General features: G+C 37.1%; 1 protein-coding gene across 1 annotated transcript; it reads left to right on the forward strand.

Annotated features, from left to right (window-relative positions):
• Positions 1-32,681: 32,681 nt before the first annotated feature.
• On the forward strand, positions 32,682-105,758 carry LOC124236803 (A disintegrin and metalloproteinase with thrombospondin motifs 3). Its single transcript, XM_046655753.1, has 19 exons — positions 32,682-32,841; positions 46,207-46,406; positions 65,420-65,503; positions 67,350-67,506; positions 68,235-68,340; positions 68,727-68,870; positions 69,506-69,638; positions 71,863-71,976; positions 73,983-74,128; positions 75,853-76,028; positions 77,477-77,610; positions 78,586-78,709; positions 82,074-82,154; positions 83,967-84,130; positions 89,284-89,449; positions 92,002-92,134; positions 96,025-96,232; positions 97,803-97,920; positions 103,041-105,758. Exons 1-19 carry the CDS (start codon positions 32,682-32,684, stop codon positions 103,595-103,597), a joined length of 3,105 nt encoding a protein of 1,034 aa, XP_046511709.1. The 3' UTR covers positions 103,598-105,758.
• Positions 105,759-132,612: the final 26,854 nt, after the last annotated feature.

The raw sequence follows: 132,612 nt of genomic DNA on the forward strand, positions 1-132,612 counted from the left end.
TTCTTCATTTCTTTTAGCCTTAGCTGGCTGTTGGGAGTCTGCCCCAAATACACATAATTTAAGTTCAGCTAGAAATTTGAGCAGAGTGCATTTGCAGAATTTGGAGGTCACTTTCTATGGCTTTCTGTTCTGGGATCAAACCTTCCCCCTGCCACCCCTTGCCTTCAATCTTTAGGTGCTGTGGTGCCCAAACTCCCTACTTTGGTTTTTTGAGCTTATAAAAGTGCAGTTTATCATTCAAGTTTCAGCCATCCATGTGAATCTAACTTCAGAAAGAAAAGCTCTTAAATCAGAAAACTCCCCCAGTGTGCTGTTCCATTTTTCCAAGTGTCAATTTCCCTCTAATTTCTTCGTGCATTTGCTTATTCTCCAGTGACTTCAGGAAGCTCTTTTATCTATTTTGCCTAAGTGTTTATTGCTGCTGTCTATGAGAGAGTTGGTTGGATAGGAACTACTCAGCCATACCAGAAGTGGACTGCTGTCATTTATTTTGGAATGTGGAAGGTGCACCAGCTATAAATAAAAATAGTGGGAAAAACATTTCTTCTTGAAACAGAAATTTCTATTCACTGAATATGCTACAAGGCTATAAACTTTGCTTCAGGGGAAAAATTATTTGTCCAGCAGGAGACCATTTAAATAAAAGTTAAACTACACTAAATTCTACTGTAAACCGTAGGGGCATTTTAAAGTACTACCTAAGAAGAAATATGTTGCTTGATGGTGATCTTCTTTGGAGTTTTCTTTATATTCCAGCCTATAAATTACACAGCATTTCCATTTTTGGCGTGTGCCAGACAAGGTGTTATACCTCTTTTAATCCTTACCTATTTGGAGGTGGGATTAATGGCGGTAGGAGGGAAGAGTAGAAATATGTAAAAGTGTATACAAATTATGAAAATGAAAAGACTTAAAGTGTTCTTTATGTTTAGGTGATGTCTGACAGAGGCTTAGAAAGATCGGATCAGGAAAAGGCAAAAGACTGAAATGTACAGTGAAATACGCTATTATACTTGAAGGGGAGCAGAGTAGGAGCTGCAGCAGAGAGGTCGAAATCTCTTGTATGAGCCACAGTCATTTATACACATAACATAGTGATGTAAAGCTCTTGCAAGACTGGCTCGTGAATGGAGTTTCTTCACCTGGTTGAGAATGTGTGTATGTGGTGTGTGAGAAAGAGAGAGAAAGCAAGAAACAGTGAGAACAAGACAACAAGAGAGCGAGATAGAGGGTATGCACACGTGCTTGAGAGATGGAATACATAAACTGAATGAAAATGGAATAATGTAAAGTGCTATATGAGTTTGACACATTTATATTTTATGTTACTCTTGCTTACTTTAATCTACAGAGATCATTTCAGTTGTATTCAGTGTAATCCTTTTATCCTTATTTTCCCTTTTTGCTAGATCTTTATAAAATTATTTGGCATGAACTTGAAGATTCTGTGCAAGTAATCTTCTAAAAAAGAATATCATACTTCTAAAAATATTTTACAACTAAAATTAAATTTTAAGAGGCTGTTATACTCTACTCTCTCTCCTGGAATTTAAAAAGTTTAAAAGTTATAATTTATAAATTGGTGATTGAAGATACAGAAAAGTATATTTGAATATGATGTTGAATATATTTGAATATGAGTATCAGATATTCTGATTTAATCAGTTCAGGGTGTTGCCTAAACATCTTCATTGCTAACACCTTGTATTGGTGAATCTTGCTCCACAGTTAGGTTCAGGAATTACTGGTATCTCTTTTAATCCCAGATTTTTAGCCCTCAGATTTGGGGCTCTTGAGTATAATTGTGAATGGGAATTTAAGGAAGAGGAGAACTTCTGAGTGGTTTTACAAGTTAGATCTGTGACTTCCCCGGCATTTAATCTTAGTATTATTTGCCTACAAACAACAGAATATGCTACACTAGCTTAAGCAGAGAAAAAAACGAAATAATTGCAAGGATCCTGCATCATTCAAAGAATCCAAGAGCTAAAAACTCAAGTGCTAGACTTACAAGAATGAGGCAACTTTGAGATCTTCATTTGCATAGAGTCATGGAGATGCTCTCTGAGTGCTGTTGTTGGATGACTCAGTTCCAATGGCCATTAGTTTCTTTAGGTCCCTTCTAAAGGTTAAATTGCAGAAATGGAATCTGATTGGTTTAGTATAGGATGCTCACTCGTGTTTAGAAACAGAGGTCCTATGATTGGCAGTTTGCCAGAGTTGCTTTCGGAGCTACTGACCAGAAAAAAATGGAGAGATCAGTAATAGATTCTGCTTTTTGGCTCCCAAGGACCCTCTCTCCATCATATATATAATTCTGAAAATTCCCCTACCTAACATAAAGATAGAATGCCCTGAATATAGCTCAAGGTGCTTTTATACCCCAATGGAGGATATCCTAAAATCATACTTGTCAAGGGGCCACTGTTCTTCAGGTCTAGATAATAACTATTTTTCTTCCCAGTTTGTTATATTATCATCTAAATATTCTGTAACCTGTAAACCAAGTGGTAGATATAGACATCTTGTTACTCACCATATATATCATATGTCATAATAGAGGAAATAAAAAAGGAAGAGAGAAAAAATTATAAAAGTTTGTCCATTCTGTATTCTCCTTGCTTTCACCAAGCGTCTTAGCCAATGAAGAGGGCAAAAAGACTTGGGCGTACAGCTTCAGCTTTCCATACAGTGGAACTATTGTATTCTTTGCCAAAATATTCTTCCTTTTATTATTAAAAAGTCCAAATCAGCAGTACTCAGAATCACAGGGTTAGGAGAAAAGCTGGTATTTAGTTATTAGGTATAGTTTTTAAAGATTTAACTCCTTGTTTCATGGACCTTTCTATTTTTGGTCATTGTTAAAACAGTACCATATGTCAATCACTGGTTCATAGCATAAAATATCATGCAAGAGAGTAACTCAGTCTCACAAAGTTTTATTCCCTAAATTGAGCTTTCAAAAATTCATCCTTTTAGGTTCACAGAGAAAAAATATGGATCCTAAATTTTAGCATATTGCTTTTTTTTTTTGCTTGAATTGAACTCATTCATTGGAGGCATCATTATGTAGATCATTATGAGATACACAATGGTTGCATAAAGAATTTGGGTGGTAATACTGGGACACTCATGTTAAACAATAAAAGTAAATCTAAATCCCAGACAAGCTCCTCTTTTAGTGAGAGCAATTGCTAAACCTTCCACAATGAAATTAGACAGTGTGCTCAATCTGGCTGGTCCTCTCAATATGATGCTTTCTAACTGGTTTGCCATGGCACTTTCATGTACCATAATTGGGTTATTGGTGTGTTGTTGTAATGATCCCCTTAGCTTTGGCACCAAGTATTCTGGTGTGTTTGCTCTGGTGTACTGCACACAGTTTAGCTTTAACTATGTGTGCCACTATGTAAAGTAGGTATGAAAGTATCTTCCTTCAAGGTATTGCATCATAGTGGAGATGAAGCCTATACTTAACAAGTTGGACCATCAGCAGTAGTGAGATCCACACTAGACTTGTAGAGATTAAGTTCATCTTGTTCCTCTCATGCACAGCCTCATTTACTGCACCAGAGTGCTGAGCTGGTTGGGCAAAGAGAATAACTGCCAAGTATAGAAGGAGTTATCCTATCCATCTGGTGAAGAACATCTTCTGCAGGGAACTTCCAGTGAGCATTCATATGGGATACAAATATCCTCAGATCCTGATCCCATTCCAAAAATTCAATCCCAACTTTTCCTTTGAATTTCTTGGTCACTAAAATTCCAATTTCATTTCTTCCATGACTCTGATTACTTGACCAGACAACCCGGGAATTGGCATGTAGACCTTAACCTTGGGCTGTGTCTTCCAGACAAAATAGAAAATGATGCATAGTGCTTAAATTCAGCCAACTGTAGAGTATCACTTTTTGTTGTTTTTTTAGTTCCATCCCTGAATGTGCCTGTAACACTTTCACAGTGCATTTCAGCTTGGTCCCTGTATATCTTGCAGAAGTATCAATAAGACAGACTAGAGGTTTTTCGTCTTTAACTAATTAGTAAAGAGGAACTCCCCAGGAGCATCTAGGTTGAGGGAGAAGCAGAAAAGTGTTAGGAGAAGGCATATATCCTGGATCGCGTGAGCAAAATGATCAACAGTTTGTGCCTTCAGGACCTGATCCCATATAGATCAATTTCATGGGATGATGGAGATGGACTGCTGTTGGATATGATAATAGCAAAATTAATAAGATAACACTCAATTCAGGAATGGAAGATCAAGTTACATGGTTATTTGGCATCCCACAATAAGGTATTTTCACCAGAGATCAGGAGGAACCTAAGAGCTATTTTCTTAAAAAATACAGTCTTTTGCTTATGGGTACTTGGCCTTATTACTATACCATAAAACACACAAAGGCTCTGACATGATTCTTGTATTACAACTTGTCTCAGTCTCCATATAGCACCCCAATCTGCACACACACTTCACATACCATTGAATTGATCATAAAAAAGAGCATCTTGCACTGTATCTTGGGTGAGTGAGAGAAGGTTTCTTTAGTGGTTGAGTAAAGGATATACCAACTTATCCTTCACTATGGAAGAAATATATAGTCCTGCTCTAAAGCAGTAGATCCTTCAAAACTTTACTGAGGTAGCAAGATCGTGTATTTCTATGGGTTTTATTTCTCAATCTTGCCACACATTTATTTTATAAAATTATCTGGGATAACTACGACTTCTTGCTCTCTAGAACCTGTCAGTAATACAAATTCAATATTGTTGACTAGAATGGTATACTGTGGAATTGTGTGAGAGAGATTTGTTGTCCCTGAGGCAGAATGACAGTGGGATACTGCTGGCCCTGCCAGGTAAAAATGGTTCGCTAGTGGTGTTCTTGCCTTAATAGAACAGAGAATAAAAGTAGTACATTTATCAAATGAAAGCTGCGTATTAGGTGATGCAGGCTTTGTTCATTTGATCCAGTAGCAAAAGAATATCTGGAACAGCAGTGAAAATTATAATCACTACTTTATTACTTTCGTAAAAACATGCTATCATTCTTTAAAACCCGTCTGTCTTCTGCAGTAGCCCAAATTGGAGAGTTAAATGGAGAAGTGATAGAAATCATTATCTTGTGTGTGTGTGTGTGTGTGTGAGGAAGCTTGGCCCTGAGCTAACATCTGTGCCAATCTTCCTCCATTTTGTATGTGGGACGCCACCACAGCATGGCTTGATGAACAGTGTGTAGGTCTGCACTGGGGATCTGAACCTGCAAACCCCAGGCCCCTGAAGTGGAGCGTGCAAGCTCAGCCACTACACCACCAGGCCAGCCTTGAAATCATTACTCTTGAATCCTTTAATTCTTTGAGTTTAGTCATTTTCTCTGAATCGCTCAATAGGAATACAGTAATTTTTTAAAAATTTATTATTGTTTTTAAGGAGGCAGTGACTTAATAGCTTCCATTGTTTTTTTCTATCACAGTAGCTCTTGTGCCACACTCAAGGAATTAGTGTGGGAGTTTGGAGACTCTGACAACTTCTTAGGGCAGGGATTCTAACAACTTCTTAAGATGTCCATGTCAATATATATCCTTAAGGATACTGTAAATATCTATAGAATGTGTTTGGATATCCCATTGGCCCTAGAGTAAAACACATTCAGGTTAGAATTACATACATATTCTTTGTCTGGTGGAGCACAGAGGCATTCTATGTCCTCACCAATTTTTACCGTTCCATAGAAACATGCTTTGTTTCTTGTGTTACCCTGACTGATACAGAATATATATGATGAGTTAGAAGGGACAAGAAGGAAGAGGAGCTGCACAGATAAAAACAATGATTCTCCATTAAACAATTTGGGGGGGGGGTTCTAATGATAATACTAATAATATAAATAATAGTTATATGTGTATACCACTTTATACTTTATAATATGCATTATCTCATTTGATTATCCCTTTATAATAATCTTATGAGGAAGATTTTTATTATTACTATAATTATTGTCACCATTTTTATCGTGGAAACTGAAGTGAATAATGATACTATAGATTTTCCAGAATTTCAGAATAAATAATTGGTATTTGCTGAATTTGAATCCAGTATCTGTGATTAAAAAGTAAATGCCCTTTTCACTCTATCATAAATTCTAGACTATAGATTCTATGATTGCTTTGAACTTATTTTTTATAAAATCATGTAATGTTAGTGAGGGAAGAGGTTTTGGTGGATGGGTGATCTCTAAGTGATTTATTTGGTCCAGAAGTTTATTAAATCTTTAAAAGAGAAATTCTCTACTGGGAAGTCCAATATGTGAAATAAATGGAAGTGAACTGTTCCCTTTGAGAGTCTCAGCCACTTGCTTCACATTGTCCCTGTGGCCTCCAGGGAAGCAGTTCATTCAGGATCACTAGTCGTTCTATGGAGCACAGTTTTCAGGATAGTTGGTGTGGTAAGTAGGATGCTAAGATGACTCCAGGATTTCCATCCCTTGGTGCACGTGCCCTGTATAATCCCCACCCTCTGAGCATGGACACAACTTGTGAATGTGATTGGATATCAAAAAGGAGATCATCCTGGGTGGGCCTGACCTCATTAGAGGACCTAATTAAAAGAAGGTGAAATATTAGAGAGATGTGTTCCTACTGGCCTGGAAGAAAGTAAGAAGTCATGTTGTAAACTGCCTATCAGGGCCTCATGGCAAGAAACTAAGGGGAGCCTATAGGAGCTGCAGCCTTGGCTGACAGCTGGCAAGAAAACTGGGCCCTCAGTCATACAACCACAAGGAAATGAAGTTTACCAACAGCCCTTGAATTTGGAAGAGGACCCCAAAGGTCAGGGGAGAACCTCAGCATAGCTGATATCTTGATTTCAGCTTTTTGTGGAATTGAAAAAAAAAATTAAAACAATTGAGCCCTGCCCAGACTCTGACCTATAAGACTATGAATTAACAGATGAGTGTTGATTTAAGCTGCTAAGTTTATGACGTTTGTTACGCAGCAAATAGAAAGCTAAGACTGTTGGAATAGTGTTAGTCATTATAACTTCTGTGACTGCAAATAAAAGTTCTGAGTCATGTTGGTGGTGTTTTGGAACATCCTATACAGTTATATGAAAAGAAGTACTTATATCTATCAGCGTATAATGAGAGCAATGAAGAAATAGTCAGCTTTTTGGAATTTGCTGAAATCATGGAGAGGGCTCTGGATTCCCACAAATCTCTTAGCGTTGGGGAAGTGGGACTCAGGTGACATCTAGAAACATTAATTTCACATTTACCATGTGCTAGACACTATGATCAACACTTTACCTGCATAACTTTATTTTATTCTCCTGAGGGTAAGCCCTGTTTCTGTCTTGTTCTCTGTAAATTCCAATCAGTTAGCGTGTGCCTGACATGTTAGGTGCTTAAGTACTTTCTTAAATTTATTTACCGAAAAAAATATAGAGTGTCTGTTATATACTAAGAACTAAGTTTATAACGATGGACCAACAGATTTGGATTCTTGCCCTCATAGATCTTATAGTTGAGTAAATTAATAAATAAGTGAAGGAATAATATGTATGAAATAGATTCCATTTATTATTCTAATTTTACTGTGCTATCTCAAGTTCAGTGAAATTAAATAACATTGACTCAGCTAGAAAGTGGAAAAGCCAGCAATAATATCTCTTTTGTCCAATTTCTAATATATTGCCTTTGTTCAGTACTACACACTGCCTCCCATCAATTTAAGTGAGATTATTTTGGATATCAAGAGGTTTTAATAAGAAATCCTGGGGGCCTGCCCTGAGGCCAAGTGGTTCCACACACTCCGCTTCGGCAGCCTAGGCTTCACAGGTTCAGATCCCGGTGTGGACCTACTCCACGCATCAGCCATGCTGTGGAGGCATCCCACATACAAAGTACAGGAAGATTGGCACAGATGTTAGCTCAGGGCTAATCTCCCTGAAGTAAAAAAAGAAGAGGATTGGCAATGAATGTTAGCTCAGGGCCAATCTTCCTCACACACAAAAAAAGAAATCCTGCTCATAAAAATCTATACCTGAAAGTATACATCTTTCAGAAAAAAACTGACATACTTCATTGTAATCAATCAATTTTAAAATACTTAGAGCTTTATTTATAAAAGATAAATATTTGTGACTCCGGTAAATACAGCTGGTTCAAGGCTCAATTCCGTTTAGGTATATGTGCTCTGTGGAAATTTAAACTTCTTTCCAGATAAAAGTAAAAGAACAGCTACGTATTTACCCCTATGCCTCCGCCTCTGCCCGATTGTCCACCTGCTTTGTTGAATTGCCTCTTTTTTTAAAAAAAGTGCTCCATTTATTTGATTAGGTTGGAAAGCTTGCTAAGTCATCCTGAGAGCCTTCTCTGTCTCCAAAACATTAGTATCTGCTCTTTCTCCCTTCACTTTTCTCTGACGATACTAAAAACACTGTAATTGTAAGAGCCAAAGATGTTCAGCAAACACTGATTAAAAGTAGACATATACAGATCTTCAACATATGTGCCTTATTATGTGTTGTCCCACTTTGCCCACTTGTTCCCTCCCCCTCTGTCTCTCCCACTAGATGTGTCATATTTCTGAAATGCTATGTTCAGCATCTTACTATTTTAGTCTCTAACACTTAGGCACTATTACTGTCTTTGCAATATATTTTTCTGTTTCCCATTGCATTCCATTCAATGAAACTTGTGAAGGTTTTAAAAAGTTGAAGTAAGATTCTTTCAGTAAAAGGATACTGTAGATTTCATGCAGCATCCCCAAGAGCACAGCTAAATCGTGACCCACCCTTTTATACAACTCAGGCCGGGCAGTGATTCTTTACTCTGTAACTTTCACTATACATAGCCTGTTGCTGTGCTTTATGACTGTCTTCAAATTTTTTTAAGTTTACTTGTGGGTTTTTTTGGTTAGTTTCCTTATCTATTTAAGAAGAGCCTTTCTTCATAATGTAATACATACATGTGCCTTTTGCTCTGAAGTAATTGATGAACCTTTAGAAGCAACTGTATCCCCAAACACAGATAATCCACAAGTGTTCCTACCACATCGCTAATGAATACAAGGAGGAAAAGAACCATTTTGACCTTTAACACTGAATTGAAAATATCCCATTTAAAGTGCGTTGTGATTTACTAGATGCTTCGTTCATTGTGCCCAGGGTTTTGTAGGTGCCGTTAAGGTAGATGCAGGGAATGCCATCATTTTCTGTGGAAACCAGTGAAGGAACTTCAGTAAGAAACATCAGCCTTTTAATATGGGTGAGATTTTTCTAAGGTGAGATGGGATCATTCATACATTATCCATTTCAGTTCCATCTATGGAAGAGAATGTTTCCAGAAAATATTTCCTGGAAAGGTGTTTTTCATGACTCCGAGCATGCTTTCTTCATCACAATATGCAGAAAGAGTCAGCTCAGTTTGAAGTGGTTTATTCAGGGATAAATATTGGAAGAAATCCCGAGTGCTCATACACTGTTATTCCCAGATTTTCTTAGATTTTCTGTTGTTGGTTAGTGAATCCCCGTTTTTGAGCTAAGAAATTTCAGCTGAAATACTGGAGAAAATGTCCTTTCTCTGAGCACAAATAAAGACAGCACTGACCCAGCTCCAAAGTAGGAATTCCTTATTTCTGTCCAATACTTGGCAACTTCAAAGGCCACTCAGAGTATCAAGGCGGTAGACCTAAGCCACTCAGGGTGTCAGAGCTGCTGCCAGTGGAACTATGTCACACCAGATGGCAGCTTGGAAACTTCTAGCACCTGCAGAAGGAAAGTTTACATAGCTTTGGAAAAAACTGGAACAGAAAGGCAGATGTAGACCAGTCATGCTCTGTGACTGCAGTCTCCTTTCTCCTTTAGCTATCAAGGTAGGCCTTTATAAGTTGATTTTTCTGAGCATTACCCAAGTGGAGTTATTCTGCAATGGCATATCATCCTAAATTCTTTTCCCCCTTTGATATTTCTCGTTTCCCCATTCTCCTGGAACCTTTTATATGAATTCACGTGGAATAAAGAAGCAGAGGAAGAATGAACTATGGTTAAGTCCAGGATTTGAACTATAATGGTTTGGAAAGATGTCTGCAAGGAACTAGCAATGATGCAGTCCTCTCTGCTTTCAAAGGGTGCTATTCAAAGCAGTCAACTACCAATGTGGCATGGGCACACACCAGTGAGAGCGGACACTGGCACAGGTGCTGAGGCAGGGTGGCAGCAGTCCCTTGCTGTGCCAGGTATTTCTCTTTTAGTTGCCTTTGTGGATGTGTGATGCTTAGGGGGTGGCTTGGATAGCAGCTATTTGCTGCCTGGTGTGGAAGCATTTCAATATTTTAACACCTGGTAAGACCATGCTACTGCCTACTGTACTCCTCCTCTTTTTGGTATCTCAATTCCTGTTTATCTATGCTGCTTAAATGAATGCCACTTAGGAAGAATTCTTAGATATTTGGTCATTACTCTCTCAGACTCACATAGTATCTTTTTTCTTAATAAAATGTAGGCATTCAGTCAGTCAAAGATACCACCCTTGGCAGTGCAATACGAGAAAAATATGGAGCAATTTATATCCTCAAATGACATACTGATTTTATTCAACATCTCTGTGAGGTGGGCTTTGGAGGCAGTAATATCCTTATTTTGCAGATGAGGAAACATACCCTCAGAGCAGAGGTTCTCAAAATGTGGTTCCCCATCAGCAGCATCAGCCTCACCTAGAAAGGAGCTAGAAATATACTTTTCAGACCCAAGCCGAGACCTCCTGAGTCAGAAACTCTGGGACCAAGCAGTCTGTGTCTGACAACCTCTGCAGGTGATTCTAACTCACGCTCATGTTTGAGACTCACTGTCGTAGAGGTTCAGTGACTCAGACCTTCAGTGACGTTTGGTCAGGGCTCAAGTCCAGGGCCCTCTCTGCTTTCTTTCTGCCTCCGCGTTGACAGGTATTTATCAAACGTCCATGCTGATTTGGAGCAATTGTGTGTAGTCTGTGTTAGGGTTAATGCTAGATGCTATCTTGATAGCATCTGCAAATCCCGGGAGCTGTCCAATTTAAATATAAGGCAAAGACAAGAGAGGAGAAGAGCTGCTGTATGCTCCTTCTTCCATACGTGTAAATGTCTCCTTTTCTCCTTTTCCTCTATGTGACATTGTGCATGAAATTGCTCTAAGTTCAAATGTTCACTCTTTTGTATTTTACTTATATTTAAGAGTTATAGCACTTAACATCTAATCTGTTACACATATTTGAGCATATATATTTAAGACTTTCAAGCTCTAATAGATATGACCTAAATCCTCTTTCGATATTCATCTTAAACTTGCCTCTCCTCTGTGTTTATTGCTGCCCATGTCTCTGGTGTGTGGCATTTTGCCCCTCTCTTCTTCATATAAATTGAAATCTAGCTTTGCAACTTTCTCCTGTGTCATTTGTATTTTCCCTCCTATAATTTTATGCCCCATAATGTCCTGATCATAGCTCTGGGTCCTTGTTCAATTTCTCTTTTGGAGGCACAAAGAGACTCTTAGCAAAATTCAAGATAAGAGTGATGATTTTTCTTCTTCGGAGTGAGACAATCTTTACACAGGAATATATTTTAATTTAGTTCCCCCTGTCCAAATTTCAGGGTTTTTCCCCCATCATCTTATCTTTCTTAATTATTTAATATTTTTCCGATAGACAGGACCTCCTTTCGTGGACACAAATCCTTATCCAGCCATGCAAGTTCCTGCCTGGTTTGGCTCCTGCCTAATTATCATTTTTTAGATCTTGGCTGAATGTCACTTCCTTGGAAGCCTTTCCTGAAGCTGCAGACTAGGTCAGGCCAGTCATCCTCTGATCCAGTACGTCCAGCCCCAGAGTACCAAGTCCTTTCTTTACCCAGCACTCAGTACAGTCCGTAATCACCTATCTCTGCAGTTACTTGTTCCCACTACCTTCTCCACTGAAGCTCGTGAAGGGCCAGGAACCTCTCTGTTTTACACATCATTTTCTTTTTAGCACCTGCCAGAGTGCTGGGCACATAGTAGGTATTCAGGAAATATTTGTGGAATGAAATCAACCAAACCCCCAGAAAGGCATTGGCTGCCTGGGGACAATTCCTCGTGGTAAAGTCAGGCTTGCTGGGCCAATTTGCTAATTCAAAGGGATGAAATCAAGTGTTTACTCAGGGTTGCGAGAGGCAACCTGAGTCATAGTTGTGGTAGGGAGACAGTGCCTAGCACGAAGTCTGAAGGGTGAGATAATGCTAGAAATGGAGAGATTGGTAATAAAATAGATAACCAGGAAGGTCTAGATCAGGAAGAAATATAGTGGGAGGAAACATTTCAGGGCTCGCAGTTCAGAACTAACGCTGTAAATAATGATCTCCTCTCATGTAGCAAGCTGTGAGTTATAGGAGGCATTTCAGAAGAGATCAGTGAAGAACCGGAACAGTAAAGCTGAGGTAGTGGCTTTTGGTGTTTCTTAGAAATACATACTTTCGTTTAAAGAGAGTAATTGCTTGTATCAAGGGCAAGAGGTTAAATGATTACAGTCACTAGAATTAAAGGTGTTACGAGGGTATTTCCTTGCTATCCATTTCCATTGTCATTTTTTTGATGTTATAGTAACAGCTTCCAAATTTCAAAATAAATTCCTTTCACAGAATTTTAAACCAAACTATGCAAAAATATAATCAGTCACCTCATTCTCTTGAAATATATCACTGAAATGGCAATAAATAATCCACCAATGTGGACAGGATGAAAGAAACAGAAATGAAGAAAACAGAGTAAGGAAAAAATATAAAAATCTATTTATGCAAGTGTTTATTTTCATATTGCCTAGTTAATAATTAGTGACATCTTTAACTTTTCTATTTATAACTTTCTTCTTCCTTTTGCCACATAAAATTACCAATTTTTAAATAATTCGTATGTGTAATAATAGTTCTAGTATAGTCCCAAGGGAGAGAATCCCGTGTGACTCGTTTTCTTTGCTTCTGGGTTAACCGCTTAATGCTAAAAACAACTCTTGGCTTGGATGATTCAAAGCACAGCAAGAAAATAAAAATAGGGAATTCTATACCAGAAAAAAAAAGGAGCTATTCCTAAACATGAAGTAGAACACATAAGCTGCCACTCAGTTTTTTAATTTTAGATACATTTTTAATTTTGTCACAATGAAAAGAATATTATAGAATGACTAGCGTAGCATGCAGTTTTTCTTTATATTGCTAAAATAGCCAAAAGGTTTGAAGACTTTTTGTTTTTTAGATTCTTTGTACCACATTCTGTTTGGGAAAATGAAGAAACAGGCAATGCTTATTCTAGCATATTCTTCATTAGGCTGTGGAGAGACTCATGTCTTTGCATGAATGTTCCACCTCACGTTTTAGTTTTCTAGAATGCCTGCTTTCACATCAAGACCTAGAACATTGTCAGCACCCCAGACACTTGCTTCATCACTATTTTGACTTAAAACAATGTGTTAGTTTTGTCTGATTTTGAACTTTAAATAAACAAAATCAAACAATATGTAGTTTTTTGTATCTATCTTTTTTCACTCAAAGTTGTTTTTGTGAAATTTATCCATGTTTGTAGCTATATTTTATTCATCCTTATTACTGTATTATGTATATAAATCCACAATTTCCTTATCTGTTTTATCATTAATGGACCACATTTTTTCCATTTTTGGCTATTATAAATACTATGAATGTTCTTTTAAATATTTTTTGATGCACATACATACACATTTCTGGTGGGCATATACCTAGAAGTAAAATTTCTGTGTTGTGTATTCAGCTTTAGTAGATATTTCTAGGTTCAGAGTGGGTTTATCGATGTATGCTATTACCAGAAAGTGTATGAGAAGTCTGGTTGTTCCACACCCTTATCAACACTTTACACTGTTGTTGTTATTATTATTATTATTTTTATTTTATCCATTCTGGAAGTGTGTAGTGATATTTCATTGTGGTTTTTATGAGTAGTTCCTCGATGACTATTGAGGCATCTTATCATATGTTTATTGACCATTTGGATATCCACATTGGTTAATTGCCCATTCAAGTCTGTTATCCATTTCTCAATTGTAGTGTATACTTTTGTTATTGATTTGTAGGATAGGAGTTCTTTATCCACATGTGAGTTCTTGTTCAGATGTATTTATTACAAATATCTTCTCTCACCCTGTGGCTTACTTTTTTTTCACTTTCTTAGCGCCTTTTGTTGACCAGATATTAAAATCAAATTTAACAAAACTTCCTGTGGTTAACACTTTTCATGGCCTCTTAAAAAATCTTTGCCTATCCCAAAGTCATGAAGATAGTCTATGTTTTCATGCAAATGCTCTCTTTTTTCTTTCGTATTTAGATCTACAAACCATCTACTTTTGATGTTTGCGTTTGATGTGAGGTATGACTCATTATTCATTTTTTCTTCCCCATATATATCAAGTTGACTCAACCCCATTTGAAAAAGTCATTCTTTTCCCATTTCTTGATAGTGTTGCCTTGGATTTTAGGTGACCATATGAGTATGAGTCTGTTTTAGACTCTCTGTTCTCTTCCATTGGCCTCTTTGTCAGTCTTTGCATCCATGTTGCGTTGTTTTAACTAGTTTAGCTTTCTAATATATTTTAATATATGATGGTCTAAGTTATTCAGATCTGTGCTACTTTTTAAAGATTGTCATGGCTGGTTTTGGCCCTTTGTATTTCCATGTAATTTTTTAAAATTGCCCATCTAGCTTTCACAAAAGATACTTATTGAGATTTTGCTTGGGATTGTTCTAAATCTATACATCGATTTGGGGAGAATTGCCATCTTTATAATAATGAATCTTCCAAACTATGAACCCAGTTATTCCATTTATTTAGGTCTTTCTTACTTTGTCTCAACAACACTATATACTTTTCAATGTACAAGTATTGCATATCTTTTGTTGGATATATTTCTAGCTATCTGATGTTTTTTGATGCTATTGTGAATTCTATCTTTTAAAAAAAATTGTGTTTCTGGCATACAGAAAAATAATTTTTATATTGACTTTATATCCACCTTCCTTGCCAAGTTCAGTTATTAATTCTCATAGTTTGCCCATAGAATCCTTTGAGTTTCTGGATAGGTTTTTAATTACAAATTCAATTTCCTTAATAGCAAGGAATTTGTTCATTTCTTATAAATTTTAAAATTTATTGGCATAAAGTTACTCATGATATCCTCTAACTTTTAATTTGCTTTTCTTTTGGGATCTATAATGATATTCCCCTTTTCATTTCTTATGTTGGTGATTTATATCTTGTCTCTCTCTGATCAATATTTGTAGAAGTCTTCTAAAGCTACATCATTCTTTCCACAGATTTAACTTTTGGCTTTGTTGACTTTTTTCTATTGTATGTTTGTTTCTATTTTATTTTTACTCTTCTTTTTATTATTTCATCTAGCTTAATGACTTCTAATTCTTTTCCTTTTCTAAATTCTTGAGATGAATATTTAGGAAGTTGATAGTCACTCTTTCTTCTTTCCCCAGTGCAGGCATTCAAGGCAATAAATTTTCCTTCTACGTACAGCATTATGTGCATCCCACGAGTTTTAATATGCTATTATTCAGTTCAAATTATTTTCTGATTTCTGCTGTGATATCTTCTTCAACACATGGTTTGTGAGTGTATTGCTTAATTTCCACATTGATTTTCTAATTGTCTTTTTGCTTTTGATTTCTTGCTTAATTTCATTGTGGGAGAACACTGAATAATTTCAATTTTCTGAAATTTGTTCATACTTTCTTTATGGCCCAGCATAAAAATGTTATGGTCCAGCAATAGACAAATGTTCTATGATCACTTGAAAAGAATGTGTATTCTGTCATTGTTGGATACAATGTTGTTTGTTACCAAGGCAAGTTTGTTAATTGTGTTGTTTATAATATCCAGGGATGTACTGTTTTTCTGAATCTGTTTGTTCTTTAGTTAGTGTTAGTTGTGTTAAAACTACCCTCTATGATTAAAGATGTTTTTCTCATTTCAGTTCTGTCAATTTTTGCTTTGTATTTTATAGAGCTATATAATTAGATGCATGTAAATTTAAAATTGCAATGTCTTCCTAGTGTATTGAATTTTTTTAAATTTTATAAACTTCCTCTTTATTTTTGGTAGTGTTCTTTGCTTTAAAGTCTAGATGATCTATATTAGCATAGCCACATCTGCTTTATTTTCTTTAGTGTTTCTTTGCTGCGCTTTTCTCCATCCTTTCATTATTTAACCTTTCGGCATCTTGGTAGTTAAGGTTTGTCTCTTGGAAGTGGTATATGGCAGGCTTTTATTTTGGTTTTCTTATGCAGCGTGACAATTTTTCTTTTTTAATTCAAATATATAATCAATTTCCATTTAATGTAATTGTATTCACTATGGGCACCATAACAAAGTATCAGAGACTGGGGGTCTAAAAACAACAGAAATGTATTCTCTCACAGTCTGTAGGTTAGATGTCTGAAATTCAGGTGTCAGCAGGATAAGTTTCTTCTGGAGGTTTTGAGGGAGAATAAGTTCCACTCCTCTCTCCTAGCTTCTGGTGGTTCTTGGCAGTCCTTAGCAAGTCTTGGCTTGTAGACACAGCCCTCTGGTCTTGGCTTCCATCTTCACATAATGTTCTCCTTGTGTGTCTGTGCCCAAATTTCCACCTTCTTATGACACCAGTCATTGAATTAGGGCCCACTCTAATTCAGTATGATCTCCTCTTAACTTGATTATATCTACAATGATTCTATTTCCAAATAAGGTTATATTCATAGATATGAGGGCTTAGGACTTAAATATACTTTTTTTGGGAACACAATTCAACCCACAACAATAATTAATGATAATTTTGGGATTATATCTGTCGTCTTAGTCTTTTCCTATTTGTCTTGTTTTTATCTTCCTCTTTTTCCACTTTCTTGCCTTCTTTTGAATTATTCAAGTATTTTTTTATTATTCCATTTCCACCTTTGTTTAGCTGTTTACATAAACATTCTTTTACTATTCTTTTAATGTTTTCCCCCAAATTACAGCATTCGTATTTTATTTAATATGATCTGATATTTTTTTGACACTCCTAGGAAAATACTAGAATCTTAGACCAATTTAATTTTATTTATCAATCCCTACCAACATTCGGATTACTATTGAGCTCTGTTTTAATTCTACATATACTTTCGAATCCCCCAAAACAGTCAAGAATCATTTTTATTTAGTCGCTTTTTTCCAATCTTTTCATTCCTTTCTATAAAAGTTTCATCAAGCATTACTTTCCTTTTGTTTGAAGAATTACTTTTAGTATATCTTTTCCTGTGAGTCTGCTGACAATAGTTTTGATTGTTTATTTGTTTGTTTTAATTCTGCTTATCTGAGAATATCTTTATTTAGCCTTAATTTTGAAGGTTATTTTAGTAGAATATTTTCTTTCAACATTTTAAAAATACAATTCCACTGCCTTTTGACTTTTATCATTTATATTGAAAAGTCAAATTGCTAATCATATTGTTGTTTTCTTGAAAGTAATTTTTATTTTTCTGTCTGAGTAATTTTGCAATTTTCCCTGTCTTCAGATTTCAGTGCCTAGGTGTGGTTTTCTGTCTATTTATCCTGCTTGAGCTTTGTAGAGCTTCCTAAATCTATGGCTTGATGCCATTCATCGCTTTTGGAAATTCTGACCTATTCATATTTTTCCCTACTCAGATTCACAATGTATGTATACATTATACATTTTCATGATGTCCCTTATGTTTTCATGCTCTTTTTTTTTTTTTATATTTTCCTTCCTTTTTGTTCTCTGTGCTTTCATCTGGATATTTTCTACTGACTTTCTTTCAAGTTCTTTGACTTCTGTTGGGGCTAGTTGGCAATTAAACCTACTAATTAAACTCTTAATTTTAAGTATTGCATTTTTCATTTAGAAAATTTCCATTAAAATCTTTTTGATAGTTTTAGTTTTCTAATGAAATTTTCCATTTTGTGTACTGTTTTCTTAAATATATCACTAATTGAGTCAGGAGTTATTCTCTTCTAGTGTCTGTTTTCTTTTTAGTCTTTTTAATTTTTTGGTTAACCAGATAATTTTTATGTAACGCAGGACATTGTGTAAGAAAAATTGGAGGGGTACAAGATGATGTGACATTCAATATTAAAACACAGAGAGAAAGATAATCTTAATCCAATCGAGGACTAAGCTGACCTGAGATTAGTTTGTAATTTTTATAACTCTTTGACCATTTCTGGACTGTCCTTGCTTCTGCAGTATGGTATCCCATGGACCACTGAGGTCCTTCTTACTTGCCTGGTTCTGAACTTCAGTGTTTTCTGTTTGGTACAATATGGAGGGCAAAAATTGTTCTGCATTTTAACAACTTTTTACTTAGGTCTTAACAACTTATCTTGCTTTTTTTTTTTTTTTTTTAAATCAAATTCCTTAAAGATAAAACTACAGAATTCAGGCTCTCTTTTCACTAGAACTTTAGCCTCGTAAGTCCTCACTTCCTCAGAACCCATGAACTTAAATTTTTCTTTCTCCATCCCTGTGAGATTCCCAGAAACTTGAATGGCTTCTCTGACTCTTAGCAATGGCCCCATTCATATATTGCTGACCTCTGCCCTTGAACTTCACAAGAATTAGCATATACTCCAACAACAAAACCTGGCTTCAAGAATCTCAGTTCAACTTTGTATAATTTCTTTTTTTGCTATCATGACTTGGTTACTCAGTAGCTCTCCAAAACTTTCAAACTTTTTTATCTTTTTTTTTCATAGTTGTTATTATAGGAGCATTGCTCTGCTTTAAATTATCCCACTGTGGCTGTCACTGGGTGTTGTCTACAAAGTTTTGACAAAGTAGTGTGAAGTAAGTGGAAAAACACAGATGGGCTTTAATCCCAGTTTAACTAGTTACTAGTTGAAGAGTGGTCTTGAGTAAGGGGCTTAATTTCTCTTATCCTCATTTATAAGGGTATGGCATTAATTCCTGCCTTCATAGGGTTTTTATGAGGATTAAATGATGTACAAAGTAAAAACACTTAGCATAGTGTTTCTATTACATGCATAAGATAATCGTTCTGATCTATCTTATTTTTAACTGTCAGTGTTTCACCCCATTTTTTGTGTTCTCCATATTTTGTACCAACTATGTCTTGCCCACTTGTATGGAAAAAGGATATATTCAATAAATACTAGTTCCATTAAAGCAATGCTATTTATTCAGAGTCAATATAATGTAGTGAAAACAACATGGATTTTGGAGTCAGACAAATTCAATCAGGTTATTCCTTATCTTTAGCTTTTTAGTCTGCAAAATGGGGGTAATAACATTTTTGTCATAGTGGTTTTCTAAAGTTGACATGATGACTGTATATAATGTCTGGTCCATTTCAGAATTCAGCAAATGTTAGATTCTTCCTTCCTGGATAATATTTTGGAAGCCAGAGAGTAAGGGGTAAAACATGGGTTTTTATGCTTGTTCTGAAGCTGTTTTCCTACCAATCACTTTTGTCATTTAAGCATTTTAGTTACTTTCATTTGTCTTAGTAGAATCTCTGTAATTAACCCTAGTTTAGAACCATCATATTCAGCTTATTTCTCCAGTATAGCATGTCTCCATTCTTCAAATGTTTTTTTCAAAGTGTCTCAACATTTAGAGGAATTGGGAAGCTGTCTTTAGACTTTGAAAAGACATAGACTTGTGATCCATTTTGACTTCATCAATTACTATATGTTTGGTCTTGGAACTTTTAATTTCTTCCTTTAAAAAAATGTTTAATCTGTTATTCCTTTTCCCTTCAGACATTCATTATTTAACCTCCAGTAACTCTTTATTCCAAGATGTATTTCAAAAAGATAAATTGTTATGAGCTGGCAATGGTTTTTACTAACACCAATATGTCCATGGTTTTAGGTCCCTCTGTGCCTTAGTTGAAACCAATACTTCAAAATCTAATGACTTTGAGAATATCTTTGAATTCAAAATATTTTAAGAAGCTATAAGGCTAAATTTTATGGTTTATTAGAGTTTAAGTGTAGGTATAAATTTATTTTAATAAAATTTATGAGGTGCATTTAAGTACTTAATAATACATGCAAACGTGGCTATGTAATATACGCAAATGCAAGAACATATGTTTTTAGTATACATTTTTATATCTAGCAATGTTATTTTATATTAAACATATATGTGCATCTATATTTCTGTTTTACAATATATGTTAATATATCACAATGTGTATAAAGATTTCTATATATTCACATTATACACATAATATACAAAGAATTAAAAACATGTAAGTAGCAACATATAAATAATCACCTTAAAATAGTTAAACAATTATAACACTTGTTAGACTTCCAACTAGGTGTTTTTAAGAGATATATTGTAAATTGTGCTACTGAATCTTTTCATTTCTTCTTAGTCCCTTCTAAGCACAGGGAAAGAATAGGTGTTTTTTATATATATTTGATAATACACAAAAATATAAATTTTTTCATCTGTCTTGACAAAACTTGTTATTGATAGTAGAATTATACTTTTCCATATTGAAATTATTACTGCACAAAATTGAGTTCTCTGCCCAAGGTGCATAAAAAGCTAATTATGGTGGCATCAGCTTTTGAGAACAAAAAAGTTTTATTGCGAGGTTGACCTGCAAGGAGACAGAAGTCAGAAGCTCTCAAATCTGTCTCCCTGATTCAGGGTCTGGGGTGAAATTTAAGAGGTTAGGGAAAACAGGCAGGTACACAGAAACGGGGGTGAGGCAGGTTTCAATTGGAGGGTTTTAAACATTTATAAGGTGTTGAAGGGGCTTTAACACCAAATCTTCCTAGACAGTTGACGCCTCACTTCTGATAAGAGTCCGAGTCTCAGGTTCTGGTTGTGTCCCAGTTCTTTAGTTCCATCAGGGGAGAATCTTTGGTTCCGGTGTCATTTCAGGTCAAGGTTTTCTCCTCTATGCATGCTCTGGCTATGTGACTTTGCAGTCTTCTGCCTCTGAAAAACATCTCTTAATCACTTGGTTGATAAGATGGGGTCAGTTCGAACTGGTCCTAGAGGCCCATGGTTACAAAATGAAGCTCTCTAAAAAGATGGCAAAAACATAAGCAGTAACCATAGATTAACTTACCAGGCACGATTTTGATTCTAAGTTAGGCGACAAAAATTGGTTTACTACCTCTTACAGATACCAAAAGAATGTGTTGGTGGACTGAAGGGAAGTTCTCAAATAGATGGAAATATCAGAAACTTAAAGCTAGCTACTCGGGTTGTACAAACTCTGAAATAATTTGTGGAAATTCTATTGTAAAATATTTTATTTGTTCTAAAATTGACTGCAAAAATTCTAAATAGGTATTTTCAAAATATACTTAATGTACTTTAAAAATCAAAGTATCAGCCCTTCCCGTTAAGAGTGTAATTTCTTACTACATTTTTAAGGTAGTAAGGAAGACGTAATTCCACACAAACCATTACCAGACAGATGAAAGAGTAGGTGAGGGGCGGGGGGATGGGGGGGTCATGGAAGGAACCATTTACTCTGAGCAGATATGAACTCTGCTGTAAATGTTTCCTTTTTCCCCAAGACTTTCAATTATGATGTTCATCAACTTTTTATGAGTCTTCTGGCTGGGGCTGGCCTGTGGCCAAGTGGTTAAAGTTCCGCCTGCTCTGCTTCCGTGGCCCCGGTTTGTAGGTTCGGATCCCAGGTGTGAACCCACTCCACTCATAGGCCTCGTTGTGGAGATGTCTCACATGCAAAAAATAGAGGAAGATTGGCACAGATGTTGGCTCAGGGCTAGACTTCCTCAAGTAAAACAAAAAGGAAGATTGGAAACATATGTAGCTCAGGGAAAATCTTTCTTACCAAAAAAAAAGTCATCTGGCTGAAAAAAGAGCTCGGAGCATTAAAATACCCTTTAAAACTTTCCTCCTGAAAATGCAATTATCTAGAAAATTTTAGTTCAACATATTAGTTTCTTTTTGGATACATTAATGTCCCTAAGAGGACTGATGTCCCCACTAAGACAATTGTAGCACAGCCTTGCCTTGATTTATACAATAGAATGGAAGTCCTCTTAGGTATGGCATATAAATATATTTTTTGTAGATTACAGCATATGGTAATGGAAAGAGAGTTTATTAAAAAGATCCCTAAAGAGCATAGTTTTGGAAATCTGGTTCTGCCCGTTCATTCAAAGCAGGGCCCACCTGAAGACTGGATTAAACTACATTATACCTTTGGCAAGCTGGGATTAGATTTAAAAACTTTATTTCACCCAGGTTAGTATATTCAACCCTAACCCACTAGTGAGCATCAAGGTAGTGGAATGCTATCATCTTGCTAAGACAGAAGTTTGGTGAAATGAATCTGCCTAAAGAATGCTAGTACTCAGTATAGTATTTTATACAAATCAAATTGTCAGAAAAATACTAGTTAAATGAAAGAGTAGAGAGCCAAGAAATATAGACTGTTTTGTGTTTTTGTTTTGTTAATGCCTCTTGTCCTATTTACATGTCTCTTGGATACAGTGCCCTTGAAGACTTGAAAGTGAAAACATGTGTTTAAGCTTAAGTTGGAGCGCTTGTCATGCTTTGTGACATTAAAACTTATAATAAGCACCAGAACAAACAGAAAATTCCTGGACTCAATGTCTCCTGTCGGTAGCTTTAGTGCTAGGGTGTAATGATGGAGCTTACAATATTCACTTTAGAGAGAACTTGCTTTACATGTCCTCAGACCTTAAAATTCATGAATATTTATTGCCAAAAGATCTTTAATTTTATCGCATTTTCATCTATATTATCTGTCATATTAAATTCATTTTCTCCCCACATGTCAACTTGAAAGATAAAACCAATAGCCGACACATTAATTTTTGCGTGTTATTTATTGGTTCAATTCTTGGTGTGTTCATTTATATAAATATTTTTGAGTACCTTTTATGTTCCAGGAACTTTGCAGATTAGAAAATAAAGGAGTCTCTCTTCAAAATTCTTTACTGTCATACATCAGAAAATTGATGTTATAAATATACCAGTCTATGATATTCGTGATGTTTACAGCATCTCTTTAGATGTGGCACCCTTGTGCAGTGCACAACCTGCAAGACTGTATGCAGTGGTCCTGATGTATAATGCCTATTTCCTGCCTTCAGGGAGCACTCAGTACAGCCAAAGGAAACAGTCATAAATGATGCTATAATGCAGCCTTATTATATATATAATAACGGTAGGCATAAAGGATTGTGGAAAACATGAATGACATTGTGGTGTGGAGGTGTGGGAAAAGTTTCTAAGAAGAGATTTTCAAGTGTGAGTAAAATATTTACCAGAAACACAAGGAAATAGAATTCAGTGTGAGCAGTTTTCCAGCTGTGCTGGAAATGTCTGCTTATTCCTCCAGCTGATAACCTACTCTCATGACCCATAGCTGCATGTATCTTTATGTGATTATAAAGTCCTATCTGGTCGTTATTAGCCTCTGAAATAATTTTGTTCATAGGTGGTAGAAGATAATATTGCCCTTAGTTTCTTTGCTCCTGCAAATATGAAATTTCTCAACCATCGTTTACTGAATGCCTCCTTATATGCCAGGCCTTGTATTGTGTTGGTCTGTGGATGCGAACAGGAATGAATTATGGTCAGTTCCTCAACAACTTTACAGAACTAGGAGGGGTGGCAAAACAAACAGAAACTTAAAATATAGTACAGAAAGTGCAAGATAGATGTACTTATAAAGTACCGTTGTATTAAAAAGAAAAAGCTTCCTGGAGGTGGTGAATGTACTTTTCTACATTAAGAAAGCATTCTCTAGAAATTCCACATAAATCTACTTTTTTCTATTTGTTTTCTTTTGAATAATATTTGTTGATTTTTTTCTGCTTGTAATAACTCAAAACTTTGGGAAAAATAAACAAAAACATAAAGAGGAAATCCTTTTAGTATATATCCTTCTAATTTCCTTTTCTGTCTGTGTATGTGCATGCATGTATGGTCTGTGCTTTGAATCTGGTCTTTTTCATGTTTATTGGTTCCTTGTATTCATTCATTCATGACTGTGGACTTGATGACTTGCTAGGTTCCTTGACTTTTCATATTTGTGCTTGTGTTTTATTGTGACGGACAAATTCTTCTTATGTAAAATAACAGTTTTTGAAATATTAAAAGCATAGCCATCATTTTAATGTAACATGTGGCAGATTTTTTGAGGTTTGTTTTATACCCTTTATGTTGTTGTCATTGTTTTTAACCTGCAGAAGTTCAAACTGTGTATTTCTTGGAAAAGTAGGATAACACAGTGATTAAGAGGACAGACTCTGAAGGCAGACTTCCTGAATTCAAACACCAGCTCTTCTGCTGAGTTGTGGAACTCTAGGCAAGTCATTGTCTCTGTGGCTCATTTTACTCATCTGTAAAATGGAGGCAATAATATTACCTATTTCATAGTGTTGCTGTGAGGACTAAGTTAATATTTGAAAGTTCTTAAAGTAGTGCCTAGAAGAGTATTAATTTTGTTGTCAATGGCATGTATATTAAATAAGGAATAATAAAATAAGAGAATTTTTAAAAGTTTTAATGCAGTAAATATAGAATATGCTTGTTTCATACCAAAGAGAGAAAATAGATATATTTATTAATATTTATATTTAAAGTATATTTTGAAAGAATAAGTTCAATTGGCAAATTTTCATTGTATAATCTTAAATATGAATATTAAAAATGACAGAAGAGAATATCTTACATATGAATGTCTATGTGGTGCCAATAAGCAAAATATTTTGCAGTTTCTTTTAATCTGGTATGTGTGCATATGTGTGTGTGTATATATGTGTGTGTATATATGTGTGTGTGTATATGTGTGTGTGTGTATGTGTGTGTGTGCGTATATGTGTGTGTGTGTGTGTGTGTGTATGTATCTGTTTGTGTGTGTGTATTTCCATAATACAGAAAGCTATCAGCAGTCTTCTCTTGGGTAATGTATGTTCATTTGTGTAAAAGTGTAAATTTGTGTAAATTTCAACAAATAATATTTATTCCTTAGTCTCTCATTAAAGATGTCTTTACTTACATGAAGAAATGCAAAGAAGGGGCCAGCCCGGTGGTGCAGTGGTTGGGTGCGCGTGTTCTGCTTTGGCAGCCTGGGGTTCGCCGGTTCGGATCCCAGGTGCGGACATGTCACTGCGTGGCAAGCCATGCTGTGGTAGGCATCCTGTATAAAGTAGAGGAAGATGGGCACGGATGTTAGATTAGGGCCAGTCTTCCTCAGGAAAAAAGAGGAGGATTGGCAGATGTTAAGTCAGGGCTAATCTTCCTCGGAAAACAAAACAAACAAACAAAAAGAAATGCAAAGAAGCAAGTGTATTTAGAAACCAATTTGCTATATCAAGCAGTCAAAAATTAGGAAAACAAAAGTCACTAAGAAGAAATTTTCCTTTGACATTTGCCTCCTGTAGAATCCTATGAGAGCATGGCCTTTAAGGTCGAAGTCTGTGTTCTTTTCAGCATGCTGCATGATTGCTTGATTTAAGCTTCGTCATGATTACACTATTGCTCACTGTCAGAGAGTAGGAAATTCAAGGGAAAAAGTCTATTTGTAGTATGAAAGTCGTTCTCCTAGCATTGTGACACACACATGAACTATACAGGGATAAATAAAAGCGAATGCCATCAAGGCAGTCAGAATGATTCCATACTATAGAGCCCTCCTCCAATGCAGTAAGGATTGGAAAAATTAGGACTGTCATCATCCAACATCAGCAACCTGGTGAGATCAGCAAGCCACATCGCCTTTTTCTTATTGGGAGTTTGGATAATGATTTGCTCCGTTTTTCTGTCCTCCTCCCTTTAGAATAATTCTCTTTAATTTTCTCTAATAAAAAGTGTACATATACAAATTAATCCTAATGATGACAATACATACCCTTCTAGTGTAATTTACTAATGTTGCCAACTTCTTAAAGATAGGGGACTATTTTATTTTTAACCATGACGGTAATTCATTGATAATGTGTTTGTTGTATTAAAGTGGTGATGTGCATTCAGAGTGATACAATTACTAATAATTAGAGGGTATTGATTCAATTAGTGTTTTAAGTTCTTGGTAGATAATATGTATTTCATCAGCATTGCTGTCATAACTTCAAAAATGTTATTAAACCAAAGAAGGTCTTAGCATTTCTAGCACCTTCAAATTCAAATGATGTTCAGTATCTGGGGAAAAAAAGTACCTCTGTTCTTTCACTGAAAGATTTAGCAATTACATTTTTTTCCCCCACAGGGTCCTTTCTCTGTAATACATTTCCACTACAGCATTTGTTTAATTTTTCATGCTCATGACACTGAATGTTATCAAAATAACTCATAATTTAATTAATTAGTATAAACTAAAAGCACAGTAGCCTGAATTACTATATACTATATCTTGAGAAGCTCAAAACAGTTCGCTAATCTTAATCCATTACTGACATCATACTTTGAGGTCCTGAGCAAATCCTCTGGGTAGTATCTCCATTTTATACTGATTCAGAAGCAAAAAAATCAAGTCATTTCCTAAGGCTCATAATATGAGCAACAATACTAATCTGGTTCACTGCTTGGGGTTTTTTGTTTTATTTATTTATTTATTTTTTAGTTGCTTAGGAAATTGTTTTTCCAGTAGTAAAAGTTAATTTTGTTGAATGTTGTGTCTTCTGCTTTCTACCATGTTCTCTGTTTGGGTTCTTAGGAGTTCTTGCTCTCTCGCTTAAAACATCCTGAGTGTTCTGATTTTCATCTAGGCAGTAACTAGATGACTAATTTTAAATAACACATTATTTGTTTCTCTCTAGTCTCTTCAGGCTTTTCTCAGATTTTTCTTTATTTTATTCCTATTTTCTTTCCTTTTGTTTGTTTCTTTCGGAATGCCTCACGTCTCTCTGCCTTTCATTCAGCCTTGGTAAGTTCACTTCATAATCTCTCTCCTATATGTTGTTCATACACATTAGCCTTTGAAATTGTTGCATTTAATTAACCCTGAATTTTTATGTTAACAGACTTACGTCCAAGTCTGAGGTACCTCTCTGATTAATAAAAAAATTAATAGTTTACCTAAGGAGAAGTCATTTTGTGCACATAATAACTCAACTATTATGGAATGGCATTATTTCAGTGATTTTCCTTCTTGGATTATTTAATAGGTTAATGTTGTTACACTGATGTGACTGAGAAAAATGAAATCTAAGTATCAGATAAAAGATTTATAATGCTTTTGGAAGTTAAGTTATAATGCTTTGGAAGTTTATTGTTTGTTGTCTTAGATTCTATCCTCCAAGCTACTTAAAATCACATAGAGGAAAGCCATTACTTTTTTAAAATAAGCAGATTAACTGAAAATAAATAGTTCATACTGTCATATAAGGCAGTGTACCATAAATGTACAACCCAAACCACCTGATTCAGGATCTCCTGTCAGCTTCTTGAAATGCAGATTCTAGGGCCCCATTGCAGACTTAGTGCAACGTCTTTGCCAACTTAGCGTGAAATGTCTAGGTGGAGACCCTAAGAATTAGATGATTGTTATACACACAAGTGTGTTATAGAGAAACCATATTCATTTTTTTTCTAAAGTTTAGCTAGAATGACAGCTGGTTTTATTTAAAGGCCTATAAAGTATAATAAAAGAGCATTCAGCATACATAAATACCGAAGTAGTTTATATCCTGTCAGGAGTATGGAGGGGAGGCCTTTTGAAGAATGATTTCATAGGCATTCTTTGGCAAAAATCTGGCAAATGTCCTGTATATTCTAGCTAGGCTTACATTACCCAGACATTTTACCCTCCTAGGAAGTAAATTTTGTGGATTGATTTAAAGTGTTTTTGTTATCAAGTTACTTTTTTGGGAGGAAAGAAGGCAATCTTGGTGGGAGTCCTTTTGCCACTCTTGCATAAATTATTCTGCCTCAATTTAGATTGCTACATTATGTCTTCCAGGGATTTTTATGATGTTCTCCGAAGTTTCATGTTTCCATGCTCATGTGTCAAACAAGGCATCGGCATATGATAGAAAAGATTTATATTTAAATCTTTTTGTGTTTTGTTTTGTAGTTTTTTCCTGATCTGTAATATACGTACAATAAAGTTCAAAAGTCTTAAGTTTTCAGCTCAGTGAATTTTTACAAATAGAGCCACCATGCAGGGGCTGGCCCGGTGGGGCAGTGGTTAAGTTCCCACGTTCTGCTTCTCAGCAGCCCAGGGTTCCCCAGTTCAGATCCCTGGTGCGGATGTGGCACTGTTTGGCAGGCCATGCTGTGGTAGGTGTCCCACTTGTAAAGTAGAGGAAGATGGGCATGGATGTTAGCTCAGGGCCAGTCTTCCTCAGCAAAAATAGGAGGATTGCCAGTAGTTAGATCAGGGCTAATCTTCCTCAAAAAAAAAAAGAGCCACCATGCATATCGCTATAGAATTTTTTCAGCATCCCAAAAGCTTACCTTGTACCATCTTCCAGCCAGTACCCAACCAAAAGTAATCAATATTCTGAATTCTATTGACATAGAGTAGTTTGGCCTTTTCATTAAATTAAAATATATGATATAAATTGAATTATACAGTATTTATTGTTTTTTTTTCTCGTTTCTTTTATCTAACATTATATCTGTGAGGGTCATCCATGTTGCTGTGTGCCGTAGCAATTTTCTCTTTTTTATTACTTTATACTATTCCATTGTATGAATTTACCATAATTCATTCCCCCCAATCTATCTCCCAGTTTTAGCTATTATAAATAGCTGCAGATATTTTTATACGTGCATTATGGTGGGTGCACATATGCATTCATTTCTGCTTAGTTTTTGTATAGGAGTAGAATTGCTGTGTCATAGAGTATGCATATATTCAACCTTAGTAGATAGTACTAAATGGTTTATGAAGTACTGTACCAATATACATTCCCACCTGCAGTGTATGAGAGTTCTGGTTGATCTAAATCCTATCCAGTGCTTGGTATTTTAAACTTTTTTCCAACTTTAGCCATTGCTGTAGATATGTTTTATCTGGCTTTCATTTGTTTTTCCTGATGTTGAGAACCCTTATGTATACTTATTGGGTATCATGCTCTTATTTTCTCTTTTTTTTTTTTTTGAGGAATATTAGCCCTGAGCTAACTACTGTCAATCCTCCTCTTGCTGAGGAAGACTGGCCCTGAGCTAACATCCATGCCCATCTCCCTCTACTTTATACGTGGGACGCCTACCACAGCATGGCTTTTGCCAAGCAGTGCCATGTCCGCACCCGGGATCTGAACCGGTGAACCCCGGGCCACCGAGAAGTGGAACATGCAAACTTAACCACTGCGCCACTGGGCCGGCCCCGTGAAATGCATCTTTAAGGACATTTTTAAACATTGGATATCTGTCTTATTGTTTTGTAGAAGTACTTATGGCTATGAATACTTTGTCAGTATTCTGTATTGCAAATATCTGAATATTTGTATTGCACATATTTTCTCCAACCCCTTGGCTCAATGTCTTTAAGTAATGTTTAGTTTTCAGTGTAGAGTTCTAGCACACCTTTGTTAGATTTTTCCTAAGAATTTGACTTTTTATAATCTTTTAAAAGCTATTTTTTTTATTGTTTGTTGATAAATTTCAGTTCTCATTGTTTGCTGTTAGTATATAAAGTACAAGACTTTCTGTATTGGCTTTGTAGTCAATGATTTGCTTAACTCATTAATTCTACTAGTTGATCTATAGGTTCTTTTAGATTTTCTATAAAAACAATTTTGACCTCTGGAAACAGTGACAGATTTATTTCTCTCTTATAAGCCATAATTCTTTTAATTTTATTTTATTGCCTTACTGAGGTTTTTTTGCCACTCTGCTCATATCCACAGAAGACTGAGAAAGTACTGCGAGTATTGATTTGGGGGTTACAAATAAATTTTAGTGAGTAGGCAAATCTGTAAATACAGAATCCAGAAATAGTGAGGACTGGCTTCATTTGATATATATGTATCTTAACTATAATATAATATCATATAATGCTATAATGTACAACTCTCTACATTATGGTAAGATGTAGTTTATTTAAATGTAACCTTACTCTTGGATGTATAAATTGTCTCCAGTTTTTCTTTGATATTATCACTTCCAGTACTATTAGAAACTTCAGTAACAGTTAGCAATTATGTTTTACTTTCCCATTCTTTCACTTTTTGCACATTGACACATTATGATTCATTAATATTCTCATTTTCTCTAAACTCAAACCATTAACCTGCTGATTTGTTCACTTGTTTATTTAACAAATATTTATTGATCTTTTAATGTGTTTCAGGTTCATTGGACTACTTTTTAGCACATTTTCCCATTTTTAAAAATGGACTCAATCATTAATTATCAGATTATTTTTTAATCACAAAAGTATTCTGCAGTCAAGAACCTTTATTTATGTCCTTCTGTCTCCAGTACCATGGAATCAATATGATGAAGAGCTCCACAGCACATAGGATAAAGGTACACTAGCTCTCACATATCACATGCTTCATATGTGAGTACCACTGTATTATAACAAATATTTTGTAGTGCATATCTAGCATCCAGCCTTGTTCTTATTTGAAGTCATGTGCTGTGGAGTGAGTTTTATTTGTGACTGTTTTTTGCTCTACTAAGAACTTACTCTGCTATCCATTGAACAAGAGAAAAGGTATAACTCATGAATTTACCCTTGAATACTTTTTCTTCTTTTCGAAATTTTGGCTTCACAAACTGTAGTAGAAAGTCCTCTGGGAATGCTGAATATATCAATGAGAGTCAGATGAGATGATCCTTGGACCAGAGAAGACTTTGAACAGTTCCTTTAAGGATTTTTCAAGATATTGTTTTGCTTAGGTAGACAACATTCTAGGCTGATGAAATAAGTAAAATGGCAAAAATGAGTAGATTGTGTAATAAGAAATAATTAGATGAACTCTTTCAGAGAAACGATAAAACTAGGCTACAGTAAGAGATATGTACTTTAGGTAGTGAAATGTTTGGCCAATGACAAAAGGTTTAGATTTGATGAGGAAAGGAAATTTGTTCTACTAAAGCTCTTGGAGGAACATTTAAAGAAGATAATTTAAATGGCCGAATATAGGCGAGGTGTAGAAGACAGAGAAGAGAGAAAGGGAAGACACAGTCCAATAGACAGAACCTGAAATGTAGTACAGATGCAGAAATACAGACAGAGTGGCAAATCTAAGAATATTGTGTAGCAAGAATTACCAGAATTTGGCAATGGCCAGATAAGGCAAGCAGAGTAAAAATGACTTCAGGGTTTTGATTTCCTGGAGAGGGCGAACAGGAAGATTGTTGAAGGATATGTTATGTTGAGATAAGTAAATGCTTTGAGGATATCAATAATGCGAAGACATTGGAACAGCGATTAGAAATGTCCTGTAACTCAGGATATGTGACTTAAGGGTTAAATGCATTAGAACTCTATGACTGAGTGATTTGTCCAGAGGAATATGTGCAAAAAGCAAAGGGCCTTGGGTGAGTCTCAGCCAGTTGCTGAGGAGCACAGCATCCACCTAAAGAGACATATGGGAAATTCAGAGTGGAGGGGAGTGAAATGTGGAGCCGAAAGTCTGCATCAGTGAAGAGACGGTTCTCTCTGTTGAAGAAAGCAAAATGGGCTGGAAGTGGAGACAGTGGCCTAGAGAGAAGGGAAAAGAAATACTGACTTGACTCAGGTCAGTGTCTGTCCAGAAGGAGCTGTACTGACTGAAGCTCAGAATGGAGAGGGGTAGGGAGGCGTATCTACAGTTTGGGAAGTGAAAGTGATTTTTAATTACAAACCAGACAAAGATAAAATGTTCTTCTAGGAATGTTTTGTCTAAACAAATGCTTGGACTTGGTCAAGGAGTTTATAAAATATTAATTAAGAGCACCTGACACATCATAGGTGCTCAATAAATGTTTGTTAAATGAATGAGTGATCTCTTCTCTCTGCCTTGTACACAGCCTATGGTTTTTGGGGCATTTTCTGAACAATAAAAGTATATTAATGGTGATCTTGGTGAAGCAGTTATATGGAAATGTAAGCAAAAGGCCAAATTGGATGCAGTTTCTGAGGGATGCAGGAGAGAAAAATAAAGGTATTAGGCAACTCCACAAAAGTATAGAATCACAGAAGTGATTCTAGAAGGAATTCTAGAGATAGAAGGGATCTTACAGGTCATTGACGAGCCCAACCCTCCCAATCCCATGGCTGTGGATTTGAGACCGAGTTTTGTTAAATAACTTACCATATGTTTGTCAAGGTTCAGTTCCAGTAAACTGAAACCACACCAGCTATTTTAAGCATGAAAGGATTTAGTATAAAGAATTAAGTGCACATTAAAATTGTGGGAAAAATTGAAAGAGTAGCCTCTAGGCTTGGGCTCCAGGACTAGTTCCCAGGATGATACAGCAGAGTGGCCCACCTGGGCAGCTGCTATTGCTGCTGAGGTCAGAGAGGGAGTGAATGAGCCAGGTGCTGCTGGATCTGTTCACTCCAAGAACTTGCCACTGAAGATATTCTTTGAGGATAGAAAACTGCCACTATTGCTACTGCACTTTGCTCTCAGCATCCATACAGCTAGTGACTAGATCTAGGACGCTGCTATAGAAAACCCCAGAGCCCACAGTGTCTCCCGAACCACACTGGTCACGTCTGAATTCAAATCTCACATGAGTGCATCTAATCAGCTTAACAAAGTTCTCATCTGGAATCCTAGCTATAAGAGCGCTGGAGAACATAGTTCCAGCTTTTGCTGGAGTACACACCACAAGGAGGTTGGAATGGATGGCAACTGCCGACTAGCCATATTCGCCACTCCAGTTTCCACAAGTAGGAAAGAACGGCACTGCAACAAGAAGATGGAAGCCCTGTTACTGCAGCCTCTCTGTTATCATCGAACACAAGTGCACAAAAGAGAATTATATAGATTCAGCCCTGCCTTCTAGAAATCACATTCTGAGACCGAGAGACCTGGAAGTGGGGTGACCAGTTAATTTATTGTTCAAACTAGGACACGTTTGAGAGTGAAAGAGAACATTACTGATATTTATGCCAGGATAACAGACATGATACAGAACTGCCCCAGGAAAAGCGGCCCTAAGCCTGTCTATAAAATATGTAAGATTCTTCATGGTCTTGCTTCAACCTCCCTTAGCAATCACATCTCTCAACACAAATCTCCACTTACTTTTTGCTCCATCCTCTTTGAAGTTCTATTCCCCCAATATATCAGTACTTTCCAGGTCTTCTCCACATGTCATGTCTGTTGCCTCGACACGTTTATCCACCTGTCTAACTTCTGTGAAGCTTTTAAAAGCTAGCTCAGGTGTCACGTCCTCTCTTGAATCATTCTCAAGATTCTTCCAGGTAGAGAAAATTGGTTCTTCTTCAGTTGCATACTTGCTGTCTGTTTATTTCTCTTCCTTTCCTGTTCACTTGTGACTTCCTCAGTGATGGAAAATGGGCTTATTCACCTTTTATTCCTAGAAGCACTTTCTAAGCTGAAAAATTGCTGAAGAAATGTTTGGAAATGGATGGATGAAAGGAAGTTAGGAGGAGAGGAATGAAAAGAAGAAAAGAGGGAACGAGGGCAGCAAGGAATAGGAGAGAGGGAGGAAAGGAAGGAACAAGGGAGGAAAGGAAGATTGTGCGGGTGCAGGAGGAAAGGAAGAAATGAGCCTTTTCTAGTAACTCACATTGTCGTGTGTGAGGATTCTCCTTGTATTCCCAATCTATTAGATCTTTAAAACTACTGAATGAGTTGAGATGAAATCAACTGCTGCTCATTTAGAAGTAAACTTACTACCTGTAGTCTGGATTTCCCATCTGATGTTTAAAGAAAATATCAGTATTTATGGACTTGGATGACAGTCAGTGGTTAAATGTTTTCACTACATCTATGTTAATCTATCAAATACGTCATTCCTCAATTTGAGTTGAAAATATAAATGTTTAGATTTCTTGCTTTACAAATGCAAAAAGATTTTTAAAATCTAGAAAGATAAATTTAGGTATACTAAGATTTTGTGCACCATGAATCATCATTATTTCACTTTCTTTTATTCATCACAAGATGATTCCTTTTCTGAGTGGTTTCATCTTGCTTGTTGTGACCCTTATTGTTGATTTTAAGGGATGACCCCCAATGAACCCTGATTTATAGAATTTATTTCTTGCCCTTATCTCTGTAACATGACTTCCCGAAGTTCACCCCCAATTTTCCATCATCTAAATATGTTTTTTTAAAACCGAGTTTGTAATTTCCTAAAAAACTCAGTGCAAAACATTTTCGGTGAACATTTCAAACGTTGTGTTCTTTGGACTGTAAGGAGACACCTATGTTTGCTAAGGTTTTAATTTTTTGAACTCTTTCTATGTTTGTGTTAAGTAACAAGTAGCTTTTTTGGGGGCTACTCCTAGAAGACAGTTTCTTTCTATAAACATATTTATAGTACCTTTTGGCTTAGCCAGCTTTTAATGAACAAAGAAGGTCACATTGTTTTGTGAGAAAGGTGGATAGAATTTATTTTTCTGAGGTTTAATAAATGCTGCTCACCCTTAAACTTCTCTCCCTTCCATATGATACCATGTGTTGCAAGAACGTATTCAAGAAGATTTAATATCTTATAAAAGTATGATTTTTTTTTTTTGATTAAAAGAATGTTGTCCGAGTTTTTACACCGAACATTTCACTACTACCTAACTTCCACAAGTCTGAGTGAATGTGTATAGCATGTCATTTAGGGAAAGCTGAATGGGTATAGAAAATTCAAAGTCATGTTACAGAGTAACATGCCTATAAATCCAAGCTTCTCAACCACCATGTGTTCTTAGCAAAAGCAAATTAAATGAACTTCTGCTTCTGGCCAAAATGGAATAACAAAAACTGGATCCACCCTCCTGCTTTAAACAACCTGAAATGGACAAAATATATGAAACAATTATTTTGAAGACACTGGATATCTAGAAGTGAAGGACAGTGACCCCTAAGAGATGAGAAACAAATGAGATGATCCTCAGCATTACCCCAGTTTACTGTCTGTCGGGTTTCCAGGCTGAATCTCAGGGAAGGAGAACCCAGGCTGAGCCTAACAGACGCTCAGATTTGAGAAGCCAGAGCTGAGAGTCTGGGAGATGAAGGTCGCCAGAGTTCACAGGACTGAGCGTGGGAGAAGAGAGAGCTACACAGAGGCAGAGCTCTGATGAACTGTACAAGTTCCCCTGTAGTGTTTAGCCAAGTCCTGATCAGCACGTACATGTGAGGAAACTATGCAAACGTTGGAACAGACCCACCTGAGAGGATTAGAGGTAGCAATGCCCGCACTCCCATGGGGCTGGGAATAGTGCTTGTTCCCGCTAGACAGACTGGAGTGTCTCATGATTCACTCAGTATCAGACAGCACACAGAGGGGTCTTGCCTCAGTAGTGGTGAATAATTAGCTCTAGATGAGTGCTGCTCTGAGCCTGCTTAATATATCTTAAAAGCAAGACCTGAAAGGCCCAAACTGTTTTCAAGCAATTTAGCTGCACCCAAGAACAAAGCTCAAGAATATTGATAGGATGATACCCTCAAGGACAATCTATGTTGTCATAAATGGCCAGATTTCATCATTTCTTATGGCTGAGTAGTAGTCCATCGTGTATAAATACCACATCTTCTTTATCCATTCGTCCCTTGATGGGCACCTAGGTTGCTTCCAAGTCTTGGCTATTGTGTATAATGCCGCAATGAACATAGGGGTGCATGTATCTTTATGCCTTTGCGTTTTCAGGTTCTTTGGATAAATACCCAGCAGCGGGATAGCTGGATCATATGGTAGATCTATCCTTAATTTTCTGAGAATACTCCATACTGCTTTCCATAGTGGCTGCATCAGTTTACACTCCCACCAGCAGTGTATGGGGGCGGGGGCGTGGAGGGGGGGCAAAAGGGATGATTAGGCTCACATGTGAGGGGATGGACTATGACTAGTTTTTGTGTGGTGAACATGATGTAATCTATACAGAATTTGAAATTTATTACGATGTACATCTGAAAGCTATATATTGTTATAATCCAATGTTACTGCAATTAAAAAATAATAAATTAAAAAAAAGAATATTGATATGAATACAAGTACATCCAAACCCCACAAGGTAAAATTCACTATGTTAGACATCTGATCAAAATTACCAGGAAGGCAAAGAAACAGGAAAATACAACCCAAAATGATGAGAAAAATCAGTCAGTTGATTGAAAGAAATGTTGGAATTAGAAGAGAAAACATCAAAACACCTACTAAAACTGTATTCCATATGTTAAGAAAAATAGAAGATATAAAAATACTCCCATTTTTTTTGCTTCCGTATGATCACTAGTATCTGGGAGAATGTATTATAGGTATATGTTTGTATGGGTAAAATGTAAATATAACAATGTTTCTTTCCTCTGTCATATTTATTCCTTAGATGAAGAATAGTTTTATTTTAACAAGTAAATGTCTTTAGTGGAAATTCGCTTTAGGAATGGCTCAACAACTTGATTTGAATGCAAAAAAACTGCTATGTTACATTTAACTTGGATAATGTCATCATTTGTGGGTTAGGAATTACACTATTCCATTCATAGTATTTGATAGCAAATATTGTCTGTCATAAATTGTCTTAAGTTTGCAATAATTAATATGGCTTAAATATATTGACTATATATGATATAATTATAAAAGCTGACCTTCCATCTGAACATAAGTCAAAACTGTTTGATCAGTATTATCCAAATGAGCTTAGCACTTTAGATTAAAAATAAAATGTAGAATGACTACTTCTTCAATATTTTAATGTTATGATAATATATATCTTTAAATCTATGTTTTTATAACTCTGTTTTAGTACAAATTTATTGGAGGTAGCTTAGTAAAATTTTCTTGCATCATGATAAAAAGGCATAAAGTGAATTTTTAATCACAGGATAAAATTCTGGTCTATGTTGTTGATATGTAAATTCTTAAATAATCTAAATGTCACCTTTACTCAACCTTTTATAGGTTGTCTACAAAATCTGGAAACATAGGTAACATTTTAATTTTCAGAGAAGAGACTGAAGATATCCTTGACAATATTATGTATATTTGTCTGTGTCTCCAGACTTTATAGACATCTGTGCTCTTCTTTAAATGGTGAGCAAGAAGATTACATCTTACTGATATATCTTAATAGACTTCTACATTCTCATGAAGTATTTTATATCATACGTAGTTTCTCTTAAAGTGTAGCACATTTTTCCCCTGTAAAAATATGTTTTAATTGTAAATTGTATCAACTGAGCATTTAGCAACAAATAAATTACAAATACATATGATTAATCATTTATGTTCAAAAAGCCATGACAACAATAAGCATCTTTAATAATTTAAAATAGTGAAATTATGGCCCAATTATTTTTTTTTAAATTTTTTTTTTGGATGTACATCATATTTTGAATTCTGGATACATTACATCATGTTCACCACGTGAACACTAATTATAGTCCATCCCCTCACATGTGACCCTAATCACCCCTTTTGCCCTCCCCCCTCCCCCCTTCCCCAATGGTAACCACCAGTCCAATCTCCAATGCTATGTGTTTTTTTTTTTTTTTTTGTCGTGGAAATTTATCCAGGTAGAAGATTTTAGTGATCTTCTAGCACAGTCCATTTATTTTACAGATAAGAAAACTGAGGCTCATATAACTTTGGCATCTTTCCAAAAATCATAGAGATGGATCGTAGCAGAGCTGAGCCTAGAGCTCTATTCTTTTTGTATTATTTTTCTATTGCTGCATAACAAATCAAGAACTTAGTTTAAGCCACTTACTGGCTTAAAACAGCACTCATTTGATAGCTCACAGTTCTGTAGATTGGGATCCAAGGTGACTGGACTGGATTCTGTGCTTAGGGTACCACAAGACCAGAACCAAGGTTCTAGCCAGGTTGAAGCCCTATCTGGAGGCTCTGGGAAAGAGTCCACTCCCAGGTTCCTTCAGGTTGTTGGCAGAACTCAGGTCCTTGTTGTTGGAGGACTGAGGTGCCCATTTCCTTACTGGCTGCTGGCTGGGGTTTACTGTCAGCAAGTAGAGGCCTCTCGCTGGTTCTTGTACAGACTCCCTTCATCTTCAAAGCTAGCAATGGCACATCATAGCCTTCACATAGTTCACATTTCTGGCCTTCCCTTCTGCAACCAACCTGAGAAAGCTCTCTGATTTTAATGGCTCATAACGTTAGATCAGGCCTACCTCAATAATGTCTCTAGCCTTCAGTCAAACATGCCATATAACATAATCATAGGAGTGATATCTCATCATATTCACAGGTTCTGGGGATCTTCGTGGGACCATTTTAGAAGGTCTTCCTACTACTATCCTGAATCTATTCTGATTTTCTTTGTATTATACCTCATTTTGAAAGATCTATAATATAAATATGAATACAGAGTTTACATATATATATAAAACATTTACATATATCTCACAGAAATATAACTTTGATATTCATGTGGCTCACTTCATCACTTTCCAAGATCTTTGTCCATTTTCTGCCTTCTTTTGAACACCTTATCTAAAATTGTGCCTACCTCCCCTTGTGCCTCTTACTCCAGTCGTTCTGTTTTATTCTTCTTACCCTGCTGAGCACTGGAATGTAAGTTCTCTGTGGGCAAGCTCCATGTCTTCCTTGTCCACTGCTGTACTTCCAGTGCTTAGAACAGTGCCAGGTCAAGTAGCCATGTTCTTTAAATATTTATTGGAAAGAATAAATGGCAAATGTTAATATTCATAGTTCACTTAAATTGCTATTAAATCATTCCATATGCCTTTGGAGAAAACTTTAGCGTGTTCAAGTAGAGTTTCTGGGGAAGTTTGAGGTGGAGAAACCTTCCACCCTTAATAAAATAGCATATATGGAGCAACTGATGGGAATCACTTGAGCTTTGAAATTGACAGCTATAAATGGAATCCTATCTCTCCTCTATGCAGTTGAGCCTACTTAGAAAACTTTAACTTCTAGCAGTGTCACATTGCTAGAATATAATCTAGTAAATTGGATGTGGACTTCTTCTACTCTTCGATTTAATAGAGCTCAACTACGAAAGCCATAAATAAGAAAGATTATAATTTAGTCAAGAGGATGAGAAATGTTAATTAAATGCTATTAAATGTGTAGAGTAGTAAAATTTGCAAATTCAAAACGGTACTATCTTCCAAAATTAACTTTATGATTTTAGCTAAATGAGAGCAACAGAAGAAACAAAATAGGAAACAGATCCCTAGTAACGAAGCCTTTCATTTAAAAATGAAATAAAGAGAATGAAATAATTAATTTGGGAGATTAAACAGAATATATCATCCTTTTCAAAGGACTGTATAGTCTAGTAATAGTTTATTTAAAAAGAATGAGAATGAAAATGAGGACAATTGATGACTGTAGGGTTTATTAATCAGGATTCTTTTAGTTTCAAGTATTACGGAGTAACATCAAACTGTCTTAAGCAAAACTTTTTTCAAAAGGAGTAAGAGAAGAAAATGAGATGGTAATGAGTTTATTAACTTACAAAACTGAAAAGACCAAGATTTTAGGATTGGTTGAATTCACAGGTTCAAAGTCGTCATTGGAGTATTAACTATTCTCTCCATAAGTAATCTTCATTTTCCTCTTCTTGCATTGAACTTAGACCAACGACTATCCCATGCTGGCCCTAAGCAGCTCCAGAGTTATATTCTGCCAGTTCCAAGCTTAGTAGTGAGAACTTCTCTTTCCTAGGAGCTCCAAATAAAACAGCACTAGGTCATAGTTTCATTGGCATGAGTTAGGCCATTTGCCATCCATTAACCAATTACTAGAGTCAAGGAAATGGAATATAGTGCTTGGCCATGCCTGGGTCAATGCCCACTGCCAGAGCTGAGTAGAGACGTGTGGAATAGGGAAGAGAGGCCAGGTGGTGTAAATTTCTGTAACTATATAGTCTGCCTGGAGAAAGATAGTTCCCTCTCAACCAAAGTTACCAGATTGGCAAAGAAAAATACAGGATTCTCACTTAAATTTGAATTTCAGATAAACATTGAATAAGTTTTTAGTATTAGATATGTCCCATGCAATATTTGGGACTTGCTTATACTAAAAGAAATTGTTGTTTATCTAAAATTTGAATTTATCAGAGAATTCTGTATTTGTCTGACAACCAAACATCGTTTGGTTTCTTTCCCCACACCCAAACATTTCAGTGATTAATTTAAGGAATGGTTTGAATGGGGCTGAACAGGCAACATTGAGGAGAGTCCACTACCATGAGAATGAAGGCCTGGACCTTTCAAAAGGCATTATGAGGCCAAAAGACTGCAGAAGGCGTCCCTAGGCAAACAGATTATAATAAGAAATTAAACACAAACTGCGTGAATGCAAACCAAGATAGAATAAAAGAGACCAGTGGAAAACTATTACTAGAGAATGTAGGAAGAGGAGGATCTGAAAAGGAGGATAAAGTAGGGTGAGTTGCCTGTACAATATCCGTTTCCCCTCCTCCTTTATTTCAAGGCCTCACCCCTTCATCTTTTTTAAGAGGACCTCGGTATTATACACAAAGCCACACTTTTCCTAAACATGTGCTTCAGAGGAGGCTGGCCTCAGTGACAGGGGTTGATTCGTGATTGGACTAAGATACAGAGGGTTCTGTTCTTATTTTTACATGGGCATTTGATTCAAATCTGGCCACTGAAACATGTAGTTAAATGTACCTGAGAGGTGCTAGGAAAGATTTTTGCCTACTCCTAAGAAAGATGTACATGAAGATACAATTTGTATTACCTGGCTATGATGCTGAAATTGGTGCCGCCATTTTGACATAATCAAAGAAGCAAATCTGAAGACAAAGCTTGTACACCAGGAATGGCAGGATATGGAAGATGGAAAGAACTGGGTACTTAATGATCTACTAATGAAGTGATTAACCCGGGAATCGCCGTCTCTGGACCTCTTGTAATGCAAACTAATACTCTTCCTGGTTGCTTGAAACACTTCAAGTTTTCTATATTTGTAGCTAAAAACATTCTAACTGACATATAGGGGATTCTTATTAAAAGTCAGGATTTTCTATATATATTGGACACCGAGGTGACTTTTGTATTGTTTGTTTGAGGATGATCACAAACTCAAAGCATGAAAACATTACTTTTTTCATTTACAAGGTAAGTTTTCCATTAAAAAAATGCCATATGCTATCCCTTAAAGTAGTCAGTGAAAACAAAAGCAAATGTGTATTTTAGAATTAGAACTTTTGGGGAAAAGAAATCACGGAAAGTAATATTCATTCAATGGTAATGCCTTTTTTTAAAAAAAGCAACAGTTACTTAATGAAACTTCAGAACTGACATCATAAATTGGCCTGAATATAGTTCTTTGAACTAGCATTACGGAATTTCCAAGTTGGTGAAAGATTCAGCTGCTTTTCACAGAAACATTTTATATCTTGGGAGAATGGTGCCCCCACATATATGGAGATACTGTTACCGTATCTTTTTAGGAATTATAACAACATAAACTTTTTAAAAAGATATCAATGGAAAAGTCATTAGTGGATGATACAAACAGGCCAACAAAATTATTTATTAACTCCTTTCTGCTTCTGATGTTAACAGATGACATTTGTTGGTTTTTATGCCTGTTTTTAGCTCTGATCTTAGGATCTCGATGTACTTTTGGAAACTCCAGCTTGTGGCATTTCAGTCACTGCATTTTCGCTACAGTGTTCTGTTCATGAAGAGTGCCAAATTTCTACATATAGACTCATTGTGTATTTGTTGTTACTGCAAACCAGTATGATTCTTCCTCATTCTCTGAAGTAGAGGCACTATAAAGAAAGCTGCTGTGGGACGTTTTGGTAAAGTGAATCTTACTTTATTATTCACTTATGAACATGAAAATTACCTTTCATTCCCAAAGGGAGTAGGAGTGTAGGGGGAACTAGACAACAAAATTAAATATTGTCAGTGTCGTATCTGTTAGGGCTAGGTTCAGAGACATATATAAGAAAACCCAAGCATGGCCTAAATGTGATGGAAGTGCTGCCCCTCATGTGTAACAACATCTGGTGCTGGGCAGTCTAGGGCTGGAATGCCAGCTCCACAGCCGTCGTGGGGTCAGATCTCTGCTTCATGGCTACCATGCCATACTCAGCCCATGCCATGATTCCAGTGTCATCTCAGAACTCCTGACACCATTTCCATGTTCCAGGCAGCAGGAAGAAACACTGAGGGAAGGGCTAAAGGAGCGTGCCTACTGGAATGAATCCCGTTCCTTTGAGAAGCCTTTATGGAAGCCCTCCACACAAGCCAATTTAAGCCACTGAGGTATAAGCAATACTTCTGCTCATATCTCATTGGCTTATCCTTAGTCATGTGCAATCCTTAGTCATCAAGGAGACTGGGAATGACTTCTAGCTGGGTTTATTGCCGCCTCAAATAAAACTGATATTCTGCTCCTAAGAAAGGAAAGAATAGATAAAGGGTAGATGATTCTATCACAGTGTATCACAGTATGCTTAAGATTGGATTCTGATTCCAAATGTATTTGTATCAGATTCAGAACTTGATCAGAACTTTTGTACCTTTCCAATTTTACCTTTGTCTCCTGTACTTTTTCAGACCATAGGAATTTCTTCTGGGGTGGGGAGTGATTTCACCAATCCTACACTTAGATCTCCTGTAAATATAATTAGTCATATAAACATGCCATATTGCATCCTGACAGTGGCTTAAGCCCAAGTGTTCATGATCAGCAAAACAAGTTTTATTGTACTTTATCTGTTTGGTAAGTTTAAAATTCTGATTTAACGCCAACAATCCTATATTTAACACTAAAAATAACTATATTTATTGTCACTTGATTGTTCACCTGTCTGCCCCAAAATATTTCACTTCAATAAAAACAGGCTTTCTAGCAAAATTATTCTTTTCTGAAAGTTCCTATACAGCAATTGGGAAGTGAGAGGGTACAAAAAATGATAGAATCAAAAGCTTTCCAAGATACTAATTAATTCTTATCAGGAACTCCTAAGGTAAGTTTCAAAAAGTTTTAAATTTTCCAAAAAGTTTGAAAAAAGAAAACTCACTCACTCTAAGGACTAAGGGGGATTGCCTTTGATCCTTTGATATTTCTGAGAAGCTTGAAAAATACTTTGAACATCACTTTTCTGGAATGAAGCATGGGGAACAGTAGCACACTCTACCTATGGCAGGGCCTTCCAGATATTTTTTCTCACCTCTGTTTTAAAAGAACTATAACTATTTGATTTGTACTATATAAAATAAAATGTTGAGGGGCTGGCCCCGTGGCCAAGTGGTTAAGTTTGCGTGCTCCGCTGCAGGCGGCCCAGTGTTTCGTTGGTTCGAATCCTGGGCGCGGACATGGCACTGCTCATCAAACCACGCTGAGGCAGCGTCCCACATGCCACAACTAGAAGGACCCACAACGAAGAATATACAACTATGTACTGGGGGGCTTTGGGGAGAAAAAGGAAAAAATAAAATCGTTAAAAATAAAAAAAATTAAATGTTGAGAGCTTTAAAAAAAATCAAGGCTTCTCTTAATGGGAAATCATCATCATCGTAGTAATGGTAGTAAATACTCTTTTTTGAGGACTTATATCCAAGCACTGTGCACAGAGTTTTTACTGTTATTAATCATATCATCACAGCAACTCTGCAAAGTAAGTATTATTATCCCATTTTACCACTGAGGCTCAGAGAGATTAGGCATTTTAAATGAAATCACACTGCCAGGATTTGAAGCCAATTATATCTGATTATAGTTGCCCATGTGACTGAGCACTTGACTGTTACATGATAAAGTAGACATAGGGGAAAAATTCATTATAAAGGAAGATATTTCACAGCCTCAGAACTGTCTGGAATTAATAATGATGTGTGTGTGGGGGGGGTGGGGCATATAGATAAAAAGGGCCAGAAGTTATTCCACTGTTTTTCTTGGAAATGTTTGACATAGTCCACTTTAGAAATCATAGAAAAGAACATTGTACGGCACAGGGGGACGTAAGGGACAGAAGTATTCTTGATTGAATAAAGGCAACGGTGGAAAGAAAAAGCCTTCCTTATTCCCTCCCAGGTTCCTCATGCAATGAAAAAAAGAGGTTCTCTTCTCTTTCCAGAAAACCGCTATTTAAGGAGGGATGCAAAGACCAAACTAAAGGTGTGTTAGAACAGAATGAACGGTCCTTCTGAAATAAGTGCTCAGCCTTCTTCATTCATGCATCAGACTTAATGATATGATGACATTGCAAGTATATTTCCATTGGACTCTGTTGCTGACAGTTCTGCCAGAAAGAGCCATTTTTAGAACTGGGAGCTCATGTATGAATTTGCTATTTGTATGTTAACTCTCACAACCTTTCACATTCTCGAGTGTGTGAAAAGACTTCAGGTTAAATAGTAAAGCTGTTTGCAGGTGTAGTCTCTTGCCCTCAATGTGGGTTTACAGCTCTTAAAAACAACTTTTGAGGAAAGCTTTCTGTTTGATGTGGACGATGGTGAGAGTTATTTATGTATTGTGGAACCAATGTGATTTCCCAATGAGGAGAGAATTCCCAGCTAGTGATCTAGCAGTTGGGCTTGGGTCAAAGTGAATTACAGTATAGCTTTCAAACCTGAGTAGTCATATTCAGAGCTGCCCATACTTGTATGGGAGGTTGCTGGTGTGTCTATATATTTTTTAAAAGTGGAAAGTGAGTGGGATCTGTCCTTCCACTACTTCTGATCCATGTGGCTAGGGCTTGGTCATCAATCTTCCTGGCCAAGAGACACTCCCCCGCCACCCCCCAACTTTACTAAAACCACTAAGGTGGAGAGGAAAATGACTATTCATTAATGTCAGACACTGATTTAAATGGCTTACAGGCCACAGTACAGCATTAAATAAACCTTCATATAAAGCTTGAGTCAGAATTGGTTCTGTCAAACTTGTTTTTAGATATGTGGTTGTTTTAGACATCAAGGCAGTTCATAAAATAAAATTCTTTCCAGGTTTTATGTATTTGAAATGGAAATTAATATACTTTCAGCTTTATACCAGCAGTTTTGAATATGATCTTTTATTTTAGTATCCAAATGATAGATTTCGTTTTTTTCAGTTCACCAAAACATTTTCTTCACCAAAAATATGATACTTAATCTGAAGGCAGATAATCTAGGTAATTGGAATCTGAGAATTCCTCTCTCAGTCTTTCTGTCCACATAGACAGACAGACAGTTAGATAGATAGATAGTTATAGATGTGGCAGTATATGGATATATGGATATATATCTCTCTATATATTATATGTGTCCCTCTGTGTGTGCATGTGTATGAAATGTCCATTTGGAAAATAAAAAAATTAAATTCCTTCACTACATAAAATAAAAAATTGTTTACACTTTTATTTTTCTTCAGATATAGCTAATTTTCTGACTGACTTCTTCTTTTGGTATCTCACAGATTCAGATATATAGCAATTGAAATGTGCCGCTACAGAGATGATGGCCAGTATAAATGTGGAGACCTAAAGTGTTAAGTGGCTATACCTTATATAGCCACTTCTTCCCTAGCAGCATTCACTAGAAAACTCATATACTCATAAGAAATAAGTAATATATGGTGACTAATAATCGTACCTCTACATGCTGTTGTGTTGACGTGGTAGAATTTGATTTAAGTTAAGGCTACTGGAAAAAGAAGTAGTTTAAATTTATGTGATAGAAAATTCTACACTCCATGATTATAGTAACTTAAATTAACCACTGTAAACTTATCAACACATGATTTTAATTTATCATCTCCATTTATTTAATAACTACTTAGCCAGCACATATTCTGTTTCCCTGTCTTCCCTGCACTGGAATACAGCCGAAGGAGGACTAAACTACTTTTATCCTCACAGAACATTCAGTCTGGCACGGTGGTGCTGCTTTCTGTACAATAACATTATTTGACCCTCAGTGTTGCTGTTCTATGTTGACTTTACAGGAGGTCTGTCTGATCATATGCATGTGTACATTACTTGAGGAATAAACTGAAAAGCAGGATCTCAGTGATTATGGATTATAGTGATAGGCCCTCTAGAAGATTCTTTTTTGTGGGAAGTTATTAGAAGGCCCACTGGGGAATCGGAAATTCCTGAGTTCCTTTTGTTTCTTGATAGAGTCGGATCTGGAAGGCCTTGATGATCTAGGGACCGTTTATAGCAACGTTGACCAGCAGCTGAATGAAACAATGAGGCGCCGCAGACACGCAGGAGAAAACGATTACAACATCGAGGTTCTGCTGGGAGTGGATGACTCTGTGGTCCGTTTCCATGGCAAAGAGCACGTCCAAAACTACCTCCTCACCCTGATGAACATTGTGAGTAGTGACTCCTTTTTGAGGCTTTTTGATCTTTTAATTCGCTTCTCCTGTTTTGTTAGTGTCTTTTGGAAACCTATGTGAGGATTTCCATGACTTCACCCCAAGTCCAAAATGTGTACGTAACTGCATTAAATTCAAATACTGATTTACACATTTAACATACAAGAAAACAGAAATCAAGGAAGCAGGCAGGAAAATTTTCTTTTGCGTGGTCAACTAGTTTTCCTTTGTCACCAAAGGCAAATCATAAATTTAAAAAGTCACAATGAGATGGAACTATAACATGAATTATGATTTTCATTTTGTTCTGGGTTTAATCAAAACTCTCAGGACTTTGTCCACTTGCCTTGATGTGGACCATGAAGGATGAAATAGTTCTTTTCATTTTGTGTCCCAGGATGACAAGGAGTGACTTAGGCCTGATAACTCTGTATGGATGCTTGTTATTAGAGCTTTTGAATAAGGCTAATATTTTTCAGTATTATATGATTAATGGTAATATATGTACAAAGCACAGTCAACTCTTGGCACAGGGCTGCACTGCAGTCATAAAGGGCTCATTAAATTTGTCCTTTATTTCTCCTTTATGAACCTTACTCCTATCCAAAAGAAATTTAGTCAACATCCTCAAACTGTTCTTTTTTTTTCCTTATGAATTCACAGAGAGCAATTAAGGAGAAATAATATACAAACCACCTATTTCTAAAAGATAATTGAGATAGTAATACACTCTATTTTATATATTTCACTTCAAAGAATTATAAAATACCTATTATATTGATCTAGCAAATTTATTACCTGAGCGTATTCTCTCTCTCTTTCAGCTTTGATTTTTAATTTAATTCCATTGCGAATTTACGTTGTTTACCTTCTTTTTTCCATGCTTAAGATTAGATTTCAAACAATTATACTGGAGAAGAAAAATTATTAATTTTATTAATCATGATCTTATTTATAATATTTAAGCCTAAATGTTAAATATGTTTTGTTTATTGTGATGTCAGTTTATAAAAGTCTACATATGCCATGTCTCTGTGAAATGAAAGATGAGTACAGAAATTCAAACACATTTTTGTTTGTTCATGAACACTAATTCATGTTGTGAAGACTAAACATCATGCAGAAAACAAATTACCAGCCTTGACAGTACGTGTGTATAGAGGATCATTGTTGTCATGATATGAATGCCTTTAACTCTTGATTAACTGTTTGTATGACTTGCTAGTTGTGTAACTTTGGGTGTACTGCTTAGTCTCTCTGTGCCTGCTTCAGTCTCTCTATCTATATAAAAAGAAAAATAATTAGACTTCCCTTACTAGGAATGTTGAGAGGATTAAATGAGTAAATACAAGTCATGTGCTTTGTACAGTGTTAGATACATATACATAAGTATACAATCATGTCACAGTTTTCCAAACGAAATTTGCTTCCAAAATTACCTAAAATTTAAAAATTCCTGTGGAGATGCTATTCCCACTTACCTCATTCGTTGTGTCCCTGGGCTGCTTTCTTCTACCACAAGGAAGTCAATCAGTCGACATAGACTTGTTAGGTGCTCAGAACTCTAGAAAGCTCTTGGAGTAATGCAGCAGAGATTTGACATGGTCCTTGTCCTTTCTGAACTAATTTAGTAAAGGAGGAAAAAATAAATATGTGAGAAAATTAAAAAGTTGAGCAATAAGAGGCATGCTATTATTACGACGTATATTGTAGGCACTATATTATAAATGCTGTGAGACTTGAGACAGAGGATTATGACAACAGTCATCCAAGTTGTGAAGTGATGAGAGTTTTAGATCAGGATTTAGGAGGCAGAGCCCTTCGTTCTAGCTCCATTACCGATTGGCTCTGTGACCTTGGACAAATCGTGTCCCTTCCTGGGATTTAGTTTCTGCGTTTATAAAATTCAAAGGCTCAACAAGATGTTCATCAATTCTGTAATTCACCAGGGAGCTGGGAGTTAAACGGAGTCTTTAGAGATTTGTTTTTCTCCTGTTGTTTATTTTGCTTTGTTTGTTTGCTTTTGTGTTTTGAAGGACACATGCAAATATAAAGGATTTCTAGGTAGACTCTATCGACAAGAAAGTAGAAATAGATGTAATATACTGACCAGACAGTAAATCTAGTTTGAAAGGTGTCAAAGAATAAAGAAAGTACTACATTTTAGGTTAAATAACAGTCAAAAGAATTGTTTTGTTTTTAATTCCATTAAAAAGGTTAGCTAATAGGCTGAGTCTCTGTCTCAAATACCAGGAATTATTCTAAAGTTAATAGAGCATCGGAGAATGGAACTGCACAAGAGAAAATAATTTTTAAAATTTAATAAGTTCATTGCATCTGAAGTAATTGTTGTAGATAGGGGTTTGGGGGAGACAATAATAACACTCCTCTCCTTCCCTTCCCAAGGTCATAACCAAGTGAGTGACAGACACAGTGATCAGACAGATGGGGAATGAATAGTTTTATTACTGATGAGAGCTGAATTGCACATGACTTAAGTGCGTAGCCACAGAGATTTCCTTATTCTAAATTAGTGATTCTCAACTGAGGGCAGTTTGTCCCAGCTCCTGCCTCCTGGGGACATTTGGCAATATTTGGAGACATTTTTGGTTGTCACGACTGTGAGGAGGTGTGACTACCACTGGTGAGAGAGGCCAGGGATGCTGCTAAACATCCTATGACACAAGGACAGCCCTACACAGCAAAGAATTATGAATTCTCCATCCCAAAATGTCAATAGTGCTGAGGTTTAGGACCTTGTTCTAAATTAGACAATCTTATTCACAACCCCTATCCCTTTCCAGCTGGATCATGTCAGGTTTCCCCTATAGGGGCAGACAGGCAGCTTTAAGCATGACAGACAGTGGACAGAATCCTTTCCTTACCTCCTCACCCGCCATTGCCTTGTGTAGGCTGTTAGATCCAAAACACTGAGATGAGCATGCTCTAATATTATTTTGTCTCAGATTCATCAATTAGATAAGAGTTGGAGGCAAGAAATAAACCAATAATGATATTTTAATGAAACTGCTTCATGGGAATTGGGAGTCAAGAAAATTGGGTTTTTCCTTTAATAATGTTTGAGTAATCATTATCTCCTATGTTAGCCGTGCTTTACGAGTTCCCATGGTTATGTAAAATCATGGCTCACCAAATTTGAGCCCTACACAGACACAGAATCTGTCTTTGCATGTCAGATAGGTTCAGACATAAACTGTAGGAGAAAATTGACAGCAAAAAAGTTTATCTCCTTGCGTTGATTTGGGGAGAAACATGTTTCTATGGTAGAGAAAAGAGCTGGTTTCTTTTCATCTCATTTGACACCTTTGCCTTAGTTGAGTAGTCAGCAAATATGTTCTTCCTTTATCTGGTAGTTAATTTAGTTTCCATACCAGAACCCAGATGGTATGCACTACACAGTTGCTGAGCTATCGGAGTACTCTCAGGTCCAAGTAACTTGCTTCACGATTGTTCCTTTGATTTAAACTGGACTCTTTCTTAAAGGAAAGCTGGTATTTCTTATTTCCTACTTTCTTATCTTGAAAAGTTCTTAAATTGTTAAATGTTAAACGTCTATTTAATAAAAGAATGGATGAATAAACAAATGAGTATAAATAATGTAGAGGAAGATGATGAACAATATTGGGAGGGAGAAAATTTGGACTTAAAACAAAGGATAAGGATGACAAATGGAGGCTTTTCATTAGCTTAATGATATAATGAAAGCACTGGGTAAAAAGTAAATTAACATTTATTGGGTGATATATGTTTTTTCGAGTATATTTCAAGATGGGAATTATTATTATTATTTTTCTAGAGGAAACAAAGGCTTTAAAATGTTGATAAAGTTGAGGTAAATTTTTAAAATTATTTGAAGTATGTAAAACAGTCTCAAATAGTGATAGCATAGTGATGGTAATCATTAAAAGAAGACAGAGTGGGAGCAGGCCCAGTGCCTTAGTGGTTGGGTTTGCATGCTCTGCTTCGGCAGCCCAGGGTTCATGAGTTTGGATCCCAGGTGCAGACCTACACACTGCTTGTCAAGTCATGCTGTGGCAGTACCCCACATACAAAATAGAGGAAAATTGGCACAGGTGTTAGCACAGGGTCAATCTTCTTCACCAAAAAAAAAAAAAGAAGAAGAAGAAGAAGAAAGGGTGGAGCTTCTGACTTGGTGAACACATGAAGGTGCTGGGAGGGTGGTGCACTCAGAAAGAGCATGGAATCTCCACACTTTTTGTGCCCCATACATTGCCCTATGCATTTCTTCCATTTGGCTATTTCTGAGTTGTATCCTTTATAGAAAACTGGTAAATGTGAAAGAGGCAGCAAGCAGTCTATAGTGGAAAGGCAAGACAACCTTGGGTTCAAACCTGCCCGCAGCACTTACAAGGTGAGAGGCCTCATACCAGTAGCAACTCCTCAACACTTCAGTTTCCTTACCAGTTAGATGGGGATGGCCATCTTGTGCTCACAGGAGAGTTCTAAAGAAGGGAGGAGATTGTGAATACAGCATGCCTGGAACTGAGAAGGTGCTGAGCAGATGGGCAGCTTACAGTTGCTCTAAAAGAACTCAAAGTTCTTCTCACAATTTGCTCTTTCTCCAAAGTCAACTAGAAAGGGAAATGGGGCTGATAATGTGATGTGAAGGCAGACGCATGTTTGCAAGTATCTGCGATGAATCAGACACAGGTGGAGGGCTTTCCCAAAACAAAACAGCAAATTTGTGAAAGATCTAAACAAGGTAGCACTTTTCTCTGAGGTTTCAAGGGTCAAGTGAATGAGTCTGAACAAGCTCCTAGGTAATTTTGATATGACTTCCTAAGAGGAGAAGGATGCCCTCTTCCCATCCCCCTGCTCCTTTATAAATCAGTGAAGGAGAGAATAGTCAGGTGCCTTCATTGCCTTTCGTTTTTAACTCTTTCTTTTTTATACGTCTTGAAATTTCTCCAAGCCTTGTCTATAAAGAAGAAATAAACAGATATGAATATATTCTAAAACAGCATGACTATTGCCCATTCTTAGATTCTTGACTAGTTTTTATGTTTCAAAGAAGAGATATGCAGTGAATATATGATTTAATAGTAAATAAAATCAATATTGAAAATTATGAACCATTACTCTTAAACATCAACTTTTATTAAAGTATAACTTACAAACAATAAAATACACATTTTAAGTGTAGAGTTTGATGAAGTTTTATTAAAAATTATATTTTTGTTTCAGCATAGTTCTTTTTCAGATACCTTCAGAGTTTACAGTAAACAAATTTAGTCTTGCCTATCTGTTCTTCCCTTTCTCAGTAAATGGCACTTTATTTACCCTGTTATTCAAGCCATAAACCTTCTTTTATGATAGAGATGTTTTTCCCTCTTGGGGATGTACTTTACTAGAGAAAATTAAGTTATGAATAAATATGTATAATGTAAAATCTAGAAAATGGTAATTGACTGAGAGGGAGTATAGATTGAGTGCTATGGGGGGAAGAGTATTAGAGATGTCTTTGAAGTAGGAGAATGAGGAAGGATATGAGGAAGAAGTACGCTTGAAATTGGCCTTGAGTGTTAGTTAGAAGTTAGTTCTTTGGAGATGGATGCTAGGGAATTCCAGGCAGAGAAGAGAGCTGAACATTCAAAGCTCCAAACAGATGCTTAGCATATATTTAAATTTGGATATATATAGGTTGCATGAAAGAAATTAATGCAAAATAAGGAAATGAAGATAGATCGCAATTATACAACTCCAGAGGGTTTTTCTTCTGTTACTCTGTTTATAAAACCAGTCATTGAGCCAACAATAGATGGGTATTTACTATATTTAAGATATTGGGAGAATATAAAGAAGTTCTTGGCAGGTTAATACCAGGAAGCAGAGTTTGGTAAAGGTGATGAAATGAAAACAACTCTTCTAAGTGTTAGTTTGATCTGAAAGAAGTACAAGTCGGTGCTGGAGGATCATGTCCTTTTTTTTATTGGAGCTAGTTAAATTTTTACCAAATTATTAAGTGAAAGTCAATTAAAAGGACATAAAACATATGTGTTCCATCTACTCTAATCCTTTTGGAAGCTAGAATTTCTCTCAGACACTACAATACCTAACTAGTATTTACGATCATTCATCTTGACTTTATGGGTCATTGGCATTTTTCTTTCTTTACATATTCAGTTCTACATATTTTGGTGATAATGTTTAAAGCCATCAATATCTTAATGTTATCCTTTCTTTGTATCTTGCAATACTGTTCTGTTTAATATAACCATTTATGACAGAAGAAAGGAAAGGTTAGGGAAGAATTAATATTCTAAGATTGACTAAAATGAACCCACCTAACTTGCTTCCTAGTCTAGCAATCCATAAAGTAGGTCCTGTGTTGGTTTTCACAGTCATTAATAAATTGGTATCAAAGTTTAAAATCTACGTGTATTTGGACTACTAGGCAAAATAGCAAACTAATGTTATTTGTGTAAAAGTGAATCTACTTATTCATTAAACATTTATTGAGCCATCAGTACAATGATCCCTGCCCTCAAGATGTTTACAATATAAAAGAAAGACCAAAAACCATGGTATTTTTCATTTGCAAGGACAATAAGAAGCATATTAATGTAATCCGTTTACTTTATAGGTGAAGAAATAACAGCGCACATATGCTACACTGTTTCGGTTAGAGTGGCTATTTTTGCTCAGAAGAAATAAGATACATTGGTTTCAGAAAAGCTCATCTTTTCACAATTTCTGTAGTGTTCAGAACCCAAGCAATGGGTAGTAGATATCATGGCAATTAAAATCCACATTCGTGCCTTTGTTCTTTGGTCTCTAAAAATAACCTCTTTCACATTGTTCTTTCCTCCCCTGCCTCCTCCTTTCTGTCCTTCCTGGTGATATTTCATTTGTCAAGATCAGGATTGACTATAAGCTATGAACCTTTCACGAATTATTCCCTCCTTAGTGTAAAATTTGTGATTCCTTAACAGCAGTTCTCTAATAAGCTGTTTGTTCCTTGAGTGTGGTTACTGTCCATTATTAAGCTTCATATTTACAACATCAGAAACCATGACTGCCCCATAGTACACTGCAATGAAATTTTAATTGATTCAGTCTTTTAACAAAACTTTTAATGCTATATACCAGGTATGTAGTGGTAAACACAAAAGGCTTATTTCCTGTCCATACTAAGAATGCAGACTGATGGAGAAATCAAATAAACACATCATAAGTTATGATAAGAGCTATAGAGGAAACCAACAGTTTTCTTGGAAAGGGATTAACACGGCAAATGGGTGATAGGGACTATACATAGATGTGATGGTCAAGAAAGCCTTCTCCCAAGAAGTGATGATTCAACTGAGACTTAAAGTAAAAGAAGGAGCCAGCCATTGAACAAGGACATGTGTTTTAGTTACTAAAAGAAAGCCACAGTGGCTTGAGTCTAGCATGCCAGGAGTCAGGTGGGGCTTGGAGAAGAAGGCAAGGAGCTTCATGTCTTCTTTTATGTTAGAAAGAATAGATTGGAGACGTTTAGGAACAATGAAGGCAGACCAATAGGAAATCAATTGTAGATGTCTACGCAAGAGATAATGGTTTATTGGACAATAGTGATTACAATAACAAGGGAATATTTATGGTAGAAACAATAGAATTTGCCAGTGGATCAGATTGGGGCTGAAGGAAAGGGGAGGAATCCACCATGATTTATACTTTTCCAGCTTAAATACTGCTGGATGATGGTGCCATTTATGTAGCCAGAATGTTACAGAACCAAAGTGGGTTCCCTCCTGGGAAGTTAAAACAGACTCTACACAAAGTAGTTGTCTCACAAAGTAAAGTATATTTGCGGCAAATAGGAGACCATGAGGAATCATTTCCAGAGTCAAGGCATCCCACAACAAAGGGAAGCAGGGACATTTATTTGGGATAGGGAATGAATATTCAAAAGGGAGAGGTGAGTATTCTGTTGCACAGACTCAGTTGGAAACCATACTTCTAGGTACACTGCAGGTTATGGTAATAAGGCCTAATCTCCTCCTGGAGAGATCTTAGCATTAAAAATAGGGCAAAGGTCATAGGCAGAGCTCTCTGGTGAGGCTTGGTCCAGTTCAGGGTGGTTGGTGATTGCATCTCCTTAACATAACAAAAGGAAAAAGAACAATTTGGAAAAACAGTTAAAATATCCAAACCCACCCCTGAGTTCCCCAGGGTAACTCGTTGGTGACAGGAATAGTCTATGAAAAATAAAAAAGATTGTGTGGAATCAAGGTTAGTGATGAATACTTTGAAGGGGTTTGAAATCCTGTAATTTCAGATCTAGATTCTCAAGAATGATTTAATGTTATTAAGGATGAAGGCTTATACTGCTACCAATTAACATTTAGCCTTTGCTCTGTGCCTGATCATATGCTAAATACTTTCTATGAAGTACATCATACTCCTCAGCCCTGAAATATGTTCATTTTTAGTCCTACTTATAAATGAGGAAATTGAGATTTAGAGAAGTTAGGTGACTTTTCCAGAGTCAGACAGCTAGTAGGGGGCATAGCCAGGATAGATCTCTCTGCCTTCGGAGCCTGATGCTCTTCCTCCCTAAGCTTTACTGACTCTTATTTCAAAGTGGAGGCGTTTTGTATATCCACTGCCAAATAAAAGTCTGACATCTTTCCTTTACCTGTTTCTGTGTCCTGTTAGAAATACAATTCAGTCATTGAAATGAAAATTCAGTTACTTCCCTGATTGAATTGAATCAGCTAGCCATCTAGTTTAAGATTCTCTCTAACAGGGTGATGGAACAGCTTGAAAGGGTGGGTTTTCTTTCAATGTGCCAGATGTTCCCTGTCAGTACTGCTTAGCTGTCTGTGGCAGGCATCCTTGTCTTTTGCTAAGATCCAGGAAATGACCTGGGTCTGTTGTACCTACTAAAATTTTCAGTGCCCTGCAGAAAATTGAGTCTATGCTTTAATCTCAAGATTTACCAAGTGAAAAGAAAACAATTCATTTGAAAGGATGCTTCCTAGTATGAAAAACAATCTTGTACTTCCAAGTAATCATTAATAATTGAGAGAATTGAGTAATTCTTTTGTATATTGAAAGTGGCTACTTATGATGGACAATGAACTAATAACCACATAGTTGTGTTATCTGGACATGGCAGCTTCCTTACCTAATATTTTTAAAAGAAAATATATACGTCACAAAAGTACTCCGGTCCTAACAAAGCATTAATGGACTTTCTCAAGGGTTAGCAAATATATGTGGTTACTGGTTATTTCATGATGATTCAATCTCTACACTGCTTTTGAGATCTTGACTAATGTGTTTCTGAAAATGGTGAATGTGAGTGCAAGGCAGATTTATCTGGGAGGATACGTATTCAGGCAACCTAAGCAAATCATGTAGCAGTTTTCTCTTTTGAGTCATTATCTTTAATCTATTTCTTACATTTAAATCCACATCAATCCTCTAGGCATTTATTCACCTAGCATACATGCCTTCCCATAGGCCAAGTCCTGTAAGATTCTAGGGAGGCAAAAATCAGTAAAATTTAACTCCTTTCCACAAGGAGCTAATTCTTGCAGGTTAAATGAACAAATCAACAAATAATACTACTAATAAACTGTGGTAGATTCTCCAAAAGATTCAGCTACAAAGTACTATGTAAACATTCATGAAAAGGAAGGGATGCGTTTTGACAAGTAATGCTAGTGGCAGATGAAGTCTTCACAGAGGATGTGTCATTGGAGTTGGGCTTTAAAGAATGAATGGGCATTTCTCAGCTAGAAAAAGAGAAGATGGATCTTGCAAGACGGGGAGCATATTGTAATACTAAAAGTGGTAGCTCATGATGTCTTTGGAGCCACTGGAAGTTTGTCTGTAGGTAAGATGGAAGGGTATTTAAGGGAAATGGCAGAAGATAAGGCTGGATAGAGAAGCTGGGGCTACCTTTAGAGAAACATATGTGCTGTCCTAAGGAGTTTGAATTTAACCTTGCTAATGAAGAGTCATAAAAGGTTTTAAAGAAGATGAGTAACTTGTTCAGTCTGTTTTAGAAAGAGAATTCTGAATGCATTAGAGTGATTTGTAGGAAGTGACTCTGTCAGACACTGTGTTATGAACATAGACACATAGTGTCTAAGTGCCAGAATCAGAGGACAAACCAGTCTATCTGGCTCCAAACTCCTTGTGGTTTACACAACAGCACTCTGCCTCAGCAAACTGTCTTAATCTCCCCAATGTGGATTGAGGTGTGGGGGACGGGAATTGGCCACCCCATGATATGTCTCTTTGGTATGAAGATTATTTGGGGCTGGTTACTTTTAAAAACTGCAGATATGAGAGAAACTGAAAAGTAGAAGTTGTCCTTTGTAAGAGACATTTACATTTGTAAGGGAAATCTCCATCTGGAAAGGTATCTCCCTCTCTGTACCAGGAAGAAGGGGATGACCTTATCTCTAGAAAATCTTAATCAATGCCAAAGGCAAGGACTTAAATCTGCATCCTGTTTACTGTACTTGTGTGATAATCTCCCATGATCGACTCCCCCTCCACCCCCAACATCCTCCTTTGTCTTTAGCTGAAGGTGATATTTAAGGTGGTGGCTTCAGTCATTTTGGCAACTTGCTCAGCTTGCCTGAGCCTCTCCCATATATACATGTTATAAAGCTTTGTTTCATTTTCTCCTGTTATTCTGTCTCATGTGAATTTAATTTGTTCTCCAGCCAGAAGAACCCACAGCAGGTAGAGGAAATGTCTTCTTCTCCTGCAGTTGATAACCAGGTCACAGAGACAGATTGGAGTAAGCACAAGTCAATTCAGCCACCTTATATATAAGCATGCACACCTCCCCTGGAATATCCTGGACCAGTCATTCTAGAAGAGAGTCCCCACATCATGGGTTAAATTAACATAACACGACATCCACAGAGTGTTGTTGCCTCAGAGGTCCCTTTGACTTTTACCAAAAAATCAGTAAAAGTCTTTTTTCCCAGCCTTTATTTTTCCCAGAGTCCTAAAACACAGAAAAAGCTTTTTAGCTTTCTCATTCTTGAAGAAAGGGAATCAATCCCACCTGAGCTTTTGGTGTGCTTCTGCTCTTCCAAAGGCTGAAAGTGTTTGTAAGGCCTTGTAGCTGAATTGCCTAATCTTGGTCCCCCCAAAGCTCCTTTGATGTTTAAAGGAGGTAAAAGCATAATTAACATGAAAAGACAGACTCATCGTTATTCAAAAGAACTATCTGACCCTAATAATCTGCCCTTCTGGAGAACTACTGAAATGGACCCAAATTACCCAAATGCAAGCATTTGCAAAAGTTTTAACAGATTATTGCAGCATTTCAACTGAGTAAGATGCATATTAAGCTGCTAGACGTGAAGGTGGACAGGAAGAACTAGGTCTGAGAGATGTTGAAAGGACTTGGTAATAGCTTGACTGTACTACTTGGAGAAGAGGTAGGAGTCAAGGATGATTTGTCTTAAATTGTGGTGGAATGGATATTCAGAAGAGAAGAAGGGTTTAGGAAGAAGCCAAGTAAACTTTGAGGTATATAGGTATACTTCCACATGCTTAGATCTGTTTCCAGAGTTGAACAGATGGCTCTGGAGCATGAGAGAGGTGACTCAGTGGTACATACATAAATATTAGGAATTCATCAACTGATAGGTGTTGGTTGAAGAAATAGCAGTAGATGAAATATTGCAGGAAAAGTATGTGAGAAGAAGATCAAAAATAAAACTTTGAGACACTCTGATCTGTGTGAGCTAGGCAGAGAAAAAAGAGCTAATATTGGTAAAGAATCAGAATAGTATAATTGAAGAACATAGTGGTAAACAGTACTAAATGCTGCAAAATATTGTAAATGGGTTATTTTTGCATGATGAAGGAAAATTGAGAATATTAGTAAAAAAGGAAATAGAACTCCAAGAAGGAGAGAGATTGAGTATGGGAAATGGAGTTGATTTTTTGTATCGGATGTCTTTAAGGAAGTGGGAAAGAGCCTTAGAAAAAGATGGAGATTTAACACTGCCGCTGTGACAGAAAGAAACACATAGCTAAGGTATTGTGAAAAGAGAACAGGCGTTGGCATCACATCGACTTATTTGAATTTTGTCTGTGCTCATCACTCAGGGAAAAATTCATATAACTTCTCTGGATCTCAGTCTTTTTCTAAAGTAGTGACAAGGAACTCTCTTTTGTAGGGTTCTCAGCTTTCAGGAGAATGTAGGCTGAGCCTGGGCACTTGCTCTTCTCTTCACCTGGATTTCTCGTTCCCCAGCTAGGAGCAGGACCATATCCTTGCTGTCCATGGGTCTCTCTGCTCTGATGACCCAGTCTCAAGTACCTTCTTCCTCTCCCTCTTGTCTTCTATCTATCACATCACTCAGATTTATTTTCTTCGTAGCACCTAGTCCCATCTGAATGACCTTGTCTGCTTATCTTTTTGCATTGATTTATTCTCCCATGCTTGTAGCCTGTTTTACCTGTTAGAATATATTCATGATAAGAGGAGAGATTCGAACTGGTTTACTATTCAGTTCCCTGCCCCAGGACAATTGGCCACATGGCAACTGTTGAGTAAATATTTGATAAGACTATTCATAAAAAGTAGTTATTCTTAATCTGAGATCGGAAGTGAGAGAAGAAGAGTTGGCGGCTTGGAGACAAGTACTAGTAAAAAGAATATAGAGTCTGGGGCTGAGAATCCAAGTAGGTAAGTGTTTGCAACTTTTAGCTCTACAAGAGATAGTGGTGGATAGAGTAATATTTTTTCCCAGTCCATGTCAGAATTCTTTTATTTATTCTTCCAGCCAAAATCACTTAGGCTGTCTTGTCATTACTTGTTTCCCTTCAGTTAACCAAAAGTCTTTTTCTAAAAAAATCATATACACGTACCACTTATTTGCTTCTCTGTGAATAATACTACTAATGATGGCTAACAATTTTTGTGTTCCTATTTGAAAGGGCCAGGCACCATTAAGCACTGTACATATATGAGCTCAATTATTCCTCTCCACAATCCTATAAGGATAGTACTATAATTATCCCATTTTACAGATGAGAAAACTGAGGCATGGAGAGGAGTAACTTGCCCAAGGTCATGTAGCTAAGATCAAACCCAGATAGTCCAGCTGCAGAGCCCATGCTCTTAACCACTATGCTACACTGCCTCCGAAGACCTAATCCACTCATCTGAAAGAAAAATGAATGTTGCTTTGTTGAAGCCAGACAACGCTGTTCATCAGCTAGTCAGACAAAGCAGGTCAGACTGTCCTGCCAGGGAAATGTCCTGGGAGAAATTGTCCTGTCCAGGAACAAACCTGGAAGAAATTTTCCTTTCAAGGAAAGGAATACTTGATTTGATTTTACCTTTTTTCCCCCCTCACATCATTGGCAACCCCTTCCAATTTAAGGTCATCTGAAAATTGAATTAATGTTCTGTTTACCCCTTCTTTCAGGTAATTTAATAAAGACTCTGGGCTCAACCCTGAACACCTCACAGAAAATCTACCATGCTCCAATAGATCGCCTCACATGGTGAAAGGATATTCAGTTTTGCATAGGCAAACTTTGATTTGCATTATGTAGTGTCAAAAACATGACTTCTTACAATGTTTATACTTAGTGCTTTTCTTACAACCCAAAACACTGGTTATAAATTTCAGTCCTACTTTTCTTTTCTTATTCAGTTTTTCTAGTGATCTACTCTAGGTCCTTTTTTATTTTTTCCCAATATTTTCTTAGAATATCATTATATTGATCATCAAGAAATTCTTATGTATAGTGAATTGAGAGTCCAATTCCTCATTTCCTTAAAATTTACATGAAGGGACATTATGAAAATGAAGTGAAAATTTTAAGTTCTCTCTTTCTCAATATGCTACCACACCAGTTTCTTAAACTCAGGGGTAGCAAATCACTATTAATTCTTCTAAAACCAGAGCTGTTGTGCGTAGTGGCAGTGCTGTGCTCTGCTGGTCTGTGGAAGTGTAGCAATATGGTGAAAGCCACTGACTCTGGAGTCACCTGCCTAAGCGGTCATCCTTTGCTCTGTCTACTACCTCTGTGACCTTGGGCGGTTTAACTTCTCTGGGCCTCAGTTTCTTTAGATGTAAAATGGAGATGATGATATCTCTAAAGTTGTTGCAAGGAAACTTGAATTAGTAAAAGTAAAGTATTTAGAACAATGTCTGGAGCCTGGAAAGCTATGTGTAATATTAGGTGTTGTTTTTCTTCATTGTTGATATTGCTATTTATGTAGGAGAAATTGCTTTCCTTGTCTTGGTTCATCTTGACAGACTCAAATGGTTCATTCAGTATGATATTGTAGAGGAGGATGGCATTTCCTCTACCCACTCTAAGTCCTTCTGGCTGGGCTACGAATTAAATTCACATGAGAAAATGAAACAAAGCTTTATAACATGTATACATGGGAGAGGCTCAGGAAAACTGAGCAACTCACCAAAATGGCAAAGGTTCTCATCTTAAATACCATCTTCAGTTACAAAGGAGGATGTTGTGGGTGGGGGAGTCAGTTATGGGAGATTACCAGAAAAGCACAGTAAACAAAAGTGAGGTTATTATGCAGATTTGAGTCCTCACCTTCTTCATTGATTAAGAGTTTCTAGAGATAAGGTCATCCCCCCTTCCTCCTGGTACAGAGAGGGAGACACCTTTCCAGATGGAGATCTTCCTTACAAATATAAATGTCTCTTACAAAGGACAACTTCTACTTTTCAGTTTCTCTCATATCTGCAGTTTTTAAAAGTAACCAGCCCCAAATAATCCTCATACCAAAGAGACATATCTTGGGGTGGCCAATTCCAATCCCTCATGATATGCTTTTAGATCTTTATGTATATAATTTATTGATTGTTAAAATTTGTGATTAACTTATAGCGAGATCATAGGAGTTTCTTTATGCCTCCAAACATAATGTTTTAATGAGATAACACTGAAAAACACTCTAAATAAAAATGTCTTCAGTATTTTTCTTTGCTTTTAAGAGTCAAATGACTCAATATTTTCCTCAGTTTAGAATATTTTTAGATTCTTATTTAATTTTTAGAAAGTTGTTTTATTTGTATGTAAATATAGGAAAAGGCAGACATATCCACTGGTATGTTAGCCCAGCCAGGTGCATGGAGCAGCCTGTCCTTTACCTCCTCTAAAATGCGCATACTGCCATCTGCTGGAAAGAGCTTTTGCACAACATTTAGACAGTATTTTTGAAAAAATTAAAGTGTCAATTGATTTTTCCCATACTTTTTGTGATAATTTAAACTACAGCATTTGTTCAATTGGGATTAAACAAATTTCAAGTCTAAGAGTCTTGAAGTCCCTTTCAGTGAAAACTAATATGTGGGCAGTTGTTTTTTCACTCTTTTCAGGTGCATTATGAAAATACATTCACAAATCTTTAAACCTGTTTGGGGGTTGGTGGAAGGTACCAAAGCACTTTGTGTTTTGCTGAGGGCAGTTGGGTGGCATTTTGTTTGATTTGAACAACAACCCTGTTAAGCAGGCTGAGCAAGTCCAATTATAATTTGCCAATGAGAAAATGGAGGCTCAGAGAGGGTGAGTGACCAACCCAAGGTCACTCAGTTTATCAGTGGCATAGTTGGAACCAGACTCCAGGTCTTTGAATATCTAATCTTGTGGTGCTGATTATTGTTTTTAACTCATCATATCCTATAGGTATCAGAGTATAAGAATATTGCATCCTATTATCAGTAAGGCCTGGCAAGTGAAAAGCAGCCAAATTATTAAGTACATTTTAAAAGTTAATAGTGTATAGGAAGCAACTTTTTTAAACCTTGAAAAGCAAAATAATAAGTGATATCCAGTGGTTTGCATAATACAGACACCTAATATTTGTTGATTTGCCACAATGAAAAACAACTTTCTGCTATGTATAAATATTATTCCCTTATATTTGATTATTTCCACCCATAATAATTTATGTATACCCTGTGATGGTTTCACAAATGTGTGCTGACTCAGAATATTCCATAACTGATTATGGTTTCTATTAGAGCATACTGTTATCTAACTAGCCTGGCATAATAGTGACTTTTGTTAAATAATACTTTTATTTTGGTGAATGGTAAGTCTGATTTTTTAAAAAGTGTTTTTTTATTCCATCATTTTACAATGTAATATTGGCATTGAGAGTATGAATTTTGTCCATTATACTTTCTCAGCACTGTACTGATTGTAAAAATTCACCAAGTATGAATGAATTCACTAATTTAGGGTGATTCTATGTACATTATACTAACTCAAATATCACAGGCTGTTTCTTATTATTACCACCTTTCATTCATTTTATGATTCTAAGATTTTCTGATGTAGGTATTTCCCATAACATTTAGAATTACAGTTGTCACTGCTACTACTATAGTTGTCACTTAATACAGTGGCTGAAAGTGCCTCCTGCTCCTCCAGCACCTCTCCTCCAGAAAGTAATTCACTTTTTTAAAAATCTACCCATTTTTCTTTAGTTTAAAATTTTATTGTTCCCCCATTTTGTGCACTTACTAACATTGCTTTCAGCCTTTTTTTTTTTTGCATTGAATGCATTTACATTTCAACTACATGCAGCAAAGTACATATTATAACTTTGTGAGTGAAGCCATCTTGCTAATTCGAAACAGCTGCCTTACAAAAAGTCTCTTGGAATATCCATGAGTCTCTAGACAAATGTGTTAGTGACAGGCCTGGCTTGGACATTTTACTTGTGTTGGAACTATAGCGTTAGGAATTTCTTATCAGATAATTAACCCAGGAGAGAGGGAGGATTCAGTCTTCCATTAATCAGTATGAGATGTGGAACTAGATAAGAGAATGTGCCCATGACCAAAAAAGTCATAGGAAACCACAACTATTTGTCCAGCGTTCAATTTTTCCTCATACTGACCTGAAATCTACCCCTTTAGTAGTGTGAACCCATGGTTTTTAGTTTTATTTTCTGTAGTTATACAGAATAAATCGAACCTCTTTTTCGTATGGTGGTTATTAAGTCTTTCTAGATTTTTCTTTGTTACTTCCCACACTCTAATTTACTTTAATGTCCCTCCCTCCCTCTCACTCATAAAATTTTTGAGCAATTTGTTTGCATGAATTAAATCTTTTAATTCTTACCCCAACCCTATGAGGTTGTATTCTTATTATGTCCATTTGATTGAGGCACAGGAAGATGAAGACCACACAAGCAATGAGGAGTTCAAGATGCCAACTGAGACTATTAGTAACTGGTGTCAGGCTCTTAGCCACTGCATCTCCCAAGCCATCCTTTACATGATGCATTTTCTAGGCTCCTTGCTCTTTTCTCTTCTCTGGACACATTCGTATTTTTCAACATCTCTCTTGTAAGATAAAACAGTCAAAATGAACTCAGTACTTCAGGGTGCTCTGGCCTGTAGTGGGACAACTTCGGTATGAGCTACCTGCCTGCACACTTGTGCATGCAAAAGTGCAGTACAGATTTTTTCCACTCCTTGGCTTATCTTGAACAGGTATTAAATTGGGTCTTACCATTCTATGCATGTGTGTGCATTTGAAAATGTGTGTGTCTATATATACATGCATTTTTCCACTTAAAAGGGCTATACATCCTTTCTTGTTAAACTACGCTTTCTCATTTTTAGTATATATGTCCTAGCTTAATCACCTCTTTCACCTCCATCTTAGCTGTTCTTCCCTTTTTTGTTCCATCTATAAATTCAGTAAGTGCCTTTAGTCTACAATTAAGGCCTTGATTTTTTTCAGGTGTTCTGTGCAGTGCCATTAGATTCTTGAAATATTTCATTTGAGATTTCTTGGTTCTTTCTTGGTCAGTGTGGCAATTCACAATTTTATACTTCATGCATTTTTTTTTTAGAGCGTTCTGTCATTTTTGAGTTATATTTCTTTTTTAAAACCTCTCTCAATAAGAGTATGCCTGTCTTTTCTCTGTAGGTTTTAAATTTGCTATGCCTACTGTCCAAACCTCCTGGATCTCAAGTTGAATTGCAGTTGGTTTTCCATCCCTCTTTTAGTTATTTTGACAAATATTGAGTCCCTGTTCCTGGGAACAGCTGAGAGCTTTGTAATCTAGCCAGATAACTCCACCTTCCCCATTCCTGCTAGCATTTGCCGACTTGCTAAGCAATCTTTATTCACACTGATTTTGCACTGCCTTAATCAGAAGACACAATGACATTCCACTTTAGATTCATAGCTGCCAATAATTTACTGTGTGTTTTTGCATGTCAGTTAATCTCTATGTCTTCATCTTCCTCATTTGTATAAATCTATGTTGGATTATGACTTCTGAGGTTGCTTAAATTCTATCATCTGTGATATTAAAGTTTATCAAGTCAACTTTGCTATTCTGAGCTATTTCCAGGACTGATATTCATCTCATATGCACTCCTACTGTCACCTTAGTAATGCAAATATTGAAGGACTTCTATACTATAGGACTTCTAAATAATAATTGCTTCAGGTGCCCTACTCGTGAGGAGGGAGGGGGCTTATAGGGCCACCCACTCACTGGCCTGCAGATAGACCACCACAGTTTCTGCTCATTGACTCCATGTCCATGGGTTCCCCTAACCAGACGTAGCACCCCTAGCGGGCAAATGCCTGCTGTCTATCTTCCTCCACGTGGTTGCAGGCACTCATAGCTAGCAGAAACTTCACCAGAGTCACTCTCCTGTGTTTACTTTTGGTGAATATTATGTGTGGATTATAACACATGTGGACTCTTTCTAATACTACAATAGCTTAATGAAGCCCTTTTAAAGCATATTCTCTATGTTCATGGTACTGTGGGGTTTATAAAATCAGTAATTCACGTGTCCAAGAATTATTCCAAAGCTAAAGGTAAGTGATTTTATTTTAAAGTTCTGCTTAAACTAAATTTTTAAAAAAGTGATTAGACACTAGTACTTGGGATTACATGGCTGATCCCTTAAATGTTGCGCATCTCATGAAATCTTTTGTGTGGCTTTTCCTTTAGTAATTATCTGCTTTGTTTCTAGGTGAATGAAATTTACCATGATGAGTCCCTGGGAGTGCATATAAATGTGGTCCTGGTGCGCATGATAATGCTGGGTTATACAAAGGTAAATTGTCTTAAAATGTCTTAACTATGAACATTAAGGACTGGGTTAACAACCAGAAGGTTAAATTGCTGAAGCTGTAGTGAAAGTGGCACAGATATGTCTCCTGTAGACCGCAGCGCTCTGAACTCAGGAAGAGAAACTGCCACAGTGAGCGGAGATCTCTAAATTTGAGCAGATAATGAATGATTTTTGTGCTAGTACCATTTGCTTTGTTTACTGCTGTCTAATGGAGTTGTAGACAGTTGTCTTGACTTTAGGCATGGCTGCATGAATGAAAATAAATGAATACCAATTTGAGGGAAGAGAATTTCCTCAGTCTATCATTATCGTCAAATTTGTGATTCATTTATTCATTCAGAAGATCTTTATTGAGTGCCTACTGTGCGTCAGCTGCTTTCTAAGTGCTTCGACTATACCACTGAAGAAAAACAACACAGGTCCTTGCCCTCTCATGATTTGTTAAAAACAATATTTTTACATGTATATCTTTCTAAAGAAAAGTGAAGCACACGTGAATATTTTTCATTTAAAAGAGCTTTAATTCTTTTGAAAACAAAAAGTCGGGTCAAAATGCTCACAATAGGCATTTCATGTAATGTAACTAACTTTAGCTGGCTTTAAAATGGCACTAGATGTGTCCTTGTCCTTGGAAATAATGAAATAGTTTCTCCCCCTGAGGAGAAAACGTAGGGACAATGACAAACTTGGCAATTTTCTTGATGTTTAAATAATTACATGCCCCCTCTCCCATAATTAATTCTACTGATTATGAAATACTAATGAATTATACATTTAGCAAACAGGAAAAATCCATGTCTTTGTATTTCATTATGTATGTAACAGCTACTTTTCATTTTCTGATGAGAAGGTGTCATTGGTCTTTGGCTTATACCGTAAAGCTGACCTAGTAACATTGACTACAAGTCAATTCCAGCTGGAGATGTTAATAGCCTTCAAGTGGTTGTTAAATTATTTGCTTGGAGAAGTATGTGATCAACATATAACAAACCAAGCTAATTTCATTAAGAATGTAAACACTGATAATAACATTTGCTGAAATGTAACAAAACTCTCAGTCTGTCAGCCAAGTAGGGACTAGTTTGGCGTTCTAAGTTCAATTTCTCATTCCATCAGAACTACTCTGGGAAGTGTGGCTCCTCAATTCTTCAAGGGTGGGCCCTTTTCCTCTGAACTTTTGACTCCTAACCATAATATGATAGTAGCAACATTCCAATCCAGCTATTGGAACTGCAAGATAAGTTAACCCTTCTTCATTACTGTGGTGTTAAAGAAAAGAGTAGTTGTTTTTTTCTGTGCGGGGTTTATATAATTTGACTGCTCCCATAAGAAAAGACTTGACCAGCTTTGCCAGCTCATTGAAGAACTTATATTCTTCCCATTTGCTAACTAATTCTGGACCAAAAAGAAAAAGAAATCGTAACTAAAGATGTTTCACTTTAACGGCTCTGGGAAAAAAGTCTCATGCCCAAATCTTTCCCTCTGTTTTTGTTCTTAATATCTTTGACACTAAGAATCTAAGCTGAATCAGGAAATATTTAGATTACTAGGATTCTTACCCAAATAACGAATATTGAATTGCCTCACAATAGCAAATCTCAGCTTCAGATGTTCCCATAAATGGTATCAGTCACCTCTCACATCATAAAGATATCCTTCACGGGCATTTAGAATTCCCAAACAAAAGTGGATATCTAAATAAGCCCCCAATAATATAATTGTACATTATTTAATTACTGTAATCCCAAATGTTAACTTCACAGAAAGTTGTTAAAGGAAGCCTTTGGGAAAATGCTATCTATGTCTTTAACATATTGTTTCCTCTTAGTCCATCAGCCTCATAGAAAGGGGAAACCCATCCAGGAGCTTGGAGAACGTGTGTCGCTGGGCTTGCCAACAACAAAAATCTGATCCCAACCACTCTGAACACCATGATCATGCAATTTTCTTAACCAGGCAAGACTTTGGACCTGCTGGAATGCAAGGTATTTCCATTAATATGTAGAAGAAAAACTTTAGGGCATGACTTTTCAAAAGTCATCCTAAATCATGGAGTCTGTTCAAATGTTCAGATCTCTGCCACCACTTTCCACCACGCATCAGGCAAGAATACATTTTCTTTCTATTGCTTCCAGTGACTTCTTTGGATTTCACGATGTTATATACCATTTAAATAATAAGATAAATTATACTTGCCTTTAAAATAATGGTTGTGCATTTGGGGTTTAGGGTGATGCTGTAAAATGCAGTGTGATTTCCAATAACTGTTTGGAATGGGAAAGGAGATGCCATAAGAAATGACTGCTGCCAAAGAGCTTTCTTCCAAAGTCAGCTTACATTTATCTAATAAATTCTGATGCAGACTTTGGAAAAAAGTAGACTGACGATTTCCTTTTCAACGTTGATGGAATTTCTGGCTCCCTTCATCAGCTCTATGATATGAAGGACCATTCACTACCCCAGAAAGACAGGGCTTAGTTGGTGAGCCCAGGCAGTTCCTTCCCTTCGGAAAGGAGAAAATGCAGACCCAGTGAATCTTTTTAGAGCCCATTACCTGTGGCTTTCCCAAGAGAATATGGCACAGTGTTAACAGTGAAATAATACTACCTCTGTTTCCTGAAAATTTTTTTTTTTTTCTAGGCAAAGTTCCAGTAGTAATTCTTAATGGGTTTTCTCATAAAATGAAAATAAAAGTAATTGTTATTCTCTACAGGATATGCTCCAGTCACAGGCATGTGTCATCCAGTGAGAAGTTGTACCCTGAATCATGAGGATGGTTTTTCATCTGCCTTTGTAGTAGCTCATGAAACTGGCCATGTGTAAGTCACAGTTGACAGCCATAAAGCAAAAAAAGGTCTTTTCTTTGCTGCTTCTCTCAGCATTGTTTGCGCTTGGGGCAGAAAGCATGCCAGCATGCAGCTCTCCTCCGCTGCCAATTGTGAGGAGCTGAAAACAGTGAGGAGGTCATGCACTGAAACTAAATGAGTGACTCTGGCTTATAGAGATACTCCTGCACTTTTCATAGCTATAGAATAAGCAAGGCATTTCTGTCACATTGCTTTCTATTTCACAGTTTCTGTGACTCCTCCATGAAAGCCACATTAACTTAAATACATACTTCTTTGTATTATTTTCAAAACAAAAATTAGGCAAAAGCTGTGGCCCCTTCTGATTCTTACCAGTGAGGTCTCACTTTGTGTTCTAGGCTGGGAATGGAGCACGATGGACAAGGCAACAGGTGTGGTGATGAGACTGCCATGGGAAGTGTCATGGCGCCCTTGGTGCAAGCAGCATTTCATCGTTACCACTGGTCCCGATGCAGTGGCCAAGAATTGAAAAGATACATCCAGTATGTTTCCTCCTGCATGTCATGAGAGCATTTATGTTATAGCAGAAATACAGGCAGGAAGCTGACTCTTAGGACCTTGATCATAACAAAACTCCCAGCAAAGGAAAACTGTTGTTCACAAGCAACATTTTCTTAGGGCTCAGACCACGTGGCACAGCGATTCCATATGTAATCACAATATTTTAAGCTGTAAGCCTGTAATTTAAGTCAATTTCTAATTGTGATTTCCTTTTAGTAAATTATTTATGGAACCTTTGATTAATGGTCAACCTTGAGTTGAGGATGAGGAGAGGATGGCCCTGGGATGTCTACATAGTGTACCACCAATACCCTACAGCATAGGTTTCGGGATCTGCCCTGCCGAGTTATGTGGGTGTTCAGCTCGGGACATGAGTAAGGCTGTCACAAGTCTACCGCATTCCTAAGTCATGCCTGGCTTATTTTCCTGGGATGAATAAGGATGAAGGGTCTTTTTCTAAATGGAACTGAAACAAAAAACCTTAAAAGATATGCTTTTGTAAACTTGCTGTATAATCTGATGAAATTCCTGAGTATGTAACCAAAGAATACTTTTCCATCAGCACATGATAAAAAAAATGAATATTTAATTACATGCAATATTTTTCTTCCTACAGTTCCTATGACTGTCTCCTTGATGACCCTTTTGAACATGATTGGCCCAAACTCCCAGAACTTCCTGGAATCAATTATTCTATGGATGAGCAATGTCGTTTTGATTTTGGAGTTGGTTATAAAATGTGCACTGCGGTATGTTACTCACAGTCCATTTAGATTTTGTATTTTGACATCTGTTTGCATAGCTCCTGTTTGGTGAGCTTTGCAGACTCACTGGTGCAAGTAAAAGAATATCTACTCATGATTTTGTGTTTCCTGTGTCCCTACATGCTAAAACTAAGTGCTTTAAGTAAACTATTTTATTTAATCCTTGTGACAGACTAGAAGGGAGTTGGTGTATTTTTATTTTACATATGAAAAACCCAAGACTTACAGAGATTAAGCAACTTGCTTGAATCACACTTCTAGTAAATAGGGGAGCTGAATGTTGAAACCAATGTTGTCAGTCTCCAAAACTTTGTTCTGTTGCTCCCTTGGTTTTTGTGACCTTCAGAGATGACTTTTAAGCCTTAGATAGGTGGCTTTGTATTAGCTTGTTTGCCAAGATTCCATGTAGCTGTGACCATTTGGCAAGGTTGTGCTGGTATGTTCTTACATGTGAATCATATGGAATAGCATGGAGGTGAGGAACATGGGCTCCGTAGGCAGACTGGGTGGGTCATCAGGGCCTGAATCTGACACTTAACTAGATGTGTGATTTTGAGCACCTTACTTAATCTGTCTAGCTTAGTTTTCTCATGTGTAAAATGTAGATAATGATAGTATTTATCTCATAGGATGGGTGTCAGGATTAAATTTGATAATGTAACTAAAGTGCTTAGCATAATGCAGGCAACATAGTAAATGCTCGCTGAAATCCATTAAAGCCAGTCTTCCATGTGGCTATTCAGATTAGAGGGATGTTTCATTAAATTTCCGTGTTGATCTTTAGTACTTCATCAGAAAAAAAAAGAAAGGATGGGCTTTTTATATGTTGGAGCAAAGCCTTATGTGTTAGAGCAAGAAAAATAAGTATTCCATGGTACTGAAAAGAAGTTGATCTGCTGTTTGAAACCTTCCATATGCAGATTTCTAGAGCCATTTAGTCTGTCTATAAGCTGTACATGTCAGCTCCTAATTACTGGCATTAATGTTTTAGTTCTGAGAATTTTAAAATCTTTGGCTCAATATCATGGAAAAGTACAATTGCTACATTAAGTAATAGAAAGTAGAACAAAAAACTCAGGTCCAAAATGAGTACTAATTTAAAAAAAATCTGTGACCATAAGGCTGTATGTGCGTAATTAGTGGTGTAGGTAATGAATATGTGGATATACTGGTGTTTGACATTTTTTAAAAAAATCTATCTAAAGAATGGTAACATGTTTATAGTTAGAGAGCAGATGAGTAAAGAGCACATACAAATATGTGTGTGTGCTTACACATACATTTGGGTATTATAATGTGGTGTTTTGGGAAATTAAAAAACCTTCTGAAGAGTGAGAAAACTAAGACTCTAGTCTGGCTCTGTTAGGTCTTATTTGTAATATAGTTATGGCCTTATCTTGTAACCCATATTTTGCAGCCATAGATTGTTGTGAGGATCAATACATGGAAAGTACTTTATAAACCACGTGAATATATTGTGATAGTTTGTTACACCAGGAATACATTATTTTCATAAAAAGTTTGACAGATATTTTTTGCTTTTAGTCAGCTCATTATGATGGGAATTTTTATTATTTATATCTGACTAGTTCATACCTACAGGAATAGAGGGAAGCCATTTTGTTGTTGTTGTTGTTTGGTGAGGAAGATTGTCCCTGAGCTAGCATCTGTGGAGTCTTCCTCTGTTTTGTATATGGAATGCCAGTACAGCATGGCTTGATGAGTGGTGTGTAAGGTCCACACCTGGGATCTGAACCTGCAAACCGCCAGCCGCTGAAGCGGAGCGTGCAAACTTTAACCACTACACCACCAGGCTGGCCTCATGGGAAACCATTTTGATAAGCTTGAGAGCTGCAAAACCATTATAATAAGTTTTCATATTTAAAATGTTCATAATAATTACTCTCTTAAAAATTCCAGTATTGCCTATTTGAAAACCAGAAAATAGAAATGGCATGCAGAAATATTAAAAATTAACCAAAGAATTCTAGACAAATCATTGTTTATCATTGTTATTTTAGAAAAGTAGAATAAAAGTATTCTCTACTTGATATTCTTAGGCAGTATTTTTTTCTTAACATGACACAACTTTGACTGTTAACTTGAAATTAAAATATCCAGGAAACATGACATGAAGACACTGTAGAGAAGATTTTGTTGGTGCATGTCTTGCCATCTATATTTCACTGAGATTCTGATTCTCTTCTAGTTCCGAACCTTTGACCCATGTAAACAGCTGTGGTGTAGCCATCCTGATAATCCCTACTTTTGTAAGACTAAAAAGGGACCCCCACTTGATGGGACTGAATGTGCTGCTGGAAAAGTGAGTATATCCATTTATACAATGAAGATTTAAGATATGTTGCATAATAATCATCTTTAAAAGTCTAGAAAATGGTGAACGTGGCTGTATCGTCATTTTTATGAAAACTATAGTGCATGAGGTTTCAGTACGGTAATGCACTAACACGATTTCCTAGAGCTGCTGTAAAAAGTTACCACAAACTTGGTGACTTAAAGCAACAGAAATTGATTCTTTCACAGTTCTGGAGGCCAGAGGTCCAAAATCAGTTTCACTGAGCCAAAATCAACATGTGGGCAGGACCATACGCCCTCCAGAGGATCTAGTGGAGATCTGTTCCTTGCCTCTTCCAGCTTCTAGTGGCTGCCCACATTCCTTGACTTGTGGCCGCACCACTCCAGTCTCTGCCTCTGTGGCCACATTGCCCCCTTCTCTTCTATGTGGGTAAACCTCCCTCTGCCCCTCTCTTATAAGGATAGATGTGATGGTATTTACGGCCCACCTGGATAATCGAGGATAATCTCCCCATGTCAAAATCCTTAATTTAATTACATCTGCAAAGACCTCTTTCCAAATAAGGTAATATTTACAGATATCGGGGATTAGGAGCTAACGTCTTGGGACGATATTCAGCTCACTACAGATGGAATAGGAAGCAGCAGTTCAGCAGAATATCTGGGCCCCAGCTAGTGGGATTTGATTTACTTGCTGGCATCCCACTTCTTGTGAAAGTTGTCCAGAAATAAAGTTATGTGAACTTATACAGAAGATTTGGCCTTGCTCCCTGGGGAAGGATGCCCAGAGGTTTTAAATCTCAAGTTGTGTAGTCAGGATTCAATGCTCAGAAACTGGCCAAGTGCCAAGCTATGCTACTCAGGAGGGGAAAGATCACCAAACCCAAAACAAAGGCATGTTAAGAAATCAAGCTGAGGAGGCTTAACTAGTTTGGAAATAAGATATTATAGACAGGACCAAAAGCTGGTAAAGAAGATTTGCATAGCTTTTAGTTCTTTTAAAGCCCATTAAAGCTCTGTTTCACATGTGTATAAACTATACTTGCTATGAGAATTGCAAGCATAATAATAACAATAAAACCTGCCCTCATTTGTGTTTAAACTGTGTTAAGCACTATGCTAAACACATTACATACTGTGAGTTTGCTTTGGGAAAATTCAGTATTACAAACTTGTGACTCAAAAAACAAGAGCAACAATGAATTGGTTCATTTTTGCTTTATGAAAAAGATATCCTATAAATCAACTCTGAACATCCAACTTCCCTAGATAGATTTGGGTTATATTTGAATTTAGCAAAGTTGAGTTTTAAGTTTACTGTATGTAGTATAAAAAAGCAAGTCCAAATATTGGAAGAGAAAAGAGCTAACGCCTTCTGAGCACCTGCTGTATGCTGGGCTCGGTAAGCTCTGTGCCTCTGTAGGATGCCCATTTTATTACTTCCGGGTCGGATGGTCCTTTCCAGGCCCCAATTTTTCTCGTCTATAAGATAAGGATCATATATCTGCCCTAGCTACTTCTCAGAACCATTATGAACGAAAATTTTTTAAAGTATGCGAAAGTGCTTTGAAAGCTGGATCTATTGTGAATATATTATGTTAATTATTTTCTAAGTTAAGGCGTATATTTTCATGTCATTATTTTAAAGGGGAGTAAACTGCCTTTAAAAACTCCCCATAACATAGATAACGAGGGATGAAGGGTGGAATAGCACCTACTGTGCAAGTTGGGTGCTCAGATAATTCTTACTGTTTATGACACTGGTCAATGTGTCCTTTAAAAACTTGTCTGAGTGAATGATATTTTTTCATTTTCATTTTATACTTAACACTGCAAGTCTAAATTACCCTTTGTATAGGGCACCTTATAGTTATAATTGCTTTTGGATAACCTTAAACACATTTTCACTTGGGAAAAAAAAGAAATGAAGCCCTTCAGTTGGCAGTTCTTATATAGCAACTTCAGCTTTACATGTGTGTGATTTTCATAATTGCCTTTTCTCATTTTCCTAAGTGGTGCTACAAGGGCCATTGCATGTGGAAGAATGCTAATCAACAAAAACAAGATGGCAATTGGGGATCATGGACCAAATTTGGCTCCTGTTCCCGGACGTGTGGAACTGGTGTTCGTTTCAGAACACGCCAGTGCAATAATCCAATGTGAGTATAACCCCTGTAATTTGAGTTATTTTGGTTATAACCCCTGGTTATTTTTGGATAGACTAGAAAATGCTTCAATATGATGTTATTAATATTCTGTTTCATGAAATACATATAAAATACAGAACATGAAAACTAAGGGCTTGACTGTCTATTTTGGTTTTGATTTTGATAAATCTCCCTTTATCAGTCTTGTGAAGAGTAGTCAATGATGAAGATGAGAGGCTCGAGTGAAGATTAGAGATTTTTCGAAAAAATTGCTGCTTAGGAACATTAAGGAGCTGAGCAGAGCAAGCAGATTACGGTGTTCTTAAGGCCTGGACACGGTGGCTGTGAGATCGCTGGGAGAAGCACAGGCGTGTCGGGGCGGAGCAGCACCCACCAGGGGGCTCATCCACCCCAGGGTTACGCGGGGAACGCTTCAGAGCAGGGCACAGAAGGATGGTGAAGGAAAGCCAGGGATTTGGAGGGAGAATTATCTATTGCTTCACTCAGACCAAATTGACTGAATCCCTCTTGTCTGCCCAGCAAACTTTATTTTTTGAAGGAAAAAATAATTGAAATATTAAACTTAGGACATTTTTCCTTGTCTGGAAGCTTTAATGTGTGGGCAGCTCTTTCTCTCTGTCTCTGCCAACAGGATGGCTCCGAGCATGTCTTTTATAAAGACTGAGTGTCACATACCTGTCTTCTCAGGAAGAAATGATGGCTGTATTAGTAGAAGTAATAAAACAATAAAAATTATAGTAATAAGAGCAGCTAAAGTTTACTACGAGCCACGCTCTAAGTGTTTAAAATATGTTCACTCATTTAATCCTCTCAAGTTTTTTCTAAGAAGGACAGGATTTTTTTTCCAAAGATTGGCACCTGAGCTAACAACTGTTGCCAATCTTTTCTTTTTTTTTTTTGCTTCTCCCTAAAGTCCCCCAGTACATAGCTGGATATTCTAGTTGTGGGTGCCTCTGGCTGTGCTATGTGGGACACCACCTCAGCATGGCCTGATGAGAGGTGCCATGTCCATTCCCAGGATCCGAACCCACAAAACCCTGGGCCCCCGAAGCAGAGCGCACGAACTTAACCACTTGGCCACCGGGCTGGCCCCAAAAGACTGGATTTTTATTTCCATTTTATGTATGAAGAAACTGAGGCATAGAGCTATGATCACAGTTCTCTGATTGCATCTACATGTTCTATACATGATAGAAAATATAATTTTCCTGAGTCCATATGTATGTTATTTCTTTATATACTTTCACCATGCATTTAAAATACACTGTTTGAGGGGCCAGCCCAGTGGCATAATGGTTAAGTTCGTGCGCTCCACTTCAGCGGCCTGGGGTTTGTGGGTTCAGATCCCGGGCATGGACTTGCACACTGCTCATCAAGCCATGCTGTGGTGGCATCCCACATACAGAATAGAGGAGGACTGGCACACACATTAGCTCAGGGTCAATCTTCCTCACCAAAAAATAATGAAATAAAATATACTGTTTGAAAAGCTGATTTAAATTGTTTTGTTTTTTACTCCCCCCTCCCCATCCCCACTCCCTCAGCGGGGAAAGGATAGTGCTTTTGGGAAGGGATTAAAATTAGGAAGTATGAGTTCATTCACTTTGTGCTGGCAGCTCAGAAGCTCTGGCTTTCTGCCCTCTAGTGCTGTGTCTGCAAGCTTCAACTGCTGGACCAGAGCCAAAAGGCCTTTTGAAATGTTGTCTTTTCCTTAGGCCCATCAATGGTGGTCAGGATTGTCCTGGTGTTAATTTTGAGTACCAGCTTTGTAATACAGAAGAATGCCAAAAACACTTCGAGGACTTCAGAGCACAGCAGTGCCAGCAGCGTAACTCCCACTTTGAATACCAGAATGCCAAACACCACTGGTTGCCATATGAACATCCCGACTGTGAGTAGAGGCCTGCTCTTTTCCTGCTGTGCGGATGGTTACTTAGAGTCTAAGCTTTGCCAACCCCAGTCCCTTGGACTCTTGATCCCTGCTTGGTAACTTAGAAAGCCTGGTGCTCATAGGGGTAAGTCCTTCTGGGTTTCCAAGAATAAGGCTAATGTACTCCTTTCTCAAGAGAGGTGAGAATTGTGGAATAGTTCCTGGCAAGCAGCACTACCACCATCGCTACTGAAAAGGCCAGTGGAAAGCAAGACATGGGAGAGAGATTGAGTTTCCTCATTCCGCTGAAATCCCTCTACGAACAGATGCTTTCGGAATGTTGTGATCTTTCCTTTCCGAATAACTAGAGAAAAATATAGTTCTTTTACCATTGAGTCAGGAACAAGAAAAGGACCGCTATTTAATAATAAAAATAACTTCCTAACCTTTTACTTTTGTACCGTACACTAATTATTAAAAAATACACTTGGAAATTCCATTTTAGAGTTTCACTTTTACCTCTGAATTTTCCAGTAAATGTGTTCAAATAGGAGCTTCTTGCTATATTTCTTATTTGGGTGAATATAAAAGAAACTAATTATATGGTTATCGTGTGATATAATACACTGCAAAGTTCACTTTAAAAGCTGTTTTAAAAGAAAGATGCATACATATAGAAATTAAAAGTTTCAATGCATTAAAAAAGAAATGAATCATTTTGATCTATTTTGGTGGAGCAAGCCACATAAATTATATGAAATTTAATTAAGCAGATCCTACCATAGGCAAAAGCTATACTAGGTCACTGGCTCAAATGAAAGAGAAACTCTGAGTGCTGTAAGTGTCACTAAAGCTAAATTGGTTCTGATGAAGAGCGCTGGTGAAATCTAGGGTGGCCATACAACCTGATTTGCCTGGGACAGTCCCAGTTTATACCTATTATCCCTGTGTAATTATTATTTTTTTTACACTGTTTAAACTATTTCTTTTTTTTTTTTTAAGATTTTATTTTCTTCCTTTTTCTCCCCAACGCCCCCCGGTACATAGTTGTATATTCTTAGTTGTGGGTCCTTCTAGTTGTGGCATGTGGGACGCTGCCTCAGCGTGGCTCAATGAGTGGTACCATGCCCCCACCCAGGATTCGAACCAATGAAACACTGGGCCGCCTGCAGCGGAGCACACAAACTTAACCACTTGGCCACGGGGCCAGCCCCATCCCTGTGTAATTATTAATAGACCCCCTTTTCACTCTCAGAAGTATCGCAATTTAGCTGTCAAATCAGATGGTCACCCTGGTTAAAACAAATATGACAAACATGCATATTTTCCCCCTACTCTTTATTTATTTATACAATATTTCGTTTTCAGGAAACCACGTTGAAACTTTATATTTTAAAAATAAAATAAACTGTACTGTTCAAATAAATTATTTTATATAAATATTTGATTTAATCCTCCATTTTATGCAGCCAAGAAAAGATGCCACCTTTACTGTCAATCCAAAGAGACTGGAGCTGTTGCTTACATGAAACAGCTGGCGCACGATGGGACTCGCTGTTCTTACAAAGATCCGTACAGCATATGTGTGCGAGGAGAGTGTGTGGTGAGTTCAGATGGCTTCCTACCCCAAAGCTTCCTGCTGTATTGGGCAAATCTACTTTTACTCTCCTTTATCTGCATATTTTCAAAAATTTGTAAATTCTTTCTTATCTGTGAAATCATATTATCATGAGAATCTATCACTAGTTCAGTAGCTAAACTAAATTTGGGAGAAATTGCACTTAATAAAATCAAACTTTGGTCGGTGGTAGAATCAAGACTGAAATGTGGTTTTCCTAATTTCCAGCCAAATGCCTTTTCTAAGTTACTCTGATGCCTCTAGACTGGGAATACAACAATTTGAGCGTGATGCCTTTGCTTTGAGTGTTACTGGTAGCCATCTGCTATTAAAATACAAGGTCTTGCAAATCTTTCACAATTCTTCCCCTATTGTACAACACTAATGTTCCATTGCTTTAAATACTGTTCTCTGAACCGACTTGCCATGAACATACAACTTCTTGGCTCCGTTCTAATCTCTCTGCATTCTTGAAATGCCTTTCCACACACTGTTCCCTTAGGGCCTTATGAAAATTTCCACTACTGTACTCCTGTGAAGTTTTGTCCCAAATCCCTAACCAACTTGTAAAGCTTGTCCTAATGTACAACTCACGATTTTATTATTCATCTTTATAAATATGAAAACGACAAGGGAAAAGCTCCATCCCACTTTTTTGTCTCCTCAGCATCAACTACATCTGTGCTTAGTAGACATTTGATGAGTATGACTGTGTATCATGGGGCAAATACTTCATTAGACTGGGGGAAATCTGTCCTTTATTACCTAGAGTACAAGTCACTCAATTTCATAATAGCTCTTTAAAATATTGAGGTGTTAAAAGTCAGAGGTAGAGTGAGAATTTGGTGCAGACTGCCTGAGTGTGGGCTCACAATTCAACAAATGGTTCATCATTCTCCACTATGCTGACCTTTACTTGGCACATGAAAATTAGCCACATTTAACATCTTCTCTCCCCAGAAAGTGGGCTGTGATAAAGAAATCGGTTCTAACAAGGTTGAGGATAAGTGTGGTGTCTGTGGAGGAGATAATTCCCATTGTCGAACCGTAAAGGGGACATTTACCAGGACACCCAGGAAGCTTGGTAAGATGAGGTCTCTCATGAATTTAGTATCCTTCTCTATGATTTGTATTTTTTGAGACTTCTTTTAGGAATGCAGCATTTTCTCTATAAACATAACAAAAAATTAGCTGCTGATTTATTTTTATTCAGATTACCTTTTAAGGAACTATTAAAAAAAACTTTGAATCCATACTCCATAGCATCCATGATGAAAAATTATCTACTCAATTTAGATAAGGAACAAATAAAATCAATATCAATTATAGTAGTTAGACAAAATCTGTTTTTGTTTTATTTTGTGTTTTTAATAAATGCATTAGACCTAATTTTTAAAATTGATGCTTATTTTGAATTTTTTCTTGCACATAAATTGTTGATCAGAAGTGAGAAAAATAGCAAAATTTGAAATATGACTGTTAAAATATTACATTAGTTTTGCTTCTTTTAAAAATGCGAAAGTTTATCCTACTTATGAATCTATGAATCTAGGGTCCATATTTCACATAATTTAAAAAATTTTCTATTAAACAAAATTGAGGTACAACCAAAAAATGATGCAAGATATAACTGCTTATGAGTGTGAACTTTTGTGTTTGTTACACAATGACCTGAATTTAGGCATACAGTGAAGGTTCAAAAGATGGAACAGAAAGCACAAATAATATGCAAAAAGTATTAGTAGTTTCCTAACTATTCATTGGAATTTTCAAAGATTTGGATACAAACATTTATTATTAAATAATTTTTTCAGTTTGTAACAAATATTATTCAGTTATTCAATAAACATATACTGGGCCAATGTTTCTGAGAATTCAGCATTTAAAGATAAATTTGGTGTGATGCTTCTCTTCAGAAACTTCTCTTACATCATCCAAAACACAGTTTGTATAGTCTCTTACAGAATGATAGAAAACAAAATAAAACAAAACAAAAACAAAGAGATTTGGTTAACTTTGAGCACATTGTCACGGCAGTAATTGTCCCTTCTAGAAGAAAAGAAAGTATAAAAAAGTTACTCTTCACCCAAAGGGAATAATTCTTAGTTCTTTTTTACTCCCATTATACCTCAGCTACCCAGCTCAAGCGAATGCCACACATCAGCTTTGCTCTTTCATATATTTAGGGTGGCAGAGTGAGGTGACTTTATTCTAATGTGTTTTTCTTAGGTATTCCTACTCTAGTTACTAATGCCTTTGCTTTCCTTGTATGATAATTTACTATGTTTTGTACTTGAAAATTGTTAAAAAGAAAATATTGCCATTTCTAGCTAATTGTGTTATTTTAATAAAGCAGAGTTAGAATTATATACATATATTATGGATTTGGTGGAGTAACATAATTTTCTCCATCTTATTGTGAAATAATTTACTGTGCTTTAGTGTGATTATAAATTATTCTTTTAGGTGTAAATCACTTATTCACAGAGTGAATTAATGTGAAGAAAAAAGTTTTTGCCATAATCATTCGTTCTATATTATATATAATATAAGGTAGTGATACTTTTTTTCAGATACCTCAAAAATTATGCTAAACCTGCGAATCAGGGTCAGCAAGAACACAAGAAAGCTTTCAATCATACAGATTCAAACGTTCGAAGATTATCTAACATCCATTTCTTTGCACTAATGTGGTCATCATAGTCATTCAATAGACTAATTAACCTTTTCCAACAGGGAAACATTTAAGCAAGAGGTGCCATAAAGAATTCAAGTTACTGGAAAATGAAATCTGCAAGTATTCAACTTCAAATCACCTATATCATTTCTCATTCACGCTTAGTCTTACTTTCATTGACTATTAACAGTTTATTGGCATTAGCTAACTATTATAAATGCATTTTGACTTCAACATATAAAATTACAGAACATTTTTTATATTTTACCTAACAAAATATATATAGCTTATAGTATAGTCAATGAAACAGCAAGACTTTGATAAACATGAAACCTCCACTAATTAAAGACATTCTATTTAAGGGAAGAGGAGAGGCGCCTTCACTTTACCCAAAGGAGCTCGTAATATTTCTCTTGCTGAAACAAGAGAAGCTAAAAATGTACTGGGTAAGTTGTAGCAAACTGCAGAAAGATGGGCATCCATAAATGGCATCAAGCTGTTTTGCTATCCTTGGCATCTTCAGCGTGTTACTTCTAGCCATTGTATATGCAGGCAAATGTGGTACATTTCACGTATTGGACTTTACCCAGGCTCAGAAGCTGAAAACCGTGATCCCAAAATGACTGCTCCATTTAGTTAAGACATTAACAAATATTATGAAAAATAATTAGGTAAATCTACATATAGGTAGATATTAATTGTCCATATACAAATGACAAAAAACATGTTGTTTCCAATACCATCAGCAATTGTGTATTGACAACTGAATTTCTGTCAATATTCATCCTATAGTAAATGAATTGGATATTTCATAATGAATTGGAGGTGTAAGTTGCATCACCTTCCTATCTTTATTTAGTTTTGATGGAAATGAGATAAAACATCTTGGTTTCCCTACTTCTCCTGACTACTGTTGATTTATAGTTAGGATCTTAATTCTACATGATGTTAAGCTAATTTTTAGGACATGTGGCTAATACTAAGAAAGTTTGTTATATATGACATTACCTATAATAGGATTGATGTATGATTTTAAAACCTAAGGCAACCCATTAAGCGTATTGCTTTTATTATATGTGGATTAGAAGAATGAGGTTAGGGTGCGTAAAGTCAATGCACGAAATAAAGTCAATGCAGACATTTTGTAATCAAATGGTTTGGTCAAATCTATAACATATATTATAAAATATTCTCATTATAAAACTTGTTTAAAGCTTTAATATTGATTATTGATCATAAGAACAGTGAAAACTACTCATTGATTTTTCTTTTGTAATTTCTTTAGAATGAAGCAAGCTTTTAAATAGGAAGATATTTCATTAATTAGAATTTTAGTTATCTATACTTGCCACTTAGGCTTTTAAAATAATATAGAGACAGATAAAATATCTCAAGAAGGTCACCAACTAAGTACACTAAAAATTGGCCACACTTCAAAACTAAAATCACAGAGAGAGACACAGGAAAGTATGGTATTTGCCTGAATTGTTGTGGACACAATTTGTAGGTCAACACAATGTAAACGACTAATAGGTTGGAAACAAGATTAACTTTTTCCCTCTCTTTAATGAAAAAGAAAGTTTCCTCTAATCTCATGCCAGATGTCACAAAAGCTACCAAAGCTTTGAAGTTAATTCCTGAAACCGCTTCTTGCAGTTTATGGATGCCCTCTTCTGCCTGCAGGAGCAGGATGAATGTAATGCTCAGCTAACCATGGTTGTTGCTTTTGTTTTCTTCTTTGCTTCCTCCAATATTTACTACACATGCAAAGGGTACCTTAAGATGTTTGATATACCCCCTGGTGCTAGACATGTGTTAATCCAAGAAGACGAGGCTTCTCCTCATATTCTTGGTAAGTGTTCCTGTCTGCTGGCTCTGCTTTAACATGCTCTTAAACACAAAAATGTCAAAGAAATCATATATATATATATATATATAAATATATGTATATGTGCATAGATGCGTGTATATATATGTATATGTATATATGTATACATAGATATGCAAGATTCAATATTTTATATAAATGCATTATTATGTGGTTTTTGTTGGTCATTTTTCCTAACTCTTCTTTTTTTAAAATTAGAAATACTCAAAAATAGAGCTTTAACTTTGAGTGAAACCTGGGTTGTTCATTATTACATGAAGAAAAAAAATCATTGGCATTAAGTTTGCCAAGTTTGTATTTGGTATGCATTTTTCTTCTGTATTGGGGGATGAGAAAAATAAACAGGTTAATAAAATGCACTAAATTAAGGAATAATATCAGAAAAATTTGCCATATTTATGTTGACAAATTCGTTCTGATATTTTGGTAGATGCCATACTGTAGGCCTCTCCTTACTTTTATTGCATTTTAAGATCTTTGGCTGAAAAGGAACCACATGTGAATTTTATTAGTCTAATGAAAATTTTCCTAATATCTGTCATGTGTCAAGTTTCTGACCGGCACATGCAGACCCATTTGCATGGCTGTTTATACTTTCCAAAAGTAGATTCTTTTCCTCGTTTACAAAAGGATCATGCAGAAATGTCACTTTAAAGGGGTTTATATTCAAAGCGTATGTACAAGTGTAAACATAACTTTCATAAAGTCTTTGACCTATTAAAACACTAAGAAGATTTCTGTAACTAAGGCATCATCTGTAAATCCCATGAAAATTTGTAGCAAATTTTTTTTAATGTATGAATTAAAAAAATGAATTGTTTTATAGTGTTTCATAGAATTATTTGTTTGTTTTTAGCATTTAAATTATATTCTCTACTAGATTTCATATCAGTCTAGCAGTTAGCAGAAAGTAGTTCTTTATCCAGTATTAAAATTCCTTATTTTTCATCCTAGAATTGAGATTATTCTTTATGGAGAGATTAAACTAGTTTAAAAGAGCGAGAGGAATAAACGTATTTAACTAAAATTATTCATGTTTTTGACACATTATCTGTAATGGTAATAACTTACAAAATTTTATTTTCTAACGTTATTATATGCTATTAAACACCTCCAAACGTTAAAATCCCATTTGTTATTTTTCATCCATTAGAGGAAGCATTTTATTTTATAACGTATAGTAGATTTATTACACAGTAAGGCTTCTATCCCCAGTGAATAGCTTTTCCTAGACATATAAGGAAGTGATGTGGCCTTAGAATTTTCCACTCAGAACGAATTGTTTGTTGGCCTAAAAGTTAGGTCTGCCTTTTTGGGTACCTATAACTATTTTGACTAACTTGAAAGATAAACGGTAAAGTAAAGAAGCCGTATATGTTACATGCTATCCTAGCATAAACGATCTGTATTAATTATTCTAGAAGTATCCATTATTTTCAAAATATTCCCAGCTTTCTGAGGAAATGTATAGGATGACTGAGTTAGAAATTGTTAGCTTCTTTGACAATGTTTTCAAATGGGAATATTTGCTAATTTCTCTCTCCTATTTAACCATCTTTCCATTGTTTTTGACTAGTTAGGAATGCTTCTTGAGGATTTTGAGTGCCTAATGAAAGAAATGGAAGTCATGTCAGAACTACCACTCATTTTGATTGCTGTGATGCTAATAAACATGATCTTTGACTTATGGAAGGGGATAGACTTACCATGGGTCTTCAAAACTGTAATATGATAAAATAAAATATATATGTCAGTTACTGATTTCTCTTCCTTTAGCCATTAAGAACCAGGCTACAGGCCATTATATTTTAAATGGCAAAGGGGAGGAAGCCAAGTCGCGGACTTTCATAGATCTTGGTGTGGAATGGGATTATAACATTGAAGATGACATTGAAACTCTTCACACCGATGGACCTTTACATGATCCTGTTATTGTTTTGGTATGTGGTGTTACAGGCTCACTATATAGTTGGTTTGGTTTATAATTTTATAATTAATTTATCTGAAAACACTTTCACCTTGAACACAGAATATTTAGTTTGCTTGTTTTTTATAGTTCATTTATCCCTCTCTACTCTTTGTACAATTTTGTCATATAGTTTATTACATATACATTATAGACTTACAGTAATACAATTTTTGACTTTAGTAATGAGTTATTTTCCAAAGACAAGAAAAGAAAAAATAGATTTTTATGTTTACCCACGTATTTACCATCTCTGATGCTCTTCTGTCTTCCGTAAATCTGACTTTCCATCTAGTATCATTTACCTTCAATATAAAGAAGTTTCCTTAGGGAATTCAAAGCGAGGTTTATGTATTTAGGTGATGTCACTGAGCAGCACAGCAGGAAGCCTCTGGGTCTGAGAGTTCCCAAGGGCAGCAGCAGCAGCTTGTGGTCCTTCTAGCCACAATCTTATTTTATAGTTTGCAGATGTTGGGTGCAATTTCATAGAGATAAACAAAGCAAACAGGCTCTTAGTGGCTAAAAATCTGCTTTTTGGGGCCACATTTAAAACAATTGGGTATATAAAATTTTGAGTTTGATACTAGCAGGATTTTGAGCTAAAGGGTCTCAGCCTGCTGTGAAGAAATAAACAAGGTTGGGGCCAATATGCAGGAGCCATCTTTGACTCATTTATATAATATTTGTCTTCTAGAATCCATCGTTTATGATGAGAAGTCAGCCTCATTTATATTGCTGCTCTGTATGTAAAGTGTCCATTTTCTCTGGCTGCTTTTTAAGATTTTCTCTTTATCTTTTTGTTTTGTTTTGTTTGTTTAACAGTTTAGGCTTAGTTTGTAATGTTCTTTGTATGTATCTGGTTTGGGGTTCACCAAGCATCTTGGCTCTGTCAGTTGATGTTTTTTGCCAATTTGGGGTTAATTTTCCGTTATGTCTTCAAGTTTGTTTTTCCCCCCCATTTCTTACTCCTCTACTCCTAGAGCTCATTTACATGTATGTTAAACCAGTTGAAATTATTCCATAAATTTCTTAGACTTTGTTCATCCTTTTATAATCTTTTTTTCTCTCTTCTTTGGGTTGGATAATTTCTATTGATCTGTGTTCAAGTTCACTGACTGTGTCTTACACGGTCTCTAATCTGTTGTTGAGCCCACCAAGTAAATTTTTCATGTTAGATGATGTACTTTTCTCTTCTACAATTTCCATTTGGTTCCTTTTCTTTTTTTAATACTTTCCATTTCTCTTCTGAGATTTCCATATATTTTCACTCATGATGTCTAGCTTTTCCTTTAAGTCCTGTGCCTTCATGTTGTCTGCTTCTATGGGCTGCTTTTTTCTTCCCCTTGATTATGAGGCACGTTTTCCTGCTTCTTGCAATTGTTTTTATTGTACACTGGATATTACAGATGGTGAGTTGTAGGGCATTTGGTTTATGTTGCCCTCCTTACATGCTGTTGGGTTTTGTCGTGCCTGCAGTTATTATCAGCTCCTCCTGATCCTTGAGGCCTAGTTTATTCTTTGTTAGGGCTGATCTATTTTAGTTTTGTCCTTATTCTTATAGCCTGGCTTTTTTGGTACTTTAACTGAATACCTGAAGTGTTAGTGAGGCTTTTCACCCTGCTAGGTAAGAACTCCTATATCTCTCAGACTTACCTGACCTCAGGTATCTCTATCCTGCTCCCAGCCCTGCATCAGCCACTCATTAGTAGACAGTGTGGTGTCTTGGCCTGGGCGTGCACAGACCAGTCCTCAGTCTGGGTCCCATGCAGCCTTCTGGGCTACACCTCTATGCAGCTCTCCTCTTTTTTAGTCCCTGCCCTGCAAGTTTCAAACTCCACTCTCCAACTCCTCAGCTCAGTGAGACTGCTGTCTCGGCTTGAGTTCCTGCTTCCTGTGTGGGTCTCCAGAACCTGGCCCTGTCAGGAATCCAGGATCTGGCATGCTTCTCTTCTCACAGGACTCATTGCCTTTGCTGTGTTATTCATTGCCAAAAAACAAAAAAAGTTCTGCAAATGTTCTGTCCAGTTTTATTGTTTTTTTATATCAGGAAGACAACTCTATTTACTCCCTCATGGATGAAAGCAGAAGACACCTACTTGATTTGAAAAATATTTTTGGATTCTGTATACAGATATTTATTGGATTCTCTATAAAAAAAATTACACTAATCTAAAACAAAATCTTCCCACCCAATTCCAAGGGTTTTTTTTTTTTCCTTTGAAAATTATTTCCTTTTGGTGAAGTGTCTGTTCAAATCTTTTGCCCATTGTTAAAGTAGGTTGTTTTTTTCTTTTTCTTGCTTTGAGAGTTCTTTATATATACTTGATGTAAGTCCTCGTGAAATATGTGATTTGCACATATTTTCTTCTAGTCTATGGTTTGTTTTCCTCCTCTTAGTAGTGACTTTCACAAGCAAAATGTTTTAACTTTACTGAAGTCTAATTTATCAATCTTTTCTTTCATGGATTAAGATTGTGGTGTTATATGTTTTTTTGCTTAATCCAAGTTCAAAATATTTTTCCTGTTTTTGGTAAAAGTTTTATAGTTTTACATTTTACATTGAGGTTTATGAACCATTTTGAGTTAATTTTTATATAAGTTTTGTATGATATGTTAGGTTCTTGTTTTTGCATATGGATGTTTATATTATCTATTGCTGCATAATAAGTTACCCCAAATTTAGTGCCTAAACACAAAGCAACATTTATTATCTCACAGTTTCTGTGCATCAGGTATCTAAGAGCAGCTGAAATGGCTAGTTCTGGCTCAGGGTATTTCATGAGGTTGCTGTCAGCTGTGCCAGGCTTGACTGGGGAGAATTGCTTAGTCACTTGGCTGTTGAAAGGCCTCAGAAGGTTGCTCCTAAGCTTTTTCATATGGTGGCTGGTGGGCCTTGGTTTCTCACTATGTGAGCCTTTCCAGTGTCCTTATTGCATGGCAGCTGGTTTCCACTGGAACGAATGATTCAAGTGAGAGAGAAAGTGAGAGAGCCAAGAGAGAGGTCAGTCTTTTTTAACCTAATCTTGGAAGTGACATCCCCTTGCTTCTGCCATTGTCTGTTTGCTGGAAGCAAGTCACTGAGTCCAGCCCACACTGAAAGGGAGAGGAATTAAGCTCCACTTATTGAGAAGTATCAAAGGATTTGTGAACACATTTTTAAAGCCACTACAATGTCCAATTGTTTCAGCATAATTTCAATTTGTTGAAAAGACTGTCCTTTCTCCATTAAATTGTCTTTTCACCTATGTCAAAAATTAATTGTCCAAATTTATATGGTTTATTTCTGGACTGTCATTCTGTTCCATAAGTTATATAATTTTATAGCAAAAATATATATTAATCAAAATTTTATTTAGATTATCTTAGCTTGAATGACTGGAGATCAGAATCTCTATTTCATGCTTATGTAATTACACTACGTTCTTTCCCAGTGGCACAGGTATCTTACCTCAGAGCCCTGCCACTTAACCGCCACAATAGACTACCTCGAGCCTTTGTCCCCTGATGGTAGTGTGACCACAGGGAGCAATGTGGGCTGCAGATATAAGGAGATTTGTAGCTGGGACAGGGGCGTTGTGGACAAGCAGAGCTCTATCTTCATGACCTCTCTAAAGGAGGCGAACCCCAGGTTAGGAGCCCCAGAGCATGTCACTGGGCTGTCTGGGGCTGAAAGCATTAGACATCTGGCTGGAGTGTCAGGGTTGCTGCTTAATTTTTAATGCTGTTTTAAAAACAAAGATTAAGGGAAAAAAGAGAACAGAACCCATATAAGCAAATCCTTCATCCCAGTGGGTTTAGTGTCACTCGATTTCTTAAACAAAAGCTGTTTCTAAAAGTTTAGTTTAAAATACTAATGAATTGCACATGTTTCTCCCTTTGTATAATTGTTATAATCTTATAAAAGCTACATGAAAGTCAATAAAAGCTTATTTTTTAAAAAAAGAGTACTTTGCCCTAAACAAATTCAAAAAGCAAATTAAAAACTGAGAATATATTTGCAATGCTTATTATAAAAAAGGATTAATATCCTTATTGTATAGATTATTTAGGAGAAAAGGTATGTTTACCAATAAAGAAAGAGGACATGACAGGAACATGCAGTGTACAGCAGACAGAATACAAGTGACTAAGGAACTCAGGAAAAATAAACTTTACTACTTAACCATAAAATAGCAGTTAAAACAATAGCCTTTTGCCCATTCGATTAACAAAGATGAAAACTATATAATATGTAGCACTGAATGGGGGCACTTTCCTATACTCTTATTATGAAAGTTATATTTATTCTGACTATTCTGAAGGGCCATTCACTAATCTATTATAAGAACTATAAAAAATGTGTGTACTTTTTAGCCCTCAAAGAAAAATCAGAAATCACCACAAAGGTGGGGACAAATTCTAATCAATACAAATATTCATTAATAAGTAAATGGTTGAATAATGCACACTACCTTTAGAATTAAGCACTATGCTGATATTTAGTATGTTTCCAAAGAATATTTACTATCTTGGGAAATGTGTATGACACATTTAGTGAAATAAGCAAGGCCAGAAAAGCATGTATGTGTATACACACTCACACACAAACACAGCCACACACACACACATATACACACAACAATATGCAAATGTATTAAGGGTATATCCCAAAATAATAAAAGTGACTTTGGTTTTCTTTGGTTTGGTAGAATTGTGGATGATTTTTACTTTCTTTATATTTTTCCATAATGTGTATATTTTCTGGAAGGAACATTATTATCTTTGCTATCATAACAAAACAGTTGATTTTAAAGACTAATTTTTAAATGCACTAAGGAGATATATAACTTAAGGAAATCTATAGTGAATTTTATTTTAAAGTTATTATTTTTATAATGCAATCGCTTACTCCTCAGTGTATATATTTTTTTCTACATTTTATGGTCAAAGTTTTATATATTTGCATTTTTTTCTTAGACAAGGCACACTTGCACTTTCGTTGGTAGAAACAAAAACATTATGTTTTTAGAAGCTACTTGAAAGTCTTCCAGTTTTAATAAGAGAAATATTCTGAAGTATTTGTAATTTTTCATTCAAAATTTAAAACTCTCTCAAGTGATTTACATATTTATTTCATGTGTATGTTAGATTATACCGCAGGAGAACGATACCCGCTCTAGCCTGACGTATAAGTACATCATCCATGAAGACTCCGCACCTACAATCAACAACAACAATGTCATCCAGGAAGAAGTAGATACTTTTGAGTGGGCTTTGAAGAGCTGGTCTCAGTGTTCCAAACCCTGTGGTGGAGGTAACAATTGAACACATTTGTTACATTAAAATGTAATTCATATAAAAGCCAATCTTCTTGCTTAGACCTTAAGGATGGTCTCTGATTGAGGCCACAATCTGAGAAATACCAAACATACCAACCGAAACATGAATACAAAGCATTTTTACTGGAATGGCAGAATCTGCAAAGGATAAGAATCCATTCCTCACAACAGGAGACCTTCTTAAAATCCTCTTGTCCTTTTCCCTTGGTTTCTTTATGTCTGACATACCTGCAGGTGGTACTTTAAACGCTTTACTCTACCCAAACTCCAGAACTCTCCCAAATTCAGTGTCCTCTGGTTCTCGCCTTCCTTCTCCTTAACTTTTTCTTCCTATAACTACGCATATCTTTTCTATCAATGTTAATAATAAAAGAGCTATTAGTTTCATAACACTGACTATGTACCCGATACTGTTTTAAATGCTTTATATATTAATGCATGAGTACTCACAATGGCTCTATGAGATCGCTACTATCATTATCTCTGTTGTACTTACTGATGGGGAAACTGAAGCACAGGGAAGATAAGTGGCTGCCCAGGACATAGGATACAAACCCAGGTGGTCTGGCCTCTGAGTACATTCTCTTACTACATTATGCTGCCTCTCTGCCCTCTCTAGAGTAGATCTATTAAGCTGTTCTCAGAGTTTCTCATTTTCTCCTGTCATCTATTCCTCTAGTTCTGAACAGCAAATGCTTCAGAAGTGAGCTAGCCTAACAGATGTTCCAAAACTGAGCTGGCCTAAACAGAATTCTCCCTGACAGGCAGGAGAACGCAAGGGGCTCTCACAATAATGATACTTAACAATTGAGACCAAAAAATTATTCATAGTAAGGAATGCCTGGGTAAACCATTTGTTTTATAATTTTAAATTCAAGAATGTATTTCTAAACTGGTTTTTTTTTGGAGGGGCATAAAATGTTTTTAGTTAATTGTTTAAAACAACCTTTATCCATTACAAGATGCTTATTTAATTTAGATCCTCTCTTCTGCTGAACGCTCAGAATCTACTTGGTCCCAAGATTTATCAGATACACCGTTTTAATATCTATCACATCTACTCCTTCCTCACCAGGCTTCTTTCACAATTTTGGAATGGAAGATTATTGCAAAAGTCTCTTAACTGGTCAACTAATTTTGATTTTTTTTCTCTTCCTTCATTTCCAAGATAATCTTTCTTGTATGAATGAATAAATAAATGAATGAATGAGTAGAATTACCTTATTTCCCCGATTCAAATCCTTCACTCTCCTAATGTGTTACCTGGAAGACACAACATAATTTATGTAGTATTCTTACCAAAAGTGAATAACCCCCAATCTAATATTAGGAGACAATTAAATAAACCCAAATTGTGGGACATTTTATAAAACAACTGACCTGTACACCTCAAAAATATTAAAGATAAAAAGGGGCTCAGAAACTATTCCTGATTAATTCCATGGCAACTAAATGCACTATGTGATCCTTGATTGGAAAAACATTGCTATAAAGAACATTATAGGGACAATTGACAAATTTTGAATATGGTCTCAATATTAGATAAAAATGTTAGATCTGTGTTAAACATGATTTTAAGAATTATATTGTGGCTAGGCAAGGGAATGTACTTATTACGAGTATTATGCTGAAGTATTTAGACATGAAGGATCAGGATGTCAGCAACTTACTCGCAAATGGTTCAGCAAAATTATATGTTATATATATATATAAATACATATATATATCTTAAATACGGTGACATAGTAACACAAGGTTAATCTAGATGCAAGGCATACAAATGTTTACTGTGTTTTCCTTATAACTTTTTTGTAGGTTTGAAATTTTTCAAAATAAAAAATTATATACATGTATATATTTTTTTACAAGTGTCAAAGTTGGTGGTTGGGGAGACCTTCAACAGCTCCTTATGACCTTCAGGATAAAATTCAAATGCTTGTCTGGTACTCAAGGCTTTTAAGATCAGATCCTCTCCTATCTCCCACCCTCTTCACACATGATACTTCAGCCACTCAAAGAGAGCTGCAGTTTTCTATATGTCATTTCCTTTGCTTGGAGTATTATTCTGCTTTGTTCCCTTTACCTAATACCATTTGAACTTCAAGATTCTGCCCAAGGAAGTGCTGATCTTGTTCCTTGCCCCTTCTCCAGCTGAGTTGGAGATGTTCCCTTCTGTGTCCCTCTGGTGCCCTCTACTGTGAAGTATTTACATAGCTCTGCAAAAGCCTATGTGCCTGGCTATTGTCACAGTGGTTTTCATGTCTGTCTTTCACACTAGACTGTGTATATTCAGGGTCTAGTTCCTTATCAAGTGTGCAGTTGCTATTTAATCATTTGCAATATTTATTAAATGTGGACTCTGAGAAGGTAAGGACTTCTGTTTATTTAATTCGCTTCTGGTCCTTCAGCACCTAGAACAGTGCCTGACTTATTGTATGCACTCAGTATTTGTTGAATGAATGGATGATCAAATATATAACAGAATGAATAAGTGATTAAATCCAAAGAAATATATTTCCCTTTCCAGGTTTCCAGTACACTAAATACGGATGCCGCAGGAAAAGTGATAATAAAATGGTTCATCGCAGCTTCTGTGAGGCCAACAAAAAGCCAAAACCAATTAGAAGAATGTGCAATATTCAAGAGTGTACACATCCACTGTAAGCATTTTAACTACCATATCCTGAGCTCAAAATCCTAGAGATTTAAATGTCTTTAGCTCTTTTTAGATTTAGTTTTATTTTTAGGCAAAGCTAATACGTGTCCCAGGTTTAAATAGTCAGATTATTTCACAGGATTTATGTAAAGTTGGTTTCCTGCCCTTTATCGTATTTCTGTCCTCAAAAACAACTGATTTCAGATATTATGCTTCTTTTGATATTTGGTAATTACTTATCTCCATCTCTCTAAGTAAAATGTTTTTACTTTTACTTCTTGAATTTTTTCAGGGGGAAAGGGGGAAGCTTTAGACATTCTGTATAGTGAATTTCCTCTGTGAAGTGTGAGGATGTAGCATTCTTCCTCAAAGGCACACCCACAGGCCACACTGCTCCCTTCCCTAATTCTCCCAATATTGATGTAACCAATCTTCTACTGATATTAACATTCAGTGTTTATATTATTTTAAAACCTTATATCTCTTTTAACAGTCATTTAGTGTACTCATTATCTTTCTTTTCTTGTCAAACATTATTTATTCTACAGTTAATGAATGTCTTGATTTTTATGTTTTGTTTTCTACTACTTTTCACTAATTCATCCCCAAATCTCTTCCATGAGTACCAGTCTCCTCTAAATACTAAACACTCAAGTGTCCTGTCACTTGTGTCTTCTTGGAGGCATCTCTCAGAGTTCTCCATGTTCCGGCTCTGCCCTGCACTTCAACACAGCTTTCATCCTGGGGTTTCTTTTTCCCATCCTCCTAGAGATTTCTAATGCCTCTCTCTTGTATTAGATGTCCTGTTTCCTGCATTCCTTCTCTTATATTTTTTTGGGAGTTGTGGGGGGAAGAAAATTGGCCCTGAGCTAACATCTGTTGCCAATCTTCCTCGCCTTGCTTGAGGAGAACTGCCACCGAGCCAACATCTGCACCAATCTTCCTCCACTTTATGTGGGATGCCACCATGGTGTGACTTGACGAGCTGTGCTAGGTCCACACCTGGGATCCGAACCCACAACCCGTGGGCCGCCAAAGCAGAGTGGGCAAACTCAACCACTATGCCACTGGGCCAGCTCCTTCTCTCATCTTTTTGTGTATCCATTTGTTCTGGTAGGTCACATCTTCCAGTCAGTTCATGAAAAAAGGTATATACAATGTAAGAATTTTAATTAAGAACTAAATTCTTAAATACCTAAGAAAAGTATATGAGACGTTAAAGTGTAAGGCATATAAAAAGTCTTAATTCAATGGGGAAAAAAGTCTTAATTCTACTCTCACTCTGATCATTTGGACACACGCAAGTATGTATACAACTCCAAACTATAGTATATTTTCTCTCAGAACTTTCAAATCATTATTGCACTATTTTCTAGTCTCCAATGTGGCTGTTGAAAAGTCATTTGCTATTTTGATTCTCACTTCTTTCTATGTGACCTACTTTTTACTTGTCTTTCAAAGTTTGTAGGGTCTTCTTTTTGTTCCTAATGCCCTGAAATTTCACATTGATGAAATTGCCTTGGTGTTCATCTTTTCTTATCCGTTGTTCTGTGTACTTGTAAACATTTTAAAACACAAAACCAATATCTTTCAACTCTGGGAGATTTTCTTGTATTTTTTCTCTGAAAAATTTCCCCTATATTTTTCAGCATTCTTTCTTTCTGGGGTATTTGTGGTTAGGCTTCCTAGACAGGTCTAATTTGCTTTTCTTTCTTTTCTCATTGTTTATTGTTCCACTTGCTGAATGTTTCATTTTTGCTATTCATGTCATTAATGCCTGTGAGAGCTTTGATATCCAAGCTTTCTGTTTTGTTCCTCAAATGTTACTTTTTCAAGGCATTTGATTCATATTTCACAGATGTAATATATTCTATGATCTCTTTTAGGATATTAAATATTTCCTTTTTCGTGAATTATTTCTTTTGGGTTCTTTTCTTCTGTTTCTTTTTTCCCCTCCATCATTTGTGTTAGAGGCTTTCAGTGTCCGGTGCTCGTTGGCTGTTCACGCACCTGTAAGAATGTAGCATTAAAAAGGCTGACTGGACACTTGCTTTACAGTCAAGACTTGTTTGCTGATGGACTTCACTGTAGGATGGGCTGGCTGGGCTATTTCATTGAAAGACCCTCAATGATTTGTATATTTAGGGCTTTTCTAATGAAATGACCAACTTCCATAGAGCAGAATCAATCTCCTGCCTAAGAGATATAAGCCTGTTTAATAGCTGTTCTGGAAGTTGTATGTGTGTAGGCAGCTAGGGTCGTCTCCCCAGTCCATATGTGGATTTTTACATAACCCTCTGTTTCCACAGTGGACTCTTTCTCTGTTGTGTCTTGTCTATGTCTGTTGTCTACCAGTTAAAAGTCAGGTTCACCTACAGAGGATAAACCTCAAGTTTTCTGCTGGGTTGGAGGAGGGGCAATCACTCAGTGGGGCAGAGGATCAGGAGATCTAATCGCTTCCAAACAGACTTTCCATCAGTCCCCCTGTTTTCACCTGAGGCCACTAATCCCTGTCCTGTTGTGAAGTTCTGCAGCCACGTCAGTTTGCTTCTCAGCTTATACTGCTGAATTAGACTTCATCCTTCTTAGGTCTGTTGATTACTCAGCAGACATAAGAGTCTGCTGCCTTATATATGATTGCTTTCCAGATTCCAAAATTATCTAGTGGTGGTTTCCTCTACAGTTTTTTTTTTTTTGTCTTTATGGGTTTATGCCATTTTTCTCCTTTATTGTCATTCTAGGAATCTCAGGAGGGAATAAAGGTAACCAGAAGTGTCTATGACTCTGAAGTGTATACTTCTCATAAAATATCTATCTTCAAATGAGAGTCACTATTGAGGTCTTCAAAATTGAGTAAAGTATCTTAGTTGCCACGATACATTCTGCTGCAAGTTTTACAAGCCAGGACAGTCTTAAACTGTGAATACAAAACACTGCCAAGGGTTTAGCATGGTTGTGTTTTGTTACCCCATATATAGGGAAAGAAAAATCTTGCAGAGGGAAAGTAACTTTGGAAAGGACAAATAGTATGCCTCCATTACTTTCTGACCGATTGATTAATCAGATGGAATCAATTGTGACAGCCCCTTGGGACCTGGGAACCATATGTAATGGAGAACTGTCTATAATATCAAATCCACAGCTGATTTGGAGTGCTGGGGGCATTGACATTGACACTAGAATTTGGGAATGTCCCATGGGTAATCTTTTTGAAATATTTCCATCAGGTGCATTCATGGAAGCAGTTTCATGCCAGACCCTGGATACACACTACTGTCACCTTTTTGTCAAGCCCAGTAAGGGCCAATACAAAGAACTGAATTTTCCAAAGAGGATAGATATGTCAGCCTTCACAGCAAAAACTGTAGAAATGAAACAGTCATTCCAGTTAGGATATTAAAACATGAGTAAGGTCATGATTTCATGAAAAAGCAGCAGCAGCCAAATCAGTATGTCTTAGCTGAGCAAGCATAGATGGATCCCTGTATCACTTTCCTTTCAGATGTTTCACACCATTAGGCAATGTGGCTGAAAGTGAATTGGTGCTATTTTTTAAAATTATCATGCCTCAACCTACATGGGCAACCTTAAGATGAGTTTCAGAAACCCTTTGTAGATCATCCTTTAGGAAAAGAGAAGGTCTTGTAGACACTGGAAGCAGAAAAATACTAGGACGTTAAAAGTAGAAGTGTCAGACCTATTTTTGATACAAAGTTCTAAGACTTTTTAATTGTTTGAAGCATCCATCTTTCTGAAACTGCTTCCAGAACTGCAGTGTGCCCCACTGAGTTGCACATCACTCGGAGAGCAGAAAAGTCTGGGCTTGCAGTGCAGGAAGGTGCACGCTGTACGTCCCAGTGACTGTGTTCAATCTTACCCCCCCCACACACACAGCTGGGTAGCGGAAGAGTGGGAGCATTGCACCAAAACCTGTGGGAGTTCCGGCTACCAGCTTCGCACCGTGCGCTGCCTTCAGCCACTCCATGATGGCACCAATCGCTCTGTGCACAGCAAGTACTGCGTGGGTGACCGTCCTGAGAGCCGCCAGCCTTGTAACAGAGTGCCCTGCCCTGCCCAGTGGAAAACGGGGCCCTGGAATGAGGTGGGTGTGTGAATTCTGTGTGCATGTAAGCATGTGATGCACATTCTAATTTGGCTTAATTATCAGGTAGGCTTTGTGTCAACTGAGAAACTGTCACATATTTTGTAATTATTGAGCACCCAGAGGTGTTAAGGAAAATTTAATATTTTGAAATAGCATTTGCATGTAAGATTAGTTGCTCAAGGCAAACCACGTTTGGGTGTTTTGTGACATAGAGGAGTCTAAAAGTTGACTGATCTGTCTAATATCTTTGTTGACTTCTCTATTCCTGTGAGATAAATTCCAGACCCCTGACACTGCATGCAGGGTGCCCCCCAGTTTGGCACTGGGCTAACTCTTCTTATTCTATCTTTCTTTATTCCAACTCTTTGTTCTAGTTTGAGTAAACTTCTCACTGTTCCCAAAAGACCATGCTGGTTCGAGCCTCCTACCTTTGGCTAGCTTGCCCTCCTGCCTCCTCCTATCTAACCATCTCCCCGTCGTCCACCAAGGCTCATCTCCACAGTCCAAAATACCACCCTCCAGGGGCTGCCTTTCTGGAGTGTTTCCTCTGCATTCCAAAAGCAAAGAGGCCCACCTCTGGCGTGCTGTGCATGGCAAAGTAGTGTGACTTCTGTCTTTGAGTCTGCACTTACCACTAGTCCACGCATTTCTCACAACCTGTGAGCTTTGTTTCCCCAGGACCCAGCTGGGGCCTGTGCAAATGATGTTTGTTTGGTGACTGGCCAACTCCATGTTGCTTTACTAGTTTTAGCCACACGTCTTTGGTATATCTAAAGACTCAAAATGAGGAATCATGGGGCCATAGGAGAAGAGCTTATGGGAGAAAGAGGCATCAGAAAGCACAGAGAATGAAGCAGGAAGTGGTGAGCAGCCCAGGAAGGAAGGACCAGGAAAGTGAAGGTCACCTGCACAGGACCATAAGGATAACTCATGTCTCATTCTCCTCAGAATCCTGAAACAACGGCCCCTCCTCTACAACTCCTACCCAGACAACGGGATAGGCATTCCTGGGCTTAGTTTAGAGCAGCCTCTTCATTAAAGAAATGAGTTTATGGGAATATAGTAACAGTAGTTCCAAAGAGTTTGAATTAACCAGCGTAGCATGCCAGGAAATTCTGTAAGGAAGGGACAGAATGGGAAGCCCACTTCTCTGATCAGCTCCCTGGAAACAGGCACTACCACTGTTTTTAGGAACTATAGCATGTACTGATGTTACAATAATGGCTTCTTTCATATTAAATGTGTACTAGTGCCAGGCACAGTTGCTTTACATACATTGTCTCTTTTGTCTTCATTTAGTCCTACAACAATTCTATGAGGCAAGTATTATTAGTCCAGCTTTCAGAGAGAAAGCAATGTGCCCAGGCTGGTATAGGATGGAGCCAGGGTATAAACCCAGGGTTCTCTGTCTCCAAAGCCACTGTGCAACACTGCATCCATAGAGGAAGAACTTCAGAGCTGTGTGTGCACGTGTGTGCGTGTGTGTGCATGTGTGTGCATGTGGGTGGGGAAAGGAAGACCGTCTTGGTGGAATAAAGGTCTATAATCGCAGCCTTTGTCTCTGTAGTGTTCAGTGACCTGCGGTGAAGGAACAGAGGTGAGGCAGGTCCTCTGCAGGGCCGGAGATCACTGCGACGGCGAAAAGCCCGAGTCGGTCAGAGCCTGTCAGCTGCCTCCCTGTAATGGTAGGTGTGACACTGATTTCACTGCTCTGACAATGGTTTTTAAGTCTCGAAAAGCAGAATTTCCTTTCAGGACAAGCTCTGGAATTTCTATTTGCTTATTGAAAAATAACCAAAGGAAAACACCCTCGACATATTAGCTAATACAGTGTTAAGGCAGGTGTTTGAGGCGATGTGCTACCCCCATTAATGATCATAACCTCTCTGGCCACTGTGGGTCCCATTGGCAGTAATGCTGGGGTGAGGGCTGTGGCATGTACATGTCGCTTCTGTCAGTTTGTGTTTCTAGTAGGAGTTACTTATTTTCTCTCTGTGATTTTTCTTTATAACTTCACATCTTTTTAAGAGGAACAATATTGCAGAAGGTTTTGAAATATTTTACTAACCTCATTCCATTTTACTAAATTGATTTTACTAAAATCATTCAATTTGGACATGTAAAGAATAAGTGTCATTCACAAAGCCATTTCCAGTATCTTTCCATCCATATACACGCACTTCAGCAGAGTGATTTCAAAATAGACACCTTGCACACATGTACATATGTGAAAATTTGCCTAACCTGCTCTCTTGCTACAGCTGTATCTATTTTATTTAAAAATATACATTGATTTGCTATGGTAAAACAAAATATATATTGGATGGTTTTAGTTTCTGTCACACTGTCTCCTTCTTCCTCCTTTGATGTTGCTGTCTCTGTTTACATCTGTCTCTGTCCTCTGGGTCTCATTTTGTGTCTCCATTTTGCTCTCTGTCTCTCATTTTCTGTGTCGGTCTGGTCTTTCTGTGTCTCTGACTTGCTGTCATTTACTGCCTGTATGTTGCTCACTTTCTCTGTGTTTGTCACACATGCTTTTTCAGCCTCACTCTCTCTTATCTCTCTCCCTCTCTCCCAGTCTCTCTACCTCCACCCTGTCTCTCTCTTTCTCCTGCTCTCTCTTTTCCACTCCTCTCCTTTCTCTCCGTCCATCTCTTCCTGACTCTCTCATTTTTCTCTATTTCCCTCTTTCTTTCCCTAGCCTCTACCCCAGCCCCCGTTCTCTACCATATGTGCCTGTCTGTCTTTCTCCCCCACCTTTCTCTCTCTCAGGGTCCTCCTGCCCTTTCTCCACCTTCCTCCCCCTGTCTCTCACTCGGTGTCCATCTCCCCCACCACTCAGTCTCCCTATCTCTTGACTTCCCTACCTTCTTTCTCTCTTCCAGCCCGCATGTCTCTACTCCCCTGACTCTCTATTTCTTTCCCTATCTCTCTTTCTTCCTGTTCCCTCCACTGCCCTGTCTATTCTTCCTCTCTCTCTCTCTCATCTCTCTCACTCTCTTCCCCGTCTCATACATTTTCTCCCTTCTGTCCTTTCCTTACCTGCCCCACCTCCCTCCACACAAGCTTCCTCTTAAATGCAATTCTCCTAAGTCTGTGCCCAAGGACATCTGCGGACATTACTCTGCTACACTAGTGAGACTCAGCACTAAAGAACTTGCCTTTCATTGGCTACTCTGTAAGTAAGCCATTCATTGAATGACATCTGCTAAATGGTACTTTCTTTTTTTCAAGAAAATTGGCAAGGCACTATTTTATCAAAAGTCTTATTTTTTCAGGAAGTCTCAGGCTTCAGGTCTTTTAAACCTTATGAATTATTTCATTATAAATTTTCATCTGAAATGTGTAATGGCAAGAACAAAGATGACCATGAGGGGGAGACAAAGCATTTATATATTTAATCATTTTTTCTCTGAAATGTATATTTGAAAGTTCAAAACACAAACTTTACCCAGTTAGAAGCTGTGAAGTTTACTGTCACCATAATATTTTACTCTTATGCAGGCATTACTGCCAGGAGGCTAGACACTTTGTGAGTAAGCTTTATTGATCTTAGTGGCTGGTAGAGCTTTTTATTTCTGTAAATATGCCGAATTGTCAGCAAAAATTTGCTTGATTCTCTTTCTTTAGCTGAAAGAAAATGTTTTTATTGTAAAACAGAGGTGCTGTTGAGATGACATAACTATGTTAGTGATTCCACAGCCTTTTAGCTGCTCTATTCTGAAATCTAGGCCCACAAGCCACTTCTAAGAGCTCTAAAAGGCCACATGTTTCTACCATATATCGATCAAGTAATACTTCTCATCAGAGTCTCAAACTGCTATTATAATCAAATGGCCTTTTGAGACCACATGCAAAACCCTTTTCCTGAACTCCTTATGATGAGAGAGAGGGCTAAAAAGCTTCCTTCCTTAATTCTAATGATTGATTTTGTCATGAATCCTTCTCAGAGGCCCCGTTTTAACTGCACTGCTCATTTGGTGCTGTTAAGCCCTTCCCATCTATCCCGAGGCAAACTGCCATAAAGTGAATGTATTCCTTTGCTCTTATTTGTTTTCCTCAGAATATCTCTCCCTTTTCCTCCTCTTTACAGAAGTACATTCTGGCCCTAATTAGACCCAGGCCGGGAACTGGTCCCTGCAGGGCCTAGGGACACACACTTAGAGACGGGAGACTCTCACATGAACTCCTCTCTAACTCAGAGAGAATAGGTCACACTTTGAGCCAGGCCACAGATGGGGCGATGGGGGTGAGCGTCAAAGGGAAAGGAGAGTACAGGGTCAAATAAGGCCCTCTCATTCCAGGGCCTAGAGCCTTAAATGTAAAGGGGAAGAAATTAATTTCCTTATTTTAACATATAGGCCTAGAAAAAGTAATATAGAAATGATGAGGAATTGATATTTGAGGTGAAACCCATTAATGTGATTCTCAGGCATTCACAACATAATTGGACAATTACCTTAGCTAATATGAAATATTCAAACACGTCATACTATGTAACAGATCTGTATACGTCAGGCAAATACAAATCATTCCACAATTTGGGAAGTTGACATGGTATTATAACTCTAATAGGTCATTTTATAATTAATTTTATAATTTGTAATTGGTAATAGGTAAAGGTGGTAATTTCAGCCCTCTATTGGCCTTGCCAACTGAACTTTTTCTTTTTCTCCAAACTTTACAAAAAATGTTCTTCAATTTCTTTGGCAAGTTATATAGCAGTATATAGTATATAGCTATATATCCACTGTATAGTATATATACAAAGTATACATATTGTATATATATAGTACTATATAGTAATATAGAATATAGCATTACCCAATAATACGTTGTAATTTTAAGTGATTATAGTACATAAATACCACAATTGACAATTATTTGCATTTATTAATTGGACACGGGATCAGTATTTCTGTGTTGCACTATGTGCATGGCCTTTGCATAGAATATGCCCTGGAATGGCTGGAAATAAGTGCAAACCGAAGTTTTTATGAGTTCACCACTTGGGTTTTTTTGAAATCAAATTCTTATAACATGAAATCAATAAAATATGAAAATAATAAAAATAGTGTGTGCACACACACATGTATCAGGTGTTTTATGAGTGTTACTTTAGTACTCTTTAAATATAAGGTGCTATCAAATCAACGAAATTAAATTTAAGAACCATGAATTGTTCATAAGAACGTTGGCACATTTTATGCAAATTTGTGCTTTCAAATGACAAATAACCTGAGAATATTCGATAGTACACATGAAACTATTACATTCATTCTGGCAAATACTCTTATAATCAAGATAGTGTATGGATTTTTCTTTTGATAATATATTTTTAAGATTTAATTTGTTCCAACAGGTCGTTAATATTTATTTTCATTTTAAATTTAAATTTAATGTAGAAGTTACTCTATTAGAAAGCCAGAAATGCCATAAAATTAAAAAACAGATGCCCCTTCATATCCTAAAAATATTTGTGGTAGGTAAAATGAATCCTATTTTCTCATTCTAAAATCGGATATATGTTCCTACTAGGAAGAAAAAAATACCCTCAATCTGCAGATTTCTGATAGAGATATTAAAATAGTCGTCAACCCAAGTGCTTTGCATATAAAGAACTACTTATTTCAGTGAATTCATCCTAACGTTCATTTTTTTAAATTGAGGTATAATTGAAGTATAACATTATATTAGTTTCAGGTGTTCAACCTAATGATTTGATATTTGTGTATACTGCAAAATGATCGCCACAGTAAGCCTAATTAACATCCATCACTATATATAGTTACAGTTTTTCTTTCCTTGTGATGAGAACTTTTACAATCTACTGTCTTAGCAACTTTCAAAAATGCAATACAGTGTTATGAGCTACAGTCACCATGCTGTACGTTACATCCTCATGGCTTATTTATTTTATACATGGAAATTTGTACCTTTTAACCCCCTTCACCCATTTCACCCACCCCCCACCCCCTGCCTCTGGCAGCCACCAGTCTATTCTCTGTATCTGTGAGCTCATTTTTTGTTTGTTTGTTTTGTTTTTAGATTTCACATATAAGTGAGATCATACAGTATTGTCTTTCTCTGTCTGATTTATTCCACTCAGCATAATGCCTTAGGTCCATCCATATTGTCTCAATTCGCAAGGTTTCATTCTTTTTTTGATGTCTGAATAATAGTCCATTGTGTATATATACCATATTTTCTTTATCCATTCATCCATCAATGGACACTTCAGTTGTTTCCATATCTTGGCTATTGTAAATGGTGCTGCATTGAACATGGAGATGCATATATCTTTTCGAATTAGTGTTTTCGTTTTCTTCAGATAAATACCCAGAAGTGGAATTTTTGGATCCTGTGGTAGTTCTATTTTAATTTTTTGAGGGACCTCCATACTGTTTTCCATAGTAGCTGCACCAATTTACGTTCCTGCCATTATGTTCATAATTTTCTGTGTGTGTTTGTGAGGAAGACTGGCCCTGAGCTAACATCTGTTGCCAATCTTCCTCTGTGTTATGTGGGATGCCATCACAGCATGGCTTGATGAGCAGCACTAGGTTCACGCCTGGGATCCGAACCTGTCAACCCTGGGTCACCGAAGTGGAGCGCACAAACTTAACCACTACGCCCACGGGCTGACCCCTAACGTTCATATTTTTAATACAAAGACTCAGACGACTCCCATCAATGTCAGACTTTACTTAGATCTTTTTATGTTCATACACAGTTTTAATTTCTTCCCTCTTTTTATTTTATGTTTAGATGTATGTATGATTTTGTTTTCTTTTAATTTTTGCAGATGAGCCATGTTTGGGAGATAAGTCTATATTCTGTCAAATGGAGGTGCTGGCACGATACTGCTCCATTCCAGGTTATAACAAGTTATGCTGTGAGTCATGTAGCAAGCGCAGTAGCACCCTGCCACCACCATACCTTCCAGAAGCTGCTGAAACTCATGATGATGCTATCTTTAACCCTAGTGACCTCCCTGGATCTCTAGTGATGCCTACATCTTTGGTTCCCTATCATTCGGAGACCCTTGCTGAGAAGAAATCTTTGAGTAGCATCTCTTCAGTGGGAGGTCCAGATGCATATGCTGCTTTCAGGCCAAACAATAAACCTGATGGTGCTAACTTACCCCAGAGGAGAGGTCAGCAAGCAGGAAGTAAGACTCTGAGACTGGGCTCCCCACCCACCAAGCATGACCACCTCAATTCATCTTCACAAATGGCTGCTGCCCCCTTCTTTGCAGTCAGTGATTCAATAGGTGCTTCTTCTCAGGCAAGAACCTCAAAGAAAGATGAAAAGATTATTGACAAGAGAGGTCCAGTAAGATCATCCACCTTGGAAAGATGAGAAAGTGAACCTAAAAGGCTGGAAGTCAGAGGAAAACCCGGACAACCTCCCTCTCCCCATGGTGCATACAGCTTGTTTAAAGTGGAAATCTCCATAGATTATCAATTCATCTGTAAGTGGAAGAAAAAAAGTGCTGGTTCACTTTCTAGTTGCTTTCGTCCTCCTTTTGTTCTGCATTGACTCATTTACCAGAATTCATTGGAAGAAAGCACCAAAGATTAAACAGAAGGAAAGTAGGTTGCTAAATGTGTTGGTCACTCTCTAAAGCAGAAAAGGGACTGGAACTAATTGTGTATATCAGCCGATTTTTTTGTTTTAAAAAAGTTACAGTAAAAATAAAAAAGAGGTGCCAACAGTTTAACAAAATATTTTGGAAATGGAGCAAAGAATTCTTAGACTTGTATTCCTATTTATCTATATTAGAAATATTGTATGAGCAAATTTGCAGCTGTTGTGTAAATACTGTATATTGCAGAAATCAGTATTATTTTAAGAGATGTGTTCTCAAATGATTGTTTACTATATTACATTTCTGGATGTTCTAGGTGCCTGTCATTGAGTATTGCCTTATTTGACATTGTATGGGTTGATTTTCAAAGCAGAATATTACAAAGAAGAAGTTAGAATTGCAGCTACTGACAGTACAAAGGGTTTTGTTGTGTGGTTTTGTTTAATCACAATGTGATACCTAAATTACAGAAAAAGAAAAAAACAGATATGCTGCAAGTATACAGATTTCATCTTACCTGTTACCTTCTATCCTTTGAATAAAAAGGAATAGGATTGCTGTCTTAGTATACTTGTGGTCACAGGGATCAGAGACCACCAGTAAATGAGCCTGTGCAAGACAAAACTGAAACCCTCTTATCAGGACCTCAGTGGGCACTATCGAAGTGTCCTATGTTCTCGTGTTTTTCACGTTCCCATTGCTGGCATGTAGAAATAGTTATACGCAATGCACTGTAGTAATAACAAAGGAAAAATATTTGGTAGCTGAGGAAAACATCATCAAACTACAACTGACATGTGGTGTAGTAGGGTAATGGGGCTTTGAAAATAGGTTCAAGAAAGCGTATGTCAATGGTTGCGATATTTATTTTCCGCATGGTTCATATCCAAATGTTCACAACCACAATGCATCTGACTGCAATAATGTGCTAGTAATTTATGTCAGTGGTCACCTCGCTCACAGTGAAGCCAGAAATGCTCTCTCCAGGGAGTGGATGTAAAGTACTTGTATATAGAATTCAGAACTGAAGATATTTATTAAAAGTTGATTTTTTTTCTTGATAGTATTTTTATGTACTAAATATTTACGCTAATATCAGTGACATATTTTGGTAAACTAGAGAGACGTAATTAGAGATGCATGCTTTGTTCTGTGCATAGAAGAGATATTTAAGCAAACTACATCAGTCAAATCAAGGAGCTAAAATGGAACAAATTTGATGTTATGCAAACCTGTTGCATTTTTAAAGTAGTTGATACAAAGTTGATGACTTATTCCCCTTCAACAAAACATAAAATAGTACGGACTTAGATAGCTAGCTGTTTAATGAAATAGTGAATTAGAAACATTTTTGTTTTAAATATGTGAATTCATAAATTACTTCATTAATTACACTTAAAAGAAAAAGGAAAGATAAGTATTGTCACCATAATGCTTTTGAGGTCAGTTTCTGAACTGTCTAATAATATATTATGCAAACTAAAATGTAGATATGTTAACCGCTCAAAGCACAGAATGTGCAAGGGCTGTTGCACTTAAGCATGGTAAACTAACAGCTTCACCTATTGATTCTATACCTCTAAAGAATCGCTGCTACTTTGTGCAAAACTTTTGAAAGTCAAAGAAATTAGGTGAGTTCCAGATCGTAACAGAATCCTTGAGCCTCAAGTAGAAGTCACTTTTTTCCTAAAAATTTCCCCAGAATAAAATTCTCTCTAGTTTTCTTGCGTGTATTCGTCTGGTCCACAGTGGAATACAGAGAAAGATGGTCACACACATACACCTCCCATAAAGATGTACATAGTCGTTATCCTTCTGAACTTTGAGCTTCCTTTTCTACTAAGCTAAAAATTTCTTTTTATCAAAGTGTACACTACTGATGCTGTTTGTTGTATTGGGAGCACGTAGCAATAAAAATGTTAACAAAATATAGATCTGGCTCTCTCTAGATTTTATTGTTAGATTCATCACTGAGTAATGGAAACTGGTTCTTTCTTCCTACAGAGCAAAATAGTATCAAATTCATTTGCTACTTGGACTTTCCCTAAAGAGGCTCAAATAAAGTGACAATGTCTCCTATTCTCGCATCAGGGCGTATTATAATATTTTTTGAAGTAAAATTGCTAAAAAACAAAATAAGAGGTTATGGGAGGGCGGGGCGGGGGCGAGGTGACTTTTTGCTTAAGTCCATCTCAGAGAACTGGGAAGAGGCAGAGAGAAAATGGCGATAATGTTAGTACGTGTGCAAAAAAAACTGAGGCTTCAGTTTTTAGAATGTGTAAAGCTGCCCGCCAGCTTTAAACTCTGATTACCGGAGAATTGGTGGGAGCACATCCCCGGTGACTCAGGAGTGTGGGGAGGAACGAGCGCGAAGGCACTGTGGAGGGCCTTTCCTTACGTAACAGGGAGACACCGTAATGCCGAGGTTACCGGTTTAAACTGCGAAGCCAGATCGGCTCAGCTTTGAACTCCACCTGCAACTTCATACCTAAATGACATCACTAGGTCTCCATTTTCTCAGCTCTAAAATGGGAGGCCGACTTGCCACACATCACTGCGTGAATGCTGTGAGAAATGAGATGATATAAGTAAAGCTGTTAGCACAGGGCCTAACAAGTAACTCACGATAAATATTAAGTATCATCATGGTCCTCGTATGGTCTCCAGCCTCATCATCATCATTATCTTCATTATGTAACCAAACCACAGCTTTCATGTAGGATCCACAGCTAGTTTGAATCCTGGTCACTATGTCTCATTGATGGTGGTAAATAACATAGTTTCAGAAATCTAAAGACAAACAGTTTAGCTTTAAAAGTTGATAGGAACGACGAGCTCATTAAAAATGATCTCCAGTCATTTATTTTGAAGAATTTTAGCTGATATACCCACTCTCCCTTTGCAAACAATAAATCATCAAACTGAGGAATAACTGTTCATTATGTATTTCTGCAAAATGATCATTAGTGCAATAATATCCCAAATTATTAGCAAATAAAATGTTTCTCATATATTTACATTAATACATTTTGCAGAACTATCAGTCATTCCTGTATATATATCTTACATTTTCTTCATGAAGCTGCTTAAATGTAAGATATAAAAGAAAAAATCAATTGAAAAATGATGAAAACATAAGTCAAAAAGGACATCACTTGTTAAAAAAGTGTTAAAGAAAAAGCTTAAAAAATAAAACTGCTTAAAATGCAGTAAAATATAAAAACGACCCTAGGGTACACAGGTATTATCACCACATCAACTAATATTAGAAATCATAATTTTGGGCCTGGATACTTTTGAATAATTCACTTAGAGCTAAAGATAAAATTTAAAAATTAATTAAAATACTGCCTACCAAGCAAAGCATAATCTATTGAAATGAATTTGTCATCAATAATACAAATTCTAAAATAAAACAAGGGGCTCTAAATTCCTGCAAAATTATCACAGAGTGTACCTGAGAATCAGAATTACCCCCTAAATTTCACCCATCCTCATCTATGGCAGGTGCACAGAAAGTTGCTCATCCACTTCATGGCGACACTAATATTACTGCATTAACCCTGTTGATCAAGAAAGCTGTTCTCTTGCAGCCAATTCCTAGTTTCAAATAAATTATTGATTTGACCAATTAGCTTTCAACTGTTTGATTGTTAACAATTCACCTGGGGCTGAGCAGGGTTGTACTTTTTTTTTTTTTAATCTACCAATAACCCAAAAATACTCTGATATCAGGGAACAAAACGACTATTTGCAGCCAAGTATTATTCATACTCACATCATGGGTGTTAATATCCTGCCCTATCGGATCACTCCAGAAGCTTGAACCAAAATAGCAAAGCTCTTATGCAATCCACCAGTGAATAAACAAGTGATGCTAAAATATGTCATCCATAGGGGCTGGCCCCGTGGCCGAGTGGTTAAGTTCGCGCACTCCACTGCAGGCGGCCCAGTGTTTCGTTAGTTCGAATCCTGGGCGCGGACATGGCACTGCTCATCGGACCACGCTGAGGCAGCGTCCCACATGCCACAACTAGAAGAACCCACAACGAAGAATACACAACTATGTACCGGGGGGCTTTGGGGAGAAAAAGGAAAAAATAAAATCTTTAAAAAAAAAAAAAAAAAAAATATGTCATCCATAAAGTATATGTAAAATATACAAATACTTCCACACAAAGAACAATTCTTTTCAAATTAGCTGTTTGGAGACTTACATGGAGAGATTCTCACCAGTAGTTCAAGGCTAAAAACAAACCTCTCCATTGTGGAAGGTAAAGGGACAGTCGGTCTGCTAGAGAGGAGACCAATGACAAAGGGATACGAGTTCTAAACGTCATGAGAAGTTATGGTGCACGGGCACTGCCATCAGACTGCTGGTTTAAATGCTGGTTCTACAGCTAACTAATTGTGACTTGAGTGAATTAATTAATGTGCCTAAGCCTCAGTTTTTACTATAAAATGAGGATGATAACGATACATACTTCATGGGACTGTTCAAACATAAAATTAGATAATCCAGGAAAAACAATGAACACAGTGCCTGATAGACATTAACTGTTCAGTAAAGGTTTGCAATTATTATATTCTCCAGATAATCTTTTTTTAAAGTTATGTATCTTTTTATGAATAACCAACAGACCTCAAAAGATTCAATCTGATTTCTTTAAATCAAGGTCACAATTTCTACAAAGAACACAAGATCCAAAGTAGAGAGTTGTATGAACTTGCTTATAATGCAACAGTTGTCATTTCATAAGGAGCACAACCTGGCAAATTACTCCAAAGATCAAGGGAACCACTTGGACAGTATCTTGTCTTCTGCCCCAAGCACATGACAGAAAGAGCTTTCTCAAAGGTCATGGGGTTCAACAATTTTCTTTTCAGCTCTGAGTATTGAGTATGTGCCAGACATTGTTCTAGGTGCTGGGACTACGATAGTCTGAAAACAGACTAAAATCCCTGCCCTCTGCCTGGAGGATAGATTGTAGCAGAGGAAACACACAATGAGCAATATTCATAATACATTGGTTTGTTGTATAGTATGTTGAAAGGTGATGAAGAAGAGCATATTATAGTATGAAATAGGAGGATGGCAGTGGGACTCATTTAGGAGGTGACTGTGGAGGAAAAATTGAAAGGACAGAGTTTTCTGGGGAAAAACATTTCAGGAGGAAGGAATGACAAGCTCAAAGTCTCTCAGGTGGAATAATAAGTGGCACATTTGAGGAACAGCAAGGAGAACAGCGAGCTGGACGAGAGTAGTTGAAGGGTCAGTAGTAGGAGATGAGGTCAGAGGGGTAAGTGCTGATTGAAAAATCACTAGGACTTTGCAGATCATTATAAAGACTTTGGCTTTTATTTTTCCCAGAATCTCCACAGCATTTCAAGGCCTAGTGAAAAGAACCCAGGATTCCATTCCAAACAACTTGAGTTTGAATTCTACTTTCCATTCATGAATGGTGGGACTTTTCTCTTAGCTTTTCTTAGTTCCCTTATTTAAAAAATAGAATGAAAATACTTTCTAACAGGCTTCTAGGGTGAAACAAATGAGTTCACGTGTCTGAAAGTGTTTTTTTAATGCTATTACAAATGTTTTCATTATAAGTAAACCTTCTTAATTTTCATATAATAGGCTTTACCAGTTTCCCTTTCCAAGGGGTAAATTAAAATAGTTAAGAAACCCAGTGTCCACATCATATAGAAATCCACAACCCTTATTTTGATCACATTATTAGAATATTTTTAAACTACTAGATAAAAAAAGAAATATATCTATGCTGTTGAATTTACTTCTAAGTGATGGCTGGATCAGGGTAGTTGGAATAGACGTATTTAGGGTTTAAATTACAACCTGGCAGAAATTTCTAAATGCAGTGAGAAAGTCTGGTGATCTTATCTAGTCTCATGTCTTTAAAAAACATCTAACTGTTGGTTTTATGAACTCTCAAATTTATTTCTCTAGCCTGTAGACTCTCTTGAACGCCAGACTCATGTTTAAGCTACTCACTTCACATTTCCAGTTAGACAACTAATAAAAATTTCTAATCTAAGAAGCCCAAATTTTAATTCTGGTTCTTCCCAAATTGCTGCCCCCCAACTTCTTTCCTCTAGAATTTTCATTCCTTCTGGTGTCTCAGGACCAAATCATGGAGTCACTCATGCCTCCTTTTATACATTTTCTATTGCTGCTATAACAAATCACCACAAACTTAGTGGCTTAAACAACACAAATTATCTTGTAATTCTGTAGGTCAGAAGTCTAAAACAAGATTCAGTGGGCCAACATCAAGGGGTTGGCAGGCCTGCATTCCATGGTGGAGGTTCAAGGGGAAAATCCATTTCCGGCCTTCTTCCGGTTTCTGGCAACCGTCCACATTCCTTGGCTTGTGGTCCCTTCCTCCACTTTCAAAGCAAGCATCTGCAGGTCAATGCTGTTTGCATTGCATCTCTCTGATCCTTCTGTCATCTCATCTTCCTCTCACCAATGACAGGAAAAGACTTTGCATTTTAACAACTCATGTGATTAGATTGCACCATCCAGACAATCCAGGATAGTCTCCCCAACTGAAGTTCAGCTAATTAGCAATATTGACTGCATTTGCAATTATTATAATTCTTAATAATTCTCTTTTGCCATGTAACGTAACATACATACAGGTTCTGCAGATTAAGATATGGACACCTTTGAGGGGCTATTATTCTGTCTACCACACACCTCTCTTTCTGTCATTCTTCATCCAAGTCTTTAAGAAATTCTGTTTGGTCTAATACACACACACACATGTGTGTGCACTTGCACATGCACACATAATCTGACGACTTGTCACCATCTTCATTATACCACCTTGGTCCAGGCCATCATCATCTCTTGCCTAGATTATTGTAACAACTTCCTAACTCTTCTTCCTGCTCCTATCCTTGCTCCTCTATAGTCCTTTCTCATCAGAGCAACTCCTCATTTTACTCAAAATATTTACAATGGCTTATGAGGTCCTACATGAGTCTATATATCACCGCCCGCCCCCAAACTCCTTACCTCATTGATCTGACCTCCTATTACTCTCTCTTGCTCACTCTGCTCCAGCCAGAGTAGTTTCTTTTCTTGTTCCACAAACTTCCCAGGTATACCCCTGCCTTGGGACATTTACATTAGCTGTGCTCTCTGCCAGGAAGGCTCTTACTGGAGTATTCCACTTGGCTGAATTCTTCACTTCCTTCATGTACTTACTCAAAAGTCACCTACTCGATGAAAACTATTCAGTCATCCTGTTTAGCCTTGCAAACCACGCCCCTCTCCATAGGACTGTCGGTCTTATTACTCTTCTCTACCTCTCCTTTTTCTACAGTACTTATTACCTTTTAATTTATCACTTCATTAACTATTTTCCTTTCCTAAAATGTAAGCTCCACAAAGGTGGGGTTATCTTTTTTGTATCCCAAACATCTAGGCGAGTAACCGGTAGGCACTCAACTAATCGTTGTTGAATGGGGATTGAATAAACGAAGACAGTATGAAGACACTGTTCTCCTCTTCCTTTTCTTCAGTCCTTCCATACTTATAAAGTATTGTCAGTGCCTCTCTTCTCTTTTCCCATGTCCATTAAGTCCTGGTTTCTGGTGACTGCAATACGCTTGGGTTTTTCTCACCATGTTTCATGACTATTTCATTCTGCTTGATAAGATCACATATAAGGTTCATTTCTCAAGACCTAGGGCATTGAGTCTGTGTAGCCATCTCTACATCTCAAGTTTTAGTAGACTTTTCTTACAGTGGTCTGCTCAACTCTCTGCCTACCTTGTATTGCATGAAATAACTGATATTGATGAGTTTCTTGTTTTGGCACAATTCTTTCTCCTCTTGGAATCATCTGATTTATTGCCAATTCACCGTATCTCTCCTGAGCTACATACACAGCTAGAGAAAAGACTTACAGGCACATTCACATATACACATATGTAACATATATTCTTTAAAGGTAGAGATGCTTAATAGAAGAAATGACACACCAACATTTGTCAACAGACACCAAATTTTGGCACTCACAGAAGAAATCAGGGGTTTGAATTGTATGACTCTGAACTGAAGCTGACATTCTTGTTAGAACCTCTGTGCTAATATCTGAAGCTGATATTATTAGAACCTCCATTAGACTAAAACCATACTTATTAGATTTTCCATTTGGATAGATCTTTGACAGTTGTAATGGAGAACATGCACTTTCTCAAGCTAGATTTACTATATGAATATTCTCAATTGAAAAAGAAAATAAAAGCTTTCCAAGGTACTCTCTTATGGTTAGCTATATCATTTTGCCATGAAAAACTGCACTTATTAAATTTTATATAACACTCACTAGAGCTTATTCTTTCATATATTATTCCATGAATGTATTTTGAGCCTTAAAAATATACTTGATAATTTATAAGCCTATGAACTGACTTTGAAGTTTTTAATAATATTCTAAGTTTGGCAATTAATTGAAACTAAAATCAGATTAATTTTTTTAACATCGTGGATATTTAAAAGCATTTTTGAAATTCAGGATTGGCTTGCTCAAAATCCATAACCTAAGTAGCTATCATAGCTATAAAAAGCAATAGTCTCTGAAAAGTATTTCAAAAGCCTAAGGCTGCAATTTTAGCACATCGGTAAGTATTTATTCATGCTTTTTGTTTTTTTCACCCTGGATTCTCTGTTATTCATGCATTTCATGTTACGCTGTTTAAAATTTAAAATACTGTTTCCTAAAGTGGCACCTGAGGTCTCCATGATTCAGAAGATGGAAAAGGTAAGTTACGGTTGTAGGAATTCAATAATTTCCAGAGTGAGCCCTGCTCCATTTCCACACACCTCAAGGCTAAATATCTCCTAGCTATTACACCAAGTTTAAAGAGCTAGGATTTTCCCCCCCAGGAGTATGTGCTTAATATTCATCTAGGTCATCATTTTCCAAAGTGTATTATATAGAACACATTTGTGATGCATAACTTTGTGTCTACTTCACTAGGCTTAAGGATGCCCAGATAGCTGGTAAAACATTATTGATAAGTATGTCTGTGAGGGTGGCTCTAGCATTTGATTCAGTAGACTAAGTAAAAAACATCACCCTCACCAGTGTGGGTGGGCATCATCCAATCCATCAAGAGCCTGAAGGGAACAAAGAGGCAGAGGAAGGGTCACTTCACTCTCTCTGCTTGAGCTCAGACATCTGGCTTCTCCTGCCCTCAGACACTGGCACTCCCGGTCTCAGTAATTCTGACTCACACCAGAGCTTACAGCCTTGGACCCCAGTACTCAGGCCTTTGCATTCAGACTGAATTACATCACCATTACTTTCCTGATTCTCCAGCTTGCAGACAAGCAGACCGTGGGACTGCTTGGCCTCCACAACCACCTGAGCCAATTCCTTTAACAAATCTCCTCTTATCTATATCTAGATTTATCCTATTAGTTCTTTTTCTCTGGAGAGCCCTGTCTAGTACAACCTTTATGCTCAGTCTCCCTTCACCTTCTTACTCTCTCTGAAACCTGTCTCCCCACTGAGGATGCTGCTTCTCCTGTAGCCCTCTCAGATGGGTGGTGGTTTTAATCTTCCATAGTGCTTTGTATCAAAGGGCCTAGAGGTGCAGAGGTGTCTTCCAGATCTTGTTGCAGCTTCTAGGGTATTTTAGCCTCCTCCACTACAAAACACCCAGTTTGAAATGTGTGCCCATTCATATCTGTCCTTGTTTCAGTCATCTTCCCCACACCAACAGGATGGGGGTACTACTCTCAATTCTTGAAGAGAATAGCTCACCATTACTCTCTTCACCATTCCTGTTGTAATCTTGCTGATTTTAGTATCCTCATTGGCCATCTTTCCATACCTCGGTCTCTCACTTCCCAGATCCCTCTACTTCAATGACCTTATCCTGCATTTTACTTCAGCCCATAGTCTCTGAGGGACAATCTATTACATGACTCTTTCCTAGCTTCTAGTGGTTTCCAGAAATCCTTGGCATTCTTTGGCTTTTATACGCATCACTCCAGTGTGTACCTCTTTTTACATGGTATTTTCCTGTATGTTTATTAGCCTCTGGGTCCCTGTTTTCTCTTCTCTTAAGGACACCAGTCATTTGATTAGGGCCTACCCTTATCCAGTATGATCTTATCTTAACTGATTATATCTGCAAAGACTCTGTTTCCGAATAAGGACACATTCTGAGGTTCCAGTTGGACATAAAATTTTGGAGGACACCGTTCAACGCAATACGCCACTCAACTCTTCTTCTTCTCTTCTAGTACGTCAGAGCAAGAGTCCTTCCTTCCACTTGTGATCTGGATCACATCCACTCCCACATTCTCCAGGATTTTCTTGCATTATTAGTCTTCCCCTATTATCACTACTGTTATCATGGAAACATGTTTTATCTAGTATCTTTCATACTAAAAAGTTACTTAATCCTATATTCTTAGCTCCTTCTCCCACCACTTCATTTATCTGCTTTCCTTTGTAGCTAAACTTCTCAGAAGAGTTGCCTGCACATGTCATCTTCATTTCCTCATTGCTCATCCCTGTTATTTACCATACTTCAGCTTGCATTCCCAATCCTCTTCTGAAATTGACCATGTCAAAAGGTCCCCAGTGACCTCCTCTATTAGTCAGAGTTCTCAAAGAAACAGAGAAATACCAATAGAATTTGTGTGTGTATATATATAGAAAGAGATTAATCATAAGAAATTGGTTCATGCAATTATGGAGGCTCGTAGTCCAAAATCTACAGGATGGGTTGGCAGACAGGAGACTCAGGAGAACTGATACTGTAGTTCCAGTCCGAAGACTGTCTGCTGTAGAACCAGGAAGAGTTGGTATTGTAGATGAAGTCTGAAGGCAGTCTGCTGGATAATTCTCTCCCACTCGGAGAGGCAGGTCTTTTTGTTCTATTCAGGCCTTCAACTGATTGGATGAAGCCCACCTACATTAAGGAGGCAATCTGCTTTATGCAAAGTGTATCAATTTAAATGTTACTCTTATCCAAAAACATCCTCACAGAAACACCCAGGATAATGTCTGACTAAATATCTAGGTTTCCTGTGGCCCAGCCCAGCTGACAAAAAAATTAACCATCACACCTCCATATTGCCAAATCTAGTGGACACTTAGCTGTCCTCATATCAAGCATTTTAGGAGCAGTATTTTAACACAGTTCACTACTCTCTGAATTATTCTTTTCTTGGCCTCAATGACACCACATCCTGGTTCTCCTCCTATCCTATCAGTTGGTCTTTCTCTCTTTTTTGCTAGTTCCTCCTTTTCTACCCAACATATAAACTGTTCTTCAGGCCTAAGTTCTTGCTTGAGTCTATTCTTGTCTCTTTGTATATTTTCTTTCTCGGTCAGCTTCATTCCTATAACTTTAGAAATCATCTATCAGCAGGATGACTTCTCAATTTGGATCTCCAACCCAAATCATTCCTCTGTGATCCAGGCTTACGTGTCCACAACTGCCTAACTGACCTCTCCACCCAGATGCTTGAATAAGCATCTCAAACTTAACGTGCAAATTTTTGATTTCCTCCAAAACTTTCCTTCTCAACCAACTTCCCAATTGGCCCAATTTCTTCTATATTTTAGAAATAGTAGTACTTCTAGTCGGTTACTTAATCAAGAAAACCTAGACATCATATCCGTCTTTTCCTTGACTCTCATCCTCATCAAATCCAGAGCATAAGAAAAAGAATATCTCAAATGCAGCTGCTGAGCTCTACATCCACTATTACAACAGAGGTCCAGGCCACCATTAGCTCTCACCTGGACTATGACAAATGCTTTCCCCATTTCTACTCCTGATTTCTACGTAATCCAGAACAAAATAACTCTTTAAAACATTCCCTGCTTAAATACATTCATGACTTTCCATTGCACTCAGAACAAAATCCAAACTCAAATTTTATGACCTGACTCCCAGCTATTTATTCCACATAATTTTATTCCACTTCTTCTTTACTTCCTCTGCTGTAGGTACATGGTCTTCTTTTAATTCCTTAAATGCCACTGTCTTCCCACCATCTCTGTGTGTCTTTGCATGTCTTGTTATCCTTGCTTAAAATCTTCAGCATCCCCCCCCGCCCCCCCTGCTATGGGGAATGTAGAGGAGAGCAGTCTGTTATTCCTACATAGACTGAGATTATGAGACAGCTTCAGAGAGGCACTAATACTTTGTGTTTTGAGCAGATTTTAAAAGCACTTTAAAGGATTTTAAAGGAAGAAAGGAGTTTACAAAATTCAAATGGATGTATGGTGTACAAAAGAGAAGGTGAATAGAGGCAAAGGAAGGAAAAGGTATAAGAAGATGTTGGAATGAGCAAGCTGATACTTCCTGGAAATTTCAAGTAGCTCCATATGCCTTGAGCTTAGTGCTTATGGAGATAATGGGTCCATTTCCCTGAGGCCCAACCCTGCATGAAGCATGTGATACCACCCCTGGAGCAGGATTCCACTGATGGATGGTGTAAAATTCTGACATACTGCCATATTCCTTCAGGATCTAGAGGTAGATATGGTTTATATTATGGGATATTTGGCCATACTCAAATTTGAATACACTTTTGAAAAATCTGTTTTGTTTTAGATTTCATAATAAAATCTAAATATGTAAGGAACCACACCAAATGACATGAGCCACCAAAATTAAAGTCTACTAGATATTTTACTAGTTAATTTAGTATAGCATGATTTTGACACATAATTGCCAGTATGGATGTATCCTTTTCCTAACTCCCCAAATAATTAATTTCATGAAAAATTGTGACTGATATTAGTTTCCTCCACCCCTTCTCCCAACACTCCTGGGATTATAAGCTAGGAATGCCTGCCACCCCTCTTGATGGCAGCTTCACCATAAGATTGTCAGAAAAGAAGTTTAATCATGTAGACCAAGCATTACACTAATAAATGCCACATGGAAGCTAGAATCCCCTGAGCTGCCACATTTAAATCCATGAGGAACTTCCTCCTTATTCCCAGTGTCTAGAGCAAGTGACCGTTTTCTTGGTCAGTGTCTTCTGGCTCCCGTGTTCTCTAATTGAGACTTCTTTGATGATATCATTTTCTCCTAGATCTCAGCTATGCTGTTGACTCTTTGGATTATATTGAAACCACTACACATATGCAAATACCTTATGGCTTCAAGGAAAAGAAATGGGAGTAAGCAGTTATTGTGAATTTCATTATATGATACTGATGGGGTTGACGGCAGGCTGCCCCAAGATGTGCCACCCTGGTATGCAAACTATTTCAAGCTGAAAACAAGGAAGGCTCAAAAGACTCAGGAAGAGCATCCGACCTTCCCCCAAAACTGCCTAAGGGACTTTAACATAGAAAGCCTGTCCCAGGAAGGAGCTCATATCGTGTGATAGCTATAGTATGATGTAAAACAGGTGTGATAAAAGGACACCAACAAACCACCAACAAGCCCATTTTTTGGGCCTAGCAAAACCTGTTTAACAGACATTTGCATTCCATCTCTATGTAGACTGTCTTCCTCCCCTTTGAAGTCCCAGATCACTATGTCCTCCTTGTCTGTAGCTGAGGATACTTCAACAGGCGGACTCAGCCAGATGGCTGAGTTACTCAGTTTCCTCTGGGTTTCTCCCATGTATACATGCTATTAAATTTTGTTTGATTTTCTCTTGCTAACCTGCCTCTTTGATTATTTAACCAGGCATAAGAACCTTAAGGAAAAGCGGTGGGGGGAATTCTCCCACTTCCCCGACAACACCATCTTTCTCAGATGAATGTCACCATTTCACTTTTCCTTCTGTCCCGGCCTTTTCTTTGCATGTTGGAGAACCTCTTTTTTTTCAATCAACAGCCAGACTTCCCCATCAATAGTAATTATTCCACTCTATTTTATCATCGCTAGTAATAAAATGCCATTTTCAGGATCATATTTATTAATTAACATGTACATATATGTATATATATACATATAACACATTCATGCATATATAATTATATATAACTTGGGGAATATAATGTTGAGTTTATCTAAAAATATAATTGTATGATCCTCAATTTATAAATATTAAAAATATGACATAGATTGCCTTGAATTCTGACTTAAGAATCTTGCTCTCAGAAACCTTTAATGTCCAGAATGCTGAGTATAAAAAAAGTAATTATAAAGTCTTCCCACCATAATCAAGTATATTAGCCTCATTTATCAAATCTTACTTATCTTATAGTTCTTGAGTGCTTATTTATCTGGTCACCAAGCACAGCATATTAGCGATTCAAAACCAGAAGAGATTCAGAGCAACGCCAGAATGGTCTTTCTAAAACAGAAATTGGATCACATCGTCTTCTTTTTTTGGTTTCTTTAGTAGCTCACAGGCCTGGATGTGCTGCTCCCTATGCTAAGTCGGTTCCTTCTTCAGACACTGTTCCCCTCTCCCCTCTTCTAACTCTTATTCACAATGTGAAATTATCTCAAATTTTTCCTGACTCTTTCCACACTGACTTCTTTTGGGTATTTCCATTGTACCATGTGCAGACTTTTAACTATCATTTTAACAATGAAATACCACTTTCATTGCTTGTCTATCTCCTTCAGTATACTATAAAATGTTTGAAGTCGTAGGCTTTTTTACAGGGCAGTACTAGATGTTAGAGATGTTGAAAAATGAATGAATGGATTGGCACATTAACAGAAATAATGACTGACAGCTTACCATTAATGATTTTTAAAAGATTAAAATTCCACACAGTAGAATGATGAATGTAATTGATAAAAGTCATGATTTAAATTATGTTCTATCTTTTCTTCTTAAAGAAGAGAGAAACACATACAATTAAAGAAGAGTTTCAATACAAATGATAATAAAGGAATGATAACTTCATTGATAAGGAAATCAATTCATCTATCTGCAAAATTCCTCTTGCTGCCTGACAATTTCAGAGAAATGCAGACAGAACATACGTCTGTATGAAAACGCTCTGATGCCTGATCTCTAGACATTCGTTAGGCACTAAACGTTACTGGTACTATTTTTCTGGAAAAAAAAATGACTTTGAGTGGTGAGTGAAGTCCTAAAAAGTGAAAAGATGTAATAATCAGAGAAAATTAAAAATTACCAAGCACTCTTTTAACAAAAAATCATTTCTTTTCTTCCTTTGGCACTAGTTTCTTATGTGACAAGTGAGCATACTCAGAATGTACATATATGGGCACTGCCTTATGTTAAAAATTATTCACCCTACACTTACATTTTAGTTTGATGATTGTCAGAATATACACTGCTTCTGGTACTCTTTAAAAATTATATGTTTCAATTCTAAATGAGAATATTCTAGGACACAAACCAATGAGTAAAGGTGGTAAAATGGCTTTAAATGCCCCTAACTAGACCCTTGATTCTAGCTTAGAAAAGACAGGGCCCCCAGGAAGGAAAAAGCTAATGAACTCATTGAAAGCTTTAGGGTATTGCTTTAAATGTTTTTTGAACAGAATGCAATATACAAACAAATAAAAATTTGATAAAAATAAAACAGGTTCTGCAATGCTATCCTAACTCTAAGTTCTACTTATTAAAGCTCATTATCTGTAAATTTCTTCAATATGAGTAGTTATGATTATATTAAAATTTTGCAATGAAGCCTTGAGAAAGGTAAAGACAAGCAAGAATAAAGCCAAGTCTTAAAGGACCTGCCTACAGTGGGCGGTAAGGAACAGGAGAAGCTGAGATCTACGTAGTGAAATGGGAAAAAGCAGGACTCAAGGCAGCAGGAATTGGCAAACCTGAGATTAAACAACAAAGAACATTTAGATGAAAGACCAAACACGTTACAACAAAAAAGGGAAAAGAAGTCTTTTAGTATGTGCTTTTTCTGCAAAAGAAGAAAAAAATCACCTGGGAGGGTGGGAGATGATTGAAAATGTCTGTCAAAGAATGGAAATTCAGGGGCTACCCGGTGGCGCAGCAGTAAGTGCACATGTTCCACTTCTGCGCCCCTGGGTTCACTGGTTCGCATCCTGGGTGCGGACATAGCACCACTTGGCAAGCCATGCCGTGGCAGGTGTCCCACATATAAAGCAGAGGAAGATGGGCACGGATGTTAGCTCAGGGCCAGTCTTCTTCAGCAAAAAGAGGAGGATTGGCAGCAGATGTTAGCTCAGGGCTAATCTTCCTAAAAAAAAAAAAAAAAAAAAAGGAGCATTAGTGCACAGTACTTATCTTTACTAACCATAGCAGAGCAGAGAGCTAGAGAAAGGGACCTTAGAGCCAGATCACCTGGTTTTGGGTCTTGCACTACAGCTTACTACCTCTGTGCAATTTCTATACTATCCCTGCACAATGTACGTAACTACTCTTGCCACTGTCTATTCATTTATAAAATACAGATACTAATACCTAGGGTGTTACTAATAATATGCTAATAGGGTTATCATGAATAAAACACACTGAGCAATGCCTGATCCATCGTAAGCAGTGTATATCTGTCTCTGCTATTAATTTAAGGTGCATAAAATGCTATTGATGTTTTCATTCAGCATACTATATTTACTGAATTTCACTGATATTATTTTATTTGTTCCTTCAAGTAATTGGGCATTTGTATTATTTATAGGTGGGCTCATTTTTCTACCACAGCATCCCTAGGAATATCCGAATAAAGATTCCTCTAGCATCACGCCACACTGAATTTGTGCAAATTTTATCTTATGCAAAGAGACATTTACTTATTAGAGTCTAAATTTGGAGATGGGAGAAATGTTGTCTCACATCTGATTCACTAGGTGGGCTAGTGTGTGGTTAACAACCATGAAGAAAGAGCACAGAGTAAAAAAATCAGCAGAATAAGGCAATCTTCAGTAATTTCTGTTACCATGTGGACTTTCTATTCCACGGGTATTATATAATCTTACCGTTTATTACATCTCAATTTCTCTCTCTCTCTCTCTCCCTCTCGCAAACACACACACACACACACACACACACACACACACACACACACCCCTCCCCTCCCTTTCCTGTTGCTGCACAGTGCAGCATTCAAAAGACTCCAAAACAGTTTTAATAAAATCTTGTGGAAAGTGTCTGTGTGGCTGAGGAGAGGAGAGTGGTGGTCGCCTACCACAAAAAGCAAATATTTTAAAAGATCCCTCTTATATGACTATCTCCCTGAAACCTCACTGTTCCAAACAGCTTCTTGAAGTTCTCTGTGCCGCCCCCAAATTCCTAGCCCCTCTCTTACCAGGTTTCTAGTTCTTTCCTCTGGTGGGAGGCCTCTTGCACTTTTCCGTGGAAGCCAGTCGAGCTTATCCGGGTGTCTTCAATTCTACCAAGAGGAGGCTTTTGCAGTAAATTGTGAAAAGAGATGATAGCAATTAGAGTAAATGATTGATGATATATTTAGGAGATGAATTTTAACTCCTCATTGATCAACAGGACACGAAGAAGAAGGGTGGAGACGAAACTGCTCAGCAGATTTCTGGAGTCATACCACCTTGTCTTAAGCATATTAAAATGTAGCCACTTCTCACATTACGGGTAATACTTGACATAAAAAATTAAAAGGATATTTGTAATACTGTTTTGAAAATTGTTTAGCTATAAGAAATTCAAATAATTTATAATTGACTCTGATTTCTCTCAAATCACCACGTAGGTATGGAAATTCTTGCAAAGTAAAGAAAATCTAATTTATAACTAGTTTCCAAGTACAATGGAAAGATTACGAATACTAAATTCAACAATAATGTGGCTAGCATTGTTATGTTTTGTTGACCACTAAATATTAATTTTCATTTTTAAATTTTATTTTCCTATTGCTGAGTGAATGATATTTTTTCTGGCTTCATGGGCCCCTGAAACACACATCGTCCCTGGGCAGTGTGCATATAGCTCCTGAAGAATAAAACAGGCCTGGGTTTAGCAAACATCAAGGACCTGGTGTCCGCCACAGAGGCCCACGTGTAGACCTTTGGGAGATGTGCATTCAGTGGACTGAATTTATGCCTAGAAGACCCATTTGGAGCCCTGCTGATTTGGCTAGGAGCCATGTTGGTGTCCTCGGGGAGTTGAATCTCCTTTTAGAAATTTCACAAAGGAAAACATAATCTTGGAGGATATTATTAAATTAGTGATTGTTATTTTAAAATAAGAATTAATGCAGAGTGATTTATTCCTCTTGGGTGAGATTAGTGTAAGTAACGTATGACTCAGGTTCTCTCTCCCCAAAGCCTCAGAAGTCAGGCCATCAGCCAAGTTCAGACACGCTTCATCTTAAACTGCAACCATCCTCTGACAAGAAGTTGCCCATTTTGAAAGGCCAGAGATGAGGTCACACAATTATACAGCTCATTCCTGGTCAAATGTTAGGTTGCTTTAAATTCGAAGGTGGAACACAGAATTGTCGGAAATTTATTTGAATGTGAGTTACGTATGGATTGCCTTACAATTTCTGATGGCTCATCACTTACACAAAGCAGAACAAGTTAAAGGAAAAAACCTGTACACTGATACACAAAAACAAACACACACATTCTCATTGTGGCAAGTAGGTGTAATATAAGGACAACAATTGTGAAAGCATACATTTGAATTGCCCAGGAGAGTTTATAAAATACTTTCTCAAGCATAATCTCATTTAATCCTCTTTCTAACCGGGTGATGAAGGTAATGCTTGAGAGATTTCTAACCAGATTTATTCATTTATTTACAAAACATTCAAGAGTTCATCCAAGTTGTTAAGACATTGTTGATATACTTAAAGTAACCAGACTTGTGATCTGCAAAATTTTACTTCATCACGAAAGGTGAATAAACTGTCACAAATATTTTGAGTGAAGGCAAATGAGAGAAGTGGCTATAATCATTGTAGAGAGGAGAAAATTTAGATTTTCTTATTAATAAGCTCCTGATTATTATCAAAAGAATGAAAGTCCCTTGAAAATAAACCAAAGACATTGTGACAAGATTTTACCCCTGCTCTACAGTATTTTCTAATTTCCCTAATTTAGACATGTATTTCATTTGTAAGGAGGACCATAATACAAATTGATGGAAGTGTAATAGGAGTGGGTGATGTTAAACATACCTCTCTCAGTCTGGTAGATCAAGTAGGAATGATACAATATGGCGGATCTAAATGATATAATAATCTCAATTTATTTAATAAATATGTTTTGAACAGTACCCTTTTTTAAAATAAAGTGCCTTTTTTCAGTGCCTAAAGAAGCTTCATTCTTTCAGCGATTCTATGTTCTATGTTAGTCCACAAAAACACTTCAACTGAATCTGTGTGAGGAAGAAGGATGGTGGCGTTGAGGGTAGGAGGGGCAGGGGGGCCTTTATTAGCCTCTCATCAAATCCCAAAACCACTGCATAAAATATTGACACATATAACCACATTAAAACTGAAAATTCTTGCATGTCAAAAGTTGAAATGTCAAACAGAAATCTAAGAAAATCAACTGTGATATATATGACAAAAATGAATGATATTCTTAATATCCTTGACACATAAAGAACATCTACAAATTTGTTTACTTTCCTTTCTTTCTCCTTCACTTATTCATTTCACAAATGATATGGTAGTTTTCTAGACCAGGGTTTGGAAAACCTTTTTTTTTAAAGGGCTAGATAGTAAGTATTTTTGGCTATGCATACTGTAAGTTCTCTATCACAACTATTCAACTCTGCATTGTAGCATGAAAACAGGCATAGACAGTACATCAAAGATTGGGTGTGGCTGTGTTTCAATGAAACTTTATTGACAGAAACAGGTGGTGGCCTGTATATGACCCAGAAGCTGTCATTTGCTGATCCCTGTTCTAGACCATAAAAATAAAACAATGAGGAAAACAAAGTCCTTACTCTCAGGGAACTTTCATTCTAGTGGTGAGACAGATAATAGATAAATAAATATGAACGTGTAAAATGTTAAGTGATGAAGAGAAGCTCTATAGCAGGGTAAGAAGAGAGAGTGAAGAGAAAGATGAAAAACAGGTTGAAAAATGGAAAAATAGGTGAAAGATACAGAACTTTATCTGTCAAGAAGGAATATAAGATGCTGAAACATCTAAAATCAGCAAATTCAAAGAAATTAAAATAATGCAGTATAATTTTTCACGTACATAATGGCAATGAGTAAAGTGATTGATAATTCATAATGTTGTCAAGGATGGGAGGAAAAAGGCATGGAAATTCACTGCTGGTGGGAATGTAAACTGGGACAATTCTGAGAGCAAATGGAAAATACCATCAGCATTGCAAATAGGCACCCTTTTGATCCAATGTTTTCACCTTTTAGAATGCCTCCTGCAGAAACATAATTGAAAGGTGCAAAAGTAGGTGTGCTTGGAAGTGCGATATGGCAACATATTTAATGGCAAAGAATAAAAACACCCTGATTATCAATAGAAGATTGTTGAAATAAATTGTGTCAATTTCATTCAAGAAATATCTATTAACCATTTGAAGTAATGAAGTAGGTCTCAATATATTGACATGGAAAGTTGTCTGAAATAAATTGCTATTTAAAAAAAAGATTTGGCAAAAACGTATAGATAGAAAGGTCCTACTTTTGTCTTAAAAACAAAACTATGGGGCTGGCCTCGTGGCGTAGTGGTTAAGTTTGTGTGCTCCCCTTTGGCAGCCAGTTCACAGGTTCAGATCCTGGGCACGGACCTGTGTATCGCTCATCAAGCCGTGCTGTGGTGGCATCCCATATACAAAATAGAGGAAGGTGGACACTGATCTTAGCTCAGGGCTAATCTTCCTCACCAAAAACAAAAGAAACAAAACCAAAAAGTTGTATGTGTGGCATTGCAGACTGGTGGATAAAGAAGGGACTTTTTAATAAATGGTGCTGGGACTGTTAGATATGCATATAGGAGACAATGAAATTGAATTCCTGCATCACGTCATCTATACAGGTAGACTGAAGACTAAAAGGCAAAAGCAGAAATTTAAAACATAATTTATATAAATAATCACATGTCCTCAGAATTGCAAATATTTTTTTTAACAAGACACAAGATCAGTGACTTTAAAATTAAGAATCATTTTTTAAAAATTAAAAGACCTGCAAAGAAAAAGGTAGTGAGGTTCAAATCCGCAGGAAATAGTTGGAATGCATATAACCTAAAGGATTCATGTTCTGGAGTAAAGTATTTTTGCAGGTCAATAAGAGAAAGACAATTCAATAGAAAAAAATGGGGGTAAAAATAAGAAGCCCTTTCACAGAAAAAAGGAATGCAAGTAAACACATAAAAAATGTTTAACTTTGGGCTGGCCCTGTGGCCAAGTGGTTAAATTCCCACACTCCACTTCAGCGGCCCAGGATTTAGTCGGTTTGGATCCTGGGTGCAGACATGGCGCTGCTGGTCAGGCCATTCTGAGGCGGAATCCCACATAGCATAACCAGAGGCACTCACAACTACAGTATACAACCATGTACTGGGGGGCTTTGGGGAGGAAAAAAAAAAAAGATTGGCAACAGTTGTTAGCTCAGGTGCCAATCTTAGGAGAAAAAGAAGTTTAACCTTGATAATGTGGAAAATTCAAATTAAAGCCACAATCAGATACCATTTTGTATCCACCAGATTGGCAAAAATATTAAAGAACAAGAGTCCCAACTAATGGCAGGATAGTAGAGCAATGGCTCCTTCTGAACATCATGGCTGGGAGAATAATTTGGCTATATCCACCATGTAAAAGCATTTGGCATCCTAACAGTAATAAACATGCATATAGCTATGACCAAGAATTTCCACTCCTGGGGGTTTACTCTAGAGAAATCCTTGCATATTGGCACCAGGAGATGTGTCCCTAGCAACATTGTTTATAGGAGCAAAAACTAGAAAATACGAAAAGATCATCTACAGTAGAATGAATAAATCTACTGTGATATAGCCACAGAAAGGACTGTCATATAGCAGTAAAATGAATGAACTACAGTCACATGTATCAAAGCAGTACTTACAGCAAAATGAGAAAGAGAATACTTTCCTTCATATTTTCTGTCGATGCTAAGGGGAATTTCTACCAATTAGCTATGTTTGGAATATTGCTTTGCTTAACAGCTAAGTAATGTAATCTAGCTAAGAATTGTCAAAAAGCATGAAGAACTAATTGAAAGCTTAGCAGAAGTCCTGGAAAAGAGAAAATACATTTTAAAATAATGAAAATTCACTTACTAGCCAAAATCCATGTGTGTATATACAAATTGCATGCATGAATACCCATTATATGTTAAATATGTGTGTATTGGCATCCTTCTACTGGTTTTTGGATATTATCATGCTTTTGTTGAACTATGATCTCTAGATTTGCAGGAACTTGGTTTTTATATTGTAATCTCAAGACTGATAACAGCGCCTGGTCCAACTTTGCTGAAATTTTCCTTTAAAGTCTGGTCTCCGATATTAGATGGAAAATTCCTTGTGGCCTCTTTACTCTTATTGTACCATCTCACATACGACTGCAATTAAGACATACAGGAAAGAGGCTTAATACATATTTGTGGTGACAGGAGTATGAAATTTTTGCCACCAAATCCCTAAAGATCAGAGTGTAACTCTGTTATCTTTTCCTCTGAATGCATTCATTCTAGAGCAGCTATAAAAATGAATATGGCCGGAGCTAGCCCCGTGGCCGAGTGGTTAAGTTCGCGCGCTCCGCTGCAGGTGGCCCAGTGTTTCGTTGGTTCGAATCCTGGGCACGGACATGGCACTGCTCATCAAACCACGCTGAGGCAGCGTCCCACATGCCACAACCAGAAGGACCCACAACGAAGACTATACAACTATGTACCGGGGGGCTTTGGAGAGAAAAAGGAAAAAATAAAATCTTAAAAAAAAAAAGAAAAGAATATGGCCACAGGCACAGATTAGAAATTAAAATGGACTTAAAGACAATATACTCTAAAAAGTTATAAGAAGGGAGATAAACTCAAATGACTGTTTGATCCAGAACTAACATTGCATTTCTTTGTGTTGTTATTTCTCCCTGCCATCTGCATCCTGATTACCATACAGGGTCTACAGTAGTTTTAGCTTAAAATAATGCTTGTTGAAGTGGCTAAAAAATGCTTGTGCAGGCCGTTGCCCGCCCCATGGGACTAGGGATTGCCGGAGATCTCGGAGAGGACCGGGGCTGGGGGAGGTTTCAAAGGCTGGCTCTGCGACGCGGAGGGGAAGCTCCGAAGTTCCGCCCAGGCAGCAGACAAAACTCTCTGTCTGCCATTAGCAGAGGGGCCACGCCCAGCATTCACGGCTCCGGGAGAGGCCCGGAGAGAATCCCAGAGGGCGGGGCGACTCCCAGCTGCCGTTGCCCGCCCCGTGGGACTAGGGATAGCCGGAGATCTCGGAGAGGACTGGGGCTGGGGGGAGTTCCAGAGACCCAGCTTCGTAGCCTAGGGGGAAACCCTACAGGCTCACAGCAGCCTTAGGGAAAGCCTCTGCACAGCACCAGTAGAAGGCACCCAGCCACCAGCCACAAGGCTGGAAGACCCCAGGGCAAAAGCAGCATAGCTAGGTGAACTAACCACAGACTGTAGAAGATGCCAATAGCTCTCCTGTGACCCATAGAGGACAAGTGAGATTTTGTGGGTGCCGACAGCAACGGAGTGACAAATATAAGTGATCCCACCCCTGGCCGCTGGAAAAGCCCATAACACTGTTGCAGACCCCAAGGAGAGAGCACATCTAGGTGGGCTGCAACAGTAGGCACCAGCAGCCTGAAGCCCCCCTGTGACGGCCCCCACAGCAGAGGAGGGCCTCAGGCCCAGTTAGCAACTGCGGACAGGGTTCCTGGTTGGTGCAGTATAAACAGCTGCTCCCCCACCGCAGCAGCTGAAACAAGTGAAAGGAGCAACTAAACTCTATCTCCATGCGGAGGCACAAATCAACAACATCAAGCAATATGAAAAAATACATTAAATCTCCAGAACAGAAAGAAAGTAACAAATACACAGAAAACAATCCCAAAGAAAATGAGATATATAACCTAAAGGATGATGACTTCAAAACAGCCATCATTAAAATTCTCAATGAGTTAAGAGAGAGTTCTGACCGTCAACTCAACGAGTTCGGGAGCTATGTCACAAAAGAGTTTGATACGATAAAGAAGAACCAAACAGAAATATTGGAAATGAAGAACACAATAGAGGAGATTAAGAAAAATCTAGATGCTCTGAACAGTAGGGCCGATAATATGGAGGAAAGAATTAGCAATTTGGAAGATGGGAATATAGAATTGCTGCAGGCAGAGGAGGAGAGAGAAGCAAGACTAAAAAGAAATGAAGAAACTCTCCGAGAATTATCAGACACAATTAGGAGATGCAACGTAAGGATTATAGGTATACCAGAGGGAGAAGAGAAGGAGAAAGGGGCAGAAAACCTATTCAAAGAAATAATGGCCGAGAACTTCCCAAATCTGGTGAGGGAGATGGATCTTCAGGTGACAGAAGCCAATAGATCTCCAAACTTTATCAATGCAAGAAGACCAACTCCACGGCATATAGTAGTGAAGCTAGCAAAAGTCAACGACAAGGAGAAAATATTAAGGACAGCCAGGCAAAAGAAACTAACCTACAAAGGAACTCCCATCAGGCTATCAGCAGATTTCTCAGCAGAAACTTTACAGGCTAGAAGAGAGTGGAATGATATATTCAAAAATCTGAAGGACAAAAATCTACAGCCGAGAATTCTCTACCCAGCGAAAATATCCTTCAAATACGATGGAGAAATAAAAACTTTCCCAGATAAACAAAAATTAAGGGAGTTCATTGCCACAAAACCTCCTCTTCAGGAAATCCTCAGGAAAACCCTCATTCCTGAAAAATCCAAAAAAGGAAAGGGGCTACAAAAACAAGAGCAGAGGAGATAAGTAGAAGGACAACAACAGAGAGTAGCAGCTCTACATCAGAACAGATTAAACCATGGGACGAGAAACAAAGGAAACTGAAGAAAACCGGAAAACAAGACACAAAATGGTAGTGGTAGGCCCCCACATCTCAATAATCACTCTAAATGTAAATGGATTGAACTCCCCAATCAAAAGACACAGAGTGGCAGGATGGATCAAAGAACAAGATCCAACAATATGCTGCCTCCAGGAAATACACCTCAGCCCCAAAGACAAACACAGACTCAGAGCGAAGGGATGGAGAACAATACTCCAAGCTAATAATGAACAAAAGAAAGCAGGTGTCGCTATACTAATATCAGACAAGGTAGATTTCAAAGCAAAACAGATAAAGAAAGATAAAGAGGGACAGTATATAATGATAAAAGGGACTCTCCACCAAGAAGACATAACACTTATAAATATATATGCACCCAACACAGGAGCACCAAAATTTGTAAAGCAACTCTTAATAGAACTAAAAGAAGACATCAACAACAATACAATAATAGTAGGGGACCTCAACACACCATTAACACCAATGGACAGAACATCCAGACAGAAAATCAACAAGGAAATAATAGAATTAAATGAAAAATTAGACCAGATGGACTTAATAGATATATATAGAACACTTCATCCAAAAACAGCAGGTTACACATTCTTCTCAAGTGCACATGGAACATTCTCAAGGATTGACCATATTTTGGGAACCAAAGCAAACATCAATAAATACAAGAGAGTTGAAATAATATCAAGCATCTTTTCGGATCATAATGCTATTAAACTAGAAATAATCAACTACAAGAAAAAAGCAGAGAAAGGTGCAAAAATGTGGAGACTAAACAACACGCTTCTCAACAAACAATGGATCATTGAAGAAATTAAAGAAGAAATCAAATTTTATCTGGAGACTAATGAAAATGAGAACACGACATACCAAATCATTTGGGATGCAGCAAAAGCAGTCCTAAGAGGGAAATTCATCGCAATACAGGCTCACCTCACTAAACAAGAAAAAGCTCACGTAAGCAACCTCAAACGACACCTAACAGAACTAGAAAAAGAAGAACAAACAAAGCCCAGAGTCAGTAGAAGGAGGGAAATAATAAAAATAAGAGCAGAAATAAACGATATTGAAACAAAAAAGACAATAGAAAGGATCAATGAAACAAAGAGTTGGTTCTTCGAAAGAATTAACAAAATTGACAAACCCCTAGCCAGACTCACCAAGAAAAGAAGAGAGAAAGCGCAAATTAATAAAATCAGGAATGACAGAGGAGAAATCACAACAGATACCAATGAAATACAAGAGATCATAAGAGAATACTATGAAAAACTATATGCTAACAAATTGAACAACCTGGAAGAAATGGACAAATTCCCAGACTCCTACAATCTCCCCAAACTGAATCAGGAAGAAATGGAGAATCTGAATAGGCCAATCACAAGTAAGGAAATAGAAACGGTAATCAAAAACCTCCCCAAAAACAAGAGTCCAGGACCAGACGGCTTCTCTGGAGAATTCTACCAAACATTCAAAGAAGACTTAATACCTATTCTCCTCAAACTGTTCCAGAAAATTGAGAAAGATGGAGAACTCCCTAACACATTCTATGAAGCCAACATCACTCTGATCCCCAAACCTGACAAGGACAACACAAAGAAGGAGAACTACAGGCCAATATCACTGATGAACATAGATGCAAAAATCCTCAACAAAATTTTGGCAAACCGATTACAGCAATACATCAAAAAGATTATACACCATGATCAAGTGGGATTTATACCAGGGACACAGGGATGGTTCAACATCCGCAAGTCAATCAACGTGATACACTACATCAACAAAATGAAAAACAAAAACCACATGATCATCTCAATAGATGCAGAGAAAGCATTCGACAAGATCCAACACCCATTTATGATAAAAACCCTCAGTAAAATGGGTATAGAAGGAAAGTACCTCAACATAATAAAGGCCATATATGATAGACCCACAGCCAACATCATACTCAATGGACAAAAGCTGAAAGTCATCCCTCTGAGGACAGGAACAAGACAAGGGTGCCCACTTTCACCACTCCTATTCAACATAGTACTGGAGGTGCTGGCCAGAGCAATTCGGCAGGAAAAAAAAATAAAAGGAATCCAAATAGGTAACGAAGAAGTAAAACTCGCGCTGTTTGCAGACGACATGATCTTATACATAGAAAACCCCAAAGAATCCACAGAAAAACTATTAGAAATAATCAACAACTACAGCAAAGTAGCAGGGTATAAAATTAACGTGCATAAATCAGTAGCATTTCTATACACTAACAATAAACTAACAGAAAAAGAACTCAAGAACTCTATCCCATTCACCATCGCAACGAAAAGAATAAAATACCTTGGGATAAACTTAACCAAGGAAGTGAAGGATCTATACAATGAAAACTACAAGACTTTCTTGAAAGAAATTGATGATGACATAAAGAGATGGAAAGACATTCCTTGCACATGGATTGGAAGAATAAACATAGTTAAAATGTCCATACTACCTAAAGCAATATACAGATTCAATGCTATCCCAATCAGAATCCCAAGAACATTCTTCACAGATATTGAACAAACAATCCTAAAATTCATATGGGGCAACAAAAGACCGCGAATTGCTAAAGCAATCCTGAGCAAGAAAAACAAAGCCGGCGGAATCACAATCCCCGATTTCAAAACATACTACAAAACTACAGTGATCAAAACATCATGGTACTGGTACAAAAACAGGTCCACAGATCAATGGAACAGAATTGAAAGCCCAGAGATAAAACCACACATCTATGGACAGCTAATCTTCGACAAAGGAGCAGAGGGCCTACAATGGAGAAAAGAAAGTCTCTTCAACAAATGGTGCTGGGAAAACTGGACAGCCACATGCAAAAGATTGAAAATTGACCAGTCTTTTTCACCACACACCAAAATAAACTCAAAATGGATCAAAGACCTAAAGATTAGGCCTGAGACAATAAGTCTTTTGGAAGAGAATATAGGCAGTACACTCTTTGACATCAGTTTCAAAAGAATCTTTTCGGACACTGTAACTCCTCAGTTGAGGGAAACAATAGAAAGAATAAACAAATGGGACTTCATCAGACTAAAGAGCTTCTTCAAGGCAAGGGAAAACAGGATTGAAACAAAAAAACAGCTCACTAATTGGGAAAAAATATTCACAAGCCACTTATCCGACAAAGGGTTAATCTCCATAATATACAAAGAAATCACACTGCTTAACAACAAAAAAACAAACAACCCGATCAAAAAATGGGCAGAGGACATGAACAGACACTTCTCAAAAGAAGATATGAATATGGCCAATAGACACATGAAAAGATGTTCATCATCGCTAATCATCAGGGAAATGCAAATCAAAACTACACTAAGATATCACCTTACACCCGTTAGATTGGCAAAAACATCCAAAACCAAGAGTGACAAATGTTGGAGAGGTTGTGGAGAAAAAGGAACCCTCATACACTGTTGGTGGGAATGCAAACTGGTACAGCCACTATGGAAAACAGTATGGAGATTTCTCAAAAAGTTAAAAATAGAAATACCCTATGACCCAGCCATCCCATTACTGGGTATCTATCCTAAGAACCTGATATCAGATATCTCAAGAGTCCGTTGCACCCCTATGTTCATCGCAGCATTATTTACAATAGCCAAGACGTGGAACCAGCCTACATGCCCAGAAACTGATGATTGGATAAAGAAGATGTGGTATATATACACAATGGAATACTACTCAGCCATAAAAAAAGACGAAATTGGCCCATTCACAACAATGTGGATGGACCTCGAGGGCATTATGTTAAGCGAAATAAGTCAGTCAGAGAAAGACGAACT

Source organism: Equus quagga, chromosome 3 (assembly GCF_021613505.1).
Source record: "Equus quagga isolate Etosha38 chromosome 3, UCLA_HA_Equagga_1.0, whole genome shotgun sequence".
NCBI lineage: Eukaryota > Metazoa > Chordata > Mammalia > Perissodactyla > Equidae > Equus > Equus quagga.

Coding starts and splice junctions, on each gene's coding strand:
- LOC124236803 (XM_046655753.1), top strand. CDS start 32,682: ATGAGTGCATCTAATCAGCTTAACAAAGTTCTCATCTGGAATCCTAGC. Junction 68,871..69,505: donor GAATTGAAAAGATACATCCA/GTATGTTTCCTC, acceptor TTCTTCCTACAG/TTCCTATGACTGTCTCCTTG. Junction 84,131..89,283: donor ATGATCCTGTTATTGTTTTG/GTATGTGGTGTT, acceptor TGTGTATGTTAG/ATTATACCGCAGGAGAACGA.